General features: G+C 35.6%; 2 protein-coding genes across 9 annotated transcripts in view; both read right to left on the bottom strand.

Annotated features, from left to right (window-relative positions):
* Nucleotides 1-31,183: 31,183 nt before the first annotated feature.
* On the bottom strand, nt 31,184-79,653 carry LOC148948610 (STE20-related kinase adapter protein alpha-like). 5 transcript variants are annotated; one of them, XM_089094011.1, is made up of 8 exons: nt 79,484-79,558; nt 65,853-66,035; nt 56,447-56,659; nt 53,775-54,004; nt 52,373-52,544; nt 45,036-45,240; nt 38,547-38,813; nt 31,184-31,348 (listed from the first exon to the last, which is right to left on the bottom strand). In XM_089094011.1, exons 2-8 carry the CDS (start codon nt 65,967-65,969, stop codon nt 31,335-31,337), a joined length of 1,218 nt encoding a protein of 405 aa, XP_088950137.1. In that variant the 5' UTR covers nt 65,970-66,035; nt 79,484-79,558; the 3' UTR covers nt 31,184-31,334. The 5 variants fall into 5 exon arrangements, with proteins under 5 accessions (XP_088950137.1, XP_088950139.1, XP_088950136.1 ...); XM_089094010.1 differs by lacking the exon at nt 31,184-31,348 and adding an exon at nt 31,705-31,916 and having other exon boundaries at nt 79,557-79,653; XM_089094008.1 differs by lacking the exon at nt 31,184-31,348 and adding an exon at nt 31,706-31,916.
* A 24,412-nt stretch (nt 79,654-104,065) lies between these two features.
* The window catches only part of LOC148948608 (protein madd-4-like), a 511,292-nt gene continuing 479,725 nt past the window's right edge, over nt 104,066-135,632 (bottom strand). For all 4 annotated transcript variants that reach the window (XM_089094504.1, XM_089094505.1, XM_089094503.1 and 1 more), the window contains 3 exons: nt 115,804-115,993; nt 111,276-111,424; nt 104,066-107,217 (listed from right to left, as the gene is read on the bottom strand). In XM_089094504.1, coding sequence (XP_088950630.1) covers nt 107,179-107,217; nt 111,276-111,424; nt 115,804-115,993 — 378 coding nt within the window. In that variant the 3' untranslated portion in view covers nt 104,066-107,178. The remainder of the gene's footprint in view (nt 107,218-111,275; nt 111,425-115,803; nt 115,994-135,632) is intronic.

The raw sequence follows: 135,632 nt of genomic DNA, 5'->3' as shown, positions 1-135,632 counted from the left end.
GGAGGGTTGGGGGTTATGTGGAAGGATCTTTCCGTGAAGGAAGTTTTCATGGGGGAAGGGACATTGCTATGAAGGGGACGCCGGACTTCCCAGCATTATTTAAAAAAAGATCAGAAATTAAATATAAAAAAAAACAAGTTTTTCAACTGCAACAGCAGCAACATCAAAACTTTAAACGAACAGATAATATTACATATAGGATTGGGTTCACCCCCTAGTCAATACCTCACTTTCTAAGACAGAGATTTTTTAAAACTTTCATAAGAGCTATCTATTCTAATTAACGGCGTTTGTGATTAAGCGGTCAGTTTTAAAGAATCGGAACAAAATTTGAACTTTCGCTTAAAGAGCAAGGTATTGACTAGGGGGCGAACCCCCTAATATACGTATTGAAAATATATGAATATAGAAGTTCGTTACGTAAATTAATTCGTAAGTTACACATATTTATTACTAATAAAAACGTTCGTAAATAAAATGAAACAAGTTTCGAGAAAGCCATTTAACCAAATAAAAGTAAATTAATATGAAAATTTTGTTTTAATTATTCATGTGCTCCGAGCCAAGATCAAAACCTGCATTTATTCAAAAACGTTCAAAAATTAAATAAAAAAGAACAAGTTTTTTTAACTGAAAGTAAGGAGCGACATTAAAACTTAAAACGAGCAAAAATTATTCCGTATACGAAAGGAGCTGTCCCCTCCTCAACGCCTCGCTCTTTACCCTAAAGTTAGACCCTTTCTCACAACGCTATTTTGTAAAACTATAAAAAATTTAGCGTAAAGAACAAGGCGTCGAGGAGGGGACAGCCCCTTTCATATACGGAATAATTTCTGTTCGTTTTAAGTTTTAATGTTGCTCCTTACTTTCAGTTAAAAAAAAGTTTTTTTTTTTATTTAATAGTGCAAAGAGCAAGGCGTTGAGGAGGGGACATTCCCTTTCATATACGAAATAATTTCTGTCCGTTTTAAGTTTTAATGTTGCTTCTTACTTTCAGTTAAAAAACTTGTTTTTTTATTTAATCTAGGGAAGATAAGACACCTCTAGAAAAGAGAGTCGACAACCTTGACAGCTACGAAAAACCTTCAGTCTGTAACATAAAATTCATTATGCATACTTCACAAAACAGTACATGTTTTTCAGGAAAGTTTGTTTTTCGATGAACAAAAAGCTGGTTTTACTCGGCCGGTCTCGCCTGAAAAAGCCATAATGAAGACAGGGCTTTAAAAATCGCCTACTGAATAGCAGAAACTAAAAGGCTGCTGCAACAAAAGAAAGCTATTTAAGGGCTCATTTAAAAGCTTGTATTTAATTTTTTTTTACTTGTTTTATTCATAATCGTTTTTTATAAATTTGACTTGATAGCACATTCCCACAATGTACACTTTCGGTTGTTTCCCCCATTTTTTTTTTTTTTAAATGAAAAACGTCTTTTCCAATAAAATGACCTAAAAAAAGGTGTTTTTCAAACCTAGGCAGGAGAAAAAAACTAAGGGGGCAAGGACGTCCTTTCCCACCAATTACCTACATTAAAACTAGCACACAGGCTTCAAGACTTGAGTGGCTAAATTTTTGGTTGATTTCTAGTTGAAAAGTTTTTAATTTTAGTTAATTTGTTTTCGCAATAATCTTTTACTTTTAAGATGAATAGGTGATTTATGAAACGTAATAAGGGGGTCTGGAGTGGTAGTATATGTGAGAGTTCTTCTAAACCACCAGTTAAGGGCTTTAGACCAAAATTATTGCAATGGCACCGTTTTATGCTTTCAAAGTCTTACACTTAAGAAGTGGCACCAAAAGAACCATTTTTAGTGCTATATGGCATTATAGATGATAAAATTGATAAGAAGCACGTAGATATGAGTAATAGGTATAAAATCAGCCTTCCCGGGATATGCTTTAAAAATGAGTGCATACGGTTTGCAGAAATAATGGATTATCTGAAAAGTAATCAAAAGAAGGGACAGACCATGATTGAAAAAAATCCATTCTGAAATCGAACACATGATAATCTAATTCGAAGTCAACAGATCCACGCCTCTAATAGTGTAATTTAATATATTAGTGTTTGTAGGACTTTAATTGCGTAGCTTATTAAGGGGGCCTGGAGAAAGAACACGCGAGAGATATTCTTGCAAACTTCCAGTTAAGGGTTTTGGACCATAATTATTACAATGATATCGTTTTATACTTCCAAGATTTTCCACTTAAGAAGTGGCACCAAAAGTGTTGTTGTCAGTGCTCACTTACGAATGGTAGAATCGATAAAAAGCACGTAGATATGAGCAAAAGCTTTCAAATGAGCCATTAAACATCACTCTAAAAAGTTCTGGTAGCACACTAGCCCCAGCTTTTCCACTTGAGACATGGGACCAAAAGTTCTGGTTTTAGTACCATTTGAAACTTACACATCGTGGAATTTGTAGGAAGAACGTAGATATGATAAATATTTTTCATATGAGCTATCAAAAATCTATCTATGATTTTCTGGTAGCCCGTTAGCCCACCCCTTGAGAAACGGCATAAAAGTGCCTTTTTTCGTGCCATATGACACTTGCAGATGTCAGACTTTATATAAACCGAGTATATATGAAAAATAGCTTTTGAATGAGCTCTTAATCATCTCTCTATGATGTTCTAGTAACCCGCAACTCCTGGAAAAAAGAAGATCGTTTTAATGTTTTTTAACTTTTAGTTACTATGGGCTGTGGTTCGCTCTTTAATAGGTTGCAGCTAATGCTTCAACCATGACAAAGAGTTCATTGCAAATTCTCCCCAGAAACTAGTTAACATTGAAATCTGTGAAATCTAAGTAGACTAAGAAGTACCATTTCTATGGAAGCTATAGGAAAACAGGTTTTTCTAGCGGTCCTATTCTACAGGGTCATTACACCTTTGCCTGCGTCCCTGTACCAAACAGGTTTTTCTAGTAGTTGCGGGTCATCACACTCTTTGCCAAGAGGAATGACGTAGTTTCAAAGTTCACTGCCTTTTTGGTGATAAGCCCAAAAAACCAGCACGTCTTGTTTCATTGTTATGCAATTATTTTTGTAATGAAAAGGGTAATTACTTCTTTAGTTTACGAGATTTGCGAATTTTTTGCGAAAAGATATTTGCGTAGACGCTTACAAGGGACATTGCTAGAAAGTATTCAATAGCTTAATTGAAAAGTAACGATAGAATAACATTGTGACTTGACCTAGCTTTACCTCGCCGATGTGGTCTGTATAATACGTAAGTAACGTTTTAAAAATATTGTCAATTTAAAAATAAATGGTTGAAAAGTGTTATGAGGGGGGTGGGGTGCAGAGAGGGGTGAGTTGCACGAGGGTTCAGTTAAAGAGGATACAGTTGCACGGAGGGTTTCGGTTATACACGGGTTCAGTTACAAGGAGGGTTCAGTTGCACGGAGGGTATCCCTTTTTTTTCGTAAATCGGGCTCCCTGTTTTCAAAATCCCTTTTTCTTCTGAGGCTTGGAGCATTTGGTGACTAGATATACGGGGTTTCAGTTATACAGGGGTTCGGTTACATGGGATTGGTGGTTGTTATAATACACAAGTTCTATTTGAACAGTGTTGTGAGATCCCCTACCACACCCCCAAAGGACTCCGATTCCCCCATCCCGTGTATTAGCGAAGTTACTCTGTGGTCGTTATAATACACAAGCTTTAGTTTACGAGATTTGGGGACTTGAGTTGCACGAGAGTTCAGTTACATACGGATTCACTTACACGGAGGTTTAGTTAAATCTTCGTCTGAAAAATAAGAGTTCACACTTAAAAAAGTTCTATTAAGAGCTATTTTTATGGAAATGGTTCATTTTTGAACCAAAACTATACTTTTCTGACTGAAGATACACATTTGAATCAGAAAAGGTGAAAATGTACACATCTAAAACAGAAAAGTGTGTTTTGACTATATTTTCTATAATTTAGTCTGAAAAATAGGACTTCACACTTAAAAAGTTCTATTAAGAGCTTTTTTTATGGAATTGGTTCATTTTTGAACCGAAACTATGCTTTTATGACTGAAGATATACATTATAATCAGAGAAATTGTTTTAAAATATGCTAAAAGATGATTCCCGTGAAGCTATTGTAGTTTTCTATAAAAAATAAATGATTTTCAAAATCAAAGAAAATGGCCCCCCATCTTTAGCAAATATAGCCTTAGCTAGTTAAAAATGCGCATAAATTCTTGATTTTCAATCTAACTTAACTTGTAGGAATAGGACTTCATTCAAACAAGTAAATCGGCTTTATTTAAAATATATTAATTGCACAAAAAAGACTATTATTTTTCATTGTTTTTCCTTCCATGTGCTAAGGCTTCCATCTCGCTTTCAGTTAGTTTTTTTCTAAGTATACGATAGTAACGATTATGCCATCTCCATACTTCATAGTAGCCATCATGAGTTATATAATAATCATCATCCAATTTAGGCTCCCGATCTAAAAAAAAACAAAAACAATTCAAAATAGAACTAGATCTTAACTAACAATTGTTAGTGGTAGTGTTACAATTGTTACCATGTAGAACTACAGAATGATTTAAAACTGTATTAAAAGTTCAGAAACACATCTATACTATTTGCTAACAAACAGGGGTTCAGTTACATGGGGTCGATGGTCGTTATAATACAAAAGTTCTATTTGAATAGTGTTGTGAGATCCCCTACCACACCCCAAAGGACTCCGACTTTTTTTTTTCCGCTTTTATTTCAGCCAATTGTGTTTAACAAAAAAAAATAATGGAATTATTTACTGATCTTCAGTTGTTGTGATTTTAAAAGTTCTGCTTTTGTTTCAGTCAATCGTGTATCTTCCCCAAAAAATACTTTTCAGACAATCAACTTCAGACTAACAAGAATTTTTTTTTTAACTGAAGTGGAAAATTTTGATATTATTTTGGGAAAATAGAATTGATCAATAACTTATTTCATTTTCATTAAGAAAATTCAGAATCAAAGTTGAACTTTTCTTCTTCCAGGAAAATATTTGGAACAGAACTTTTAAATTTTTTCATCTCTTTGAGAAAAATCTGAATTGAAGTGGAAAATTTTATATTATTTTAGGAAAATAGAATTGATCAATAACTTATTTCATTTTCATTGAGAAAATTCAGAATCGAAGTTGAACTTTTTTAGTCTTCGCGATTTTTGTACTAACCATGAGTTTTGTAACAGCAAGCGAGCAAGCTATTAATTGGTTTTTAGAGTTTTTCGGTTACTATTGAGCCGTGTCGATCCTTACTTACAGTTCGTTACCACGAACACAATAAATTGTTTCAGCCAATCGTGTATCTCCCCCGAAAAAATACTTTTCAGACAATCAACTTCAGACTAACTTTTTTTTTTTTTTTAACTGAAGTGGAAAATTTTGATATTATTTTGGGAAAAATAGAATTGATCAATAACTTATTTCATTTTCATTAAGAAAATTCAGAATCAAAGTTGAACTTTTCTTCTTCCGGGAAAATATTTGGAACAGAACTTTTAAATTTTTTCATCTCTTTGAGAAAAATTTGAGTTTAAACTATTGAAGTTTCTATAAATTTAAGTTAAAAAAGATGCTCACCAAGTTTAGCGAAATAAAAACGTCTATTTGCAGCATTCCCCTTCATCTTCCAAATTGTAAGAAGGAACTGAACGTATATCATCCCATTCTTAAAGTATTTTATACCTTATATCTTGGAAATTAAGTCTCTCTTATCAGATTCAAACGCTTAATACCCACAAGCATATGCGGGTCAAATTTCATCTTAAAGTGCCAACGTATCTGATAGAATAATTTAAGTCTTATGATCAATTTCATAAAACCTATAATTTTCACCTTTTTCTCCAATAAGCATCAATTACTTCAAGAAATTAATTCCACATTTTTGCAGATAGGAGCTTGAAACTTCCGAAGTAGGGTTATTGGTTTTTAGAGTTTTTCGGTTACTATTGAGCCGTGTCAATCCTTACTTACAGTTCGTTACCACGAACACAATAAATTGTTTCAGCCAATCGTGTATCTCCCCCGAAAAAATACTTTTCAGACAATCAACTTCAGACTAACTTTTTTTTTTTGAAGGGGAGGGAGGGATTTTTCCGTGGAGATGGAGGACAGATTTACTGGCATTATTTAGAAAACGATAATACAATAAATTAAAAAAAGTTTTTTCAACTGAAAGTAAGGAGCAAAATTAAAACTTAGAACGAAGAGAATTATTACGTATACGAAGGGGATCCCCCCTCCTCCAGGGACCACAGGGACCATTTCTATAATTTACTCTGAAAAATAGGACTTCACACTTAAAAAGTTCTATTAAGAGCTTTTTTTCCGCTTTTATTTCAGTCAATTGTGTTTTTGATATTATTTTGGGAAAATAGAATTGATCAATAACTTATTTCATTTTCATTAAGAAAATTCAGAATCAAAGTTGAACTTTTCTTCTTCCAGGAAAATATTTGGAACAGAACTTTAAATTTTTTCATCTCTTTGAGAAAAATCTGAACTATTGAGCCGTGTCGATCCTTACTTACAGTTCGTTACCACGAACACAATAAATTGTTTCAACCAATCGTGTATCTCCCCCGAAAAAATACTTTTCAGACAATCAACTTCAGACTAACTTTTTTTTGAAGGGGGGAGGGAGGGATTTTTCCGTGGAGATGGAAACGTATCTGATAGAATAATTTAAGTCTTATGATCAATTTCATAAAACCTATAATTTTCACCTTTTTCTCCATTAAGCATCAATTACTTCAAGAAATTAATTCCACATTTTTGCAGATAGGAGCTTGAAACTTCCGAAGTAGGGTTATTGGTTTTTAGAGTTTATGTAACTATTTACTCGTGTCACTACGAACTGAAAGTTAGTTATAAAAAAAAAAAAAAAATTTATAAAAATTAAAATTTAAATATATAAAAATAAAAAAAAACTTATCATAAAACCAATAATTTTAACCTTTTTTCTCCATTAAGCATCAATTACTTCAAGAAATTAATTCCACATTTTTGCAGATAGGAGCATGAAACTTCCTAAGTAGGGTTATTGGTTTTTAGAGTTTTTCGGTTACTATTGAGCCGTGTCAATCCTTACTTACAGTTCGTTACCACGAACACAATAAATTGTTTCAGCCAATCGTGTATCTCCCCGAAAAAATACTTTTCAGACAATCAACTTCAGACTAACTTTTTTTTTTGAAGGGGGAGGGAGGGATTTTTCCGTGGAGATGGAGGCCAGATTTACTGGCATTATTTAGAAAACGATAATACAATAAATTAAAAAAATTTTTTTCAACTTAAATTAATGAGCAAAATTAAAACTTATAACGAAGATAATTTTTACGTATCCGAAGGGGATCCCCCCCCCCTCCCGGGCCCCATTGTGTTTTTGATATTATTTTGGGAAAATATACTTTTTAAATAAATTATTTAATTTTAATTAAGAAAAGTAATAATAAAATTTGAACTTTTATTCTTCCAGGAAAATATTTGGAACAGAACTTTAAATTTTTTCATCTCTTTGAGAAAAATCTGAACTATTGAGCCGTGTCGATCCTTACTTACAGTTCGTTACCACGAACACAATAAATTGTTTCAGCCAATCGTGTATCTCCCTCGAAAAAATACTTTTCAGACAATCAACTTCAGACTAACTTTTTTTTTTGAAGGGGGGAGGGAGGGATTTTTCCGTGGAGATGGAGGCCAGATTTACTGGCATTATTTCATCTTAAAGTGCCAACGTATCTGATAGAATAATTTAAGTCTTATGATCAATTTCATAAAACCTATAATTTTCACCTTTTTCTCCATTAAGCATCAATTACTTCAAGAAATTAATTCCACATTTTTGCAGATAGGAGCTTGAAACTTCAGAAGTAGGGTTATTGGTTTTTAGAGTTTATGTATCTATATAGTCGTGTCACTCCTTACTTAAAGTTAGATATCACAAACACAAAAAATTTTATCACTCATAACATTTAAATCTTGACAAATCCAAAACACCTGTGCATAAAACCTATAATTTTCACCTTTTTTCTCCATTAAGCATCAATTACTTCAAGAAATTAATTCCACATTTTTGCAGATAGGAGCATGAAACTTCCGAAGTAGGGTTATTGGTTTTTAGAGTTTTTCGGTAACTATTGAGCCGTGTCGATCCTTACTTACAGTTCGTTACCACGAACACAATAAATTGTTTCAGCCAATCATGTATCCCCCCCGAAAAAATACTTTTCAGACAATCAACTTCAGACTAACTTTTTTTTTTTGAAGGGGGAGGGGGGGATTTTTCCAAGGAGATGGGGGCCAGATTTACTGGCATTATTTAGAAAACTATAATACAATAAATTAAAAAAAGTTTTTTCCAATTAAATTAATGACCACAATTAAAAATTATAACGAAGATACTTTTTAAGTATACGAAGGGGATCCCCCCCCCCTCCAGGGACCACAGGGATTGTTTCTATAATTTAGTCTGAAAAATAGGACTTCACACTTAAAAAGTTCTATTAAGAGCTTTTTTTCCGCTTTTTATTTCAGCCAATTGTGTTTTTGATATTATTTTGGGAAAATAGAATTGATCAATAACTTATTTCATTTTCATTAAGAAAATTCAGAATCAAAGTTGAACTTTTCTTCTTCCAGGAAAATATTTGGAACAGAACTTTAAATTTTTTCATCTCTTTGAGAAAAATCTGAACTATTGAACCGTGTCGATCCTTACTTACAGCTCGTTACCACGAACACAATAAATTGTTTCAGCCAATCGTGTATCTCCCCCGAAAAAATACTTTTCAGACAATCAACTTCAGACTAACTTTTTTTTTGAAGGGGAGGGAGGGATTTTTCCGTGGAGATGGAGGCCAGATTTACTGGCATTATTTAGAAAACGATAATACAATAAATTAAAAAAGTTTTTTCAACTGAAAGTAAGGAGCAAAATTAAAAAACTTAGAACGAAGAGAATTATTACGTATACGAAGGGGATCCCCCCCCTTTGGGGTTAATCTAGGTTCACTTAGACGCGCGCGTCTAAGTGAACCTAGATTAACCCCAAAGGGGGGGGATCCCTTCGTATACGTAATAATTCTCTTCGTTCTAAGTTTTTTAATTTTGCTCCTTACTTTCAGTTGAAAAAACTTTTTTAATTTATTGTATTATCGTTTTCTAAATAATGCCAGTAAATCTGGCCTCCATCTCCACGGAAAAATCCCTCCCTCCCCCTTCAAAAAAAAAGTTAGTCTGAAGTTGATTGTCTGAAAAGTATTTTTTCGGGGAGATACACGATTGGCTGAAACAATTTATTGTGTTCGTGGTAACGAACTGTAAGTAAGGATCGACACGGCTCAATAGTTCAGATTTTTCTCAAAGAGATGAAAAAATTTAAAGTTCTGTTCCAAATATTTTCCTGGAAGAAGAAAAGTTCAACTTTGATTCTGAATTTTCTTAATGAAAATGAAATAAGTTATTGATCAATTCTATTTTCCCAAAATAATATCAAAAACACAATTGGCTGAAATAAAAGCGGAAAAAAGCTCTTAATAGAACTTTTTAAGTGTGAAGTCCTATTTTACAGACTAAATTATACAACCGGCCCCGGGGGGCCCTGGAGGGGGGAGGGGGGGGGATCCCCTTCGTATACGTAATAATTCTCTTCGTTCTAAGTTTTAATTTTGCTCCTTACTTTCAGTTGAAAAAACTTTTTTTAATTTATTGTATTATCGTTTTCTAAATAATGCCAGTAAATCTGACCTCCATCTCCACGGAAAAATCCCTCCTCCCCCTTCAAAAAAAAAAGTTAGTCTGAAGTTGATTGTCTGAAAAGTATTTTTTCGGGGGAGATACACGATTGGCTGAAACAATTTATTGTGTTCGTGGTAACGAACTGTAAGTAAGGATAGACACGGCTCAATAGTAACCGAAAAAACTCTAAAAACCAATAACACTACTTCGGAAGTTTCATGCTCCTATCTGCAAAAATGTGTAATTAATTTCGTGAAGTAATTGATGCTTAATGGAGAAAAAAGTTGAAAATAATAGTTTTTATGATAAGGTGATGTGGAGTGTTCCCTAGTTAATTGTTATTATATATAAAATATTTTTTTTTTGTTATAAAGATCTTTAAGTAATTAGTGACCCGACTAAATATTTACAGAAACTCTAAAAACCAATAACCCTACTTCGGAAGTTTCAAGCTCCTATCTGCAAAAATGTGGAATTAATTTCTTGAAGTAATTGATGCTTAATGGAGAAAAAGGTGAAAATTATAGGTTTTATGAAATTGATCATAAGACTTAAATTATTCTATCAGATACGTTGGCACTTTAAGATGAAATAATGCCAGTAAATCTGGCCTCCATCTCCACGGAAAAATCCCTCCCTCCCCCCTTCAAAAAAAAAAAGTTAGTCTGAAGTTGATTGTCTGAAAAGTATTTTTTCGGGGGGAGATACACGATTGGCTGAAACAATTTATTGTGTTCGTGGTAACGAACTGTAAGTAAGGATCGACACGGCTCAATAGTTCAGATTTTTCTAAAAGAGATGAAAAAATTTAAAGTTCTGTTCCAAATATTTTCCTGGAAGAAGAAAAGTTCAACTTTGATTCTGAATTTTCTTAATGAAAATGAAATAAGTTATTGATCAATTCTATTTTCCCAAAATAATATCAAAAACACAATTGGTCCCTGGAGGGGGGGGATCCCCTTCGTATACGTAATAATTCTCTTCGTTCTAAGTTTTAATTTTGCTCCTTACTTTCAGTTGAAAAAACTTTTTTAATTTATTGTATTATCGTTTTCTAAATAATGCCAGTAAATCTGGCCTCCATCTCCACGGAAAAATCCCTCCCTCCCCCTTCAAAAAAAAAAAGTTAGTCTGAAGTTGATTGTCTGAAAAGTATTTTTTCGGGGAGATACACGATTGGCTGAAACAATTTATTGTGTTCGTGGTAACGAACTGTAAGTAAGGATTGACACGGCTCAATAGTAACCGAAAAACTCTAAAACCAATAACCCTACTTCGGAAGTTTCAAGCTCCTATCTGCAAAAATGTGGAATTAATTTCTTGAAGTAATTGATGCTTAATGGAGAAAAAAAAAGGTGAAAATTATAGGTTTTATGCACAGGTTTTTTGGATTTTTCAAGATTTAAATTTTAAGAGTGATAACATTTTTTGTGTTTGTGCTAACGAACTGTAAGTAAGGAGTGACACGAGTCAATAGTTACCGAAACTCTAAAAACCAATAACCCTACTTCGGAAGTTTCAAGCTCCTATCTGCAAAAATGTGGAATTAATTTCTTGAAGTAATTGATGCTTAATGGAGAAAAAGGTGAAAATTATAGGTTTTATGAAATTGATCATAAGACTTAAATTATTCTATCAGATACGTTGGCACTTTAAGATGAAATAATGCCAGTAAATCTGGCCTCCATCTCCACGGAAAAATCCCTCCCTCCCCCCTTCAAAAAAAAAGTTAGTCTGAAGTTGATTGTCTCAAAAGTATTTTTTCGGGGGAGATACACGATTGGCTGGAACAATTTATTGTGTTCGTGGTAACGAACTGTAAGTAAGGATCGACACGGCTCAATAGTTCAGATTTTTCTCAAAGAGATGAAAAAATTTAAAGTTCTGTTCCAAATATTTTCCTGGAAGAAGAAAAGTTCAACTTTGATTCTGAATTTTCTTAATGAAAATGAAATAAGTTATTGATCAATTCTATTCTCCCAAAATAATATCAAAAACACAATTGACTGAAATAAAAAGCGGAAAAAAAAAAGCTCTTAATAGAACTTTTTAAGTGTGAAGTCCTATTTTTCAGACTAAATTATAGAAATGGTCCCTGTGGTCCCTGGAGGGGGGGGTCCCCTTCGTATACGTAATAATTCTCTTCGTTCTAAGTTTTAATTTTGCTCCTTACTTTCAGTTGAAAAAACTTTTTTAATTTATTGTATTATCGTTTTCTAAATAATGCCAGTAAATCTGACCTCCATCTCCACGGAAAAATCCCTCCCTCCCCCTTCAAAAAAAAAAAAAGTTAGTCTGAAGTTGATTGTCTGAAAAGTATTTTTTCGGGGGAGATACACGTTTGGCTGAAACAATTTATTGTGTTCGTGGTAACGAACTGTAAGTAAGGATTGACACGGCTCGATAGTAACCGAAAAACTCTAAAAAACCAATAACACTACTTCGGAAGTTTCAAGCTCCTATCTGCAAAAATGTGGAATTAATTTCTTGAAGTAATTGATGCTTAATGGAGAAAAAGGTGAAAATTATAGGTTTTATGAAATTGATCATAAGACTTAAATTATTCTATCAGATACGTTGGCACTTTAAGATGAAATTTGACCCGCATATGCTTGTGGGTATTAAGCGTTTGAATCTGATAAGAGAGACTTAATTTCCAAAATATAAGGTATAAAATACCTTAAGAATGGGATGATATACGTTCAGTTCCTTCTTACAATTTGGAAGATGAAGGGGAATGCTGCAAATAGACGTTTTTATTTCGCTAAACTTGGTGAGCAGCTTTTTTAATTTAAATTTATAGAAACTTCAATAGTTTAAACTCAAATTTTTCTCAAAGAGATGAAAAAATTTAAAAGTTCTGTTCCAAATATTTTCCTGGAAGAAGAAAAGTTCAACTTTGATTCTGAATTTTCTTAATGAAAATGAAATAAGTTATTGATCAATTCTATTTTTCCCAAAATAATATCAAAATTTTCAACTTCAGTTAAAAAAAAAAAGTTAGTCTGAAGTTGATTGTCTGAAAAGTATTTTTTCGGGGGAGATACACGATTGGCTGAAACAATTTATTGTGTTCGTGGTAACGAACTGTAAGTAAGGATCGACACGGCTCAATAGTAACCGAAAAACTCTAAAAACCAATTAATAGCTTGCTCGCTTGCTGTTACAAAACTCATGGTTAGTACAAGAATCGCGAAGACTAAAAAAGTTCAACTTCGATTCTGAATTTTCTCAATGAAAATGAAATAAGTTATTGATCAATTCTATTTTCCTAAAATAATATAAAATTTTCCACTTCAATTCAGATTTTTCTCAAAGAGATGAAAAAATTTAAAAGTTCTGTTCCAAATATTTTCCTTGAATAATAAAATTTCAACTTTGATTATTAATTTTCTTAATTAAAATGAAATAAGTTATTGATCAATTATATTTTCCCAAAATAATATCAAAATTTTCCACTTCAGTTAAAAAAAAAAATTCTTGTTAGTCTGAAGTTGATTGTCCGAAAAGTATTTTTGGGGAAGATACACGATTGACTGAAACAAAAGCAGAACTTTTAAAATCACAACAACTGAAGATCAGTAAATAATTCCATTATTTTTTTTGTTAAACACAATTGGCTGAAATAAAAGCGGAAAAAAAAAAAGTCGGAGTCCTTTGGGGGTGTGGTAGGGGATCTCACAACACTATTCAAATAGAACTTTTGTATTATAACGACCATCGACCCCATGTAACTGAACCCCTGTTTGTTAGCAAATAGTATAGTTGTGTTTCTGAACTTTTAATACAGTTTTAAATCATTCTGTAGTTCTACATGGTAAAAATTGTAACACTACCACTAACAATTGTTAGTTAAGATCTAGTTCTATTTTGAATTGTTTTTGTTTTTTTTTTAGATCGGGAGCCTAAATTGGATGATGATTATTATATAAATCATGATGGCTACTATTAAGTATGGAGATGGCATAATCGTTACTATCGTATACTTAGAAAAAAACTAACTGAAAGCGAGATGGAAGCCTTAGCACATGGAAGGAAAAACAATGAAAAATAATAGTCTTTTTTGTGCAATTAATATATTTTAAATAAAGCCGATTTACTTGTTTGAATGAAGTCCTAGTCCTACAAGTTAAGTTAGATTGAAAATCAAGAATTTATGCGCATTTTTAACTAGCTAAGGCTATATTTGCTAAAGATGGGGGGCCATTTTCTTTGATTTTGAAAATCATTTATTTTTTATAGAAAACTACAATAGCTTCACGGGGATCATCTTTTAGCATATTTTTAAACAATTTCTCTGATTATAATGTATATCTTCAGTCATAAAAGCATAGTTTCGGTTCAAAAATGAACCATTTCCATAAAAAAAGCTCTTAATAGAACTTTTTAAGTGTGAAGTCCTATTTTTCAGACTAAATTATAGAAAATATAGTCAAAACACACTTTTCTGTTTTAGATGTGTACATTTTCACCTTTTCTGATTCAAATGTGTATCTTCAGTCAGAAAAGCATAGTTTTGGTTCAAAAATGAAGCATTTCCATAAAAATAGCTCTTAATGGAACTTTTTTAAGTGTGAACTCCTATTTTTCAGACGAAGATTTAACTAAACCTCCGTGTAAGTGAATCCGTATGTAACTGAACTCTCGTGCAACTCAAGTCCCCAAATCTCGTAAACTAAAGCTTGTGTATTATAACGAGCACAGAGTAACTTCGCTAATACACGGGGTGGGGGAATCGGAGTCCTTTGGGGGTGTGGTAGGGGATCTCACAACACTGTTCAAATAGAACTTGTGTATTATAACAACCACCAATCCCATGTAACCGAACCCCTGTATAACTGAAACCCGGTATATCTAGTCACCAAATGCTCCAAGCCTCAGAAGAAAAAGGGATTTTGAAAACAGGGGGCCCGATTTACGAAAAAAAAAGGGGTACGCCCCATGCACCTGACCCCTCCTTGTAACTGAACCCGTGTATAAACGAAACCCTCCGTGCACCTGTATCCTCTTTAACTGAACCCTCGTGCACCTCACCCCTCTCTGCAACCCACCCCCCGCAGAACACTTTTCAACCCTTTCTTTTTAAATTGACAATATTTTTCAAACGTTACTTACGTATTATACAGACCACATCGGCGAGGTAAAGCTAGGTCAAGTCACAATGTTATTCTATCGTTACTTTTCAATTAAGCTATTGAATACTTTCTAGCAATGTCCCTTGTAAGCGTCTACGCAAATATCTTTTCGCAAAAAATTCGCAAATCTCGTAAACTAAAGAAGTAATTACCCTTTTCATTACAAAAATAATTGCATAACAATGAAACAAGACGTGCTGGTTTTTTGGGCTTATCACCAAAAAGATAGTGAACTTTGAAACTGCGTCGTTCCTCTTGGCAAAGAGTGTGATGACCTGTAACTACTAGAAAAACCTGTTTGGTACAGGGACGCAGGCAAAGGTGTAATGCCCTGTAGAATAGGACCGCTAGAAAAACCTGTTTTCCTATAGCTTCCATAGAAATGGTACTTCTTAGTCTACTAATCTAATAGATGGTAGAATTTGTAAATACCTATTAAATATAAGCAATAGCTTTTAATTGAGCCATCAAACGTCTATCTACGGTGGTGTGGTAGCTTGCTAAAGTTTCAGTAGTTTACTGATGAGCGGAAGATTCATGAAATTTGCTAAGGGGTCTGGGAGGGGGAGTGTACGAGAGGGGTTCTTGTAAGCCTCCAGGTAAGGGTTCTGGAACAAAACTATTACAATAGTACCTGTTTTGTACTTCAGAGCTTTTCCAATTAAGAAGTGGCACTAAAAGTGTTGTTTTCAATGCTATAAAACTATTACGAATGGTATAATTGATAAAAAAAAATAAATAGCACGTAGATAGGAGCAATAGCTTCAAATAAGCCTTTAAACATAACTCTTATAAGTTCTGCTAACCCAATAGCCCCAGCTTTTTCACTTGATACATTCCACCAAAAGTGCTATTTTGGAACTTGCAGATGGTGGACTTTATAGGAATAACGAAGATACAAGCAATAACTTTTATACGAGCTACAGAAAATCTGTCTAAGATGTTCAGGCAGCCCGCTAGTGTCACCCCTTGGGAAATGGCACAAAAAGTGCCATTTTAGTGCCATATGGCACTCTCAGATGGTGGAATTCATAAAAAGCGCATAGATATTATAAATGGCTTTTGAATGAGCCATTAAGCATCTCTCTATGATGTTCTGGTAACCCGCTAGTGCTGGAGAAAAAAAAAACAGAAAAAAAGGGAGACAGATCAGTGTTACCGATGCAAAAAAAGTGATTTTCCTTGTTTTTCAAGGAGGGGGACTTTAATTTCCCTATGTACGGTTTTCGACCATGCTGATTCCAAATGGTACACTTTTCATTTTGATCTGACATAATTTTGGACGGGTTTCAGGCGTTTTTCGAAATCACCATACATTTCTGTTCGCAATATACTTTTACTTTTAAGACGAACCACAATAACAGTTACTATTCCTGAATCAGTGTCACATGTCAAATTTTTTTCACGAGGCAGTTTTTTTTTTCAAAGCACGCTTTTGAACTTTTGTTTACTATGGGCTGTTGTTCGCTCTTTACTATGCTGCAGCTGCCGCTGCCACCATGGCTGAGAGCTTGCTATCTGAGATTGTCTCTTACTTTACTTTAAAACTGTATGTTCAACAACGAAAGTTATCTAAAATGGTTTATGGGTATAAGAAACATTTCTGGACTTTAGCAAACGACATTCACATTTTAAATGTACTTACTGTTTGATCTGATTAACTAGAAGACACAGAGATAATAACTCACTTATTGGGAGTGAATTGTTCCCTTAATGTATCTTTATATAATATTGACTAAAACACACACGCCCATACTGATACTTCTGTATTTTTAATTCAAGGAGTGGCTGTTCTTTTCTTTTTTTACTGTTAGCAATAACAAACATGTCAACATCAGGAATACTGCCACGATTCGAAGATCATCTATAAATTTTGTAGTAGCCCCTGCTGACTAACATGAAGTCCAAGCAACTCCTGAGTCAAATATCATGTCTATATTCTCGGTTTTTCATTTTCTTTTTAAGATTTAGAGTCATCTCTGGGACAGTCATTTAAAATGGACACTGAGGGGGGCTGTCGTTCTCTGTAATCAAAATCTCTAGGATCAATCCTAAATAGAAATGCATGCATTAAGGTTCAAAATTTACGCCAATTAAATTAGCCCAAAATGAACAGAAACCAGATATGAGTGGTTTTGCAGTCTCTTCAAATTTCGCTAAAAGCTAGTGTCCTTGCGCTTTCCTGAAAATTAATTAAAAAACCTTTTTCCACAAAATAAGTTTTTCAAAGAAAAATAAAGAACTCAAAGTAAGTAAAGAACAACTTTCAAAGTAAGTAAATAACATTAAAAAAAAATAAGCAACAATAAAATCAAATAATCTACCAAGCGTGAAACTACCACAAATCAGCATCGATAAATAAATGAAACCCAAAACGAACAGAAATTACAATAAATAACTGAGTCAAACTCAAAACGAGCAGAAATTAACATAAGTTGGGCGCAAAACCCCTATGTCTTCCCAGGGCCAGAACAAAATTTGGATTTTACTGAAAAGAATATAAATGTTTCTAATTTTATAACTTTAATAAATCAAATAATATTAATATTTTGAATACTAAATATCAGTATATGTATATTAAACTGAAAATGCACATTCATTTGTATTTTTTCAAAATATTTTCTATCTGGCTGTCGTTCTCTGTAATCAAAATCTCTAGGATCAATCCTAAATAGAAATGCATGCATTAAGATTCAAAATTTACGCCAATTAAATTAGCCCAAAATGAACAGAAACCAGACATGAGTGGTTTTGCAGTCTCTTCAAATCAAACAGTTCGTGGTAACGAACTGTAAGTAAGGAGCGACCCGGCTCAATGGTAACCGAAACTCTAAAAAACGGGATTTTGATACCAATAGATACATCAAAAGAATCAGATTTTAAACCTGATTTCAAATATATAAGTTTCATTAAGTTTAATCTTACCCATCAAAAGTTACGTGCCTGAGAAAATTTGGCTTATTTTCGAAAAAAGGGGGAAAGACCCCCTAAAAGTTATAGAACCTTAATAAAAGTCACACCATCAGATTCAGCGCATCAGAGAACCCTACTGTAGAGGTTTCAAGCTCCTATATAAAAAAATGTGGATTTTTCCATTTTGTGCCATAATAAATATCCCGTTTGCGTGTTTATTTGTTTGTTTGTTTGTTTGTTTTTTTTTGTGGTTTTTTTTTTTTACCCAGGGGTTATCGTATAGAACCAGTGGTACAAGAATATCGTGGTAGGGCTCATTGGAACGGAAATTAAAAGTTATAGTGCCCTTTTTAAGTGACCAAAAAAAATGGAGGGCAACTAGGCCCCCTCCCACGCTCATTTTTTTCCCAAAGTCACCCGATCAAAATTTTGAGATAGCCATTTTGTTCAGCATGGTCGAAAATATGATAAAAATGTCGTTTAGGATGACTTGATCCCCCCAAGTCCCCAGGGGAGGGCTGAAAGTTATGAACTTTACTCAATGTTAACATATAGTATTGGTTATTGGGAAATATACAGACTTTTTCAGAGGAGATTTTTTCTGGTAGGTCGGGGAAGGAGAGGGTGGGGGGCTATATGGAAGGATCTTTCCATGAAGGAAGTTTTCATGGGGGAAGGGACATTGCTATGAAGGGGGCGCCGGATTTCCCAGCATTATTAAAGAAAAAGATCAGGAATTAAATAAAAAAGAACAAGTTTTTCAACTGATCAACTGATTGTGATTAAGAGGTCATTTTTAAAGAACTGGAAAAAAAATTCGAACTATAGTTTAAAGAGCAGGGTATTGACTAGGGGGCGAACCCCCTAATATACGTGTTAAAAATTTATGAATATAGAAGTTCGTTACGTAAGTTAATTCTAAGTTACGTATATTTATTACTAATAAAAACGTTCGTAAATAAAATTAGACAAGTTTCGAAAAAGCCATTTAACCAAATATAATATGCAAATTTTGTTTTAATTATTCATGTACGGTGAGCCAAAATCAAAACCTGCATTAATTCAAAAACGTTCAAAAATTAAATAAAAAAAACAAGTTTTTTAACTGAAAGTAAGGAACGACGTTAAAACTTAAAACGAACAGAAATTATTCCGTATATGAAGGGGCTGTCCCCTCCTCAACGCCTCGCTCTTTACGCTAAAGTTTGACTTTCTCACAACTCTATTTTTTTAAACAATAAAAAAACTTTAGCGTAAAGAGCAAGGCGTTGAGGAGGGGGACAGCCCCCTTCATATACGGAATAATTTCTGTTCGTTTTAAGTTTTAACGTCGTTCCTTACTTTCAGTTAATAAAACTTGTTTTTTTTATTTAATTTCGCTAAAAGCTAGTGTCCTTACGCTTTCCTGAAAATTGATTTAAAAAACCTTTTTCCACAAAATAAGTTTTTCAAAGAAAAATAAAGAACTCAAAGTAAGTAAAGAACAACTTTCAAAGTAAGTAAATAACATTAAAAAAAAATGAGCAACAACAAAATCAAATAATCTTTATAGTTTGGCCTTCTATTTGTATGCTGGAGAAAATTTTTCAGCAATTTTTAACAACATACACCCTTTTAAAAATCTGGACACAAATAGTAGTGTTTAATTTAGTTTTATACCTCCTCTAGTTGACCTGAAATGTAAAACTTGATACCATTCGCAAAAAAAATCGGTATACTTTCTTTGATAGCATGGATACACTTACGCTGTTTTTGTTTGTTCAATTTTAAGAGCAAAAGTAGCCCCAAAAGTTTGAACATAATACCCTCAGTCGTTCTTGGGATACTGCTGAGATGCCTTATTGGTAATTAGCATTATCACAGTGCATTTTGTTCTAACCTTATGGCAAAATTTAGTTTTTAAACATAATGGGCAAAGGGGAGGGGGGGCGTGGGAGAGTGGGAGTGGAAGCGGGATTAGTTGCCCACCAATCACTTTCGACTATTAAAAATGGTACTAGCCCTTTGAATTTCAAATCGAATGAGCCCTTTTTCAAGTTTCTACGAAAAAGATTTCAATAAAAACCTTATATCCCCCCAGGTCATAATTTATAACCCTTACGCTGAGGGTTGAGGGGGAGTGTCCTCCTCAAAAACATTTTTTCTATCTGGAAATCAACTACGCTGAACAAATTGGCTATCTAAAAATTTTTATGGTATGTTTTTGGGAGATTGTGGGGCGGGGGGGGGGGGGGCTAGTTGCCCTCCAGTCACTTTTGACTATTAAAAACGACACTAGCCCTTTGAATCTCCAATTGAATGAGATTTTTTTGAAGTTTCTACGACAACGCCTTCTATAAAAAACTTATATGCCCCAAGGGCATAACTTAAAATCCTTGCCCTGAGGGCTATGGGGGAGTATGCTCCTCAAAATATTTTCTATCTGGAAATCAACTACGCTGAACAAAATGGCTATCTCAAAATTTTTATTGAATGTTTTTGGGGGAATGATGGGCGTGGGGGGGCTAGTTGCCCTCCTATCACTTTCGACAATTAAAAATTGTACTAGCCCTTTGAATTTCAAATCGAATGAGCCCTTTTTCAAGTTTCTACTACAAAGATTTCAATAAAAAGCTTATATCCCCCAGGGCATAACTTAAAACCCTTACCCTGAGGGTTGTGGGGGAGTGTCCTCCTCAAAAACATATTTTCTATCTGGAAATCAACTAAGCTTAACACAATAGCTATCCCAAAATTTGGATTGGATGTGTTTGGGGGAATAATGGGCGCGGGGGGGGGGGCGAGTTGCCCACCAATAACTTTCGAATATTAAAAATGGCACTATCTCTTTGAATTTCCAATCGAATGAGCCTTTTTTGAAGTTTCTACGACAACGCCTTCTATAAAAACCTTATATACCCCCAGGGCATAACTTAAAACCCTTGCCCTGAGGGTCGTGGGGGAGTGTCCTCCTCAAAAATATATTTTCTATCTGAAAATCAACTACGCTTAACAAAATGGCTATCCCAAGATTTTGATTGATGTAGTTGGGAAACTGAGGGGCGTGAGGGGGGGGGCCAGTTGCCCTTCAATCACTTACGACTATTAAAACGGGTACTAGCTCTTCGAATTTTCAATCAAATGAGCCTTTTATGAAGTTTCTACGACAACGCTTTCTATAAAGACCGTATATGCCCCCAGGACATAACTTAAAACCCTTGCCCTGAGGGTTGTGGGAGAGTGTCCTCCTCAAAAATATATTTCTAGCTGGAAATCAACTACGCTGAAAAAAATGGCTATCTCAAAATTTTGATTGGATGTGTTTGGGGGAAAGATGGGCGTGTGGGGGGCCTAGTTGCCCTCCAATCACTTTCTACTATTAAAAAGGGCACTAGACCTTTGAATTTCCCATCGAATGAGCCTTTTTTGAAGTTTCTAAGACAACGCCTTCTATAAAAACCTTATATACCCCCAGGGCACAACTCAAAACCCTTGCCCTGAGGGTTGTGGGGGAGTGTCCTCCTCAAAAACATATTTTCTATATGGAAATCAACTACGCTGAATAAAATGGCTATCTCAAAATTTTGATTGGCTGTGTTTGGGGGAATAATGGGCGCGGGGGGAGGGGCTAGTTCTCCTCCAATCACTGTGGACTATTAAAAAGGGCACTAGCTCTATGACTAGAGTCCTATGACTCTAGGACTGTTAAAGGAGGTTTGTGGGGGAGTGTCCTCCTCAAAAACATATTTTCTATCAGGAAATCAACTACACTTAACAAAATGGCTATCTCAAAATTTTGATTGGATCTGTTTGGGGGAATGATCGGTGTGGGGGAGGGGGGGGGGCTAGTTGACCTCCGATCACTTTCGACTATTAAAAAGGGCACTAGCCCTTTGAATTTCCAATCGAATGAGCCTTTTTTGAAGTCTCTACGAAACCGGCTGCTATAAAGACATTATATGCCCCCATGGCCTAACTAAAAACCCTTGCCCTGAGGGTTGTGGGGGAGTGTCCTCCTCAAAAACATATTTCTATCTGGAAATGGACTACGCTGAAAAAAATGGCTATCTTCAAATTTTGATTGGATGTGTTTGGGGGAATGGTGGGCGTTGGGGGGGGGCTAGTTGCCTACCAATCACTTTCGACTATTATAAAGGGCACTAGCCACTCCAATTTCCAATCGAATGAGCCTTTTTCGAAGTTTCTACGACAACTCCTTCGATACGAAGTGTCCGGGTATGGAGAAAAAAAACACATTGTGGCCACATCGTTCTTTACTTAGGCAGCGACAGCGTTTTCATTGCGTTTACGATATTTAAACTATTGTTTTTTTGGGTTTAGGGGGGGGAGGTGTCTAGATTAGGGTAGGTTATGTATTTAATATACGCTATGCTTTACCCCCCACCTCCCCTAATGTGCAAACATACAGCCCAAATTTGTGTCTAAACTATTATATATTCATCCTATTTTATTATATTTCATTAGGGTTAACCAAACTTGACTTCTTTTGTGGGCCCGTATAATACACAAGTACCAATATTACTAGTCTAGCATTTCGTTTGTTTGTATTCTAGCAGTTCGTTGAACTTTTGATTTGTGTAACGTATTTAGCATTCAGCAAAGTGTAAATGCCGCTCTAGTTTCTAAGGGCTTTGAGTGGGACGGAATTCCGCACTCATAATAATTTTTGTTCCATTAAGATTTCATTTCGTTGCTTAGTGCAACCTCCATGTTGGAACATGCGTAGTGGCATTTGAAAATGGCATACTTGAAATCATAGAGTTAACCAAGGAAGAAAAAAAGGTTACTAGATTGTAGCGGTAGCTGCAATTCAGCAAATTACCGTAGCCAAAAACCGTATTCAGGAAACTCATGGTCCCCTTGCTTGAACAACAAGAAAAATCCCTTTTTTGCTTGAGTAACACTGATGTGTCTTCTTTTACCTTTTTGTTCCTCCACTGCTAGCAGGGCAATGGAACATCATAGAACGCTTTTCAAAGACCCATTTGAAAGTAAATTGCTCCATCCACGTTCCAAAAGATAACTTTAAAACTAAAATCCATTTTTTGACAAAAACTGGATCTTCGTACACTATATAATGATGAATGACATCATAATCGTATGTTACGTCCATGAATGATGCTATAGTAAAACTATATGATGATGTCAGTCACAAATGGGGTTCGTTCTTTATTATATTGGGAGAGTAAAAGACAAACCATGGGGAATCAGGCTGCGGAATCAGTCCAATTTGAGGCCTGTTTTTTCACTCATCAATGTGCTAAGATCTTACATCTTTTGTCAGAAAACGCTTAAAAGTGAAATCTTTGAAGTAAGATCTTACATCTTCTGTCGTTTTTATGCAAACGTATTTCATCATTCTGCTCTGATCAGCGGTCTGAGAACAATGATGAGTATATCATCAAAGTTCTCTCATCATTGTTCTATATGGCAGAACAGTGGCGTTCTTCGCATTTTTTGCTAACATCAGTGAGCTGTAAGATCTAAGAACAAAGATGAGTTAAAAAAACGATAATCTTTGCAGAAAGTTGCAAGATCTTAGATGTAAGATCTTAGTGCTAAAAAACGGCCCTATGGAACCAAACCCCAGGGAAGCAACATTTCAAAAGATATTTGCTTTATATTATCTTTATGAAAGATAAGTGTGTGTTGTATCATCATATATATAATGATTTATTTTGACACTTCGGTTACTATGGGCTATAGCTCGTTGTTTAATACAGTATCTCTGGATTTGATACCATGCTTTTCCATAGCCTTTGCTGTGAAGGCCGTATCCAGGATTTTTTTCGGAGGTGGGGGGGGGGGGGGGTTACTGAAAGATTTTTTCGAGGGAGGGGGGTACACAAAAAAAATCGAAAAACACAAAAATTTGTTTATATCCATTTTGTTACGTTTTTACGAGTCAGACAAACATTTCAGGAGAGGGGGTGTTCAAACCCCTTAACCTCCTCCCCCTGGTTACGGCCTTGGTTGATTTATTCCTTAAGAGCATTGAGCATTAGAGAATGCTGTCCTTGTTAGTGTTGCAACTGGTAAAATTGGGTATTTAACGTATTTTACCGTAATTTTACGGACCCCCGTAAAATTGGTATTTTACCTATTTTACGTAATTTACGTATTTTACCGGTATATTACATATTTTACAACGCCTTGCAAATTTCAGAGCACAAAAGCGCAAAGAGGCTGGAAGAAAAAGGATTGAACATGATTTTGTTTTGTGTATTGCTGTGCTCCCCGGTTTAAAAGGCTGTCTGTCTGACATAAGTCTCTTTTTATCAGAACGAAAAAGTGTTTTATAGTACAGGTAATTCCAACTGTAAAATGGTGAAATATTAGCTAAAATAAAATTACATTAGTTCTTTGAGCTCTTAAAGACAGATAGGACTACAAGCAGGACTGACATATGACAAACAAGAATAACTAACAATATCAAATAACCGAGAAAAATGTCAGCCAGCCTGCAAAAAAGAAGCAAAAATGATAGAGGCAGATATTTCGTTAGGGACTTTCGCCCAGCCGTCTTCAGTCCTCAAAAAAAAAGAAGGAAAACTAGCCTTTTGAAGTAACTCTTACTGAGCAGAAGAAAGACTGAATCAAACAAACCATAAAACTACGCCATAATAAATGAAAGACTATTCACCAATTAGACTGGGTAAGAATTCTCTGCTTAGTGACTTAGCTTGTATACGGATCTAATTTTCATTAAAAGTGCGGTCAGATGATCTTAATTTAAACTAGACAAAAATGTTATTTGAATCCTTTAATTTTAAGTTATAGTAAATTGGGTTAATAGGATATCTCCAGTATCTCTATTTAAAGCAGTCTATATTTATGGATTTTTTTTAAATTTCAATTGCCTTCCTAAAAGAATGTGGGAAGCAATTTGCTTCAAATATTAAAGTTGCCTCATCAAAAAGAACAACATGATCTGGATTTTCAACAATTGAAGAGCCAAAGTAGAACCAATATCCTCAATTTTATTTTAGATTTCACATCTTAAAGAAATCTTGTATTCATGCGGTATTTTCCCAGGGATCCGGCGTTTACCCCCCCCCCCCCCCCTCGCTGAAAAATACACCCCGCGAAATATTTCCCCCTATTTTCCTATAGATAATTCCGGATTTTCATTAGAAGGGAAATTGAAATTTCTACTCTCCTGTTTAAGTCTGGGGCTATCGTATTGCTTAGCTATAGTAAATACCCATAAGGATTAAATGTATTAATTTTATTTATTTTATTCAATAAAGGAGAAAGTCAATAGCTTGTCGCAATAATTTTTGTTCGTTTATTTTTTCCCAGAAGCACTTCATGTGGAAGGGGTGGTCAAATAAGCTTTGGAGGGGGCTCAGTCAATTGGAAATCGTAAGTTCCAGTGCCCTTTTCTAAAATTTAGCCTGATTCTCAACCTGTCGCTACCGAATGAGTTGTTACTTACTAGAGTGTCTAAACGAAATTCTTATTCAAGTTTAACGGCTCTTGCGTTTCAGCAGTTGTTTTGAAAGAATTTTCAGATAAATACGGAATTAGCTCAAGGAAGAGACGATGGGAGGGTGGAGGTAGAAATTGATATATAATCCTCAAAACCATATTCAAAACTTCCGTTTCGGAGCAGGGGGTTTGGAACAGGTACGGTCACCTGAATCAGAATCTAAGATTGAAGGAAAAGAGCTAGATGTGCAAGCAAATTCTGCTAAGGACAGTCTTAATGACTGTGAAAGTGACTGAATGTTCTGCTTTTATGATCCTGCTTAGTTAATCAAAGTCATCAAAATCTTACAAACCATTTTTTACTTGTAATCGGTACTTTTATAAATAAATGAAGAATGACATGTATATGATATGAGGAATGAGGCTGAATACGGCTATTTCAATATGCAAGGCTGTTAGGGTAGCATTTCTTAGTTTTAAATGTAGAAAAAATTACTAATAAAATTTTACTTCCCAATAATGATAAATTTGATTATATATATATATATATATATATATATATATATATATATATATATATATATATATATATATATATATATATATATATATATATATATATATATATATATATATATATATATATATATATATATATATATATATATATATATATATATATATATATATATATATATATGTATATATGTGTATATATATATATATATATATATATATATATATATATATATATATATATATATATATATATATATATATATATATATATATATATTATACAAAATGGATGTCCAACATCAGGAATTGTCCAATTGCTGAGGTATTACCCTAGGGGCAAGATAACGAAAGGGATAAACTAGACAGTTAACGGGTCTTGTAGCTACAGGACAACTCTAAAACACCATTTTTTATTTTACGGTAATTTTACCACACTAGTCATTGTCTTATTCCAGTGTTTTTTTTATTGTATATGTTTTATAAAAGTGTTTAATTTTTGTTTTGTGTGGCCCATTACAAGCAAAGCTTCTTGGGATTAACAACCGCTTTACATTTGTAATAGTTTTTTTTTGTATTATTAAATTCATTGATTAATTGACTCTCCTAGAACTATTGTCTGCATGGCATGACGTCACCATATACTGAAAGTACTAACGTCGTTATAACTAACATCATAATATCGGTTTCACTTTTTAAGTCATTTGTGGTTATAACCTACGGTTATGACGTCATTCATAACCCTGTACACGAAAATGCGGTTCTTAGTAAAGAAAAATTGATTTTATTTTAAATATTGTTTTTATTCATTCACAAAAACAAGTAGATGTGGCAATTTCCTTAAAAATGAGCCATAAAATATCTCTCTTTGACATTCCAGTGCCCGGCTAGCTCCAGAGACGAAAAAAAAATGCTTTCAATGCCAAATTTCGTGGTTGCAGCCAATTTCCTTGTTTTTCAAGCCAATGGATTTCCTTGTTGTTCAAACTAAGGGACTGAAGTTTCCTTCATAGAGTGTCTTGCCAACGCGGTTCCAAGAGTGTACTTTGTGTTTCGATCTTCCCCCATTTTTAAGGGTTTAGAGCTTTTTTTATTACAATGGCGTGTTCATATTTTACTATGAGGCTAGACCATACAGAATAGCTAAAGCAAAGGGCATATAAAAATTGTCGGAAGTATTGAAAATCCAAAATGAAGAAGTTTAAAAAAACAAAAATTTTAAGTCATAGCGATGATGATTGGATTTCGGATTTTGATATGGATGAGGTCGTCGTCAATGCTTACGAGCCTTTGTTAAAAACCAAATGTTCGGCGATACGTATTTCATAATGACAAAAGAGAAGCCGAGACAAAATTTAAAGATCCAATCAAAGAAAAGGCAGTAAATAAAGACGTTCAACATTTTATAAGAGCTCTAAGCGATAAAATAACTATGAATGAAGACACTGGAATTTGTAAGGACATTAACGAAACGATTGATACTGCATCAGCCTCTATTAAAAAAAACAACAAAGATTCGGCGTTTTTTTTTCATAAAGACAAAAGACGAGCCGAAGCAAAAGGTAAAGGTTCAATCAAAGAAAAAGTAGTAAATAAAGACATTCAACGTTTTATAAGACCTCCTACCGCAGAAATAGTTATAAAGACGGCTATAGGAGTTTAACGAAGGACCTGATACTGCATCGAATGCTGTTGAACTTCATCTTAAAACTGTTAGTGAAGCAATAGCAATAGCTAAGGACATTGATAATTCTAAGTACGTTGATAAAGGATGTAATTATATAAGTCTGAAGGAGAAGCTGGTAAAACCAGATCCAGTAACGAAAGACGTAGAGATCGGGCCAACAGTAACCAAAACACTAAGAAAACAAAGTTGTAATTTTACAAAGGCGCTACTTCTAATTTAAGCTTCATTAGCTTAAATAAAGTACAAACAAAATAACGTGATTTAACTGACAATGGTTGAAACGATATTTCGTTTGAAAAACAAGAAGAAATTTTGTCCAACAGCCCAGATCATCATATGTGACAAGACATATTCAAACAGCTAAAGAAAGAGCATGGAAAAAAAGTTAAAGGGCTTATGAAAAGATAATGAGCTTAATGAAAATGAGTCATAGATAAATATGTGATTAGAAAACAAGCAACAGTGAGAATCTCAACAGCTAAAGCAAAAGGTATGGAACAAACGATAGCGAGAATCACAATGAATTACAAACGAAAATTTTAAACAGCGATCTGTGGTTAGAAGCAGGGAAAAGCGTTCTTAGGTATCTATGATGTCTTAAGAATCATAAGATAATACATGAACCCAAACTGCTAAAGTAAAAGGCATTGAACAAATATCCGAGGTAACTTATAAACGAAAACGAAATCATATATAAAGAAGAAACAGCAATAATTCACATTGAGTTGAAAACAAAAGTGTGTCTTAGAACTAAAGAGTAACAAGATATTTATGCTATTGCCGAGTTTAAACCTTTCAGAAAATTAGGACTGAATAAGTAACGTGAGTAGTTTTTGGTAGCTTCCGATCGCAAATCCTATTCAGAACCTGCCATTCCTTTTTTCCTTTCACAAATCCTATAGAGAACGTGGTGCGATTCCTTTTTGATAGGTAGTTCCTTTAGCAAATCCTATGGAACAGGTCCAATCATTTTTTTAGAGCTGTAGCCATGGGTTTATACGACAAACAGCTCTACTAAGATATTTCTCACACTCTTTGTCTTATAAACATACGTGATCCAGAGAGGCAATCCTTAAACCTGCTTTTAGGCCCCCCACCTCTTCCCACAAGACAGCCAGTTTCTAAGAGTAACACTAATATTTTCCTCTTTCACAGACAGAATTGTTTACTTTCCAACCCTCTCTACGAGATGTTCTAAACAATAAAATCTTATAGCCCCCTTGCATAGACCAAAAAGAATAAAGCTAAGCGGGTATTTTCTATTTTATTATTTTTTTGGATTGATCAAACTCAGATTTTGCCACTATGTATTAGGGCGCTGACCTTTTCTAGAGTTTGGGAGTATTTACCCTTCGTGGTATAGTATAGTGTCAATATACTGTCGGAAATTTTAGTTCGCAATCCCGCCGCTAGGAGATCCGTGGCACTAATTCCGATATATTGTCAGAAATTTTTGTTCCCAACCCGGTCGCTAGGGTTTTTCGTCGAGCATTGTGCAAAACAGAATGTATAACATTTTGAATGAAACATTTGATTCAAAGAAACGTATCTTCATTGAGTTTTGTGCAAAACTTTTTGAACCACACATTTCCGATACGATACGAATTTATTATGTCAAACAACATGAATCAAATGAGAAACAAAACATAATTTAAACATTTACTCTTCATTGTGACTTACTTATTAAAATGAGACACAAAATATTGTCTAAAAGACAATCTGTATTGGTTTGTAGCCGTAGGCTTACAAGACTCCAGTTTGTTCTGGTGCCTTGTATTACACCCTGTTCGTGCCGGTTCAGGGAGCAAACCTCGACGCCTGCTTGACTCCAAAAGCTTCTGTCCGAATATTCAAAGAAAATTTAATTCAAAGAAAACGTATCTTCATTGAGCTTTGGGCAAGACAGAGTATAAAACATTTTGAACCATACATTTGATTCAAAGAAACGTATTTTCATCGAGCTTTGTGCAAAACAGAGTACAAAACATTTTGAACCATCGATTTGATTAAAAGAAACGTATCTTCATCGAGCTTTGTGCAAAACAGAGTACAAAACATTTTGAACCTCATATTTAATTCGAAGAAGCGTATCTTCATCGAGCTTTGTGTAAAACAGAGTACAAAACATTTTGAACCACACATTTGATTCAAAGAAGCGTATGTTCATCGAGCTTTGTGCAAAACAGAGTACAACACTTTTTGAACCACACATTTGATTCAACACACATTGACACGGATGATCACAAGTTCCCTCTAAAAAAGGCCATAGCAAATGACTCATTGGGGAACATAAGTTCGCCGGTTTACTTTATCCAAGCTCGTGTCATAAGAAAAAAAAGTGGTAGCAGATGTGTCACTTTTGATTCATTAATATTCGATTCGTATTATAAAATGTGTCCAGTTTACTTTACCCAAACGCGTGGCATAAGACCAGTTTCATTCAACCCAAATATAAATTTATTCATATAATCGTCATGGAATTACTGAATATTAAGTATTATAATAACTGGTCATTACTCTTATTCAGTGAAGGTCGAATATATGTTAATAATGTCCTGACAGGAATATGTAGGTCATTCACCGGATCTAGTGAGGTTTATGGTATGTGCAAATGAGGTACGTGTGGGAGTGCCTATGGCCATACAACTATAGGCATTTGAACAACTGATTTTGAATGAATCAGAACAGCTAAAATAAAAGCTTGGAAAAAAGCCTGAGGTAATGATGAACAAAAATGAAGCGCAAGCGAGAGCTGCGGATAGAAGACATTTGACAACCAGTACCACAACGAATGCATCAAATCCCAAATGCAATCTGCGGTTAGGAGAGAAACAACAGCAGGAGTGACATCTACTTCCAGAAGAAAATCCTAAAAAATGGATGATTCTTTTATGCTTTAACAGCAAGTAGGAGTTGAATTCACGCCGGACATTCTTGACTGAATTGTTATTGTTTATTTGACACCTCGTGACTTAAAATATATATATATATATATATATATATATATATATATATATATATATATATATATATATATATATATATATATATATATATATATATATATATATATATATATATATATATATATATATATATATATATGTATATGTATATATATATATATATATATATATACATATATATATATATATATATATATATATATATATATATATATATATATATATATATATATATATGTATATATATATATATATATATATATATATATATATATATATATATATATATATATATATATATATATATATATATATATATATATATATATATATATATATATATATATATATATATATATATATATATATATATGTATATATATGTATATATATATTCTCCCTTTAAAGCAGCAGCTGTGTATTTATTTAAAACCTGTTTTTTTTAGAATTATATACCTTTTTAGTATTTTTCCCACGGTGGTTGTATCGAACCTAACCTGAAGCCATTACATCAAGAGCAAGTTCAAATTATCTGCAGTTAGAGGACAAGCGACAACGAAAATCAACAACAAATATATATATATATATATATGTATATATATATATATATATATATATATATATATATATATATATATATATATATATATATATATATATATATATATATATAAGCCTGCCGCGTGCCGATGATGGCATACTGATATTTCTGGCCACAAAAACGACTTAAATAGGTCATAGCTTAAAGAAATAATTAGTATTTATCCCCGGGTGATTGCATCGAACCTGTATATAAAATGTTTGATAAAATGTGAATCTCTTCGAGCCAAAAATTATCAGCAATGAAAAAGATGACGAGGCAAACGCTGTACATGGTTGAGGTCTACTCTTCTCCAATTCGTTGAGTACCATTATCACCATCGTTCTACTTAGATACCTGGTGGTTCTATATTATCTGGTATCTACTGCAAAAAACAAAAAAATCAATAATTATTGTTTAATTATCTTAATTCAGACCCACCAGTTTTTTGTTTTTTTTTGTAAATCATGAGTTTCTACATTTCAAAAATAAAAAGGGTTCTGTGCAAGGAAGCCACGTGGTTATGGAAAAAAGGGAAACTGGTTCTTCTTTGCAGCTGCGAAAAAGGTTTAAAACCAATGTGAGTTTTACTTAGAGTAGTTAAAATAAACTATTAGACCCGAATTTATGAATGTATTAATAGTAGTCCCTCAAAATTCTCGAAACCCCTCCCCCTCCCCTAATGACCTTAGTTTTGGCAAATCCTTGAACAAGAAGAAAAAACAAGTCATAATCTTACTTTTTTTAGTTGGTCGAGCAATAGTAAACGGAAACTTGAAATACAATAAAGCACAACAAATATTTTGATTAAAACATTAAAAAAAACACAAAAAGAAAAAAAAATCACAGCTCTAATCGAGCAATTAAATAGAGCAGTCAATCAAAGTCCCACTCTGGATATTCTGAAATCTGCTCTTCTAAATCGGGAGATGTTGACTCCAGTAATGAGGTATCTGGAAAATGTAAAGGGTTATCAAATATCAGTAATTCAACCAAGCATTATAAATGGGACAGGTTTAAAATAAGTTGGCCATTAACACAGCATACAAGTAAGAGCAAGGATGCACTAAGCTATATATTGCAGAGCTTATTGTTTCATATAAATAATTTTCGCTTTTAATATAAAAAAAAAACTAAAAGAGGACAGAAACAGCAGCAAATCTAAATTTCAAAGAATTTAGTACTAAGCAAAAACATGCTTGATCATCTATGAAAAATATGATGATACTGTATTCTTACTGGTTTGGGAAGCAGTTTAGCACCATACTTTTTTGGCAAAACTCATTCAAAACAAACCATGTTAACAAATGAAGAAAGGAAAAAGATTATGGAATCAAGATAAAAGATTATAAAAATAGTCTTAGATGGCTCAGGAGAAATTGGCAAATTATTTCATAATCTTTTCTTTAAACCTAGAATTTGAAACTAATTTCAAGATAACACTTCCACCATTTTACATCATCGATTTTGGCCAGTTATTTCATCGGAAATTTTTTTAATACGATCAATATTCTGGTGATTAAGTAAAAAAAAAAAAAAAAAAAAATTCGACAGAAGGTAAGGAGCAACACTAAAACTTAAAACTAAAAGAAATTTTTCGTACGTGAAAGGGGCTGCCCCTTCCTCAACCCTCGCTCTTTACGCGAAAATCTTAAAGTTCTTTAAAAAATACATCTCATTCAAACTCAATATTTTGTGACAAAAAGTCAAACTTAGCGTAAATAGCGAGGATTGAGGAAGGGGCAGCCCCCATCTTATACGAAATTATTTCTGATCGTTTTCAATTTTAATGTTGCTCCTTACTTTCAGCTGAATTTTTTTTCTCATTTAATTTCTGAACGTTTTTCAAATCATGCCAGGAAATCAGCTTTCCTCCCCACATTTAATATTTTCCCCAGAAATTTTTCTCCCCTCTTCACGGCAAAAATCCTCCCAAGGAAAATCCCCTCCCCCGCAAAAAATTCCCCCCACGAAAAAAAAATTCCGTATATTTCCCAACAACATATTCTATTTGTATACAGTGAGGAACTTGCGTAACTTATAGCCCGTTCCTCAGGGACCATGGAGGAGGAGGGATTGTCAATCCCAATGGCATATTTATTGGACCTTTCAACTATCTTCAATTAAATAGTTATCTCAAAATTTTGATTGGATATTTTTGGGGAAAAATAGGCGTGAAAGGGATGGCTAGTAGCCCTTCAATCCTTGTGGTCGCTTAAAACGGGCACTAGAACTTTCGACTTCTGTTCAAACGGGCCCTCTCTCGATCTTCTAGGACTACTGGTTCGATATGATCACCCCGGAAAAAAAATAAACACGAATCCGTGATATTTCTTCTGGCAAAAACTACAAAAATTCCACATTTTTGCAGATACGAGCTTGAAAGCTCTGCAGTAGGGTTTAGTGACATGCTTAACCTTAATCGCTTGATTTTTTGGGAATGGTTCCCCCCTTTTTGGAAAATCAGCCGAATCACACTTCTGAGGGGTAACGCTAAACTTACTGATGTTTTATATACTTAAAATCAGCATACAAAGCCAATTCTTTTGATGCGTCTGTTGTTACCAAATTTCGTGTAGCGAACTGTTTGATATTTTTACTAGTTATAGTGTTTTCACTAGTAGTTTTTGGTTATCTCTATAGACTTTTTAGACCAAAAAATCTGTTTTTACTTTTGTAAACATACATTCTATTTAATTTTACTAAAACAGATGCTTTAATAGCCACTTTTAAGTATAAAAAAAAAAAAATACACGGAAAAAAATTTCCTGAGTATTTTAGAAATTGAGCAACTGACTGAATATAGAAACTTAGAAAAATTTCGAAAAAGGATTTGAGAAAGGATTTCGAAAAAAATGTGTAAGTGGGAAAAACCTATTTTGCTGCAGTTCTGGTAAGTTTATTTTCAGCTTTGGTAAGTTTGTGTAAGTGGCCTGAAGAGTGGCATTTACCTGTTCCAACACTATTACTTAAGAAAGGGGATAGTTTTCATCATAATAATTAGCAATTTCACTTATGGAATAGTTTTACCCAAGTTATTTTGTAAGGTGTTAGATTTCAGATTAAAGAGGTGGATTGAAATAGGAATATTTTGGATAAGTTTCAGGCTGGTTTTAGGGAAGGTTATGGGATGACAGATCATATATTTAGTTTGTAGGTTTTAGTTAATAAATATACTAGTACTAGGAAAGGTAGGCTATACACGGTATTTATAAATGTTAAAGGATCTTTTGGTAATGTTTGTAGGCTCCTATTAAGGGAAAGTCTATTAGAGAAAGGTCTTCCAAATCCCGTTTGTGTTAATTTTGGTTCAAATATATAGGTTTACTAAGCTGATTGTGAGAGTTGGTAGGCAGGTTTCAAGGATAGTTAGAGAATATAAAGGTGTTAAACAGGGTTGCATATTGTCTCTGCAATTGTTCGCCCTGTTTACAAATTCAGTAGTAGCTTTTATGGAAGACAAGGAGGGGCCGATTGTGAGTTTAGATATTGTATCCTATGCATGATGTTGTTCCCAGATGATAAGACTTTGGTTGCAGATTCACAAAAGGAACTTCCAGAAATTATTTGATATTTTAGGGGATTATTCGGATAGGAAAAGGTTAGAACTTAATATAGATAAATTAATGAAAAGAAATTTATTCAGTAGCCATATAGAAAGTAGGATTGAAAACGTGAGGTATGTTATAATATGGTATTAAGAAGCAGTTAAGGGATAATTAAAAATATCCAAGTAGTAAAAGAGGTTCTTAGGGCTAAATTTTTAGGTGTTATGCACTATGGATCTGAGGTTCGGGAGTATGCGAAGGGGGATAGGTTAGAAACATTGCAACTAGGATATTTTAAGAGGTAGTTAGGGATAAGAAAGTATACAAATAGTTTGGTAGTTAGAGGTGATTTAGGTTTATTTCTCTAAGAATTCGTAGGCTAGTTAATATGGTTAGGCTTTAGAAGAAAAAAAAAATTAAGGATGCATAGGATGCGGGTGAAAAGAGCGGCTTATTTAGAAATGTTGAAGTGTGGTTCAGATAAGTTCTGGCCAGACCAAGTTAACAGTATATGAGATCAATGTGGATAGTGTGGAGGAATGTTTTAGGGCTTGAGGATATGAGGGGTCAAGTAAGAGCCATTAGTCGAAAGGATTCTACAGTACTAGGCATGGTAGGTCCTGCGTTCGCACTCGGCTTCTCGGGGTATTTATTGTCGGTTGAAGGAGATTGCAGGTGATGTTATATTCTTTAAGATGGATTTAAATAAAAGGGAAATAAAGTTATTAATTGAAATGAGGGCTGATACTTTGCCATTGGGCCAAAGAAAAAAGTTTATTGAGGGTGAAAGGTTAAAGGCCAGTCCGTATTTTTGTCCTATGTGTTGAGGTTCGAGTGAAAGTATACATTACTTGATGTGTAAATGTGATGAACTGAACAATTTTTATCTGCGTTTTATCTCTTAATAGTTTTATCTGTATAATTGGAGGCAAGAAGTGTGCTCTTTGCCCCTCGAACACTGCCAACTTTTCTGCAAAAGGGCAGGCACACTTTTCTTTCACCAATATGCCTAAAATTCATGAGACAAGTATCTGGAGCTAATGTTAAATTAAAATAATGATTTTCCAAGGCGCAATTCACTTGCATGAAAGCATTCAGGTTTGCTTGAAATAAACGAGGCAAGTATCTTGGGCCAAAAGGACAGAGGCTTATGTGATTTCCAGAGGCTTATTAGAAGTTTGAATCCATAAGTCAAACTCCTTTTTGGACTTGTTAATGGACTTAATAAGTCCATTAACTGGACTTATTAGGAGTTTCAGAAACTCATATTCCAGGGATAGGAACTATAAAATTAGGTGATATAGAATTTGTTCACACAGATAGGAAGGATGGGGTGCATAGACCGGGAGTAGGGCTCATGATGAATAATGAAGCTGCTAAGTCTTGTTTAGGGTGAGAAGGTATTAATAATAGAATACTAATCGCTCATTTCATGACTAAAAAGCTCATGGTATCAGCTATAGTACTATATGCCCCTACAGAACCGACTGACGAAGATACTAGGGGCTTAGATAAATTTTACTTACAGTTACAGGAGCAAATAGACAGAGTCCCAGGTAGAAATATGGTGTTTTATTAGGAGATTTTAATGGTCAGGTCGGTAGAAATAGGGATAGATGGTATCCTAGCCTAAGTAAATTTGTTGTAGGTAAAGAAAAAAGAAATGGCTACAGACTGTTGCAATTTTGTTGGTAAAACAATCTAGTTATAACCAATACAATGTTTAGTGGTAAAATGGCCCATAAGTTAACATGGTATTCACGTGATGGTATGACAGCAAACCTTAATGATTATGTTATTGTAAACCAAAGACTGGCAGGATTAATACAAGATGCTAGGGTATACAGGAGTGCTCTTATTGATGTTAAAAGTAAAGATCACCATCTATTAGTGTCTAGGGTTAATTTAAAGCTGAAATTTCCGAACGGTAACTATCTCCCGGGAAATTATGATGTTGGTAGACTCCAGGATGAGGATTTTAGAGAAACTTTCCAGGGAAAGTTGAACACTAAACTGAAGAGTTTAAAATTTGACAATGTGGAGGATGTATGGAATAATTTTAGGAAAACAATTTGTGAAGTTGCTGATGGTGTCTTAGGGAAGAAAGTTAGGACCGAAGCTAGGAATATTAGTGAAAAAGCTTTATGTTTAATAGAGTGGAGAAGGCGCTTGTACAAGAAATTATCTGAGTGATAGATCATATGAAAACCAAAGGAGTGTAAAGAAAGAGGAGAAAGCATTAGAATATGAACTAAGGAGGTGTGAAGTGGAGGCCATGGATAAAATTGCCAAAGACCTAGAAGATGCAACTAAACGGTATAATAGTAAAATATTGTTCTGGTATGTCAATAAATTGAGAGGGAGTAGTCAATCTGGACTCGTCCAAGTTAAAGATAGGAACGGGGTCTCAATTAGTGATAAGGAAAGATTTAAAAAGAGGCGGGCAGAACATTTTGAGAGTGTGCTAAACCGAGATAGTTGCAGGAAAAGATATAGAGGAATATGAAAAAGCTTGTGATACCTTGTCTTGGATATGAAGGAAGATTAGTTTTGTGAGGAAGAATAAGCGACAGTACAAAAAGGATTTGAAATAATTAGGCTCCGGGTGCTGATAGTGTGGTAAATGAGTTTCTTAGATATGGTGGCTCTGAGGTTAGAAATAAGTTACTGAAGATTAATGTGAATTTTGAAAAAGCGGAAGTACCTAGTGATTTTAGGAAAACCTTAATGAAACCACTGTATAAGAAAGGTGATAAGAGTGAGTGTGGTAATTATCAAGGCATTAGTCTGGTAGTCAAGTATTAAGTCTAACTAGTCTGGTATCAAGGCATTAGTCTATTAGTCGGAGAGGCGTAGACAAAATTTAAAGAAAAGAACAGTACGGTCTTAGAAAAAGTAGAGGATGTGTCGACCAAATTTTCACTCTTAGGTTAATAATTGAGAAGTGCCTGAGTTATCAAACACCTGTGGTCCTCAGTTTTATAGATTTTGAGCAAGCGTTCGATTTTGTTAATAGTATAACTTTAGTGAAGGTCTTATACTTGTATGGTATACCTGACTAACACATTAAAGTGATTAGTGCTATGTAAAAGGAGCAGAGGAAAGTGCTATTTAAATTAGTGCTGTGCTTAAGGAGCACAGGAAAGGCAATAAGAGATTACGGAATCAAACGGGGAGGAAAGTATCACTAAGTATCCTAGATGAAAGTGCGAGCAAAATGAATGAACTCTTAGAGGTTTTGCGAGTTCAGGGTACTAGAATAGGTTTGAGAATTAATGTTCAGAAGTCTAAGTCACTAAGGCTAGGAATAAGTGAAGATGAAAATTTAATGTTGGATAATGAAAAGACTGATCAAGTGGACAGCTTCACTTACCTTGGTAGTATTATTAGTAAAGACGGTGGGTGCAGTGAAGATGTCAAAAGTAGAATAGCCAAGGCCCAGGGTTTTTTTCACAGTTGAAAAAAATTTGGAATAATAGGAAGATAAGTCTGCAAACCAAGATTAGAATACTAGAAGCTACAATGATGACAGTGGTCAAATATGACTCTGAAGCATGGGCGCTCCGAAAAGCGGATGAAGATTTTCTGGATGTTTTCCAGAGAAATTACCTACGGATCGTTATGGATATCCGGCTGAATGACCGTATTTTAAACAGTAGGCTGTACGAAAAGTGTGGTTCAATCCCGCTTTCTACGTCTATAATGAGGGAATGGTTGAGATGGTTAGAGCACGTTCTGCGGATGAAGGATGACAGATTGACAAAGATTGTCCACTTCGGCCAACCGTCTAGGGCTAAACGGAAAGCAGGTCGTCCGCGGCTGGGATAGGAGGTGGTCATAAAGAAAGATTTAAAGGAAATGGGAACTTCCTGGGATTGTAAAGAGGGAGGCTTTGAATAGATTGATAGGGAGGAGGAGCGTTTGTAGCTGTGTTCGCTTCAGGCGGTTTGGTGCTGCGGTGAGTTGTTAGAAGTAGTAATAGTAGGACGCAAAATATGAAAACAATGGTAATGTAGGAAATAAAAAATATCTTACCGTTTTCATGAGTAAGAGAAACGAGGGGTTGCACTAAAGACAGGGCCTCCTTGAAGGAATTCATATGCTTCCTATTCACATTAAAAAAAGAGTGTTTCTTCAGCTGAGAAGCAGTTGGTCTAACAATTATGTCTCTTTGTACACAAACAGCAACAAATTCGTGAAAATCGTCACTAAAGGTCCGTTTTGCAGCAGATTGCTCTCTACTTTGACACTGACCTGCTAGTGGTTGCATACTTTCAAATACACCAGAATCTGCTGGCACGGCTAAAAGAAACCAAAAGAACTAAAAGTATTTCGTCGGATTATAGTTGTGTCCATTAGAATAAAATTCGCAATACAATTCTCGATTTCGAGTCATGAAAAAAAAATTCAAGGTTTCCAAAAGTCTCGTCACTCATGTTCGTTTTAACACCTGAAGAGCCTGAGATAGACCAATTATATGGTGATCTTCTCTGCGCTTTTACTCACAGGTCTCAGGTATGATCTCTTTAATATTATGTTGTTTGGCAGTTTTTTTTTTTTTTTTTTTTTTCTTGTATTATATAATTTTTTATCCCCCTTGTATCCCTGACCATGGAGTCTTACTAGGGGGAATATGAGTATCGTGATTCCAAAATGTATTTATTGGTGGATTCTGAATAAACTTTGAACTCTGAAACTCTAAACATATTGTAGCCAACGCATTTGATAGGAGGAGATTTGAGATGTGCGAAGAAGATAATAACACTAACACAAAAAATTAACACTGAAACAACTATGTTTTACAGTCTTTGATTAAACAGTCAATTGGAGGAAAAACTTAAGACTTTTTTTTAGAGCCCTTCATGTGTTATAAATATATAAAATATGTTTCAGTTGATGTCTGACTGATCTATTTTTTCCCTTGGTTCCATTAGTTTTCAGCGTTCTTCTGTGAATTTTTCATGATATTTATAATCATGACGTAAAACTAAACATATACAACCTTTTCTAATACACTCTGGGGCGATTTGAATTAAAGTCTAAGCTTGTTTGAAATATATATATATATATGTACATATATATATATATATATATATATATATATATATATATATATATATATATATATATATATATATATATATATATATATATATATATACATATATATATATGTATATATATGTATATATATATATATATATATATATATATATATATATATATATATATATATATATATATATATATATATATATATATATATATATATATAATATAATATATATATATATATATATATATATATATATATATATATATATATATATATATATATATATTTCAATGCTATTATGGATGAGTTTGCTTCCTTGTTGTTATCCTAAAAAAGTGTCTAAATTATTTTGAAGTTTATTTCATATTTTTGTTTACCCTACAATGATAGATTATCTGCTTAGTAGTGTTTGTAAAAACTTGAAAAATTGGAATAGGGTTTTTCTTTAGGTCTTCTTACCATAGCCATCTTTTTCTTGAGTAAATTGGCGTGCCATCTATAGTATCATTTATAATTAAATTTTACCAATAAGCGAGCAGAAGAGGGGAGTTTCTTGTCCCAAGGGCCGTTGAACCTGCCGGGAGTGTTACTCCCTTAAACTGCGGGGATCAGGTAGCAAGAAACTACGCTTCCTTCGCTTATTAGCACGCCCACGGACTGATTTTTGGACTATTCTTTGGCATCCGATTGCAATGTCGGAGAAAAGCGATAAAGGTGAAAAGCTTATTATCAATCCGGTACTGAACTTTTTAACACGTGTCATGAATGATGGACTGAAAATAGAAGTGATCACGGCAACTGCCCTGAGTTTTTTCACTCTTGAGCAAATTATTGAAGCTAAAGCTGTACTGCATGAGGAGCTAAAAGTCGAGACCCGGCTGATTAAGCATAGTAAGAAGGAGGATGAGAACGTAATAGATATGTGCAGATGGTTTAACCAAGCTGTAACTCGCGATAAAAAGTTGATTCCTACCTTTGTGATCCTAACGCCATGCTCTGTTCCTACTGTCGGGGAATCCACCTCAGCGACAGCTATCTGTCGGCTCAACGAAATCAAGCGTAAGGTCGATGGACTATACGAAATGGCACAAAATTGGCCACTGACTTGGAAACCGAGCGAACCCGCGGAGGAGCCCCCCCTCCGGCCCAGTTACGCTGTTGTCCTCAAAAACTTACCTGACAGCTTAAATACACCTAGTGCGCGAAAGGAATTTATTGACAAGGTCAGTCTGAACAGCGAGGAAATTAGTGAGCTTCGTAAACTGAAGGGTGACTGGAGACTAGTGGTGAAATCTAAGAAAACTGCTGATACAATTGCCTCAACACTGAAAAGTGATAAATGTGGTGTTACTGCGTCCGTACACTCACCGAGCTATATTGGTGTGCTCAAGCGCGTCCCTGAAGACCTGAATGAGCAGTCATTGCTCGAACTTATCCCCCGTGCTACAAAAGTTATGCACTGTGGATCCTCTCGTGCGTTCAAAGTTTATTTTGAGTCACGACACGAGCTCGAAATCTTCGTCCGCAACTCCATTAAAGTGCACTACGAAAAACTACCCGCCGAAGTATTCGTGTTCACTCCAAGACGATGCTACTCGTGTCATACAGTCGGTCATTTAGCATCCGAGTGCACCAATCAGCCCAAATGTTCCAGATGTGGATCCGTAGAACATAAATCTGATCGTCTCAATCCCTGTAAACAACCGCTTTTTTGCATAAGCTGCACCACTAGTGGACATTCTTGCTACAGCGTCCGTTGCTCGGCAAATAAACCTGCAAACGCAGACTCAAAAGCTAATAGGCTTGCCCGTGCTACTCAATGAACCTTTTATCTTGGAATATGAATGGGAATTTCGCAGAAAGGCACCCAATAGTTTGTGAAATGCTAAAAAGCAATCAAATTGTGTGTATCCAAGAGCACTTTGCTCTTCCTATTTCTGTAGGTCAACTGGAAATTTTCCGTGCTAATAACATGTATGTTGTTCCTGCTGTCAGAAAAAAGGACCAAGGAAGGCCCTCCGGGGGTCTCGTGACGTATATTAGAAACGATGTTGAATCAAAGTTGTTTTTTTCAACGCAAAACATTCTAGCGGTTCAACTGTGTAATTTTGTTGTTGTGGATGTATACATGCCAACCGACTATCGTGATGACGCATCTCATTCCGAATTTGCGCAAAGTTTACGTAAATTAGCTGAATGTCTTAGCAAAATCCGATTAGAAAGATTGCCTTGTGTAATATTAGGTGATTTTAACTGTCCTATGAGTGCTGAATTTACTGAAACTAACGCGCTTTTTACTGGTGATCGTGAAAGTATGGTACATGGTCTCCTAGATGATACATTTACCATTTTAGAAAAAAACCAAGATTTTACATACATACACAACACAGGAAGTACTTCTAATTTAGACCATGTTATTTGCTGTAAAGACCTACTCCCTACTTCAGTACGGGTGTCTGGCACTACTTTTACTTCTGACCATTTTTCAATAGAACTGCAAATCACACCTCCCGCTACACAATCTGAGCATCCACACCAAAATAACGCAGCAAAAACTACAAAAAAATGGACACAAATACGGGATTGGAATAATGTTAATACGTCGGTTTACACTCAAGTTTCGGATGAAATTTTAGCTAAAATTAAAATCCCATTTAACCTTCTGATCCAGTCACGACGAATTGAACCGAATGAGGCCCGACTTGAACTTGATATATATGCCGCCCAAATTACACACGCTCTTCGCTCAGCTGAGGAAGCTGCTGTTCCCATAAAGAAAATTAAGACCGGTACGCAAGTTTCAGGTTGGTCGCAAAATGCTGGCCTAGTTAATGCATGCAACCAGGCAAAATTTTGGCTTTCTGTTTGGAAGGAGTGTGGACGGCCGAGAATTGGGGTTGTGAATGCCGTTAGACTCCTTACAAAAAGAAAGTTTGGAAAAGAATTGGCTCTCCACCGGTCTAATGTAATTGCTAAGTCTTCTGAAGATGCTCTACGAAATCCTGACCTTATATGGAAGACTCTTTCCGAAAGAAAGCCGAATTTTGCTGCATCTTCAATTTCCCTTGAATCTTGGAGAACTTATTACGAACAAGAGTTTAAATCCCCCTGTCCGACTCTTAGCGCAAAATACAAGGCAGAGCTGCATAATTTCCTATCAAGCACCGACCGTTCTAACGTTACTGTGTCGGTATCCGAGGTTCAGAACGTGCTCCGTCGCATTAAAAAGAAAAAGTCACGTGGTGCTGATGGAATTTCTGCTCTTCATTTAAAAAACCCATCTTCAATACTCATTCAGCACCTTGCCCTGCTTTTTCAGATGATTTTTGTGCAAGATGTGGTTCCCAGTAATTTTTGCATAGGGTCCCTTACCCCTTTGCCAAAAAAGGGGAAACCCCTGGAAGAATGTACGTCTTTTCGACCCATTACGATATCAACAACTTTTTGCAAAATTTTTGAGCTACTTATAATTAAAGAAATAAATGAGAAATGTTACGCACCACCCTCCCAATTTGGCTTTCAAGCTGGTCTTGGTTGTGGCCATGCGCTAAGCGTCGTGGCTTCTGTCCTTATTGACGCTGAAAGCTCAGGCGAGTCGGTCGCGATCGGTATTCATGATGTCAAGCGTGCGTTTGATTCCCTTATCCACGACCAAATTATTCTAGAAATGGGAAAGAGGCGTCCAACGAGATGTCATAATGCCATTAAAGGACATGTATGAAAACCTCCAGGCACAAATAAAAGTTGTTTCGCCCGAGAAGAATATAAGGGAAATTTACCCAACCGTCCCAGTACGAAAAGGCGCCCGGCAAGGTGCTCCTACTTCTGCCCCGGCTTTTAATAACAGTGTTCTTCCAGCACAGGAAAATTACCAAATAACGTGTGTTCTGGATGGTGTTGACCTTTCTCTTTTTTGTTATGCTGACGATATTTTAAATATGAGCCGGAATATTGGTGGCATCGAATGCAATTTTGCTATTTTTCAAAAGCAATATGCTGCGATAGGCCTAGAATTTAACGCTGCAAAATCAGAGGTATTACTGTTTAATTGGCCCGAAAACCAAGTCCCGCCTACCATAGACCTTGGACAGACAAGTATTAAGCCAGCAGATCACATCATTTATCTTGGACTACCGATTGGTAAAACGCTGAGACACACACGACAGCTATTAATTCAACATCTCGAAAAGCGTACCGGTTTTGCATACAGCAGATTGGTTGCAACGAAGTTCAGCTTCAACCGGTTTATCCTTGCTCGGCTGTATACTGCAATAGCATTGCCCCATTTTTTATACCTGACCCCTTTTTGGCGAACATTTCCATGCACCACTAAACAGAAACTTCGAGCAATATTTTTTAAATATGCTAAGTACCTTTTAAGACTCCCCCCTGGACACGTAACACATACCTCATTAATAGGTATAAACTGGCAGATCCCACTCTCATAATTGAAAATCAGATTTCCCGTTTTAACAGTAAAATTGGTAACCACCCCTGGCATAGTTTACTCAAGCAGTAGGCAAGTGTAGAATTGTTTCTTATTTCTTGTCAGTTTAGTGTTTTTCTCGTTTGTATCCGTTGATGTATTATTTGTCCCCTTTTTTTCTTTTTTTTCTTTTTTCTTTTTTATTTTTCTTTATCTTTATTGTACTCTGTCTTGTGTTTTTGTAACGACGGGTTATAAATAAATAATAACAATAATAATAATATATATATATATATATATATATATATATATATATATATATATATATATATATATATATATATATATATATATATATATATATATATATATATATATATATAAATCAAACCTGGCAGGATTTCAATTCACCTCATTTTGTGGGGAAAAAACGCTAACTTCTCTTTTTTGATTATAGACAGAATAAAAATAAACTTTATTTAACAAAATAAAAGTACACCTCTAATATAATTAGAAAGCTATTCTTTTTTCTTTTCTATTTTTGAGAGGGGAGGGGGATAATGATTTAGATACAAACCATGATTGTTTAGTAAAGTAGTAAAGTTTAGTAAAGTAAAGTAGTAAACTAAATAAAAGTAGTCCTTTTATTTAGTTATATATAACGAGACTAAAAAAGTGGTCAGATATTTTCTAGTTCTCAGTCCGGCGCAAGACCTTTTCCTCTTTCTTTTTTTTGTCGGAAATCTTAAGAACATCATTGCAAAAATAAGTACATAAAATAAAAAGGACATTTTTTGAACCCAGCATTGAAAATATGTATGAAAAAAATTCTAAAATAATTCAACTTTATATAAGAATCGAGTATTCTGCAAAAATTGTGGATGATGGAGAACTTGAGATTCTATTTTTGATTAATCCAAACATTATATGTGGATTATATTATATACCTCTTGACCCAGAGATAAAAGTCTATTTTCTGACTCTGTGCAGCTGCTACTATACATTGAAAAAAGAATTAAGTTAGATATATACAATAATTTACCATGATGCGTTGTTGTCTCGAGTTCATATGTGAATTGAGCCGTAGTTGTACTATCATGGAGTCTTGGATTGAACGTACCCGTCAGTTTCATAAGCAAGAGCTCCGTGAATGCCACACCAGAAAATGGAGGATTCCCATTGGCTAGCTCACATGCTAGAATTCCCACACTGTATATGTCAGACTTTTTGCAATACCCTTGAAGATTCTGCAAAGTTTATCCTTATATTAGAAAGAACAAATTAAAAATTAAAGGCAAGAAACTACTGATTTTGGTTGTGCATTGGTGGAAAGTGTTACAGGTCAATATTTTATAAACCATTTATTAGACAGACGAAACTATCGTTACAGCGTCAATTGATCATAGGGTGAAGCAAAATAGCAGGACTGGTCGGAGGCACAAATGCCAATTTGAGCATGTACATTTTGTAAATTTTGGCTGGGATATCTCTATCTACAGTTCAAAGCTTTCAAGCCTGAGAGGAAATCAGTGCAGGAATCAAACAAAACGAGCGGGTTAAAAATTCATTAAACAAAATAAAGTCATGAATAACTTGTATTTAGTTAGTAACTCTAGTCTAATTCTGAAACTAGTAGGAAGAAAACATCTCTCGTTCAGGGGGGTAGCAGAGGAGAACTCCGATTTTTCAAATGGTGCCAACTTAGAATTCTAAAAAATAAAGAAGAGCATTTGGTCTAAACTCTATATTTGGAAAATACTTCCAAACAAACTAATCAAACAGTTCGGTTTAACGATTTATAAGTAAACACGACTCGGCCCAATAGTAACCGAAACCCTAAAAAACAGAATTTGGATAACAATGGACACAACAAAAGAACTGTCTTTTTATGCTGATTAAACAAAAAAAAAGTTTTTTTAACTGAAAGTAAGGAGCAACGTTGAAACTTAAAACGAACAAAAATTATTACGTCTATGAAAGGGGCTGTCCCCTCCTCAGCGCCTCGCTCTTTACGCTCAAGTTTTTATTGGTTAAAAAATAGAGTTGTGGAAGTCAGACTGTAGTGTAAAGAGCGAGGCGTTGAGGAGGGGACAGCCCTTTCATATACGGAACAATTTCTGTTCGTTTTAAGTTTTAACGTCGCTCCTTACTTTCAGTTGAAAAAACTTGTCTTGTTTTATTTAATTTTTGAATGCTTTTGAATAAATGCAGGTTTTGATTTTGGCTCACCGTACATGAATAATCAAGACCAAATTTGCATATTAATTTTACTTTTATTTGGTTAAATGGCTTTCTCGAGCGTTGTTTAATTTTATTTACGAACGTTTTAATTAGTAATAAATTACGAATTAACTTACGTAACGAATTTCTATATTCATATATATTTAATACGTATATTAGGGGGTTCGCCCCCTAGTCAATACCCCGCTCTTTACGCTAAAGTTCGAATTTCGTTGCAATTCTTTAAAAATGACCCCTTAATCACAAAGGCCGTTAATTAAAATAAATAGCTTTCATAAAAGCACTAAACAATCTTTGGCTTAAAGAGCGAAGCATTGACTAGGGGGCGAACCCAATCATATACGTAGTATTTTCTGTTCGTTTTAAGTTTTGATGTTACTCCTTACGTTCAGTTGAAAAACTTGTTTTTTTTTTATTTCTGGTCTTTTTTTTTAATAATGCTGGGAAATCCTGCGCCCCCTTCATAACAATGTCCCTTCCCACATGAAAACTTCCTCTATGTAAAGATCCTCCCACATAACAGTTTCGGTTACTATTGAGCCGGGTCGCTCCTTACTTACAATTCGTTACCACGAACTGTTTGATTCCAAATATATAAGGTTTCTTAAGTTTAGTGTTACCCATCAAAGGTACGGGCCTGAGAAAATGTGTCTGATTTTCAAAAAAAGGGGGGGGGAAAACACCCCCAAAAAGTCAAGTGTTCTTAATTAAAATCATACCATCCGATTGAGCATATCAGAGAGCCCTGTTATAGAGGTTTCAACCTCCTATCCACAAAATGTGAAATTTTGTTGTTTTTTGTTTTTTTTTGTCAGAAGAAAGATCATGGATGAGTGTTTATATGTTGATGTTGTTTTTTTTTTCCCGGGGGTAATCATATCAAACCCAATAATTCCAGACGATCGGGAGAGAGCTCATTGGACGGAAATAAAAAGTTCTAGAGCCCTTTTAAGTGACCAAAAAGATTGGAGGGCAACTAGCCCCCGCCCCACGCCCCTTTAAAGACATCCGGTCAAATTTTGATTTAGCCATTTGATTCAAAATAGTTGAAAGGTCCAATAATTACCCCTGTGAGGATGACATGACCTCCCATAGTCCCTGGGAAAAGGTCTATAAGTTACGTAATTTACCCTTTGTTCACATGTAGTGTTTGTTAATGGGAAACATACGGAATTTTCTGCAGGACGGGGGAGATTTTCCCCGGCGAGATTGTTCTGTCGGGGGAAGATTTTCCAGGGGATATTTTACACAGATGAGAAGAAAACGGGATTTCCTGGCATGATTTGAAAAACGGTCAGAAATTAAAAATAAAAAAACAGATTCTTTCAACTGAAAGTAAGGATCAACATTAAAAATTAAAACGAACAAGAAATTATTCCGTATATGAGGGGGGCTGCAGCTTCCTCAACCTTCACTCTGCGCTAAAGCTTTACTTTTTGTCACAATTCTTTAAGAGAGACTACTCAAACACAAGGGTGGTTGAATTAGAATTAGAAGTATTTTTAAAGAACTTTAGGTCTTTAGCATAGAGAGCGAGGATTGAGGAGGGGGCAGCCTCTCTCATTTACCGAATAATTTCTGTTCGTTTTTAGTCTTAATGTTTGTCCTCATTCCAGTAGAAAAAACTACTTTTTGGTTCATTTAATAAGGAATAAGGGCTGAAATAAAACCATCAAAGCCCTATCATAGGCAGCGCAATAGCGCTGCCTAAGCAAAGAACGATGTTGGCACAATGTATTTTTTTTTTTAATGACCAGGGTACTTCGTATCGAAGGAGTTGTCGTAGAAACTTCCAAAAGGGCCCAGTTGATTGAAAATTGGAATGGCCAATGCCCTTTTTAATAGTCGGAAGTGATTGGAAGGTAACTAAGACCCCTTCCACGCCCACCATTTCCCCAAACACATCCAATCAAAATTTTGAGATAGCCATTTTGTTCAGCGTAGTTGATTTCCTGATAGAAATTATGTTTTTTTGAGGAGGATAATTCCCCACAGCCCTAAGGACACGGGTTATAAGTTATACCCTGGGGGCATATAAGGTTTCTACAGAAAGCTTTGTCGTAGGAATTTCAAAAAGGGCTCATTCGATTGAAAATTCATAGGGCTAGTGCCCTTTTTAATAGTAAAAAGTGATTGGAGGGCAACTAAACCCCCTCTCACTCCCACCTTTTTACCCAAACCCATCAAATCAAAATTTTGAGATAGCTATTTTTTTCAACGTAGTTGAACGTTCTGGACACTAGGTCTTTGTGGATGACAGCCCCCCCCCACAGTCCTCAGGTCAAGGGTTGTACGTGACACCCTGTGACATACAAGGTTTTTATAGAAAGCTTTGTCGTAAAAACTTAAAACGGGGCTCATTTGATTGGAAATTGAAATGGCTAGTGCCCTTTTTAATAGTCGACAGCGATTGGAAGGCAACTAACGCCCCTTCCACGCCCACCATTTATCCAATTAAAATTTTGAGATAGCCACTTTGTACATCGTAGTCGATTTCCACATAGAAATTATGTTTTTAAGGAGGATACTCCCCCCCCCCCCCCCAGCCCTCAGGGCAAGGGTTGTAAGTTATGCCCTGGGGCTAGTGCCCTTTTTAATAGTCGAAATGATTGGAGGGCAACTAAGCCCCCTCTCACGCCCACCTTTTCCCCAAACACATCCAATCAAAATTTTGAGATAACTATTTTGTTCAACGTAGTTGAAAGTTCTGGAAATTTGGTCTTTGAGGATGACAACCCCCCCCCCGCCCCCCACAGCCCTCAGGGCAAGGGTTGTAAGTTATGCCCTGGGGGGCATATGAGGTTTTTATAGAAAGCGTTGTCATAGAAACATTAAAAAGGGCTCATTCGATTGGGAATTGAAATGGCTAGTGTCCTTTTTAATAGTCGAAAGCGATTGGAAGGCAGCTAACACCCCATGCATGCCCACCATTTCCCCAAACACATCCAATCAAAATTTTGAGATATCCATTTGATTCAACGCATTTGAAAGTTCTGGAAATTATATCTTTGAGCAAGACACTCCCCCCACAGTCTTCAGGGCAAGGTTTATAAGTTACGCCCTAGGGGCATATAAGGTTTTTATTGAAAGCTTTGTCTTCGGAACTTGGAAAAGGGCTCATTCGATTGGAAATCGAAAGGGCTAGTGCTTTTTTTAATAGTCGAAAGTGATTGGAGGGCAGCTAACCCCCTTCTCACCCCCAACATTTCCCCAAACACACACAATCAAAATTTTGAGATAGCCATTTTGTTCAACCTAGTTGAAAGTTCAAGAAATTAGGTCTTTGAGGATGACAACAACCCCAAACCCCTCAGGGCAAGGGTTGTAAGTTATGCACTGGGGGCATATAAGGTTTTTTTAGAAAGTGTTTACGTAGAAACTTCAAAAAAGGCTCATTTGACTGGAAATTCATAGGGCTAGTGTCCTTTTAAGGAGTTGAAAGGGATATGAGGGCAACTAACCCCCCTCTCACACCCACCATTTTTCCAAACACATCTAATTAAAATTTTGATATAGACATTTTGTTCAACTTAGTTGAAATGTCCAGAAATCATGTCTTTGAGGATGAAACTCCCCCTACAGCACTCAGGACAAGGTTTTTAAATTATGCCCAGGGGGCATATAAGGATTTCTATAGAAAGCGTTTTCGTAAAACTTCAAAAAGGGCTCACTCGATTGGAAATTGAAAGGGCTAGTGCCTTTTTTAATAGTTAAAAGTAAGTGGAGGACAACAAACCACCCTCTTACGCCCACCCTTTCCCCAAACCCATGCAGTCAAAATTTTGAGATATCCATTTTGTCCAACGTAGTTAAAAGTTCAACGAATTAGGTCTTTTAGGATGATAGCCCCCTCAGAGCCCTCAGGGCCAGGGTTGTAAGTTATACTCTGTGAGCATATAAGGTTTTTATAGAAAGTGTTGTCGTAGAAACTTAAAAAAAAAACACATTTGAGTGGAAATTGAAAGAGCTAGTGCCCTTTTTAATAGTCGAAAGGGATTGGAGAGCAACTAACCTCCCTCTCACGCAAATACATCCAATTAAAATTTTGAGATAGGAATTTTCTTCAACGAAGTTGAAAGTTCTGGAAATTATGATTTTTAGGATGACACCCCCCCCCCCCCCCCAAACCCCACAGGACAAGGGTTGTAAGTTATGCCCTGGGGGAATATAAGGTTTTTATGGAGAGCGTTGTCATAGAAACTTCAAAAACTTCAAATACCTAGTGCCCTTTTCAGAAGTCAAAAGTTATTGGAGGAAAGCTAGCACCCCTCCCATCCCCACCTTTCCCCCAATAACATCCAATAAAAATTTTGAGATAGGCATTTTGTTCAACGTAGTTGAAAAGTCCGGAAATTATGTCTCTGAGGATGACACTCCCCCCATAGCCCTCAGCGCTGTGGTACAAATTATATTCTGGCTTTTAGAAAGCATAGGGTTTAGAACCCTACTCAGATTAATTTCTGCTCGTTTTGGGTTTGACTTATTTTAATTTCTGTTTGTTTTGGGTTTCATTTATTTATTGATACTGATTAGTGGCAACTTGGTAGATTATCTGATTCTATTTTCGTTCATTTTTGGATTAATGGAGTTCTTTACATTTTTTTGAAAAACTTATTTTGTGCAAAAAGTGATTTTTTAAATAAAACATACTTCTTTTTTCTTGTAAATCGATATGTCCAAAATCTTAGAAAATGGGATTTTGAAATTCTGAAATTACTTTCTTTTATCTGAATACATGCAGCATTTTATAGCATTTTTTGTTGGAAATCTTAAATCGCCTCTCCAACAGAACATCTGCACCCTCAGTGAGTCCAATTAATTTTTTTGCCCTCAAAAAAGATAAATATCAAAAAGAAAATTTTGTTAGTCAAGAAATAGTGCTGATATTGTAACATGTAACATGAAACTGCAACATGGAATACTGCCGAGACATTAATTTATACCGCTTTACAATGCAGGCTTTGTATATGATGGGCCCACAAGTTTTAATCACAGAAATAGAGGAGTATTAATGACTTTGTTAAGTGAGTGGTGGGAGCTAAAAATAAAACAAAACGTATATTTAAGCCTATATTCATCAAAACTTTCAGGGAAGATTTATCGAAACAATCTGGGGAGAGTGTAAACGACCCCTCTCCACTATTTTTTAGTCTAAATATAAATAAATATACAGTGGCTTCTAAGGCTGCATAAATCCTCAACGAAAAACTGTCAATCCTTTCAATTAGATAAAGACTAGATATACAGGAGATTTTCAAGGAGGTAAAAATAAAATTTTGAATGAGACAGACTACGCAATAAAAAGTTCATGAAGTTCTACTACAGCACCTACATGCAATAATATTAGGTCATTCAGTTAGTAATCACTTAGTGTAGTTTCTTCTGCCCAAACTCCGGCTCCACCTATTCCTATTTCAAGTTATGTCCTACATCTTTTCATTAAATATTTCATGAAAGCCCCAACATTTTATAAAGAAACCTTCAAACTTACCTGATTTACTTAAATTTGGTTCACACATACTCAAATATGCTAAAAAAAAAAAAAAATCTATTCTATTTTCTGATTTCTTCTCGGTTAAAAAATAACATTTTAGTATTAGGATCTGCATTCCTTTTAAATGCAGCATCTCGCAAGATACTGCATCATACCTTAGAGATTAGAGGGTAGAAAATAATTATAGCTTTGACAGAATAGCTGAATTAAAAAATTCTCGGTTAAAAAATAACATTTTAGTATTAGGATCTGCATTCCTTTTAAATGCAGCATCTCGCAAGATACTGCATCATACCTTAGAGATTAGAGGGTAGAAAATAATTATAGCTTTTACAGAATAGCTGAATTAAAGCTCAATAAACCATAATTTTGAAATTCTAGGTTTCATGCAGGCCTTCGGTTAAATACCCACAGCACACAAATTCGTGGATACATTAGTAAATCTCCTACCGCAAGCAGAGAAAATAACAAATTGGTTTATTGGTCATTTTTCTGACGTAGGCTATCATCAGACTAAGTGACCAATCTTGGCGGCGGGAGATTATTGTAATATTGGGGGGAAGTTACTGTATTTTTTGCGCACTTTACTTTCAACCCTTTTAATTCGTATCTGGTTTACACTTTAAAAGTAGAAACAAACTCACTTGAGCTAAAACCTCCGGACTCAACCAAGGAAAGCTGCACTTGGCCATACGGGGTAATTCGTAGGCTTTGACTCGCATTTCACCCCCTCTGATACAATTAAATGCGTCGCCAAGTCCTGTCAATATCACTTTCCCGTTTCCTGAGATCAAAAGATGGCTGGCTTTCAAGCTCCTGTAAATAAAATAACAATTAAAAAGTTCAATCAGAGAAATGACTGATCAAAACCGAATAGACAAAAACAAATTTATGACGCGAATTCACTGACTGCAATATCCTAATATCCTATTCCTACCGTAAACCCATTCCTATTTTATCCCTCACTAATGTTCACGAAAATTAAGTTCAAGAGTAGGTTCTTTGCCTACTAAATATTTAAATATATAAATAGTGATCTTTGAACCACGGAACACCCACCATGTATATAATGACTGTAAATTACCACGGGTAGAATTTGGAAGGTCTTTTTTTGTCCCAGTCATTCGTTTGCTTAAATTACAACCACGTAAAATTCGACCCCCCCCCCCCCCTCAGGCATCCTGAGCTGAAAGTTCAAAAATTTGATGATGTCGAAGATACTTGAACTCGAAAAGGCACAAATTGACTCTTTTTATTTTTTGTATGTTATTTCCCCTCCGGGGCACAAAAAACTTACAGTATACTCCTTCATTTGTATCTATTTCCTTCTTCAATCCTCAATATTTTTTTGCGTAATATTCATCTTCTACTATTTTTTCTTTCTCTTTAGCGATGGTCTTCCTGTATGCATTAGATGAACGATGTCCTCCTATGTATATATGTTACAGGCATGAACTATGTTTATTTAATGAACAGATTTTTGCCCATGAAACAAGTGGGAAACGCTATACAAAATTTCCATCAATGGATTTGGAATAGTAAAATAACTAGCAAGCATAGCTTGCACGTTTTGCCAGAAAACGACAAGCCTAAGAGGTTTAATTAAGTATATAACCTGTGACATTAACTATAACTGTTATTGGCCCCTCAAGGCCAACACACTTTAGGCTACCTTTAATAAAAAAAAAAGAAAAAAGCCTTTGATCAATTACAGTTTGAAGATGCAAAGTTATATTAAGAGAGATACAAAGTCAAATGTTGAGTCCAAATAAATCAAAACGGATACATCTAGAGGTTTCGAATGCTTCACCAATCAATACATCGTGATCGAAAGTAAACACTAGTCAGCAAATGACATATACTTTTATTTTATATGGTTAAAAATATCACATTTATCTTTTTTTTCTCTTCCTTTTTATTTTTATTCCTTTGTATTTCCCGTTTTGTCTTTCATTTTTTTAGAGTTGCTCGAAAACTCATTTCCTGAAAAGAATTATAGCTTTTCGATAGAGGTGATTAATAAAAAAGGGCATCAAAGAAGCTTACCTATGAATATACCCCCTTGAGTGTAAATATTCTAATGCCGATAATACATCTGACAAAACAGCAGCACACATAGATTCGGAAAATCCATACTGAAATCTTGCACTAAGTAAATCCTTAACTGACCCGTATACCACCAAAGGAAGAACAACCATAAGCTCAGAACCACGAACAAAACTGCCAAAACATTGCAATAAATTCGGGTGCGAAAATTGTCGCATTAAAAGCACCTCCTATAAAGTAAATAAATAAATTAAATGAAAATAGCAGCTACAATTGAATTAATTACGTTCTTCCTTATTCTTGTTTTTGAATCAAAATATTAATATTAAGTTCTTTTTCATGTTAATAATAAAACCACGATCGACTGAGGTAGCGTTTCTATCCCCTCCGCCAAAAAAAAGACAGAATTTCTAAGCCCAAGAGTCTGGAGGAAATTCCGTATACTGAGGCTACCTCTTACTTATGGGGTTTTACAACACTTAGTATAAGGGGTGATGAAGTGTACTTAAAAACAACAACAAAAAGCACAAAAATATACTGCAAGTGACTTGATATTATGGCTTTTTTTCCCAGAACTGAATTAAATTCTCAGACTTATTATTTGTCTTTGCTTTCATTTCCAAGATATTGTTTTTTACATGTATTGTTTTACGGCTCGCTAGTCTCTGTCAATTACCTTTGCTGCTGACACAATTCAGAGGGCCCAGGGACGTCAAAGCTATACCTGTTTTTTGGACTTTCTATTCGTTTTAGGTCTGACTTGATTATTCATAGTAATTTATATTTGCTTTGGGTCTCATTTATTAATTTATAGTGATTTTTCTTCGTTTTACACTTGAATTATCATTTAACTTTATTTCATCATCTTCGACAAGATGCTCTGAAGGTTCCAACGTAACACCCCTAGCTGTTCGTGGGAAGTTGAATATACATCCTTTTGACATTCTGGATATACATAGTACCTACTAATTTAGTTTAATACCCCCCTCAACTTCCCCTGAAAAATACAATTTAATAGGGTACCCTATTCTGTTACTGGGACACTGAATCTACGCCATTTAAAAAAAAACTAAATGCACTTAAACCCTTTTTATTTAGTTTAATAGTAGTAGTGGCAGTAGCAACTGCCGATCCCTGAGAGTTTCAACTTAATACCCTTAACAGTTCCTGGGATATTGATGATCCGTCTTTTTGACAACCTGCAAGCACTTTGTAAGAACAAAAAACCGTGTAAGTTTCAACTTAATACTTTAACCCGTTCCAAATATACTGCTGATTCGTCCTTTTGACAACAATGCATAGCGTGTTTTGACTTAGTTCCACTTCCCTCAACATTCCCTGAGATTTGCACCTTAATACCCTTAGCTTTAGTAGTAGTAGTAACAGTAGTGGTGGAATTAGTATGCACGTATTGCACTTTGTTCAGCTGAACCTCCCCTCATCATGCCCTGAAAGTTTCAATTTATACCCTAAGCCGTTCCTGAGAAATTGCTGATGCGCCCTTTTTTCAACCTGCATGCGTATAGTATGTTTTGATTTAGTTCAACATCCCCTGTGATTTTAACCTTAATACACTTAGCCTTAGTAACAGTAGTATTAACAACAGTAGCAGCAGTAGTAATAGTAGCGTAGAAATAGCAGTAGTAGTAGCATGCACAAAGAGCCTCTCGGTTACTTCTGTAAGTTCCAACCTACTGCTCTAAAGCGCTCCTGAGATATTGCTGATACGTCTTTTTGACAACCTGCATCCACATAGTGTTTTTTTTTATTTATTTCAACTTCCCTAAATATTACCTGATATTTTCACCTTAATACCCTTAGACTTACTAGTAATCGCAGTGGAGGTAGTAGTTGTATTATTGGTAGTAGCAGTAGTAGCAGCATGCAAAAACTTAATACCCTAAGCAGTTTCTGGGATACGCCCTTTTAACAACTTCTGTGTTCACAATTGGTTTTGGTTTAGTTCGACACTCTCCTCAACGTTCCCTGAAGACTTCATCTTTAATATCTTAAGCTTTTTTGGAAACCAAGACTCAAACATGCCGCCCTTTTCCAACAAAAAATAATATATGTAAACATTGGGCGAATTACATAGCTTACAGCCCTCACCCCAAGGGCTATGAAGCTTTTGTCTTCCCCAAAGGCATAGTTATTTGACATTTCAACTGTTGTACAAAATGAGTATTGGGTATTCCAAATTTTCCCCTGATATCTTTGGGGAAATGCGGGGCGGGGGGGGGGGGGGTTCTGCTTGTCCTCCAATCACTTTTTACATTTAAAAAGAGTACCAAACTTTTAATTTCCAATCGAATGAGCTCCCTCCGTAAGTTTCTAAGACAAATATCTCTATATGAAGTTTCACGGTGAAAAAAAAGTTACTTACTTAATTGGAATTAATTTACTTAAATTTTATTTCATTTAAATGCAAACGTTTTTATTTATTGAAATTTATTTTGAAGTTTATTTCATTTAGGCCACTTCGCTCTTTACTTTGGCAGAGCTTTTGCACCACTTATGATTACTATTTATTATCTTCTGGTGTTCAATATTTTATTAGTGGTTTTATCTACCAGACATTTCTTCTTTCAGTATCATTGTTCAAAATTAGAATTATTAGAGTAAGAAGATGGACAGAAGAGGAAAAAACTAACTGGCCTAGCCTCTTACATTACCTCTATAAAAACGGAAATATCTCTATAGAAGTCCAGATCAAAAACTTTGACTGACACATAACTAGTCCTTTGGAATTTACCAACAAACAACGTCCCAGCACCATCACTTGTTGTAGCAAAACATTTCTTTGACTGGATCTCAATGTCAGACGGTTCAAACTGAAAGGCTTTGTTGGGGTTCCATCTAAGACACGGAATCTTTTGATTTGTTTCCTAAAAACAACAAGATACATTTGGAGGGTTTAGTACTAAATCACATCAATTTATTTTTCCCGCCCCTCCCTTTTGACTTTTGTCAAGTATATGACCGATATTCAGACACTACGTTTGTATATCTATGGATTGAAAATGTATTACTAAATATAATTTGAAATATAATTAACCAAAGTTATAACCAAGTGTGAAGAATTTGTTTGAAGTTACTTCGTTTGGGAGTTTTTATCTCAAAAGCTACTTTTCTTGACCTAGCCCGCTGTAATACCAAACCCATAACAATAAAAGAAAACCTAGGACAACGAAAAAACGACAAAACAAACAGCCAGGGAGAATAAGGATACAATGTCAAAATTTCGACCAAGGACTCTATTTAGCCATCCTTGGTGCAGAAACATTAAAAACAGACTGATTTCCATAAAACGGAATAAAAAGACAAATCTCAAAAAAAGAAAAGTCTCTCTCCCACAAAAACTCTAAATGAGTCAGCCACCTTTGATTGCACCATAGTCAGGGCACCACGCTTGGCTATCTCGCTTATTTGAAGAAGGGGATATGAAGGAATGGGGCTATTATGAAACATATACGAACAGATAGCCTAAAAAACACTGATGTGAAAAACAAAAACGGCACTTTAAAATAAGAGGGAGACGTCTATTAAATTTCGATCTGAACTTCAGATTTCCCGAAAAGTTCTGTCTAGCGAGCAAAAGCAACAAACGCCGGTTTTTCCGGTGTCCTCTAGAAAAAAAAGCAAGATTGTTGTTGTTTTGACCCTTGTTTTTTTAGTATCAGGACAACAGAAGAGGAGAAACAAGTTCCTGGTGATAGTTTTTGGTTAATTTAGTGAAGGTTGCATGGCATGTGATGTTATTTGTGAGTAAGGCCTTTTTTGTATGTCATCACTTGGTCTCATTATTGCAGCAATTATTGCGAAAAATATTAAGTTATGAACTTATTTCATATCCACCGGTAATGTTTGAGGTTACGCAAAGTGGAAGCACAGTCTTAAGAACTGGCAGTCAGTGTGCTTTATTAAATTTTCTGACAGACTCTCTTGCCTTCGGAAAGTGACCAGCTGAAGTACCGAGTTTCCAAGAGGCAGCAAGTGTGGGAGTTGTTGTGGGTTTTATGCCCTTTATAAGAGGTCAACCTCCTAGGAGAGACGAAATTTTAGTAGACTTTACTAAAAGGACTTTTACGAATCTCCTAGGAAAAATTCCCAAACAAACAACTCAGCTGCATGTTGTTGCAAACCGTTATAATGGACTATTTTAAAAACATTGAGGGTCGTGAAGTCATTTCTTTGAAAGACAGTAGTGGTCGCCATGAACGGCATGGAAACAGACCTGGAAAATCCTTTTCAACTCCACCAAATATGTTTCTCGACAGCTGGGACTCTATCCTGCTTGATATCCCAAGAAAGTAAAGCTTATAGAATGCATGTTTGACCTTTGGACCGGTACTGACTGCAAAGTCCTTGCTTTTCCAGTGTACCTATCAGGAAGATTTGCAGATAGAACTGGAGTAGTTAAGCTACTTCCATGTAACCAGACTATCAACTGCGAAAGATTTGCCAATGAACTGAGCAGCATACATGAAGAAGCGGATACCCGTGTCGCTCTTCACACGGGTTTCTGTGCCAGAACGGGGTGCACGGATGTAATCGTGGAAGCAAATGACACACAAATTGTGGTCATCTTGCTTTAGTCTTTTAAGACGATTGAAAAGCAAAGCCATGCCACCACTAATGTTTTGGTTCGCTTTTGGGACAAAGTCATTTTGGTCACTGAACTTGCAAACAGACTCCCGCCGTCTAGTAAATTCAATTGTGTTTTTGCACTGTTTCACCGGTTGTGATACTGTGAGCTTCATTTTCTCCAAAGGAAAGAAGACGATCCTTAGAACAGTTGTGCCGTGGTTACCTCGAATATCTGCTCTTACTGAACAGATTTTGGAACAAATCGACCGAGTAATTGAGCTTGAGGAAGAAATTATGAAGCTGTGATGCGAGATTTTGATCGCTTCATACGGAAAATGAAAGGAATTTTCGTGTCTAAGTGACCTCCGCGTTCACTTGTTCCCTCACCGGAAAACGCTAAAGAGCCTGCCTCAAACCGAAGACTCCTTTGCCTTACATGTGAAAAGGAGCATTTACCAGTGGTCTATTATGCTGCATTATGCCTCGCCCCTCTTACCTTTCTCCGCTTAATTTTGGATGAGAGATGAAGGACAGATGCATAAAAAGTACCCACTAAATCAAACCTTCCTGCTTGGCCATCCACTATTCAGAAAACTTCGCCATATTGGAAGTGTAAATCTTGTGGACAAAGATGTCCGTGTGCAGATAGAGGTTGCGATATTTTGGCTCTTGTTGTGGGAAGTGCTGCGAGGCCGAGTCTGATTCAGACGAGGAATAATTATGCATCACCTCAAATGGAGGGATACTAAAGAGATGTTTATTCTGGAAAAATGTTAATGAAATATTAATGAATAATGTTACTTCTGACTTTGTTTAGTTTCATTACGTACGTAATTGCTGCTATTTTTCTAATTAATCGTGTTAGTTTGTTATGAAGACATTCTATGACCTCTATGTATTCTATCTCGCTGTTAAGCGGAAAACTGCACCTTAAACTTTGTGGAAGATGCATTTTCCTGCATGAAACACCAAAATATAATAAAATATCAAGTTTCGGAGTGTTCCACCCCTCGCAAGCAAGTGCCGTTGGTATTTTTTCAAATCAGCATGGTCGATTTAGGAGGGTAGGCTAATTCTCGTACCTGCCCCATTCCGTCGTGATATGTTTCACATTTTCAACACCTGGCGCCCAGACTACCATACAGTTCCAAGTTTTTTTAGTGGTTGAGAGGAGACACAGCTATTTCTAGCATTCCAATAGCACACTCCAGTGATAACAAAAGGAACTAGGTCACCAAGTAATTACTTACCTAAAAAGCTGTTACTTTGCTCTTATTTTCACTTATCTTTAAATGTACTATAATAATAGGCAGTATTATGTTCAGTAGAGTAAAAACAACTTGGTTGAATGACACAAGTTAAAAAAAAACAACATATTCCAGCGACAGTAGGACAAGCAGTTTATTGCGAGTCTCAAAACCTATGAGGGAGTTCGACGAAAGTGTTTCATTTTTTTGTTTTGGAATCTACCTGAGTTCTTAGTGCACATATCGGAAATACAATAATGAAAACACTTCCCAGAAATGTTTTGAAATTTTGAGGCAAGTCCTATGGATTTTTATCACAAACCCTTAACCTTTTTCCATATTATTCCCCTGGAAGACGATTTGAAAGTGTTGACAAATCCCTTGATCTTCATTTTGATGCTTTCCCTATTAATTATGGAGTACCTCAGGTTTCTGTGCTTCAGCCTATTTTATTTTTCCTTTTATTAATAGTTTTCCTGAAAAGTAGCCTCTTTCCAAAATCATAATGTTTGGGGATCAGGCAGTAATTTTTGCTTCTCACCCGTTTCTATCAGCTCTTTTCCACAACCTTGAAAGAATGTTAATCTGCATCTGCTTGGTATTAGAGTAATCTATTAGCTCTTAATGAAAAGAAATGCCAATACATGTTATTTATTTTTAAATGCTGGGTCTATTATTTCAGATAGTTTATATCTCTCTTTTTTTAATAGTGTTTTTTTTTAAATTCTCTTTTTTTTTAAATTCGCCATATAGTACCACAAAGGCAAAGATATACTAAAGAAAACTGGCTCGTTTCTCTTGATGCTTGAATTATACAGACTTATCTTAGTTTTACAAGACTTCTGAAGAAATTAAATTTCAGTTTGGGGGGGGGGAGGGCAAACTGTGGTTTGGAGGAGGTGGTTGTCCCTCATCCATAGCAAATTAAGCCGGTGTATAAATCTGCAGTTAGAAATTTTTATGGGACTTGCGAGACTTTTTCTTTACACCAACTTCAAATGATTTCTATTACTGATATTTGGTATGATTATTTGTGTGATACGTTGCCTTTGATTTCTTCTGGGATTTTCCCTACTAAATGTCACTATTATAATTACTCGGCGGCTCATAGACCCTACTTTACGCCTTAAATGCCTCTGACTCTGAGAGCGTGTTTCAGCATTCGACATACAGGGACAAAAATCAGGATCTCAATTCTAGCTTAAATCAGGGATCATTGCAACAAACGACGGTAAAGAGCCTGTTCAAAAACAGTGTGAAACTTCAATTTATAACACAGTAGATCTGTTTTCATGTTGTTTTTTTTTTTTTTTTAGTTGGTTTTACTTTTATTTTTTGTCAGATGCGCTTGTTTGAAACGCCTATTGTCTTCGTTTGCGCATTGATTACAGCGCTAGTATGCAACTAGGCATGTCCGCTGGCTTTCAAGCTTGCATATATAAATGTTTGTGTCTAAATAAAAATGTTGCATTTTGTTCATTAAGTGCTTTAAAAAAATTAAATAAAACTCGGTAAAAAAACGATATGAATAGGTAAATTTTTTTATGCAAAGTCAAGAAAAGTCTCAAATGGAGCTACTCCAAGTGTCATTTCCTGACTGATTTTATACGACCTATCAATCACTTATGGCTAGTCCTAGTACTATATACTAGCAAAGGTGCAACAATGGACGAGTTTAGCTTTTTAGCATCATTTAACCCGCAAGCCCATGCTCCACCCAAACTAAAAGACTTGTTTCCCGCAAATTCCAATAACATTCATATTATTGGCGTGTTGAGGGCTAACTTCCCGCCCCCCCCCCCTTACAAAAATCCTAGAAATCATACAATCTAAGCATAATGTGCTGAAAAATGAACCTCATATGGTCCTCTGTGTTGAATATAGCAATTTACATCTTAACTAGATAGTTATAAAGTGAAAAGTTCTGGTGCTAAAGCATAAGCGCTTTTGGATCAGACCTAACTGCTTCTGAGGGCAATCATTGTTCACCAACAAAAACAACAATAAAACCTCTGCTTTGAAAAATGTTCTAAAGGATTCTCAAAACACTGAAAAACCTGCAAATCAGCTTTTTCAGGAATGCGGTAGCACCATCCAAGCTTGACAACTCTGATATAAGGTCAAAATGTAATAAAGTAGGGCTTGATTGGAAGCAAGCAATGTGGTATTTTAACTACCAGAAGTATGGTCTCTTACCAGTTTCTGAAAACAAGAACCTGCCAAAAAGAGCTTAGTTAGGCATCGCTATAGCGTTGCCTATAGCAAAGGCCATAAGGTTTCAATGTTGTTTTTTTTTTGTTTTTTTTTTCCAGAGGCACTTCACATGAAAGGCGTAGTCATATAGACTTCGGAGGTGGCTCGTTCGATGGAAAATCGGAAGTTCTAGTGCCCTTTTTAAGAGTCAAAAGTGATCGGAGGGCAACAAGCCTCTTTTTCCCAAATACATCTCATCAAAATTTTGAGATAGTCATTTTGTTCAAAATAGTTCAAAGATTATAAAACAATGCCTCCGGGCTGACAAACTGGTTGTAAGCTATGCCCCGGGTACATATAAGGTTTTTATGGAAGGGGTGGTCGCATAAACTTCAGAGGGGGCTCATTCGATTGGAAATCGGAAGTTATACTTCTCTTTTAGAAAGTCAAAAGAGATCCGAGGGCAACTAGCCCCTCTCCCACACATTATTTTTCCCAAATGCACCTGATCGAAATCTTGAGGTAACCATTTTGTTCAACATAGTCCAAAGTTCAAATAACTATGCCTCCTGAGTTGAAAAAACCCCCCACAGCCCCAAGGGCAAAGGTTGTAAGTTATGCAAATTACCCATTGATAACACATAAGGTTTTTACGGAAGAGGTGGTCGTATAGACTTCAGATGAGGCTCATTCTATTTGAAATCCAAAGTTCTAGATCCCTTTTTAAGAGTCAAAAGTGATCAGAGGATAATAGCCTTCCCCCCCCCACAGCCTTTCTTCCCAAAATGCTTCTGATCAGAATTTTGAAATGGCCATATAGTTCAAAATAGTCTGAACTTCAAATAACTATGGCGTCAGGTTTGGCAAACCCCCTCAGCCCTCGGGGCAAGGGCCTCAGGCAAGGGGCCCTTGCCTTAACTTATTCTAGTTGCCCATTGTTAGCACATAAGATTTTAATGGAAGGGGTGGTCGTATAAACTTTGGATGGGGCTCATTCGATTGGAAATCAGAAGTTCTAGTTCCTTTTTAAAGAGCCCAAAATAGACAAAGGGTCCAGCTCCCCCCCCCCCCACACTCCTTTTTTTCAAAAATGAATCCGGTCACAATCTTGAGATAACTATGCTTCCAGAGTTGAGCCCCCAATCTCCCGGGGCAAGGGCTCTAGATTATGCAAGTTGCTTATTGTTAACATACAAGGTTTTTATGGAAGGCATGGTCGTACAAACAGTGATTGGAAAGCAAAAGTTTTTGTGCTCTTGTTAAGATGAAAAGTGATCAACCTTCTTCCCCCAAATGCATGAGATCAAAATTTTGAGATAGCCATTTGAAGTCAAATAACTATGCCTCCAGGGTTTACACACCTCCTCCAGCCCCCAGGGTTAACACACCTCCCCCAAGCTTCCGTGCAAGGACTATAAATTAAACAGTTTGCCCATTGTTAACATATATGGAATTTTGTTGGAAAAGGCATGTTTGATCTTTGGATTCCAAAAATGCTAAGGGTAAGGTGAAACTTTAAAAAAATGTTGAGAGGGATGCAAAACACAATGAAAACACTATGTTTTTGCAGGCTATGAAAAACGATTATCAGCAATATCTAAAGAATAACTGAGGGCATTAAGTTGAAAATTTGATGGTATGTTGAAGAGCTATCGTAGGGTATATAGCCCCTTGTCTTTTTTAGATGCTCCCTCCTCTCGTCACTGATCAAAAGGCTAAGGGCATTGGGGTGAAACCTTGCAGAATGTTGAGGTATATATTATACTAAATTATAAGGCACTAAGCATCCAGTTTATCAAAAAGAAGGATCTACAACATTTTAAGAACGGGCGAGGGTGTTGAGTTGAAACTTTCAATGCGTGTTGGGGGGGGGGTCAAAAAATGACTGGAGGGCCACCAGCACCCTACAATACATTTTAAATTGTAATCCCTCCAAAAATATTTGATCAAAATTTTGAAAAAGACGTCGTATTTAAAATAATCAAAAGCTCAAATAACTGTGCCTATGGGGATGACATAATCCCCCACAGCCTTGGAGAAGGATGCTCAACACAATAAAACACACTGTGTACGTGACGATTGTCAGAAGGACGTATTATCAATATATTTTACCCTATTATATATTTACCCTATAGATATCCACACTGATGGATATCTTAAAAAGTTATTTTGTTCGAAATAGTCACAATGTCTAACAGCTAAGCCTCTGAGGATACCATGCCCCCGCAGCCCCCAGGGAAAGGAATATAAATCATGCAATTTGTCCCTTTTTACATGCATAATTTATCATTAGAAAATGGGGGAATGTCCGATCCTGGATGCATCCAAAAAGGCTAAGGGTATTGAGGCGAAATCTTGGGAAATGTTAAGCTAAATCAAACGGAACTATACGGATCTAAGTTATCCAAAAGGCCCATCTGCAATATCTTAGGAACAGGTAAGGGTCTTAACTTCAAACTTTCAAGGCTGCTACTACTACTGCTACTATTGCGGCTGCAAATGAGACTCGTTGTGATCACTTCCAACTAGGAAAACTTGCAACTGCGACCGCTTGCAATTGATACTATATCTATTCGTGACTACTTTCAGGTAAGGTTGAGAGGGATGTTGGGATTCGAAACTTTAATGTTGACAAAATCGACACTAATTTCATGTTTTGATACTTTGATGAAACTTTGATGTTGAAAAAGAAAATTTAATTTTGAAATAAGAAATGTTGAAAAACTTGAAACTTTGGCAATCAAAAACGAGCAGAAATTAATTTTTAAAAAAAACATTCCAAAAAAGAAGTTTTTCAAAGAACAGTAAAGGTGATATTAAACTTAAGGTCAACAGAAATTAATTTCTATAACATTTCAAACCCAAAACAACAGAAATTACTATTAAAGAATAAATGAAACACGAAACGAATATAAATTAAATAAACAATCATAGCAAACAAACTTACAACTGAATAAATAAAATCTTAAAACGAGTAAAACTTAAATTGAATATGCAAATCAATCTAAAAACAAACAAAAATAACTACCAAGAAAAGTTTGGCTAATGCTCCTTCCCTAACTGTAAAAGTCTAAAGCCCGCTGCGTCATTTGCGCTCTTCTGATGTGTCTTGAACAGTCCTTGGAAAGAACTAATAAAATTAAAATGGATATTTGACACATAATGATATTAATTGCTGAAAGCTAATCAGTTCAAGATTTTATTTCACTGTAATTCTTATTTTATTTTCAGTTTTGTAAGCACAAAAGAAAATATTTGTAATAAATTTCGGTTTCGGTAGAGCGCAAATGACGCAGTAGGCTTTAGGCTTTTCCAATTTGGGAGGGGGGCAGTAGCCAAACTCTTGTTTGTAGTGATTTTTGTTCGTTTTAAGCTTGATTTACATATTCAATTTGTTTTAGACGTTTTAAGATTCATCTATTCATTTGTACCTGTTGTAACTTTGTTCGCTATGATTTTTTATTTTATTTCTGTTTGTTGTGGGTTTTATTTATCCTTTAATAGTAATTTCTGGTCGTTTTGAGTTTGAGTTGTGATAGCAATTTATTTCTACTGATCTTAAGGCCTTTTACTTTTCTTTGAAAAACTTTTTTTCGGAAAGTTTTTTTTTTAATTAATGTCCTATAAACAGCTGAAACACTCTCTAGTTGTGAGCTAAAAGCATCATTGTCTATCTTTGACTTAAAGTCTAAAGTTTCTTTCCAGCATTAATGATTGCCCCAGCCATTTAAACATTAGCCTCTCAATTACTTGGACTATCTGTCTTGGCTTTTCTCTGTCTACAATTAGCCATGTCTTGATGCAACCTATGCAACCTATTGCAAAATACATGATAACTTCAATTCAAAACTTTCTTTGGTTAAACTTTCCTTCCAGTATTAGTGATTTTATGCTTGGTTTTCTTTCTTACTTTAAAATAGGTTTAACTAGAAACGATCAAACAAAGAAGATAGTCACAAGCAAAAAATTTTTAGTGGGGGCGGGGTCAGATTCCTATTGCTATAATGAAAACAAAGGTAACAAACTGCAATGAAAATAGAGCAAAACAAACCAATAATTCATGTTCCTCCTCAGTCAAATCTGTAATACTTGTCCGACTTGAAGTCTTATGTCGAACTGATGCTAATGCTCGTGATAGCTTCCTTCGACAGGACCAACGACATTCCATTTTTTAGAATATTTTCTGTCACCTTGGCATGGTGAAGACACAGGGGATGATTGGCATTGAAAAAGTCTAAAACAATAAAATGGTTGATTTATCATTGAAGCTTCATAATAGTACCACATCTACCTTCATAGAGGGGACCATTTCTCCAAGATTAGTCCGTAGGTTTCCTCTTTTTCTTGTACAATTCTGGCATAAAATAAACTGTTTTGCCATTGCAAGCCCAACTTCCTTCTGAGGGAGGACGGGTTGAAATCAGTTATTTGAATACCATTACATACCCAAACCCATGGGAAGACAACTCCAACAAATGGCTGTCTGAAGCAACAGCACAAAACAGAAGTAGGTACCCACAGGTTCAAGCATGAGATTAGAAAAAAAAAAGCGTCTTTTCATATGGGATTTGTCCATGGAACTTTCAGCACTCCCTGGGGGTTTCACAAAGGGGTAGGAAAACTTGCGGTTTGAGTTTTCATTTATTATGCAAATATACATGTTGGCTTTAGGCTAGGATCAGTATTTGTATCCCAAAAACTGGCTCAACGCACGTGCTTACATATCGAAGTTATTAACTTTTTGATCTCTTATATTCATTGGCAAGCATCTGGTATAACACAATCCCTGATTTTTGTAAACTTTAAATCTGACCTGAATTTACGAATGGACTTGAACCCTAAAAACCAGAATTGGGGATCAACGCACAAGCCATCAGACACAATAAAGGATTAAACAAACAAACATACAGGGTATTTTCAAAAGGTTCCGATAGTTTTGTTGCGTTGTAAGTTTTGTTGTAAATCATTAATTTAACACAAATGTACTTACGAGTCAATAGTTTTGAAAATATTGTCCTTCGACTTGATAAACCTCTTTCAACGGTCTACCCATCCCTCGCAGGTTTCCTGGAAGGCATAAATGGGGACCTATCGTAGACAGGTAGTTGAAGTGTCTTTTACCCCTTCCAGCGTCCCATGGTGATGTTCTTCGAGCGATCTCTTGATTCTGAGGATCAAAAAGAAGTCCGGTGGGACCAGAACCTGTCTGTACGGCGCCTGGGGAAGCGTAACGCTCCCACTTTCACTAGCAACTCGCAAATATTGTGTGCGGTGTGACTCAGTGCATTATCGTGGTACAAGACCCAATCATCACAAATATCTTTTCGGGATCACCCAATCCTGTCCCATAACCGATTTCGCACTTTACAGTAACACCAACTGTTAAAAATCTGTCTTTGGGGCACCGATTTGAGAAGCACTAAACCTTTGTTGTAAAAAAACACTATGAGCAAGACCTTTACCTGTGATATGATTATTTTTACCAGTCAAGGGGACCCATAAGTGTGCCACTCGCAGCTCTGGCGTTTGGATTTAGGATCATATCCGAAAACCATGTTTCGTCACCTGTGATAACTTTGTCTAAGAAGCCCGAACCCGTTTCATAACGTTCAAGCAGGTCCTGATATGTCGCTACACACTGAGCGTTCATTATGTCTAGGAGCACTTTGGGGACCGTTTTCGCACGCACTTCCTCATGTACAAATTCTTGATTAAAATTCATTGAACCAGCATTTTCGGCACATTACTCATGGCAGCTAGCATGAGAACACTAAACCATTGATCACTATTGAAAAGATTTCGGATATTTTCCACTGTACCGTCGGTTTTGGTCGTTGAAAGGTGCCCTGAGCGATTGTTATCGTCGACGGACTCTCTCCTTCTGGAACCTTTTGTGCCTCTCAAAAGATTGGTCCTGAGACATTGTGTCATCCGTGAAGGCTTGCTGAAGCGTTTTAAGTGTACCTGCACCATCTGCACAGTCGTAATGTGCTATATGTTTACAGTGGCAATGGCAAGATTGCCAATTCGTAGCCTGTCAAGAGTTATTAGCTGCTTCCTCATAAAGCTATCTTTGGGCAAATGCTGTTTAGCATTAGTTATATGAAAATAGTTACATGACACTCATAAGCGACTCCCTGACACAATTTGACTTGCAGATTTAAGCTCAGGATCTGCTATTATGGAAGATAAAGTGGCTTACACTCAGCTTGACCTCAACATTGTACCAAATTTAAACCCCTTGAAATACGAAGGGTTATACTTGGGGCATAATAGCCCTAATCTTACTTACATATTTGGGAGAGAGCAGCAGGATAAATTGGTTTAGGAGAGAGATTTGTGATTTGTACAGCTAACCAGGTTCTTGAGCTTACCAAGTGTATATTTATACTAGAAAGCTACAGAGATTTTAAGGAGCCATTGTGAACCACCCATCAAGAGCTTGGCATGATTGAGGATGTTCTTAAGTAACTAAAGCAACTAACCCTTACATATGGAAGGAGAGGGATACTATCTGAACAAGGAAAACCCTCAGCGAATTCCATGACCCCAATCTTTAGATTTTCCCAGTCTATCCAAATAAGAGGTCAGAGCCAAGGGTTCAGCTTACCTTGGTTGTGAGGATGGAGAGACAAAACGTCTTTTCCTGTCTGGACAAATCCGCTCTGAAACTGCCTCTCTAAACCAAAATCCATCACCCCTTTAAAGAAGTTGACAAAGAAAGAAAGAAAAATGAAGGGAGGATGAATTGCGATGAATGGAGGCTGCCACATACCCTGCATCACCATCTTATTTTGCTGGCAAATGTAATTCAAGGTAAGGTAAAAAACTACTTGCGTTATTCTTTATCCCAGAACAGAGATATTACAAAAATATAAAATTTTAAGATTATCTTTGTTAAACAGTTCGTGGTAAAGAACTGTAAGTTGATTAAGAACTGTAATTACGTAAGTTGATAACAACTATAAGTTAATGTGAAGTAAGTTGAAACTTTCAAAGAATGACAAGGAGGGTGTTGAACAAAATCAAAAACCACTATGGGCATCAATGTCACCAAAAAGTATTTCAGTATTAAACAGTTCATGGTAACAAACTGTAAGGAGTGACTTGACCCAACAGAAACCAAGACTCTAAAACATGAATTTTGACAACAGTTAATGTATCAAAAGAGTCGGCCTTTTATGCTGATTCCAAATACATAGAATTCATTAAGTTTAATGTTGCATATCAAAAGCTAAAATCCTGAGAAAATTTGCCTGATTTTCAAAAAAGGGGGGAAACACCCCGAAAAAGTCAAGCAATCTTAACGGAAATTATACCATCAGGTTCAGCATATCAGAGAACCCTACTACCAAGGTTTCAAGTTTCTACCTACAAAAGTATGGCGTTTTGTATTTTTTACCAGAAGAAAGATCATGGATGCGTGTTTTTCCGCAAGGGGTGATTTTTTCAAGCAGACAGTCCTAGACGATTGGGAGAGGGCTTATTCAAAGAGAAAATAGAAGTTCTAGTGTCCTCTTTGAGTGACCAAAGAGATTGGAGGCCAATTAGCTGCCCTTTCACACCTCTTTTTCTTTTCAAAGACATCCAATGAAAATTTTGAGAAAGCCATTTGGTTCAGCACAGTTAAAAGGTTCAATAGCCATGCTGCTGGAGATGGTATGACCCCCCCCCCCCCGCCCAGCCACTGGGGAAAGGGTTATATGTTATGTAATTTTCCCAGTGTTTACATATAGTATTTGTTAATGGGAAATACACCAAAAATTTTCAGGGGGGGGATTTCTGCGGGAGGGGGGATTTTCCAAAGAAGAATTTTTCAAGGGTGATTTTACACAGTGGGAATTTTGCAGAATTCATTTATTTTTGCAAGAAGGCAGTAGAATTTTTTATACAGTTACCCATAGTCAATTTTGGCATTCTTTAACCTTACTAGGTGTAAACTGCTCTGTATATTTGTTCTTTGGTGCTGGTAGCTAATTCATATGTTCAACTTTTGTTGGAAAAACTTTTGCTGGGAATTTGTTACTTATGGGATCTGGAGTTTAACAAGGTTGTGTCCTCTCACCTTTCCTTTCCAATACACATCTTTATTATGTCCTTTCATGTATTATTCAAATTTTACAGGTCTAACAAATTTATCTTGTATTGAGTATGCAGATGATATGCTACTTGTCAGCCATACTAAGTTTAGCCTAACAAAGTTCACCCAGCTTATTTCTAAGTTTTTTAAAGAAATAACCCTGAAACTGAACACCATGAATTGTGAATATTTAGTTGTTAATCCTAAACACTGTGGTTGTAATTTAGTTGCAGATCTTTTTCAGTTAAGCTTGTTTCTTTTTTGTTTTGCCTACTATATTCAGTACTGAATGTGCATTTATTCCATGAGGAGCTTGACAGCACTCAAGCACTTGATACATTGTACAGTCGTTTGCAAACTCAATAATGAAAAAAAACTAGAGTGGCTTTGGATAAGCTGGATAATATTCATTATTGGATGCAAGAGTACAGAGGTGAACAAGTCTTAGCAGGTCTCCTGCTCCACCAGACCGCTTTCACAAGTGATTGCCAACAATAGTGTGGTCCTGCCCCAATTGAAGATAACACTGGGTAACAACCAAAAAATTGTCAGGGGTTTCTCAACTGATTTATACTATTTTTGGTGTTCTGAGTCAAAATATCACATTTATTTTACTCTAACAGGTCAAATTTTTTAGATACAGCCATAGGCCTACCTGACGAGCTATACATATGCTAATTACCCGTGCTGCAGCCATTTAAACATTTGCCTCTCAATTACTTGGACTATCTGTCTTGGCTTTTCTCTTTCTAAAATTAGCCATGTCTTGATGCAAACTACTGCAAAATACTTGATAACTTCAATTCTGTTGATTTTGAATTGAAGTTATCAAGTATTTTGCAGTAAGTTGCATCAAGACATGGCTAATTGTAGAAAGAGAAAAGCCAAGACAGATAGTCCAAGTAATTCAGAGGCAAACGGACAGATAGTCCATTGATTTTGAACTGAAGTTGTCAAGTATTTTGCAGTAGGTTGCATCAAGACATGGCTAATTGTAGAAAGAGAAACCCCAAGACAGATAGTCCAAGTAATTGAGAGGCAAATGTTTAAATGGCTGGGGTTTTCAGTTCCATCATATTTATCTTGAAGAATATATTGAATTACAACATTAACTTATTTCTCAAAATAGCTGCATACATGTATGCAAGATTGCAAGGTTATTTAATTAACCCTTAGCCAATCAAATTGATTCTAAATTTCATAGCCTGACATTAAACTGCGTTTTTCTATTTCTCTCAGTTGATTGATATGACTTCAAAGCAACATTCATGCAGTAGTGATCCTGACATTTTCTGCCACATCTGCAGAGATTACACGTTGTCAGGGGACAGGAAGAACATCACAGGATTTGTAAAGCGCGCCTACAAGGCTTGCTTTGAAGTCAAGCTGGGTGACCAAGATAAGTCCTGGGCCCCGCATACAGTGTGCAAGACATGCATGGAATACCTCCAGCAATGAACAAAGGGCATGAAATCTACACTGAAGCTTAGTATTCTGATGATTTGGAGAGTTGTTAGACCATGCATCAGACTGTTACTTCTGTGCCATAAATACTACTGGCATCAATTGGAAGAATCAGCACAGCTTCCAGAGCCCCAACCTTCCATCTGCCTGCCATCCAGTTGCTCACAATATGTTGACTGAAATTTCTATCAAATTCAATGGATACATTGACAGATATTTCTTGAGGAAAATGGAAAAAATCGTCAAGGGTGTCTCAGCTGATGTTCTGGAGAAATTTGTCTTTTTTCATGCAAAATAGATTTTTTTCAAAATTTCTGTGGTAAAAAATCTTGACCTGATTGAGCCAAACCAAGGTCATTTTCAGACTCAGAGTATCAAAATTCGTCTTATTCAGCTGGAAAGTCCTGGACGATTTTCAAAAAACATTTTTTTTTGTTACCCAGTGTAATTACCACTTTTTTTATTCAGAGATGTACTTTGGAATAAACTGAATTTTTTTTCATTGCAGTTTTTACAATATTTAATGATGTCCTATGTCAGTCAGTTGTCATTTGACAAATTGTCATTTTTTGTGGTTTTGTCAGTTAAAAGCTTGGGTTGTTTTGTCTATTTCTTTTCTGTTTTAATGTAATTACTCCACTTGCTGAATAGTAAAAGCGAGTTCAAAATAAATTATCAAGTTATAATATACAGAAAGCTACTATTTATCAGATGACCATGTTTCCTTCATTTCCATCCACATTTTAGAATGATATATTTATCCTCTCAATATTTCATAATGACATGATGCTTTAGACTGGGTTAAGAATATAAGTGCCAATTAACAAACAGGTAATGGCAGGGCTGCATTTTGTTAGACTGATTGACCACATCCTCAGACACAGCAAACCAGGTGGAATCCAGATTAACCAAATAATATGATACATTTAAGGTTTCTTTTTGCTAACAATGCATTGATGATAGTGTTTTTGTTTTTGCACACAGTGGAGATAATGCCATCATGGGCTGCAGGTTATATCTATTCCACTAAATTTCATTTATCAGACTCAGCAGCTTTCCAAGGTATTACAAATTTCAAACTAGAAATTTTCTAATAATTCATACAAATAGGAGACAACAGTACACATGGATGAGAGCAGCTCTTCTGAAGGAAATATGCAGGTTTTTTGCTTATTCAGGCATTCATTTATTAGAGTCCAAGTCTTCTTTGGTGATCTTTCTGCTTCTTGAAACTGTTTATGGTAATATGTCTGTTTAGATTTCCTAAGCAGGGATGTCAAAGTATTTTTACAGCTTTTGAATTCTGTACCAAATTCATAAGGATTATCAATATATTGCCTGAACAGCATATTTTTGTGCTCAATACTGGTAAGTAATCCTTGCACAATACATGGCTTTTTTGGTGTTGCATACCTACCGGAGCACCTTTTTGAAAAAGGGCAGGCAAAGTCAAGAGAGATGACAATTTTTAACCATTAGAGCAGCCATTGTGTCTGAGTCTGTTTCTTCATAAACTGAGTTTCAATCAGTACAAACTAATGTGGCTCTCAAGTTTTTTATATAATTATCACCAATAGTCATTCTTACTTTATATTTATTTTTGATTTCCCATGGTTAATCAAAAATTCACCAAATAGGATAAAGTGATCCAAAGCATCAGTTAAGACAATGTAACTTGAATGCAGACTAAATTTTGTAAATATGTTATCTATAATATATACCTGTTGGTATTCTTACTTTTGGGAATAAACACACAAAAAAATCTACATGTTGGTATTCTTACTGTTGGGACTAAACCTGTAGAAAAAAAAATAGTCTGTAAATCCACAGGCTGAGATCTTGAGGCTTGGAACTCTGAATTCACCAGTCCTAAATCTATATTAAAATCTCCCATGAATACTATTTTCTGGTTCCTAAAATTCAGCTATTGTGGAAGATCATTCAACTTACCAACTCTAGGTGCTTGACCCTGGTGGCTGATAAAACAGGCATAGCAGTAGCTTCAATTTACTAGACATAATTTCAACAATCAAGAATTTGAACTCCATCTCTTGGTATAAATCACTGAAATCAGCAATTTCACAAACATGCAGATCCTGATTAATGAACAAAGCAAGTCCACCTTTTGAACAGGCAGCCCTATTTCTAGTAGCTTCTCTATACCCATATTCCAACTACAGAACTATTACTATCACTAAGAAATGTCGCACATAGTCTTAGAATTCCAATGCAGTTACTAGAAAGGAAAGTGAAGATAAAATCAAAACTAATAAGCACTTCACAACAATTCCAAAATGTGATGATTGAATGAAGGGATTTGGTCATAATTTATATATTTGCTGAGAGGAAAAGACTTCAAAATATTCATCACCAGCTGATCCCACCAATTTAAGTAATTCATTTAGGTCAAGTTGATTTTCCTCAAAATCATTGAGCTGGTCAGATGTTTTTAAATGTGCTGATAGTCTATAGTGAAGCATAGGGTATAAGCGTAAGGTTAGTCCAGTACATAAGGAAACATGTTAAGAAAACAAGGTAATTTTTTTGTAAATCATATTATTGACTTACAAATAAAGTAAACATATGGTAAAATTCTACTTTAGCTACTTTTGGCTATCATGGAAAGGGTTTAGGTTAGGAGAATTAAACTTTCAGGGATGTGTAATATTCTTACCTTTCTGTTCTACGTGACTTGGGTTTCTATTTCAGATAAATAAACATCAAGACTTTCTAAAGATCCTCTAAAAAACAACATGGAAACCAATGTCCCCTACCCTGCAATGGATTAGACAAGTAATAACCTTAAAGAGGCGTGGACAAGATTTAACAACCATGCAAAGCTGATGTTCCAAGGACCCCTTAGCGGAAAGACAGAAAAAGTGCAATGCGCCTTCCTGCTGATCTGGCTTGGAGATAAAGGGCGAGACATTTTTAGTACCTTTACAATTACAGCTGACGAACAGGACAAAATTCAATCGTACATGGACAAGTTCAGTGAATATTTCCTCCCTCAGTGCAATACAGTGTTTCAAAGATATCTCTTTCATAAACGTGATCAACGAGATGGTGAACCAGTGGATCAATACATAACTGATCTGAATCTTTTGGCTCGTGAATGTGCATATTCCACAACAGCCATGAGGGATGAAATGTTAAGAGACCGACTTGTATGTGACATCTCTTCCGCAAAAGTCAGAGAGAAACTCCTCCAAGCAGGTTCCAATCTAACTCTGTCACAAGCAATTACTATAGTGCGAACACATATAGAAACCCAGGTGCAGCTCAGGACAATGTCACAGCCTGATACTTGTGGCAGCCAATCTTATCAAGAAACATGCATAAAGGATGAAGTGGATTTTTTCAGGAGGACAAAGAAATCAAAACGATGCCCCATCTGTAAGAATATGCTATTTCTGTGCAGGGGATTATTCACCTTCCCATAAATACCCCGCGAAAGGAAAAATATGCAGTAACTGTGAAAAACCAAACCATTTTGCAAAGGTTTGCAAAAGCAGCAAAAAGGTGGTGAACGTAATAAATCAACAACATCAAACAAACAAGCATCAACCAGACAGCAATGATGAGCTCTTCATAGACACCATAAACATGAACAAAGGGGATGATCAACCATATGTGAAGCTCATAATCAATGAACACATCAGTGTCACTTTCAAAATTGACACGGGTGCACAGGCCAACATCATACCTGAAACATTTTTTAATACCCTTAAACCAAGGCCCAAAGTCAATAAGACACTACAAATTCTTACTAATTTCGGAGGACAGAAGATCCCAACGCTTGGCGTTTGCAGCCTTAACTGCGCATATACCAACGGATGCACTGAGACACAGCCCTTCTTCATAGTGAAAGACGCCCCCGTCCCAATCCTAGGCTTTGAAGCCAGCAAGAAACTAAAATTAATTAAGCTGATACTTACTGTGACAAAACCAAACCCATTCATTGAGGAATTCAAAGACGTATTTCAAGGTATAGGACAGCTCGAAGGTGAGTGTCACATAACACTCAAAGAAGGAACCGAACCTAAGGCTTTACCAGCCAGACGCATCCCAATATCTCTCCAAAACAGGTTCAAGAAGGAACTAGACAGGATGGAGGCACTTGGGGTCATCAAAAAGGTTACTTACCCAAGAGATTGGGTAAATGCTGCAGTTGTGGTCGAAAAGCCTGACAAAAGCCTCTGGGTTTGCATTAACCCACAGGACCTGAACAAGGCCATCAAAAGACCCCACCACCAAATGCCCACATTTGACAAAGCAATACTAAAACACTCCGGTGCTAAATTTTTCACCAAGCTGGACGCCCGTCATGGATATTGGTCTCTTATCATTGACAACAAATCATCTCAACTAATAACATTTAACACTCCATACAGCCGATACATGTTCAAACGCATGCCGTTTGGGTTGATTTCAGCGCAGGATGAATTTCAACGCCGTATGGAAGAGGCATTTGAAGGCATTAAAGGTTTTTCCGTCATAGTCGATGACATCATTATATCTGGGGAAACCATAGAGGAGCACGACACAAATGTTCACAGTGCACTAATCAGAGCAAGCGAAAGGACTGTTAAATTCAACCTAAAAAAATGTGTGTTCGGGAGCGACAGCATACCATACTTTGGACACATAATATCAAAAGGTGGTATCCAACCAAACCCATGGAAGGTCCGTGCACTGAAAGAAATGAGACCCCCATCTACCAAGGATGAACTGTAGACCATACTGGGAATGATGAACTACCTAGCACGGTACATTCCCAATCTAGCATCACTAAATCAGCCCCTACGTAACCTGGCAAAACAGCGAAAGCTCAAGTGGGAGCCACAACACAATATAGCATTGAACAATATCAAAGAATCCATTTGCAGCTCATTGACATTTTTCGATCCAAAAGCAGGGAACATCGAACTACAAGTTGATGCTTTGAAGTTTGGCCTAGGAGCCACCCTTATTCAAAATGGGAAGTCAATTTCCTTTGCATCACGCTCTTTGAACACCACCGAACAGAACTACTTGCATCTAGAAAAGGAACTATACGCTATTCTCTTTGGCTGCATACACTACCACCAATACCTCTATGGCCAGAAGTTCATAATCATATCGGATCACAAGCCTCTCCAAGTGATCCTGAATTGCCCAATATCAAAGTCGTCACCGAGACTCCAGCAGATGCTACTGAGAATCCAACCATACAACTTCACCATAACATTCCACCCAGGCAAAGAGATTCCAGTTGCCGATGCCCTGTCATGCATGCATCTCCCTGAAGAGGATGGAGAGATGCAAAAAGAGATCGAATCATATGTGCATTCTGTTATGTCAATCCAACCAATCAGCAATGACAGACTTAAAAAGCTCAAACAAGAGACAACAGCTGACACTCAATTGGTTGAGCTGGCTAAGACAATCAAAAGTGGTTGGCCAGCATCCAGAAGAAACATCCCAGCAATTCTCACCCCATTCTGGTATGTCCGGCATGACCTAATAGTCATAGAACAAATTATACTAAAAGGAGATCGCCTGGTCATACCCAAAAACTCCCGCAAAGATATCCTCAACTGCATGCACGCATCACATCTGGGTATCAAAAAACCAAACAGTGTGCTCGCTCAGTCATTTTTTGGCCAAGGATGACAAAATATATTGAGGAATATATAAAATACTGCTATGCATATACCAGACTCCAAAACTCTAACCAGAATGAGCCCTTGAGGCCACATGACATACCTGACTTACCATGGGAAAAAATCGGTTGCGACCTCTTTTACAAAAACGGAGAATACTTCCTCATTACAGTTGACTATTACAGTCAATTTTTCGAAGTTGATAGATTGGGAAGCAGTACATATGCTCACCAAATAATTCCGTACCTGAAAAAGCACTTTGCTCATTATGGAATTCCTTGTATGCTCATTACCAACAACGGCCCACAATTTACATCATCCGTCTTCCAAAAATTCATATCGGATTGGGAAATATCCCACACCACATTTCCCCCAATCAAACGGATTGGCAGAAAGGTCCGTACAGACGGCCAAAGATATCCTGAGTAAAACCAATATTGCTGGAAATGATTTTGAGCTGAGGTTGCTAGAGTACAGGAACACCCCAGTTGATGGTCTGGCCTCCCCATCACAATTGCTAATGAGCAGAAATCTCAGATCAATAGTCCCATGCACCAAAGACCATTAACCACAAGCAATTTCGACAGAATCGAATGAAGCAACAGTCACGCCAGAGCAAGTACTATGATCGACAGTCAAAGCAACTGAAACCCCTACAAATTGTACAACCTGTACAGACCCAAATCCACAGCAAACTCTGGCAGGCGGGCATTATCAAAAGAGCAGATGTGAATCCCAGATCCTACATAGTCAAGACAAACAACGGAGCAACCTACAGAAGGAACAGGCGCCACATAAAGATAGTCTGTCAGCAACCTCAGTCACCAGACGCCACCACAACTGAAGAGATTCCCCATACAGATACTCCAACCACACCACTGAGTCTATCAGAAAAAATGCCTACCCCCGTCCCTAGAACACCAGATGAAAACTGTCTGAAACCCTTCACTCGTGTTCATAGCCCAACATTTAACAGGCCCATTCCTGTACCAAGCACCAGTCACGTGACCCATACAGAACTCCATGATAGCCCCTACATAACCCGTACCGGTCGCGCTTTGAATCCAGTCCCGAGGCTTAACCTGTGAAATGGTAATCCGTGAATTAAAGGAATACCACCACCACCCTTTTTCAAAAGTGAAGTAAACATTAAAAAAAAAAGGAAAAAAAAAAAGAAAGAAAAAAAAAAAAAAAGGGAGCGAGCCTAGCGCCTCCTCATAAAGAAATATAGTAATGTATTATGGCAGTGTGTTTAGTATTTAAAAGTGGAATTTGTTTATTATGTTTTGTACCAGCTCGCTAGTTTGGAAAGGAGGAAGGATGTAATATTCTTACCTTTCTGTTCTAGGTGACCTGGGTTTCTATTTCAAATAAATAAACATCGAGACTTTCTACAGATGGGTCTATAGGCTAAAGTATGTCCTGGGAAGGTATTTTGAAGTACATATCTCTACTCCTTTTTGCTCTAAAGGGTCCTGACCTTTAAAAATATGTGTATTATAAAAGTGAAACCTTGGAAAATAGATCTTCTGCTTAAATAAAGTACAACAAAATTGTTTTCAGCTTCACAACTTTGCTCAATCCCAATTTTTTAGGTTTCAAAGATGTGCAAATTAATTTCCAAAATTTTGAAAAAAAAAGGTAAAGTTCTACCAAATCATATTATTGAGTAAGGACTAAAGTGAATACACCATTTGATGCCTTTTTTATGCTGATTATGAATATAATAATCATTTCTATTGGAAATGAATTTCAGCCCCCCCCCCCCTAGAAATGCCAATTAAGGGTTAGGTTAGGTATACAGGGGGGGGTGACTGAAATTCATTTCCAATAGAAATGATTATTATATTTGTAATCAGCATAAAAAAAGGCATCAAATGATGTATTCACTTTATTCCTAACTCAATAATATGATTTGGTAGAACTTTACCAAAAAAAGCATTGATATGGCTTAAAATTTTACTCAAAGAACAGGAATTACATTTTCAGAACTAAAGCCAGATAAAAATAAACTGATGACTGAAAATTAAGGTAGAATGTTGTTCTGTAAAAATTTCAGTAGGCCCTAGGCCTAGTTATAAATCTGTCATGTAGGCGAATTTAAGGACCCTCTAGAGGGATAAGAAGTGGAGGTAGGTACTTCAAACTACCTTCCCGGGACATACTTCAGCCTGTAGACCAATCCCTCAAAGTTTCATCATCTGTTCTAATCTAGCCCCTTTCCACGATGGCCAAAAGTAGAATTTTACCTTTAATTGTTTATCTTTTGGAAATGCCAACTCCTAGATCTATGCCATGTATCCTTCAGAAGAGCCACTTTTATCAGTTGGCTACTACCACAGCAACTAGCCTATGTATATTAGCCTTGGTGCTAGAAAGTTTCTCTGACAGCTATACGTAGCTTATAACTACTTTAACAAAGTCAGTTGCAGTCGGAAAAACGTCTCCTTAATCTTTGAGAGGGTTAAAAATCTCTAAGAAGTTAGGCTATACCTTCTATTATAGCCAAGAGTCCAGATTCCAGAACACAAAATAACCAACAAGATAAAATTTTCTATTCACCTACCTTTACACAATCAATGTGCCTAATGATTAACTTTAAAATATAGACAGCGCTAAAAATGTCGCTGGGTACATTTTCGATGCCTTATTCTTTGGACTAAAGGGCTGGGCACGCGTAGCTGATTTCGGGAACTGATTTCCAAATTAGTGCCGATTTTAAAAGAAATCGGCGTCAATTTGAGCCTGAAAAGTTTTCTAGTTTTCGGTGCCGATTTACAAAATCAGCGCCGTTTTTCATCATGATCATCACAAAAAAATACGGATACAAATAAATAGTCAGCCAGAGATCTTTGGTGAAAGACCCCGCTACTGAGCTTATAACTAAAACTGAGAACTAAGCTGAGATCAATCATGCAGCTATTAATAAACTCCAGTTGACTATTTGTGTCCATGACTCTTTGTTTTGAAAATCTTGCGCAATAAATTTTTTTTTTTCAACAAATTTTTCTTACCGCTTTCGTTTGTCCACTGATACTGAAAGCGGTTCTCGAAATCAGCTACATGTGCCGAGCCCTTAAGTTCTGATATATCTTGTCTAGATCTGTCAAGAACTTTAAATGTCAGGAACACATTTCCATGTCCAGCATTCTGCTAATTTTTGTTTACATTGGGACATAGACGTTGATATAAGCTTGTTTAGGTTTTATATACCCTTCCTATGAATCACACGTTACTTTAGCTATATTTTGCTTTTGACTACAGTTAACGTTTTCGATCTTGTTTCATCAAAAAATAGTAACGTTAAGAATATTTATTAGTGAATACTTTTTCTTTAAACTAAAAAAAAAAGTTCAAAACTTACTTCTATGATCTCAAGGGCTAAAGAGACCCTAGAGCCCAAATAAAATCAAGGTTTGAAGTACGGGACACCCAATAACAAAGTGCAAAAAAGAGCCAAAAAACTTTTCTTAGACCAACAAAAAGACCTATAAGTTCCCAGTCCATGGGGCATGAATCTTCAGAAAAATTTAGTGGTTTCTACTGAAAAAAGGTAAAGATACCGGTTTTTTTGGTCAGTATAGCTTGAAAAGAAAAATTGGACTCTAATTGTTTTTGATAAGACTTGACAGAAAGACCAAGAAACTCGACAATCCAAAATGGAATCACAAATTGTTTCGTTTTGGATTGGCTGGAAACTTAGAGGGCCATCATACAGAAATGAGCACCGAAAATACGCACTGTAAAGTCCAATGCCGTGCTCTCCACCTTTTACCACATCAACTTCAATTAAGTGAAACAAATTTGAAAAGAATGGGCAGTGTCAAGTCGCGAAGCCAAAATATTCAATTTGTCTCTCCAGGCTGGCTTGAAACTTACATGATATGCAGACGAGAACAAACGAGTAAGCCCAAATAAGGCTCAAAATTTTTCACGTCTCGGGTCGACTTGCATTATACAGGACATGTAGGCTGGGTAAAATCTGACCTCAGTGAAGACAAAACATAAAAAAAAAGAAGGTTGCATCGACTTATGGTGGCCCAAGATGGGGAAAAATACTGATTCCATAATCAGCTTGTTACTTACAAGGTAAGTAAACTAGGCCAAGAGAACCTCGCGGAGTACAAAATAAATTATAAATAAAAATATTGTTTTATCTATTTGTGACGCATATATTTTGAAATTCCCTTTTTTGGCCAACTGCCTTAAATCTTGAAAAGCAGTAGGCTGGCCTAAGAGAGCCTTAGCAAAGGCGCCCTTTTTTCCAAAACTTTTCGTATGTTTTTTATCGTTCATCGGTATTTTTGGGGAAATTTCCCTTTCTAGTGAATCGGATCAAGTTCTCCAAAATAATACGATCTGTTTACTTTACAATACATCTTCAATTAATTCTATGAGGTTGGAGTACGAAAGACTAAACATTTTATTGGCTACTGATCTAAGAGATTTGTATCACCTACTTGTGTTTAAATACAATAATAATAATTTAGCATTATGTTTCACATGTTTGTTTCAGGTTAAGTTAGATTACCACACCTGTGATTCTCGCGCGAGGACTGCAACTGCCATCAATGCAATTTCCAAGGTCTGTTTTATTTATTGAGGAACAAAATTATGCAATAGCAATGATAACAAAACTGATGCAATTCTCGAAAAACGGCTCCATTTTTTGGAAAATTGGTATCCTTGGATTTCTGACCTAAGAAAACGACCTATATTAGGTCAATAACTGGAGAAAATTCATTAACAGACTTAATTTTGAAAAAAAAAATGCTGGCGACGTCATATTTATGAGCACATTTCAAGAACACGAATATGTTATATTTGCTTCAATAGCGGTTGTATCGTTTTTAAAGTCTATGATGCAGGCAAAATTACACAAGAAACACATGATTGACAACAAAAATTAGATGATTGATGTCATATTTATGTGTACATTGCAAGAGAATAAATTATATTATATTTTGATGCCGGGGCCTGGCCTCAAAATCAGCCACATAGTTTCTTTTTATTCTTAACTGGCATACTGACGTCTCTGGCCACTAAAACGATCTAGAAAGGTCACAACTTTAAGGAGGAATGTTTATTTTCCCAGGGTGTTTGTACTGAACTTATGGTGAGGCCATGACATCAAAAAGATGATCACATTGTCTGCGGTTAGAATATAAGCAACAGTTAGAATCGTGACAATGTCACATAGCCATGCCGTGGCCCGGCCCTGAAACAGGCTACATAGTTTTTTTCTTAAAACTGGCGCATTCACATTTCTGGCTACAAAAACGATCTAAATAGGTCATAACTTTAAAAAATAATTCGTATTTTTCCCAGGGTGGTTGTATCGAACTATGGTGACGCCATGACATAAAAAAAAGGCTCACATAGTCTGCGGTTAGAAGACAAGTGACAATGAGAATCCATATTTAGAAGCTTTGTGCGCAGTAGTGCCGGGGCCCAGCGGTGAGCCCGGGGTGTCTTTAGCAGTCTTTAGCAGTGAGTCCCGTCACTGCTAAAGACATTACAATGGTGGATTGGCTTAAGAAAAACAAAGGTGTTTTCCTTGACAATAAAAACAGCGTCCATTTAAAGAGGAACCGTAATTATTTTTATAAAATTCAGATGCAGCTGGAATGTTGCGACCTTGATCTGGGATTTTTCGTTGTGTACTCCAGCAAAGGAGATATCCGCGTGAAAAATCAACCGCGACAAAAATTTCTGGCAACACAAAATGTTTCCGAAGCTCCATAGATTTTATATGGAAGCTTTTGTACCTAAAATTGTGGACAGAAGAGTGACATGTAATATGGCAATCAGCAAGCCATTCCTGGGTGAGTCGACGAATTAATAATACCCTCACATATTCAGGATAGGCTTGCTAGGTCAGTTTGTTGCTGAATTTATACTTATGTATGCAATTACTCTATTTTGTACCAATATGTGCGATTCTTAGCGGTCCTTGCCATCAAAATTCAGGTTCGGCTAAGATTTTGATAGAGTTTCCTTCAAACTTACCATTCATTTTGTATATTTGTATATTTATAGTATCCCAGCTAATCCCCCAGTCAATTGTTTTCACATGTAATTAAAAATCTTAGAACGATTGTTAGGGATAAACCCAGAAGAAAAACGCAATTTCGAATTTGAATTTCAACGAAAATCTAAGTTGTTTTTTGTATTTATAGCAACACAATTATTCCCCGCTCCCCTACCCAAAGAAAATACTTTGAATTCAAGTTTCAATGATATTTGTTGTTTTTGCATTTACACTTTTCTAGCAAATGCTCCCCCCCCCCCCCCCCGATGATTCCCTTACTAGACAGCTACCCTCGGAAAATTATCCATGAGCATAAAATTTTACGTATTTGATAAAAGTACCAGTTCAATCAAAATTCCATCTCTTGTACTTTTTTTTTCTTTCGCCAAGATGCGATGCATTCATAAAAACAAATGTGCTTTAGCTCATTCATTTGCAAATGTCAACTTTTCTCATTAATCAAACCTTTAAATTCTTGATTGATCTTTGATAACTAAGTTCCCTCGATAGATTGCTAATTTAAGCTTTGTCTTTTGACCAATTCATCGACAAGAGAGAAAGATTTAAAATCAAAAAATAAGTTTTAGGTAGGGTATACCCTTAAAAGAGCAATAATTTTGTGTTTATGTATCTATAAATTTTTTCTCGAAGACAAGCTGCATATTTTTTTTTTTTTTTTGAAAATAAGCATCCTGGATCTTTTGGTGTGAAAAGAAGATCTAGATAGGTCACGAGCTTGAGAAAACTCATTAAGAGCATCAAATTTGGGGAAAAAAAATCATATGAGTAACGTCATATTTAAACACATCAGTATTGTAATAACGACATGCACTACCCCCGTTTGGAAAGGTAGCAGCATATGGGTATACGAATGAATCTAAAAAAACGTGGACTACTACATATGTATTTGCTATTTATCATGAGTCCGTGTGATCGAATCCGTAATCCAGTTGAAATAGATTATCTTATTTCGGATGAAATTCCAAATACCGACGATCCTTTATTTTGAGAATTAATCTTAAAGTGGATGTATCATAATCTATGTGGGGAGTTAAATCCAAATGGCAGTTGTAGATCAATAAAAATGGAAAATTGCAGCGCTGCTTCGGTTATCCAATGCAATACAACTCAGTTACATCTCTAGCGGATAATGGTAAACCAAAGTATCGGCGCCCTTATGATCCAAAATTAGACGAAATGAACAAAGAAGAGTTTTCATATGACCGTGCTATTTATCGAAGAGATTCCAATAATCACACAGTTACTCGTGATAACTGTCATGTCGCCAAACCCAATCCATATTACTGGGGAAAAAATCCGGAAATGAAGTTCACATCTCTAGAGTTACGGTCTACTCCAGTAGAGGTCAACTTGGATTACTGTTCAACGACGTCAATTTCCACTTTGACCTGCATTTGCAATGACAATACATAAATCGCAAGGCCGAATTTTGGAATTTGTTTATGTCGACCTCTGTTTTAAATAATGGTATGTTGTGCGTAGCATTTTCTCGGGCTGAAAGACAAATTAGCTTGAAAGTTCTGCTACGACCTGAAAATGAACAACGAACATATAATTCTGCGTGGAAGGAAGCAATGACCACTGCCAACAAAACATCTTATTGTTGAATTATATGCCTTTTTCAAAATTATTTAAACAAGCAATTCTTATGTATATATGTGTATATAGATGTTTCCTCAAAATCGGTTATATATTATTTTTTTTCACTTAAGACTGGCATATTGCCGTTATTGGCCACAAGAACGATCTAAATAGGTGACAAATTTGAGAAAGAATTCACATTTTTCCCAGGGTGACTGTATCGATCAAAACCTGCCGCGTAGCCGTGAGTAGTGGGGGGACAATACTCCCATGCTAAGCTCATTAGCATAACCGTATTAGCACAAAATTTGCATAGCCGGTTTACCTAGAAACTACATCCTATGACCTACTTACATGAGAATAGTACAAGAGATTCGTTATTAGCATAATCCAGCCGGCATCTCAGTTATATACACCTGTCTTTGAATAATATACAAGATAAAGTAAACCGTTTCATTTGTTTTCATTAGAGTTAGTTCCCATGCAAACTGGCGCATGAAGAACGACCTCAACGTTTCACTGGATATCTGGCTAGCCACCAGAGAACCCAATGCATCTAGGGACGGTTGGGTTGGCAGCCCTCCTCCTGAAACTTCTATTGCTAAGAATGGAGCCAGATATTTAGCCTCCGATATATCTTCTCAAACCCCGTCTTCGACCCCGGACCACCCATGGATGATTCCCTCTGAATATCGTTGACCAAGGTGGCATCAATGTGACCACCTGGAATGTTCTAACACTGATCCAACCCGGTTCAAAGCTTCTATTAGCCAGGGAATTGAATAAATATAACGTTAATTGCTGGAATCACTGAAATACATCTATCTGGTAATGGTGAGGAGTACATTGGTGAAGGGCACACACTGCTCTGGTCTGGTGGTCACCAGAAACGAGGAGGCGTTGGCCTAGTGCTGAACAGTGCCGCATGCAAGGCCATCCTGTCATTCGCACCAGCAACACCCAGACTCCTGAGAGCAATGCTCGATGGTAAACATGGAAAAATAACCATCATCACCTGTTACTTCCCCATAAATGAGGCCGAGGAAGAAGATAAGAATGGCATCGATCAGCAACGAGTCCCTTACTATTATTGATCGCAGACGGGAAGCCTCCCTTCGCGGAGACATGACAGCGTATAGGCAATTAAATAAAGAGCGCAACCTCATGCTGCACAAAGACCGTAAGGCCTTTATTGACAAAAAACACGAGAGTTCCAAGAGGCCGCCAAAAGAAGGACATTGGAGGCACATATAAGATCCTTCGTGAGCTTTGAGGTCAATACACTCAAACTACATCGTATTTCCGTAAAGCCAGTGGCAAAGATATTTACGACACATCTCAGTGCCTTTGCCAGTGGGAAAACCACTTTGAGAAGCTGCTAAAGTCAGACCCACTTGAACAAATTGACGACCAGATTACTGCTGCTGCCGACAATGCTACACCTGCCCCCGATAGCAATGATTTTACAGCTGAAGAAATTAAAGCAAATGTACGGAAGCTGAAGAACAACAAAGCCCGGGAGTGTGTGGCCTGACATCAGAATTCCTTAACATCGCGATCCATCCATGACTCTCTGGCTACAAGTGCTGTTTAGTACTGTATGGCAAAATGAAATGGTACTATCAGACTGGATGACAGGCTTACTTGTGCCAGTCTACAAGAGGAAATGAAGTAAAGCAGAATGCAATAACTCATCCTCTTCGTCGCCACCAGCAAGCTGGGATCATGCCAGGTAGGTCCACTACTGTGGAAATCCATACAATTAGAGAGCTGATATAGAAAATTCTAGAATATAAAACGAAGGAATACATTGCCTTCGTTGATTTTCGATCAGCTTTCAACACTGTCGACAGACAGTCACTGTGGCTGATCCTTCAATCGACTGGTGTACCTAAGAAAATTGTCAATCAATTCAAAGAACTATACAGTAATACCAAAAGTGCTGTCATTGTAAATAGCCAGCTCTCATCACATTTTCAAATTAAAAACGGTGTTTGGCAAGGCTGCGCTGCTGCTCTCGAACTCTTCAACTGTGTCATGGACCATGTTCTCAACAAAACACTGCTGGCGCATCCGTTTGGCATCGATTTTTCTGTAATAGTTCTGTCATATGTTGACTTCGTTAACGATTTTGCATTGGTATGTGAAATTCTCATTGACATCAAAACTGCCGTGGAAACTCTAGCATCTGTTGCAGAAAAACTTGGTTTAAATGTAAACTGTACCAAGACCAAAATATTGCCTGTGGAAAAGTCATATGCAGCCTCTTGACAACTATAGAAGTACGTGGCCAAGATGTTGATATAGTTAGGCAGTTCAGCTACCTCGGCTCAATTGTTTGTTCAAATTAAAATGTAGATGCAGAGATATCAGCGAGGGTGGCAAAGGCGAACGCCGTTTTCGGCCGCCTTCTGAGAACAATATTCCCCAAACCCCAGATCAGCCGTCTCACGAAAACTCGTATCCACACTGCCTTGGCAGCAAGTGTTGTGTTTTACTCGTCTGAGACTTGGCCTTTGACTTAGTCGCAGATGATGAAGTGTAAATGCTGTCCAGATAAAACACCTCCGCAAAATCAAACATGTTAGGTGGCTCAACAGGGTACGGAACATGGATATCCTCCGGTCCCTTCAATTACCACCCGTGTCCGAACAGCTTGAGTCCCGCTCGCTGCGTTAGTACGGTCATTTACTTTGGCTACCAACTGAAAAACCTGCCCAATTTATATTTGACTTCGATCCAACTGCAAACGGCTAAAAACACCCCAGAGGTAGATCCCGTATGATATGGGCGGATATCATCTGCGATCGACTCACAGCATGGGGTATTGACCCCAGCGAAGCTCCTACCCTCGCCCAAAACAAGAAACTCTGGAGACGACTAACGGCACTGATGTCTGGTTCCTTCTACGTTGGTGACACTGCCGAGCAAGAGCTTTAAGTAAAAAAGTCACAAGTATTGAACTTTACTTGACTGCATCTATAACATAGGCGTAGTGTAAACGCTTGTATCATCATATTCATGGGAATGAGTGCTTATATCAACACTTCTTTTAGAGGAAAGTTATGGTCATCCATGTCCAACCTCCAAGGGACCAAATGTCCCTCTCCCAACTTCCCCCTCCCCCCACACTTTTGTGTTGGACTTAAGAATTTTTCGGGGACTTATATTTTTTTGGACTGGTGAATATGGCTTTGTTAATTTTTTATGCGGCTGCCCCCTGGATACTCTATGGCTGGTCATCGACAATCCTTAGTTTATTGCGTGTCTTCAATCAGTATTCTTTGTACATTGCAAGGATAATCACTTCCATCATATTTTAAAAACAATGAAGACGAAATATCCAAGAAAGTGTGCACATGATAAAGTTATTGTTGCGTTAAATGCTGACAAAGAAAAATATTTGAACTATGAAACAAGTACTAGTGGTAACACAATTGGAAATTTATGCATGCGTTGTCATGACAGTGAGCGAATAGATTTCTTTGGACTACAGGAACAATTCAACATTGCTGACGGTGGATTTGCGAGAGTAGCACTTCCAGAAAAGCTAGTGCTAAAAGAGAATGCAAACCTGAAACTAAAAGTCGATGACGAGGGGCAACTTCTTGCTAGAGGTTCTGGTAACACGTTACCCGTTGACAGATCTTATCGCCATCTTTCTGTTACTAGTAGTCAAATAAAAGCAAAGGGGAAAAGAAAGGCTTACTGCTGCACCAATGCCATAATGCATATCTTGTATATGTGCCAAAACTGCATTCTGTGTAAAAAAAAATAATAATGTGGTAATAGACAGTGAAATGGAATGCAAAATAAAATCGGCATTGGAAAAGAATATAACAACTGGGATATAAAGACGCATCGAAGAAAAACAAAGCGCATGTGAACATTACTATCATTGATCATATACCAACAGATATTGCCAATGAATCCAATATTATCAATGATGAAATGTGTGATACGATTGTAGCTAAAACCATGTTAAAATTCGTGTATGACCCCAAAATGGAATAAGTGCCATGTCAAAAGAAAAAATAATTAAGTATTTTACGGAATGGATTCAAAGCATTCATTTTATTTTTTATGATGATATTCAACATGTCATTATTGCAATAAAAATATGTTATGCATTGTTCTGTTATATTTCCATTATTTTTAGGGTACGCTATCAAGTAGAACGTTTAGGATATTTGTTAAAAAGTAAGAAAAGGAATTAAAGAAAAAGATGTAAGAAAAGGAATTTTCACAGACATAGATACTACTAGCAGGCTCAGAGGGGGTATATTCAAATCTGAGATAGGCTAACAGGGGTCTTACCAAAGTCTGAGAGAGATGAGCTGGATTTTTGTTTTCCAACCTCTTTCTCTCTCTCTCTCTCTATCTCTTTCTGTCTCTCTCTTCTCTCTCTCTCTCTCTTTCTCTCTTCTCTCTCTCTCTCTCTCTCTCTCTCTCTCTCTCTCTCTCTCTATCTCTCTCTCTCTCTCTCTCTCTCTCTCTCTCTCTCTCTCTCTCTCTCTCTCTCTCTCTCTCTCTCTTTCTCTCTCTCTTTCTCTTTCTGTCTCTCTCTGTGCCTGTGATATGTCTGACGAAGTATTTTTTTTGTCTACGTTTTTTGTATTAGTGTGTTTCTCTCTTTCTCTCTCTCTCTCTCCCTCTCTGTCTCTCTATCTTTATCTCTCTCTTCTCTCTCTCTCTTCTCTCTCTCTCTTTCTCTCTCTCTTTCTCTCTCTCTTTCTCTCTCTCTTTCTCTCTCTCTCTCTGTGCCTGTGATGTGTCTGACGAAGTATTTTTTTGTCTCCGTTTTCTGTATTAGTGTGTTTTTCTCTTTCTTTCTCTCTCTCTCTCTCTATCTCTGTCTGTCTGTCTGGTTGTCTGTCTGTCTGTCTATCTGTCTCTGTCTTTGTCTCTGTCTCTCTCTCTCTTTCTCACTCTCTCTCTCTTTCTCTCTCTCTCTCTCTCTTTCTCTCTCTCTCTTTTTCTTTCTCTCTCTTTGCCTGTGTGTCTGAGCGGATGTTTCCTTGTCTCTCTCTTTATGTGCCTATGTGTCTGAGCGGGTGTTGGCTTGCCCCCATGTCTGTCTTTGTGTGTCTGGATCTGTATGTTTGTATGTGTTTTTGTCTCTCTCACTCTCTGGGTCTTTTTGTCTAAGCGGGTGGTTGTTAGTCTCTGTGTCTGTCTTTGCATGTTGGTGTGTCTGACTCTAGGTGTTTTTATGTGTTTTGTCTCTCTGTCTCTCTGTGTCCGTGTGTCTGAGTGGCTGTTTCCTTGTCTCTCTCGCTTTCTCTCTGTGTTTGTGTCACTGAGTGGGTGTCTGCCTGACTCCATATCTGTCTTTGTGTGTTTGTATGACTGAGTGGGCAATTTGCTTGTCTGTGCGGATTTTGGAAAAAAAATCCAGCTCATCTCTCTCAAACTTACTTTTGAAATAACGACATATTTTTGAAATAACGACACATAGAATATCATCATAAGAAATAAAAATGAATGACTTGAATCCATTCCATAAAATACTTCATTATATTTTCTCTTTACATGATAGTTATTCCGTTTTTGGGTCTAACAAGAGTCCTAACCTGGTTTCAGGTACAATAGTATCACATTTCATCATTGTTACTATTGGATTCATTGACTATATCTGTTGGTATACGATCAATGATAGTAATAATGTTCACAAGTGCTTTGTTTTTCTTTGATTCATCTTTATATCCCAGTTGTTATATTGTCTGCCAATGCCCTTTTTATTTTACTTTCGATTTCACGGTCTATTACCACATTGTTTTTACACAGAATGCAGTTTTGGCATATGAACAAGAAATACAATATGACATTGGTGCAGCAATAGACCTTTCTTTTCCCCTTTGCTTTCATTTTAACGCTAATACCAGAAAGATGGCCATAGGATCTGTCAACGGGTAACGTGATACCAGAACCACTAGCGAGAAGCTGCCCCTCATCATTGACTATTAGTTTCAGGTTCCATTCTCTTTGAGCACTAACTTTTCAGGAAATGCTACTCTCGCATTCGGTAGTCCAAAGAATCTAATTACTCACTGTCACGATAACGCATGCATATGTTTCCAATAATGTTACCACTAGTACTTGTTTCATAGTTCAAATATTTGTCTTTGTCAGCATTCAACGCAACGATGACTTAATCATTTGCACACATTTCGTTGGAATATTTCATGTTCACTTTTTTTAAACATGATGCAAGTGTTTATCCTTCCAATGTAAAAAAAAATACTTATTGAAAACATACAATAAACTAGGTAGTGTCGTTGACCAGCCATAGAGTACCACGGGGTCAGCCGCATAAAAAAATTAATAAAACCTTGTTCACCAGTTCCAAAAATTCCAAGTCCAAAAAAATTATAAGTCCAAAAAACGGGGAGGGGGGGCAAAAAGTTTGGGGAGGGGCATTGAGTCTTTTGGGGGTTGGACATGGATGACCATAACTTTCCTCTAAAAGAAGTGTTGATATAAGCACTCATTCCCACTAATACGAGGACACAAGTGTTAGAATTATGTCTATATTATAGATGCTGGCAAGTAAAGTTTAATGTTATATAATACATTCTTTTTGCCCAAATTGAAATCAAATGAAACGTTTTGCTTTATCTTGTTAATCATTCCCAGATAGGTATGTGTAACTGAGATGCCAACTGGATTATGCTAATAATGAATCTCTTGTATGTAGGTAATCGGATCTGGTTGCTAGGTGAACCGGTTATGCAAATTTTGCGCTAATACGGTTATGCTAATGAACTTAGTATGGGAGTATTGTCCCCCTCCCCCACTACTGCAGTGCCGGGGACTAGTAATACATACATGTGTTACCATGAATGTCCGAGATTGATGAATTTTGGTATTCACCAGAGAATGTCCGAAATACATTTTTCTCCTTGGATTTGTGAAAAGCATACTAAGAACCATTGTTAAGGTAATGTTAATGTTTGGAGAGATGTCAACTGCATCAAAGTAACGCAAAATCTTGCGAACGTCATTTTGAGTCATTCTTTTTTTCCTTCATCAGTATTTTGTACCAAGAAGGGTTTCGAATGTAAGCATTCATCTACTATCATAGCAGGGGCGTAATTTGCTATGGGGCAGGGGGGCAACTGCCCCTCCTAGACCTCGGTCCCCCAGACCCCAGTTTGCCCCCCCCCCCCCAGCTAAAATTTAGTTTCTTCCAAAACATTGTCAAAACGAAGGTAAATCTGCATAATTCAATCATCTAGAGAAGCAGATCAGTTTTTTAGTAGGCTACATATTTATCTTTATTGTACTACAAGTTACCTTTATATAGTACTATAAAGTACCTTTGTAGTACATTAATAGTACTAAATAGTACCTTTATTGTACCAAACGGCCATTTCATTTTCAGTTGATTTGGGAAAATTGCCTGCAACTTTGCCTCCCACCCTCAAGGATTCTGACGAAATTACGCCCCTGAATCAAAGGCTCTAGATCGTCGGAATAAAAACTCAATAGCTCACTTGCATGCTTCAGGATTTCTGAGGCGTGGATTTACGTGGCATGGCGGCGGAGTGCACCTGGCACTTTTATGATAAATCACATCAATACAGTTTTTGTTAAGAAAAATCGCTCAGTGATAATTTATTGTGCCCCCTGGCGAGGGTACGCCCCTAGGCCCGAGCCTAGAGGAGCATTTGATAAATCCTGGTCTGTGATAATATTATTATTTTAATAATTTTTTTTAGATTCAGTTACTGTTACCACGGCTCTCTTACTTACAGTTGGTTACCAAGAACTGTTTGATCATTGTAGTTCGTCTATAATACTTTTCTAATGAAATTTTAAGTCTGAAAATTACATAATTGATAAAGAAATAAGTAACTTCAGATATACCATCAAAGAACAAAAATTAGACCGCTGTTAATCGACGTATTAAAAACCTTGCAGCTCTCTTGTGAGTTGTGAGTAATTAAGCACTAAATACAATTTTTTGCAAGTTTTCTTTCACAATACTTAATTGCGTTTCTTGTGAGGTATCTAGGACTTATATTTAAGCATTTTAAGTAAACTTTTTCTTAGTATTCTCACCCAAAATGGCCTCATATACACATAAAAACCGATCATATAAATTAAAGCATACATCACATACCCTGTCCGTGAGCTTTAACACCACAACTATGCGGGGAAAATAATTTTGGTCATAAAATGTTTTGCCTGGCAATTTCAACTACAACACGCTTTAAAAGTTCATAAGACAACTTTTTCTTTTCTCACGTTAGACTGTTGGACAGGTAAACACAAATTCTGAAAAACGGTGTGTTTTGGATATGTTTAAATTTTCCAAAGATTTGTGAGCATATTAGTAAAATCTTGTTTTTTATTTTATATATGCAACACATTTCAAAGAAATTTAAAGAAATATCATTTCACAGTCAATGTCCTAGATTTGCAAAGCAACAAGGGATAAATCTCCCACACTTTTTCGTTTTTTTTCAGCAAATATGCAGGGATTGGTTATAGGAACCTAAAAAGTGACTATATTGATCAAAAATTGAATGTTCTACTATGATAATTATTGGAGGACAACCAGCCTCCTAATGTGCATTTTTCTGTCCCCTGGGTACGCCCTAATCCCCTTTGACATAAAATCAAGAATTTGAGGTAGAAGTTTCCATTGGGATTATCAAAGCTTTCGGCTAGACCAAAAGGACTTATCAGACCTAGAACATATTCAATCAGCCCAGGCAAGAGGAGCTACATACTTGGAATATTTTTTATCAGGGAGGAACAAAAGTTATCGTGCCGCATTCTGTCCCAAAATGTATTATTTATTTTTAAGTAATACATTCCACGCCCACCATATCCCCAAACACATCCAATCAAAATTTTGAGATACCCATTTTGTTCAGCGTAGTTGATTTCCACATGGAAATTACATTTTTGAGGAAGAAACTCCCCCACTGCCCTCAGAGCAAGGGTCTTAAGTTATGCCCTGGGGGCATATAACGTTTTAATAGGAAGCTTTGTCGTAGAAACTTCGAAAAGGGCTCAATCGATTGGAAATTCAAAGGGTTAGTTCCCTTTTTAATAGTCAAAAGTGATTGGAGGGCAACTAACTTCCCTCTCACGCCTACCTTTTCCCCAAACACATACAATCAAAATTTTGAGATACCCATTTTGTTCAACGTAGTTGAAAGTCCTGGAAATTAGGTCTTTGAGGATGAAAATCCCCCCCCCACAGCCCTCAGGGCAAGGGTTTTAAGTTATGCCCTGGGGGCCTATAAGGTTTTTATAGAAAGCGTTGTCATAGAAACTTCAGAAACGGCTAATTCGATTGGAAATTGAAATGGCTTTTGCCCTTTTTAGTAGTCGAAAGTGACTGGAGAGCAATTAACCCCCTCTTACGCCCACCTTTTCCCCAAACACATCCAATCAAAATTTTTAGATAGCCATTTTGGTCAAAGTAGTTGAAAGGTTCGTAAATTATATCTAAGAGGATGAAACTCCCCCCACAGCCCTCAGAGTAAGGTTTGTAAGTTATCCCCTGGGGGCATATTCGATTGGAAATTCAAAGGGCTAGTGTCCTTTTTAATAGTCGAAAGTCATTTCAGGGCAACTAACCCCCCTCTCACATCCAATAAAATTTTTAGATAGCCATTTTGTTCAACGTAGTTAAAATGTCCGGAAATTATATCTTTGAGGATGACAAACCCCTCACAGCCCTCAGGTCAAGGTTGTAAGTTATGACCTGGGGCATATAAGGGGTCTATAGAAAGCGTTGTCGTGGAAACTTCAAAAAGGGCTCATTGGATTGGAGATTGAAAGGGCTAGTGTTCTTTTTAAGAGTAGGAAGTGATTGGAGGGCAACTAACCCCCCTCTCACGCCCACCATTTCCTCAAAGACATCCAATCAAAATCTTGATATAACAATTTTCTTCAACGTAATTGTAAGTTCTAGAAATTAGGTCTTTGAGGATGACACCCCCCCCCCCCCGACAGCCATTAGGTCAAGGGTTGTAATTTATTCCCTGGGGGCATATAAGGTTTTTATTGAAAGCGTTGTTATAGAAACTTCAAAAGGGCTCATTCGATTGGAAATTGAAACGGCTAGTGCCTGTTTTAGTAGTTGAAAGTGATTGGAGAGCAACTAACACCCTTCTCGCGCCTACCATTTCCACTTGTCAGGTTAGTTTTTGGAAAGGCATGCCTGTCTAGAGGTTGCATGGGTTGCAACCTCCGTTGATTTTGAATAGAAGTTATCAAGTATTTTGCAATAGGTTGCATAGGTTGCATCAAGACGCTGGGTAATTGTAGACAGAGAAAAGCCAAGACAGATAGTCCAAGTAATTGAGAGGCAAATGTTTAAATGGCTGGGGGACGGGTAAAGGGCAGGAGTATGCATGACTCTCTTATTGGACACATACTTGTCAGGTTAGTTTTTGGAAAGGCATGCCTGCCTAGAGTCTTAGGCAAAATTTTGCGATAGCCATTTTGTTTAATGTAGTTGAAAGTTCTGGAAATTAGTTCTTCGAGGATGACAACCCCCTCACGGCCCTCAGGGCAAGGGTTGTAATTTATGCCCTGGGGGCATATAAGGTTTTTATAGGAAGCGTTGTCGTAAAAACTCAAAAAGGGATCATTTGATTGGAAATTGAAAGGGCTATTGCCCTTTTAATAGTCGAAAGTGATTGGAAGGCTTGACATTTTTATAGTAAAGATTGATGTGGGTACAATATATTATTATTTTTTCTTTTTTGTTTAGACCAGGGCACTTCGTATCGAAGGAGTTATCTTAGGAACTTCGAAAAGGGCTCATTTGATTGAAAGTAGAAAGGGCTAATGCCTTTTTTTAATAGACGAAAGTGATCGGAGGGCAACTAGTCCCCCTCCCACAACCACCCTCCCATTGCCCATTATGTCTAAAAACCAAATGTTGCCTTAAGATTAAACCAAAATGCACTGTGTTAATGCTAATTCCCAATAAGGCATCTCAGCAGTATCCCATGAACGACTGAGGGTATTATGTTCAAATTTTCGGGCTACTTCTGCTCTTAAAATTTAACCAATTCAAAATAGCGTAAGTGTATCCAAGCTATCAAAGAAAGTAAACAGGTTTTTTTGCGAATGGTATCAAGTTTTCTATTTCAGGTCAACTAGAGGAGGTATGAAACTAAATCAGTCTTAAAAAAACGAAAAGATTTAAAGAATTATTTTCTTTTTCCCTGAAATGATTGTCAATATAAAACGAACAGAAACTAATTAAAAAAAAACTTTTTCCACAAAATAAGTTTTTCAAATAAAATTAAAGAACTCCACTAAACCAAAAATGAGCCAAAAAAAAATCAAATAGTCTACCAAGCGTGAAACTACCACAAATCAACATCGATAAATAAACAAAACCCAAAACGAACAGAAATTACAATAAATAACCGAATCAAATTCAAAACGAGCAGAAACTAACATGAGTAGGGCTCAAAACCCCTATGCCTTCTCAAGGCCAGAACATAATTTGCACTCTACTGAAAAAAGAAATACAAATGAATGTGCATTGTCAGTTTATTATACATATATTGATATTTAGTAATCAAAATGTTAATACTATTTAATTTATTAAAGTTATGAAAGTGAAAACACTTATATTTTTTCGGTAAAATGCAAATTATGTTCTGGCCTTGGGAAGGTAATGAGTTTTTGATGAGTTTGACTCGGTTATTTATTGTAATTTCGGTTCGTTTTGGGTTTCACTTATTTATCGATGCTAATTTGTGGTAGTTTCACGCTTGGTAAATTATTTGATTTTATTTTTACTAATTTTTGGTTTAATGGAGCTCTTTAATTTTCTTTGAAAAACCTATTTTGTGAAAAAAGTTTTTTTTAATTAATAATGGGAAAAATTGACATGCACAAGTATTCTACAGTTGAAAATTATCTCGACAGATTTAACTTTGGTAAAACGTTTGAGTAAATATAAGTATTCAGCAAAAAAAACGCTTTACGAATGATAATGAGTTAGAAGAATTATTCCCTTCCAAGGGCACAAGTTCTTTCCCGTTTTTGGCCTTTTCAAAATCTTGGCCTCCCACGAGATGTTATATCTCCTGAGGTAAAATTCTGTAAACATCCCCAAGGACTTTTACAGAATTGTAAATGGGACCTATATTATTGTTAATGGGACCTAACTGTTCTGTTTATTCTCTTTCAAAGGCAGCGCAAAAGCGCTGCATAAGTTAAGAGAGGTGTGGGCACAATGTATTATTATTATTATTTTTTTTTTTTTTTTTACCAGAGCACTTCGTATAGAAGGAGTTATCGTATAAATTTTTTAAAAGTGCTCATTCGATTGGAAATTGAAAGGGATAGTACCCTTTTTAATAGTCAAAATTTATTGCAGGGCAACTAACCTCCCACGCCCACCATTTCCCCTAGCACATCCAATCGAAATTTTGAGAGGGTCAATTTGTTCAACGTAGTTGGAAGGTCTGGAAATTACGTTTTTGAGAATGACAACCCGCCCCCGCCCACAGCCATCAGGGCTAGGGCTGTAAGATGGGTCCTCTAGGGCCCTCAAAAACCTCGTATTTTCCCAAAATGCATCTGATAGAAATTTTGAGATGGCTATTTGTTGTCGTAGAAGCTTCAAAAAAGGCTCATTCGATTGGAAATTGAAAGGGCTAGTGCCGTTTTTAATATTCAAAAGTGATTGGAGGGCAACAATCCCCCCCCCGAGCCTTTCAATTCTTAAAACTTATCTGAACTGATAAACTGTATAATTTAAATCTAGAGTATATTCTTAGAAAAGTAATCTTTTATGAGAGTATATGAGGTAAGTTTTATGTACAATGAATCAAATACACACTAAAACATAAAATATAAATAATAATATGTTGCTCAAAAGACTACAAACAAATGTAAGATCAATCATAGCTCTCAAATATTTCAATCATGAACAGTAATTACGTTATAGCTGCAGCACCCTGTTACATTAGCAAGTACCATTTGTTTCTTATAATAAATTTTTGGTTATTTGACTAATTAGCTGTAAGTAAAAGGCCAATATCCATGTCTAAGAACAACTAATTACCACTTATTAATGAATTGGTCAAAGCAGTACAACCTGAAGAATTCTGAAAATCATTTATCATGAGTCGTATATCAATAGTGTCGTTTCTGAAGAAACTTCCGGAAATAGGTTTTTCAATACTCACTATCCTTATAAATAATGATAGTTGCTTGGAAAGCTTACAGGAGACCAGAAAACTGAAAAGGTAAACTATAACAAAACAATTAACAGAAAACATAAAAAACTAAAATATTCCATGACCACTCCCACATAAGACTTTTTGGTCCTTCCTTACTCTTGACCATCCACGAATTAAACGAACTGTTAAATGTTAGATAAAAACAAACTTCGAAGACAAATTTTAGAAATTTGTCGGTGCTTTGATAATAAAATCTAAAACTTCTATATCTCTCACATTTCTCGGACCAACACTTTAATCTTAATGTCGAAATAACAATTTCCCTTTTTCTTTTATATATTTTATTTATAATGCCAAGATTTGAATTGGTCCGTATGCGAAAATAAATTGTGCACTTACAGAATAACTTTTAAAGTCATCGTAACATATCCCATTTCTTTGACATCCTGGCGTAACTTCTTCTCTGGACAAGGTACAATTTCTTGTCCTATGTGGATAGACTCGTTCCTAATAAACATTAAATAAAAAAAAACAAGTTTTTTTAACTGAAAGTAAGGAGCGACGTTAAAACTTAAAAAGAACAGAAATTATTCCGTATATGAAAGGGGCTGTCCCCTCCTCAACGCCTCGCTCCTTACGCTAAAGTTTTTTATAGTTTAAAAATATAGAGTTGTGGAAAAGTCAAACTTTAGCGAAAAGACCGAGGCGTTGTGGAGGGGACAGCCCCTTTCATACACGGAATAATTTTTGTTCGTTTTAAGTTTTAACGTCGCTCCTTACTTTCAGTAAAAAAATTTATTTTTTTTTTTATTTAGTTTTTGAACGTTTTTGAATAAATGCAGGTTTTGATTTTGGCTCACCGTACATGAATAATCAACACCAAATTTGCATATTAATTTATTTTTGGTTGGTTAAATGGCTTTCTAGAACGTTGTTTAATTTTATTTACGAAAGTTTTTATTAGTAATAAATATACATAACTTACGAATTAACTTACATAACGAATTTCTATATTCATATATTTTTAATCAAATATATTAGGGGATTCGCCTCCTAGTCAACACCTCGCTCTTTACGCTAAAGTTCGAATTTTGTTCCAATTCTATAAAAATGACCCCTTAATCACAAAGACCGTTAATTAGAATAAATATGTCTTATGAAAGTACTAAAAAAACGTTGGCGTAAACAGCGAAGTATTGACTAGGGGTCGAACCCAGACACATACGTAACTATTTCTTTTTGTTTTAAGTTTTGATGTTGCTCCTTACTTTCAGTGGAAAAACTTGTTTTTTTTGTTTAATTTCTGACCTTTTTTTAAATAATGCTTGGAAATCCGGCGCCCCTTTTATGGCAATGTCCCTTCCCACATGAAAACTTCCTCCATGTAAAGATCCTCCCACAAAACCCCCAACCCATCCCCCCACTACCAGAAAAAAGTCCCCTAAAAACGTCTGTATGCTTCCCAATAACAAATATTATCTGGGTAGAGTTCATAACTTTCAGCCCTCCCCCCGGGGACTTTGGGGGATTAAGTCATCCTAAAAGACATAGTTATCATATTTTTGACTTTTTTTTTTGGTCACTTAAAAAGGCCACTAGAACTTTTAATTTCCGTTCCAATGAGCCCTCCCATGATATTCTAGGACACCTGGGTCGATACGATCACTCCTGGGGGAAAAAAACAAACAAAAAACAAATAAACACGCATCCGTGATCTTTCTACTGGCAAAAAATACAAAAGTCCACATTTTTGCAGATAGGAGCTTGAAACCTCCAGAAGTAGGGTTCTCTGATACGCTGAATCTGATTGTGTGATTTTTATTAAGGTTCTATAACTTTTAGGGGGTATTTTCTCCTTTTTTCGAAAATCGGCCAAATTTTTTCACTCGCGTAACTTTTCATGGGTGGGACTAAACTTAATGAAACTTAAATATTTGAAATAACTATAAAAATCTGATTCTTTTGATGTATCTATTGGTATCAAAATTTCGTTTTTTTGAGTTTCGGTTACTATTGAGCTGGGTCGCTCCTTACTCACAGTTCGTTACCCCGAACTGTTTGATAAATAATGTTTGTCTGAATGCCTTCTTCCTACGATTCTCTGTGTCCACAAAGATTTAGTTTTGATTACCTGCTTTACGAGTGTGTAAGATTTACTGTAACCACAAAACATTTTTCAAACAGTTCAATATAGAAAGTAAAAAAAAAAATGACCTCAATAAAACTTACTTCTTTTGGAGGAAATAAAATTTTTGAAATCCTAAAATTTCAATTTTGGTCTTAATTTTTATTCTCGTTTTGACGACTCTTGCTTTTTTTCATTTTTTTTAAACTTTCTACGTCCAAAGAACATATAGTAATGCCTCTAGGATTGGTACAACCCCCTGGCGCCCCCGGGATATGGTTATAAGTTATACCATGAGGGCATATTAAGTTTTTATGGAATGGGCGGCCGTATAAACTTTAAATATGGCTCATTTGATTTGAAATTGGAAGTTATAGTGCCCTTTTTAAGATTCAAAATGATTTAAGAGCAACCCAGCCCCCTCCCCCCCTCCACCCTCATCATTTCCCTTAACACCTCCAATCAAAATTTGGATATAACAATTTTGTTCATCGTAATTGAAGGGTCCGTAAATTATGTCTGTGAGGAAGACTACCCCCCCCCACCCCTCCTACAGCTCTTAGGGCAAGTGTTGTAATTTATGCCCTGGGGACATATAAGGTTGTTATAAAAAGGGTTGTCATATATGCTTTGGAGGGAACTCATTGGATTGGTAATCAGAAGTTCTAGTGCCCTTTTTAAGAGTAAAAGTGATCAGAGCGCAGCCAACCAGAGCCTACCAGTGAGCGTTGTAAGTTATGCCCCTGGAGCATTTAAGGTTCTTATGGAAAGGATGGTTGTATAAACTTTAGAGATGGCTCATTTGGTTGAAATTGGAAGTTCTAGTTCCCTTTTAAGAGTCAATAGTGAAGGAGGTCAACTAGCCCCCCTCCCCCCCCCTCAACTATCCAGCTTTTCACAAAATGTATCTGATTAAAATTGTGCGATGGCGATTTTGTTCAAAATAGTCCAAAGAACATAAAACAATGCCTCCAAGGTTGGAACAAACCCCCTGAACCCTGGGGCAAAAGCTTTAAGTTATGCCTTGGGGGCATATAAGGTTCTTATGGAATGGATGGTCGTATTAAATTCAGATGGATCTCATTTGATTTTAAATTGGCAGTTATAGTGCCCTTTTTAAGATTCAAAGTGATTTGACAGACCCCCCCCCCCATATGCTTATCATTTTCCATAACAAACATCCAAACAAAGTTTTGAGACATCAATTTTTTCCAGCATTTTTGAAAAGCTCAGTAATTATGTGTTTGGGGAGGTCAACCCTCTGCCCTCGAGGCCAAAGGGCAAGGGCTGCAAGCTATGCAATTTGTTCATTGTTTACATATAGGGTTTAGTATATGTTATTGAGATGAGGTATGCATATTTGACTTCTACGTTTCCAAAATACGAAGGGCATTCAGATGAGTCTTTCTGGGAGTGTTGAGGGGAGTTTTGAACTAAATCATAGCATATTATGTGTATATGGATTCTCAGAAGGGGGTCCCTCAGGAATGACTGAGTATATTAACTGAGAATTTTTAGGAAATGATAAGAGAGATGATCAATTGACTGATACGGCAATATTTGCATGCAACTACTTCTACAACTACTTCTGCTTCTACTGCTACCACGAGTATTATTACTACTACCACTACTATCACTAAAACTAATAATTCTGTAGTTAGTACTACTAGGCTGAGGATTTTAAAAAGAAATCTGAGGAAACGTTGAGGGGAAATTTGAATTAAATCAAAACATACTATGTGTATACGAATTGATAATACGGGCGTATCAGCTATATTTTTTGAACGGCTTATCATATTAAGAGGAAACTTAAGGGGCATCATGATTGGGATGTCTAGTAGACCAAAAGACAAAATGTACCTGATACTACTGCTATTAATACTACTGCTACTATTTTTACTACTAATAATTATGCACTATTACTATTACTACTGTTCCTACTATTACCACTACTACTATGACACTAGTACAATTCAGGTTACATGTACAAAGTTGAAAATTTGACAGAATATTGATGGGGAATTTGAAGTGAATCAAAACACACTATGTGCACGTAGATTGTCAAAAGGCTGTATCTCGAGAATTGATTTGGGTATTAAGTTGAATCTTTCGGAGAATACTTAAAGGGGAAGATCAATTGACAAAAAGGTAAAATATGCTTGTCACTAATAACACTAATAGCATTGCTACTTTTCCTTATGCTACTACTGCAACTAAAGTACACCAGCTACTTCTTCAATTGCAACAACTTGTAAAGCTTAGAGTATTAAGGTAAAAAGGGTATCAAAACGGTGTCAGAAAAACACATCAACAATATTTTTGGGAAGGCTGAACGTCTCAATGTGAAACTTCCGGGGTATCATGTTCAACTGTTTAAAAGGCAATATGTACATACTACTACCGTTAATAATACTGCTGTTACTACTGCTAATACAGCTCTAACACTACAACTACTTTTACTACTACCGAAGCTACTGTGACAATAGTATTTTTAAGGCCCAGTTTCTGAAGGTAAAGTTTGAGAGAATATCGATGGCAAATTCGAACTAATAAAAGACACTAAGTTCATTTAGATTGTCAAAATAACGTATCTTAAGAATTGATTTGTGTATTAAGTTGGAACTCTCAGAGAATACTTAAAGGGGAATATAAATTGACAAAAAGGCAATATGCACACACTACTACTAATACTAAAAAAATACAAATGAATGTGCATTGTCAGTTCAATATATATATGCTGATATTTATTCCTCCAAATATTAATAATACTTGATTTACTAAAGTTTTAAAAGTAGAAAGATTTAATTTTTTTCAGTAAATTGCAACGTATTTTCTGGCCTTGGGAAGGCATAGGGGGTTTGAGCCCTATTCGTGTTAATTTTTGCTCGTTTTGAGTTTGACTCGGTTATTTATTGTAATCTCTGTTCGTTTTGGGTTTCATTTATTTATCGATGCTGACTTGTGGTAGTTTTACGCTTGGTATATTATTTGATTTTATTTTTGCTCATTTTTGGTTGAATGGAGTTCTTTACTTTTCTCTGAAAAACTTATTTTGTGGAAAGTTTTTTAAATTAATAATAATGAAAAGGCTTTAGAGTTCATTTCTCCATCAGATAGCAGTAATCTAAAAATAGGACTTGTGCTGCTCTAATATCATGCCTATAAAAACTTGACTGGTTTATTTCCTCTTGGTGATTTCTGCAATTTCAAGAATGGTGATTTCTTTGTGATTTCTGAAATTTAAAGAATTAAATCCAAATAATCGGTTTTAATTCTTACAATTTTTTGGCATTTATTGATTTCTATTCATTTTTAAATTTTTTTTTTTCATTATTTTTTTTCACATTCACATTGACTTTCCGCGTTTTATTTGTTGGTTTGTTCTTTGGCACTCGCATTTATTATATTTTTTTGTTTTGCGCTGAAGAAGAGAAGCATTTTCCCCTCAAAATATTCGCTTTGTTGTGTTTTTTCAGTATTTTCATTTTACCTTTAAAAACCCCATTTAAGTCGTTTTTCTTTCTTTATGTTATGTGGTTTAGCCAATGTGGTTTAAGAAATTATCTTCTTATGTATATTTGATTTTTAAGGCTAACCTACCCTCACTAACTATGTGTAAGCCGAAATTTCTTTTGTTCGAATCCAAATAACTGAAGCATTCGGCTAACAAAATTAAAATTGCTAAGGACAATAAAAACGGAACCTGATTTTTGAAACCAGACACTAAGAGGACATCAGACAGTAGTTTTTTTTATTCCAGTGTTTCAAAAGCGTACATATTTGAAGAATAATATTTTTATTTCGCTGGAAATATACACCTTTTCTTGGCAAAGATTTTTGGAATTTGCAAAGTCGAACTCCCAAACTTACTGAGGTCTGGATAAAAAAAAATGAGCATTAACCTAAATGCATACCAAAGTAATAAATTCAGGCGTAAAATACGCTCGTATTAAAGAAACACAATACTGTTTAGCTTTTAAACCAAGCATGTCCAGCTCAAATGTTTTATTACCTCTGTTTTTCAAATTGAGAGCTCAGTAAAATCTATCTTAACTTTTTGCTTAAGCATTAAAATTTCTAACATTATAAGATAAATAAGGAATATGAAAAAATTACTTTTATTCATAAAAATCCATCAACAATTAACGGTTTAGCACTTTCTTGACAGATAGAGAAACTAGCCATTATAATATATAGCTTAAATGAATTACAGAAAATGCAAATTTTCAATAGTAAGTAAAGCTTTCTACCCAGTAAGCAAGGCAGTTAGGTTGTGCAACTGACAAAACGATTTTTAATAGCCCTTTATACTGCCAGAACCTTGTGAATAATGCAGCCTAAATCTTTTTATCCAAATAATTGTCTTAACTGCTTATCCAACACTGTTTATCTAATGAAATGGGCACTTATTAGACAAAACTATCATATTATATTTTGTATCCACAATGCTCTGCTTAGCTCCAGTAACCGATAGTCTTTTACCTTTTATATTAAAATTGAGAGATACACCCTACAAATCTAGATTAAGACCTATATGAGAACTTGCCAGCCCATGAAAAGTTTATGGTACGGCCTAAGCTTCGAAAATTACATTGCTTTTGTTGATTCAAAAAATGTGTTGACACTGTAGAAGGCGATCAGTTGAGCCTTTTCCTCACCTCACCTAGTTCACAATAAAAGCCTGAAGGGTCATTCCTCATGTGATCAGAAACAGTCACATTGCCGATTTAATGCCATCCATCCTGATGGTGTAAAGTTTCTCAAGTTGGTAGTTTTGAAAAAGTACTTAATGCTATATAATAAAAAAAAAATATTGATAAAAGCAGAAAACACAAAAATACCCCAAATATTTCTATATTTGAGGGGAGGTTTAGTTTTTCATTTTTATTTTGTATTATCGTTTTTTTGCTAGGCTAAGTCTTGAAACTTTTAAGAATATTGTACATGAGAAGCAGCTACATGGTCACTGAAAACAATAAAAAACAAAGGTTAAAAACACTTTTATCTCTAAATGCGCTAATTGTGAAAAACATTTTTTCTCTCAATCATAAGAAAAAATTGAAATTGTTTTCATGGCTAAAAATGGAAGCTTGGGGCCTTTATGGCGGTTACTATATCTGTTTAATTTGGCCTTTAGTAAGATGACCCCCTCATGATAGACTTATGCAGGGGATAGGAGCATCCCGAGGCCAGTCCCCCTCCGAAATCCTAAATTTTCCTTTATTTCTGGGCAGTTCTTATTCAAAATAGCAATGAAATTTGATTGTTTTTTATCGCCCCTCCCGGAAGAATCCTATATATGTGCCTGGATGTTCCTATTTTTAATCTTAAAAACTTCAATTTTTACAGGTTTTTAAGCTTTCAATTACATTCTTGATAAAAGCGTTTTTGGTTTGATAACTTTTTTTGGTTGAATTTTCATCAGCAAATTTTTCTAATAATATACAAAAAATACCCCAAAACAACTTAATTCATGGTATTTCCTCAGTAGTAAAAATATTAAATAAAAAGCATAACTGTTTTGTTGATTCAATACACATATTGTAATTAAAAAGGTACGCAAATTTGCGTCATTTCTTTATACCACCATAGATTACAACACATCATAATGCCGTGAACAAATTAATTTCTACTCAAGAGTATATTGTACAGAATGAGGGTCGTATCTGAGATCCTGAGAGGTTGATTCCAGAACTGTCCCTCGGCTTGGACAGGAATTAGTTTATATACATCCAATATTTTACAAGCACTTGTAAAAATCTATCACAAAGACCAATGATTTTAGATTACATTTGTCTCTAAATATATGCTTTACCCTATCAGTAATCGAGCTTAATCTGTTTCTCTTTCTCAATTTAGATGTTTATTATTTATTTCGTGAAAAAAAAATAATTAGTAGAAAGAATTTATTAGTTATCCATTCTGTTAAATTGTAAATGAACAAGGATTTTGTATGGCGGAAAACCACCTAGTCGGAAAAACACTCTCGAACCTAACCCCCTCCCGGTGTTATACAGGCTCTGTGTACACAAAGACAGGGTCTGACAATGAAGTTTTTCATTAATACATCCATTCAAATCTGACTTGACTACAACTAACGAATACAGCAGTAAAATGGCAAAATCAAACTATTAAAAGTAATGTAATACGTATTTATGACATGCCATGTATAATTAAAAGCGTAAATACGCCAATGCACAATAGTACATTAGAGCAGTTGAGAAGTAATTATTACTCGTCATCTGAGAAGTAATTATTTTTCAATACATTGCAATTATTATTGTCAATTAAAAAAAAAAATTTTTTTATTAGGGCTGTGAACTACTTGTACCACCTAGATGAGCCTTCTTTTTGGAAACACTGCTGTTTGATCTTAATAAAAGAAGACCGTAAAAATTATTATTTCAATTTAGAGTTTCATTGTCTATAGATTTATCTAGGTTTGGAGAAAAAGATTCAGTTAATGAATTAATAAAATGAATCTAAACAAAAGGTTGCTTGCATAAACAATTAAAACCAAAAAAGCATGTGGCTCACAAAATCCAACCGTCACAAATCTTTCCGTGAGATCACCTTTCTGATAAGATCACCACTACAGTTCAGCAACACCTTATTTTCCGGATGTGGCCTAACTAGGCTTTAATTTTCTTTCTAAAATAGAAAAACATAATACTTGACAGCTAATAAAATATACCTTAGGTTGAAGGGTTTTTGTTGGCATGTGCACGAATAAAAAAGCTTCAAAAATTATAAGTAGCTTTACTAGATATTGCGGGATTTCGCGACTAAATAATTATGGCTAATTTGGAAACATTTAAACAAGGAGATGTAGCTTATCAAACACTTGATCTGGGTATTAGCGCATCCATGTAACTCATATTTACGTCCGTTGTCGTAACAGTTGTTTCTTTTGTCAAGAACGGACTTCATATTTTATCCTTTTCACAGATAATCCATAAGAATACCAATGAGATAAAGTGTTAACACGCATGTTTCAGTCACTATTTTCGTGATCTATTCACTGTCATGTTACTAAATATAGCCTTTCAGAGAATTTGACTTCACATAATAAAATAGTTTTTTTTTATGGTCATCGCAATGAAACAAGAGATAATCTGTCCTTTGACTTCATTTATTCGACTTCGTCACACTTGTTCTCGATTGAAGTATAAAATGGCACTAAATACACTTGCTTCAAATTGAATCGGAAAAATCCCCAGGGTTTTTCTTCAATATTTTTTGCCGATAAAACACATCAGCTACTTGTTGAATCATTGCTGGTAGGAATCAAAGGCTGAAAAAAAGTTACTATTAGTAGATGGAAAGGTGAGAAATAAAAAGAGATTGGAAAAGGCGCGTCGAGAGCTGTGTAAGATAAAGGTAAAAATTTTGAAAAACGAATGATACTTTTTATCGTGAGGTCACAACAATCAGAAAGAAAAACTCCTTTTCCACAATTTGGAGCTAAAAACCTTGGTTTTCACCATAGTATATTATAAATATGATTTTATGGAAGTTCTTACTTAATTGGACAGTTTGTATTCTATTTTCAGTAACACGCAAATTGTCCAATTTATCTCAACACGGAATTTTCGAAGGCTTTTTTTTAGCATTAAACAGTAATTACCGCTGAGTTCATTTTCCCCTTCCCCTACCCTCTTCTTCGGTAGAAACCCTTCATACCAGCCTGGCCTAATCAACTTATTATCCAAGATCATTATAAACATTAATATTTTTACTATATTCAGGCAGCAACTAGCCTTTCAAAGAAATGCTAAAAGAAAGTCGGAAATCCTTGATGCAAAATTTCTCAAAGAGTGACTCTCCAATAACACAGCAAATCAGTATCATCACGAATCCTTCCAAAAAGTGTTCTTGTTCTTCATGATGCAATGCAATGTTTGCTCTGGAGCCCCCTTGAACTATTGATTAGCATCAAAATTATTGTCAAACAAGATATATTGCCATAAATGCATTAACAGTGTTTACATTATTCCCATCTGTTAACTCCCTCGATAAAAAAAAAGCAATTAGGTTTTCTTTTTTCCAGAGACATGGCAGGTTTTGACAATAACAATGGCTTCAGTAAAAAAAATAAAAATAAAAATGGCTTCAGTTAGGGCAAAATTTTTCTTCTAAGATTCCTTTTGAAAGCACAAACGAATCTAGAAGGAGGAAAAACACTGACTATACTACCCTCTTAAGCCCCAAAAGGCTCGCCTGACTTTTCTTTACTTTTTTAAGGTTTTTTCAATCGAGCAATTTTCTATCTATAACACACATTATATAAGGCAGCTTCTTTATAATTATATTAAATATCATTAATAAAAAGACCGGAACAGAGATAATATATAACAAACAAGCTACCACCTGTAAAAGCTCAATAAACTTGTTGAAGAAGGAGAGGTGACAAAACCAAGGATGTTAAACCAAGGACAAAACCAAGGACTTTTTGGGTGTGTTTCCAATAACCGAGAAGTACCGAAATTCCTCCTGTTTTCGTTTTTACACAGGCATTAATTTTATTATGAATGCAAAAAAATTCATTGGAACGATGCCAAGAACATTTTTTTCTGCAAATAAGGGCGAAATCCAAGAACTTCTTTTTTGGCAAGTTCAGATGAGCGTGATAAAATTTTCAAACATGAGAAACGGTCAAGTATGCTCGCTACTCCTCCTTTGTCTTGTAATTTATTGACTCAATTCAACAGCACTTTCTGAATTACAAACAAAACAAAAGGACAGGAAGAAGATAGAGACTCAATGCACTCAAAAAAATATAAATAAAAAAAATGGGTATCTTCAATACAGACAGACTATAACATAAGACCAATCTTTTATTTTTCATTTATTTCTTCTTATTTTCTTTTGAAACAAATTAATAAAATGAATAGATCTTGAAGATAGTACAGTAAACAATTCAAACTGGAATTGAAATATAGTAATTTTGAATTTTTGATGGGAAGTATGTGCATCTACTTCCGATGTATACAAAGACTCCAAGACAAACTTTAAGGTTATAAGTTTATAATATCCGCCACCATATAAAAAACATTGAAAACATGCATGAGTAAGGAGATATTTTAACTGAAATTTTCACCATCGAAATTTGTAGTTTTGTTTGCAGTTGACTTCTTGTGATTTAATTCGCCATTTTGTTCCTAAATATTGTTTTGTAAGGATGGCTAACGAGCTTATCCCAGAATAAAAAAATACACCCTAAAACCGTCCTAGCCAGGTGGATTAATGCGCTGGATATAGGATTCTTTGTTCGAGAGGGCGAGGGTCCGAATCCTAGTGTATCTATTTATTTGGTTTGGGACGGGGGTCAGTGGCGCGTGACTCTGTAAGCTCAGCCAGAGTCCGCCCAGCTTTAAATGGGTACCTGGGGAAATCTGGGGAAGGTAAACAGGAAGGGTGTGCGAAAGCACAGGATAGTTGGCACCCAACCCCCCATTCCACTTCCTGGCAGAAGGGCCAAGAAATGGAGATCAGCACCGCCGGTAGGGACTGTTAAGTCCAGTGCCGCAACCTTTACCTTTTTTTACCCTAGAACCAAGTAGGCAAACAATATCGTATCTATATTAGTTTTTCCAAATGAATGACAACCGAGTTATCCCCAGAATAACTAGCAATGATTAATCCTAGGGATAATTCATCAAAATTGCTGCTATTAACTTAAAAAATTAGATTTCTCCAAATTAAATTAAAAAGCGAGAGGAAAAAACATAAATTACATAATAGCATTCCATACTCTTCGGGGTTTGATGGTGATGGCACCTCGTCAAACCCCTATTCTTCGCATTAAAGCTTGACTGACGCTTTCCTGAGATAATTTTAATAGGAAACTAATTAAGTCAGTTGATGACTTCAAGTATTTTATTTAAAGATTATATTTTAAAACAGTCTATCATTTAAAGCAAAAAATCCAGCCATTTCATTCTCAAAGCAGCGGAATAAAACGTTCATTTTTATCTTATTTGTCTAAAAGCATTCTCTCTTGAAGCATTGAAAAAAAAGTCACACTTTTGCACAAAAGACGCTGCGGGATTTAAGAGGATAGTCACCCCCTCATTTATAGGCTAATCTATGACCGGTTTAACTTTTTATACTGTTTTATGCTTTCATTGAAAAAATTGTTTTTATTTAATTTATATTCGTTTTGAATATAATGTGCAAAGTAATTCTGTAGGGTTGCTATCTCTCCCTTCGAATCCCCCACTGTTAATGCTAAATTTTTTCTTGTGTCTAGCAATACTTCGAGATTAAAGGTTTATTAAGGTGCATTTTCTCTTCAAAACTCAATAAAAGTATTCAAAATATGAGGCAAGAAATTTATGCATAAATTGAAATTTACCGCAATAATTCAATATTGGAAAAACAATGTTTCCCATTAAAAACTTCAATTACGCGACAAGAGCTGCCACCACTGACAGCAGCTATATTACACACTTAGTCCGGACATACCACTTCAAATGAAGGGAGGTTAGGCAAGCCAGGTTTTCAATTTGGTGAGGGTTGAGGGGATTGTATCACTTGAAACAGGGAGATAATTCAAATTTTTAACTTAAATAACAATTTTGGACTGAAAATACTACGCGTCATTTTTTGACAAGTTTATGTCTAATAGAAAGTATAAAACAAGATATTGAGCGCAACTAGGGTCATGCCCTGGTTGATGTTACATAGAAATACCCGTTTAAAAATAATTATAAGGTAATTTTTCTTGGAGAAGGAGCGCACAAGCTGTTAACCCTATCCTGCTGGATCTGTGCCTGAGGTCAGGGGAGACTAACGTGTTCTCACTTCTTCGTATTTGTCTAAAGGACTTCTCGTTGCAAGAAAGAAGAGTTAGGCCTGAAAGTTCTTTTTTTTAGGCTTTAGATACTGTACCCCCCACTCACAAAAAGATTCAGCAACTCTCCCCAAGCAGATCATACACAACGTTACAGTACTGCATATAAAATCATATTACTGAATAAATGATCTTTAAATAACAACTTATTTTATGTACACTCTCACATACGTTTAGGCACCAACACGATACGACACCGCCATATATCCTCTGAAACACAAAGCCTTTAAAATTATCCTTTCAATAGTTCTAAGCCAATTAGCTATCTCATAATTGCCACTCGATAGCATTTTAGCCCAATTTGAATCAAAACTGTTTGTTTTTTTGCGGCGCAAAATGACACTACCAAATGCTATAGTTTCTTGAAAATCACTTTTTAAGCTTAAGAAGGCAGCCAGGAACTTATTCGACTTGGTTAAAAATAAAAAGCTTGACATAGCTAGATATTTATTAGCATACTTGTAGTTTTAAAATAGCATACTTGTGGGGCTACTTACCTCTGACCACTCGTCTGCCTGCCAGGTTCCTTTGCATCCGTCGTTATAACATTCTCTTTTCATAGCTGGCTTTTCTAACTCGTTGCATAAAATTGAGTCAACCTCTTTTCCAACATCCAGAATACACAGGACATCCCGCTTTTGTAAAGCTAAAATATGAACAGCCTTAGTAGAACAAGAATAAATAGGGGGTAATTTAATGAGTGACAATATTTACAAACGAAAGGAGTGTTTTCTGCTCATGCAAGTAGATATCTACTTATACTGATGACAAGCGAACCAATTTCAATCGAATTTTGTCGTAATTGTGTTTGTTCCTTTGACTAAAATATAGCACATATTGAGTAGAGTGAGGTAATTTTGAGTCTATCAGTGCTAGTACTGCCCTGACACTTTAATAATTCAGAACCTAGGGGTCTAAGTCACCCGTATAGAATTTCACATATGCTAATTGATTGATTTAGTTCTAAGCCGGCAATGGTTAAACAATAAGTTATGGAGCTTATTTAAGAGTTTCATATTAATTACCTCTCACTATTCTCCAAAAAGACTAGCTTGACTAAGCGTCAAGCAAAGAAAAGATGGAGGCATATGCAAAAGATTCCTTTTGGGACCGTCTATTCTTGGGCAAGATAACACAACCAATAAGGCCCCATATGGTTGCATCATAAAGGGTTATGTTACTTTATATGGAGTTTGATTTTCTAAATACATACCAAGCAAATTTACATTACACCGCACGACCTTTAAAATAGAGAAACATAGATAAAATTAATTCACCATACAATGGAACATAGATGAACTAATGTTAATGGTCCACAAGTTCCACTGGCTGTTCGACTCACTAGTTACTAAATGAAAAACGAAACTAGTAAAAAGTTTTGTCTCGACTGGTGAGCATTAGTCATTCGATTATAAAATCAAATCTCTTAAACACTATTCCTCTAACATAAATCCTTTCAAGCAAAAGGCTATAAAAGTTATTTATCTTTCGGTTTTTCCTTTGTTTGACACAGGATTAGTTTTTCGTAGACATTTATTCCAAAGGGAAGAAAATATAATAGGCTTTCACCTGTTCAAGAAATCAATGAAATGCAAAATTTGATTTATTTGCTCTCTCAACCACAAAATGCTATCAAGCAACAAATTCCCAGTACAAGACTAGTGACGCTGATATTTCTACAGAGAAGAGACAAGAAAATTGTAAATAAGACTTTGATAGAACTATCCCACCCCAGGGGAAACGAGGAAGGAAACATAAATAGGTTCTAGATGGAATCAAATCAAAGCAGATCCTTTAAATACAAATTGAAGAAGAGCAGAAAAAGCAAACTATAACGCCCAAAAGTTTCCCATTTCATAAATAATAGGACTGCTATGTTATTCTTTACAACAAAAAGGGGATTGAGTCCCAGCCTCTACAAGTGTTTCACCTGTTAAAACCGAAAGAGTCAGATAGCCATTTACCTTAATTACTGGGCTTATTTTTCATAAACCTGTAACACTTTGATAATGGCCTTCCTTGCCCTTTTTTCCTAACCGAATCCCCTAACACAGTCATTAAGCAAAGCTTCTACCTCTATTTTAGTATGAAATTAAATGCCCAAATTCTTCACAACACAAACTTTGATCAATAACCACAAAACTAGCTATGCAATAACACATCTGTGTCTAAATGAGCAATACTTGTGCTTACAAGCCTCGTTTCTGCAAATGCTGGTAGCTCGCATTAACAATCACCCATTATAAATTACAACTCAAATTCAATTGGTTGCTCCAAAATGTTATTACTCCTATATTGAGGGAGAATACTCGCCATTGGTAGCCACTTAACATTCATGGATTTCCTTTGAATTACCTCTTTTCTTAAGGTCAAAATTAGTTGATCCAATTCAAGCAATTTCTGAGGTTTATTGACGAAACATTCATTTGCTATTCCGTAAGTTAGAACGTTAGCATCACCCTGATCTGAGTCTGGAAAAGTGTTTTACCCTATTTTAAAACAAATAACAAAACACAAGGACGTATTGCAACTCGTTCACTGCTACTTTTAGCCGGCACCTGACTTAATGTGGACCAATTATTCACTCATATCGTCGAGTTGCTTTATTCCTCTAGTTTGAGCAAAGTAAAGAGAAAAAATTATCGATGTTGTTTTTATCCATTCCTTTTGTTGATTGTTGGTATACAGGGAAAAGATAGGTTTGTACTCCTGATCATAGGCAGCGCAATGTAAAGAACGATGTAATAAGAACGATGCCTAAGTAAAGAACGATGTGGGCACAATGTATTATTTTTTTTTTTTTTTTTCCGTGGTCTTAGACCAGGGCACTTCGTATCGAAAGAGTTGTCGTAGAAACTTCGAAAAGGGCTCATTCGATTGGAAATTGGAGAGGCTAGTGCCCTTTTTAATAGTCGAAAGTGATTGGAGGGCAACTAGCCCCCCCCCCCCCCACGCCCATCATTCCCCCACACACATCCAATTAAAATTTTCAGATAGCCATTTTGTTCAGCATAGTTGATTTCCAGATAGAAAATATATTTTTGAGGAGGGCACTCCACCACAACCCTCAGGGCAAGGGTTTTATTATTAACACAATTATTATTAATTATTTTTTTTTTCTTTAGAGCAGGGCACTTCGTATCGACAAAGTTGTCGTAGAAACTTCGAAAAGGGATCATTCAATTGGAAATTTGACGGGTTTGTGCCCTTTTCAATAGTCGAAAGTGATTGGAAGGCAACTAACACTCCTTCCACACCCACCCTTTCCCGAAACACGTCCAATCAAAATTTTGAGATAGCCATTTTGTTCAGCGTAGTTGATTTCCAGATAGAAATTATGTTTTTTTAGGAGGATACTCCCTCACAGCCTTCAGGGCAAGGGTTGCAAGTTATGCCCTGGGGGCATATAAGGTCTTTACAGAACGCGTTGTCGTAAAAACTTAAAAAAGGGCTCATTCGATTCAAAATTGAAATGGCTAGTGCCCTTTGTAATAGTCGAAAGTGATTGGAAGGCAATTAACACCCCTTCTACGCCCACCATTTCCCCAAACACATCCAATCAAAATTTTGAGATAGCCATTTTGTTCCACGCAGTTTAAATTTCAGGAAATTATATCTTTGAGCAGGACATTCCCCCCCCCCCCACAGTCTTCAGGGCAAGGGTTATAAGTTATGTCCTGGGGGCATATAAGGTTTTTATTGAAATGTTTGTCGTAGAAACTTGAAAAAGGGCTCATTCGATTGGAAATTCAAAGGGCTAGTGCCCTTTTTAATATTCGAAAAAATAAAAATGAATGTGCATTGTCAGTTTAATATACATATACTGATATTTAGTAATCAAAATGTTAATATTATTTGATTTATTGACGTTATAAAAGTAAAAACATTTATAATTTTTTTAGTAAAGTGCAAATTATGTTCTTGCCTTTGGAAGGCACAGGGGTTTTGAGCCCAACTTATGTTAATTTCCGCTCGTTTGAGTTTGACTCGGTTATTTATTGTAATTTCTGTCCGTTTTGGATTTCATTTATTTATCGATGCTGATTTGTGGTAGTGTCACGCTTGGTAGATTATTTGATTTTGTTTTTGTTCATTTTTTGTTTAATTGAGTTCTTTACTTTTCTTTGCAAAACTTATTTTGTGGAAAAAGTTTTTTAATTAATTTATGTAAAACACAATTGGAATTTTTTTTATTAAACTAAACGTTAAAGCACTTCAACAAATAAGTTCCAATCTAATAAGCAATTTCGGCTTCTTGTTAAAGCTTGAACTACCTGACAAAAATTATTGTTAATAATAATCGGCTCATCGGCACTAAGCGGGACGTTTTAAGGGTTTTCCTCATTATTTATTTGAATATTTGAAACTTATGAATGATTAGATCGTAAGCTCATGAAATGAAACCATTTAGACTGCTATTGTCTTTGATAGTATTCAAAATAATTTCAATTTAATAGAAACTTTGGTTTTCAGGCTGAATTTGCAAGATATAACTCTGTTGGGGGCTGCTTACTCAGTTTAAAAACAAACAAAAGGACTTTAGGGAGAAACTAGAAAAAAACTACCTAATTAAAAAAAAAACTGCTATAGAAACCACTGCGTGGTTATTAATGCATTTTTCGCCTGGCGTAGTGAAACTGCACTTTTTAAAATGCATGAAAAAAACAATATAGAACAGATTAATTGCGGCACTTTCCCATAGGTACAAGCGCAGTTTCTGAGAATATTTTTTTACGGGTGCTTCAAAAAACACATACGTTCAAAACTTCAAACGCAAAGACCGTCAGCTCACAATTCTTGCAGATACAGAAAAAACTGTCGAACTTTTTAATCGCTACCTAAAATATAAAACGAAAAATAATTTTTCTGAAAGTTTATAGCTACATCAAGGGATATTGGGCTTCCTGATTTATTTTTTTTTTTTCTGTAATGAAAATCAGAGGATTATTGAAAACAGATATATAAAGTACAGTAGTTTTCTTCTTTCTTTTTTGTTCATGAGGAAATAATGTTAATTGGGCATACCAGTATTCAAAGAAAAACACTTCGACTCTTCACATGGTGTCCAAGATCCTGGCTGCCATTTAGGACAATTTGCAATACCACACTCTTGAAGCGTTTCGGGCTCAGGGGAGAGCCCCGCCAGTTTACAGAGGCTACTTCTGACGCTTCTCGTAGAATTGTATAGCCGTACAATGCACTGAGCTGCTCTCACCTGGAAACACATTAGTAAGCAATTAGCAAGGTTTTGTTTATGCTTAAGAAATTGAAATATGATTTCCATGGCTGATGTCTTTACCTTGCAAAATTGCAACTGCAGTACGCTGGAGTTTTCTTTGGGGCTTTATATTTGAAATGTATGTTAGTGACGTAATTTGCATCAAAAGCTGAATTTTTATCAAAAGCTAAAATTTTAAGTCTTTATAAATTGACGAATCATTAAAATCGTTTCCGTGTCACATCAAAACAAACAGCTATTAAGTGTTCCGTATTTCGGTCAACGAGCGCAGAAAACAGCATCTAGGGTAACTACACTCAGTCCATGTTTCTTGAAGCAAGGATCACAATTTCTTTAAGAAAGAGTTAGATGCTTTAAAAATAAGTTATATAGGCCCAGGAAAACGGAGTTTTTAAGTAATATATTGTGTGGCCTTAATTTTCAAAGGCAGTTCAGGGGTTCAAAGGTACTGATGCAAACAAAAATTCTGAAACATTTTTGTTCTTGCGTTCAATTGGAGAAATAACAGAAACATCCACTGAGCCTGGGAAAAGTGCCCCTAAAAACCCCTTATAGATAGGAACTTTTCTCTAAGCAACATGTAGATGCGTATTTACCTCTATATCTTCTGTATCTATACATGTTTCAAACAGTTCGTTGTAACGAACTGTAAGTAAACTGTAAGACTTATTAGGAACTGAAACTCTAACAAGTGGAATCTTGATACCGATAGACACATCAAAAGATCAGATTTTTATGCTGATTTCAAATATATAAGTTTCATCAAGTATAGTCTTACCTATCAAAAGTTACAAGAAAATTTGTCTTATTTTTGAAAAAAGGTGGAAACGCCCTCTTGAACTAATAAAATCTTAATGATAATCACATCATCACAAATCACACTATCAGATTCAGGGTATCGAAGAAGCCTCCTGTAGATATTTCAAGCTCTTATCTGCAAAAATGTGGAATTTTTTTATTTTTTGCCAGAAGAGAGATCACAGATGCGTGTTCATTATTTTGTTTTCTTTTTTGCCCAGGGGTGATTGTTCCGACCCAGTGGTACCAGAAAATCAAAAGAGGACTCATTTGAACGAAATTATAAGTTCTAGTGCCCTTTTGATGTGACAAAAAAGATTGGAGGGCAACTAGGCCCCCTCCCCGCTCATTTTTTCCAAAAGTCACCCAATAAAAATTTTGCGATAGCCATTATGTTCAGCATAGTCGAAACATCTAACAGCAATATCTTTGAGGATGACTTGATCCCCCACAGTCCCCGGGGGAAGGGCTGCAAGTTTTGAATTTCGCCTATTGTTTACATATAATATCGGTAAGTACGAAGTATGCAGACATTTTCAGGGGGGACAATTCTGGTTAAGGGAGGGGGGTCAGGAGAGGGGGTTACGTTGGAGGATCTTTCCATGGAGGAATTTTTCAGAGGGGAAGGCAATTTTCCATGAAAGGGACGCCGGATTTCCAAGCATTATTTAAAAACCGATCAGAAATTACAAAAAAAACTATTTTTTTCAGCTGAAAGTAAGGAGCAACAATAAAAATTGAAACAAACAGTAATTATTACGTATATGGGGGGGGTTCTCTCCTTCGCCAATACCTCGCTCTTTACGCTGAAGTTTTTTTTATCAGTTTCAAAAGAGCTATTTATTCTAATTAAACGGCTTTTGTGATTCATCAGTCATTGTTAAGGAATTGGAGCAAAATTCAAACTTTAGCGTACAGAGCAAAGTATTGACGAGGGGGCGAACCCTCTCATATACTAATAATGCCTGTTCATTTTAAGTTTTAATGTTGCTCCTTACTTTCATTTGAAAGTTATTATTTTTATGGTCCAAGATTAGTCCCTAGACCGCTTCCGTTCCCATATAGGAATTGTCTTGAGCCGTCAAAGGGTTGTTACCAAAATAATATATGATTTATATACTTTACTCGCATGAATGTAAAATAGTAGACTGTGTAAAGTCTAATACTCTTTTGTAAAAATTAATTATGGCTTATTCACAACCACATATGCAGGAGTTTCCTTCGGGAGAACAGAAGTTGAGATGTTAAAAATAAATTCCCGTTCATAATTTTCAAAACTTTAGGGCGATGGGAGGGGGTGCTTTGGAAAGAAAATCCTTTCAGGGATGCCTCCATCATTCTTTTTCCTACATAGATAGATTAAATGTAGCAATATATACTAAGAATTATTCCGCAACAAGAGGGGAACTTTGACACCCTCATCACTGAAACTAAATAATTGTTCCAAATATATCCGTACAATTGAAGGAAAATAAGGGGTAAATTATCTCATCTCTCTCCGCATTTATACGAAGGATTTCTCAGTGAATCTTAGACGATGTGGGCAAAGAAAAAAAAAACTATTTTGAGACCATCCAAGAAATGTTGAGAATTTTGAGAATCCAAGAAATAATTTTTTGGGGAAAAATTTGGATGACAAAATTATTGGATGACAATAACGAGAGAAAAGGATTATTGAAAAATTCTAAGGCCGGGGAAATTCTTGAGACTAGGAATGAGCCATAGAACTTGGGACTTTTCTGTGGTGTGACCGCTTTTGTTAATCAAAAAGAGCACAAAACTTAAAATTTTTATTTAAATAAGCGATATTTTACGACCACCGGTTCAACACAATTGGGTCTGGTTAAAAAAAAAAACGAAAAGGAAAACACGACCATTTTCTTCGGAAAGTTTAAGAAAATTCGTTTTTTTTTTCTTTTTTGTACGTAGAAACGTAAAATCACCACCTTTGAAATTTCTCAGATATGGCGAGCTTGACGGCGCAAGACGACAACTGTTTCTGAGGATGTATATCAAGGGATATTTTAGTTCGAATATGTTGATTAAGTCAAATATACTACTTCAATCTATCCAAAATTACATTTAAAAATTCATATTTTTTTTAAACTTAATGGTTAAACTTCCATACAATTATAGAAAAAAATAACATATCTATGTTCTAATACATTATTTTTGAGCTTTTTTTCTTCAAGAATTCTTAATCTTGCAGGACATTGCGGTACTGCAGTAGTGGGAAAAGTCCAGCTACGGGGGGTAAGAACGTGGGTAAGACCATTTATACAGAATATATATCCTAATATGGACACTAATCTTTGCCAGTACATCGGCAAGACTAATATATTGTGTAATCTGACCAGAAAAATCATTTATTCCGACCATTTTTTCTGTAATACAGACAGGAATTTAACCTGCATACTAGAGTCATGAATTGTATATAACATATCCATGAGGCCCTAATAACCGCTCAGAGCAACCAGAACCAATTTAAGTACGGATTTTAAATGTAATTCATATTAGTAAGAGAATAAAAGTCAGAGAGAACAGTTTGATTATACTTGTTTTTTCGACAAGATATATTAGTGATAATGCGTGGTATTTTTACACTATTAGAAATTAATAATGGAGTTGGTAACAGCAGCAATAATAAAAAGACGAGAGTACCAAACATAGCAGCATAAATTGAAAGAGGATCTTGAATAAAACTTAAATGAAACATTGTGTACGCACGATTAGTAATATCTTAAAAAGAATTGAAGTTGAAGCAAAAATGATACTTTACAGTAAAAATTTATATTACACATGTACAATGACTTCAGTCAACTCTTAAATGCAATAGAAACATATATTGAGGAGAATAAGTTGCATCAGTAATTGAAGGTTGTAATTATATATAATTAAAAATGTTTCTAAATCGAAAATGTTTTTTTTTCTTGTTAGATATTTTTGTAGGTTACCGAATATTCTTGAAGTAGAAAGAATCCTGGTTAGTCTGAAGTCAGCTGTGAGAGTGTTAGGATTGAAAAATGGATGAATTTGAGAAACAGGAAATTATGCTGAGCCAATGATTTTGGAAAAATGTTTGATTCTAGATGATGATTTTCCAGTTATCTATTCAAAGGAAAATGTTTTCTCAAAGAATACTTGACAATATAATGACAAATGATTCTCCATCTTTGGACTAATGTATGCAACTTTTACGACGACGGCCAAACGCATTTGGTCAATTTAATTTTTTTTTAAGATACAAATTTTTTTCAACTTTTTTTTACATGTCTTAAAATGACATGAAATATACTTAAAAAAAAACACTTAATATTTTCGAAATGCGAAATGAGAATGATATAGATATTTTACCCGTGATTTTTAGCCGTGAATATATTAGCCGTGATTTTTAATTTTAGAAAATTAATATTTATAGTAACACTTTTTTTTACTTGGAATATTTTTGACTTGGAAAATTTGTCAACAAAGAAGGAAACAAATCCTCCTAGACGCAATTCTCCAAGAATTGCGTGTGCTAGGGAGTGGAATGCACTACCGCAAGAGCTGAAATCATATAGGCCTCTCGGCTCCTTTAAAAAGAATGTAAAAAATATCCAAAAGATTAAAAATTTATTTACTAGATTTATTTTATTATTATTATGTTTAGAACTTTTTGATATTAATATTATTTATTATATTTTAGATTGATACTTCAAGGGGTGTGAGCGGAGGAGAAGTTGTGTTAAATTTATTGGTATTTGATGGCGGTTCGGGTGGAAATTAGAGAGAACAGGAGGTCACGCTGTATTTAGAGTGTGAAATTATTACGGGCCCAAACGTGCATCAATGCACAAGGAATTGAGTTAGGTGTGTTTTTATATTTTTTTAAATTAAAACCCATATTGAACTTGAACTTAAACTTTTATTTAAAAAAAAACTGAAGATGTAATATTTGAAGAAAGTATGTGCACACGATAACGGCATCATTACGTTAAATGCTGACAAAGACAAATATTTGAACAAAGAAACAGGCAATAATGGTGCTCTTATTGAAAATGTATGTGCGCGTTGTCATTACATTGAGAGTTTAGATTTCTTTGGACTACCGATACCATTTGCATGTATCTATAACTTTCAATTATAGATTATGTTTCAAAATCTGTGGTTTTGCAATTGGCAAGTAACTAAGACTTTCCATTATCAATTAGTACAGGTATTTTTTAGCATCATACAAATATTTCAGAATCCATGCATTTGCAGTTTGCATGTAACTAAAACCTTTAATTATCGATTAATACAGGTAATTTTTAGCATCAAAAGGATTCTATGTCAATTCACAGAATCCAGGAACTATACAAACGTTTCAGATTACTTTTGCAGTTTGCATGTAACTGAAACCTTTAATCATCGATTAATACAGATATTTTTTAGCATCAGAAGGATTTTACATCATTTCACAGAATTAAGGAACTATACAAATGTTTCATAATCTATGCTTTTTGAAATTTGCATGTAACTAAAACAATCCATTATCGATTAATGCATATTTTTTTAGCATCAAAAGGATTTTACATCATTTCACAGAATCAAGAAGCTATACAAATATTCCAAAACCTATGCTTTTGTAGTTTGTATGTAACTAAAACCTTGAATTATTGATTAATATAGGCGTTTTTTAGCATCAAAAAGATTTTACATCATTTCACAGAATCAAGAAACTATAGAAATGATTCAGAATCTATGCTTTTGCAGTTTGCATGTAACTAAAACCTTCCATTGTCGATTGATACAGATTTTTTTAGCATCAAAAAGATTTTACATCCTTTCACAAAATCAAGAAACTATAAAAATGTTCCAGAATCCATGCTTTTTCAATTTGCATGTAACTAAAAACCTTGAATTATCGATTAATATAGGCGTTTTTTAGCATCAAAAAGATTTTACATCATTTCACAGAATCAAGAAACTATAGAAATGATTCAGAATCTATGCTTTTGCAGTTTGCATAACTAAAACCTTCCATTGTCGATTGATACAGATTTTTTTAGCACCAAAAAGATTTCACATCATTTCACAGAATCAAGAAACTATACAAATGTTCCAGAATCTATGCTTTTTCAATTTGCATGTAACTAAAACCTTGAATTATCGATTAATATAGGCGTTTTTAGCATCAAAAAGATTTTACATCATTTCACAGAATCAAGAAACTATAGAAATGATTCAGAATCTATGCTTTTGTAGTTTGTATGTAACTAAAACCTTGAATTATCGATTAATATAGGCGTTTTTTAGCATCAAAAAGATTTTACATCATTTCACAGAATCAAGAAACTATAGAAATGATTCAGAATCTATGCTTTTGCAGTTTGCATGTAACTAAAACCTTCCATTGTCGATTGATACAGATTTTTTTAGCATCAAAAAGATTTTACATCATTTCACAGAATCAAGAAACTATACAAATGTTCCTGTGTCTATGCTTTTTGCAGCTTGTATGTAACTAAATCCTTCCATTAGCAATTAGTACAGATATTTAGTACTAGCATTAAAAGAACTTTACATCATTTCACAGAATCAAGAAACTATACTAATATTTCAGAATCCATGCATTTGCAGTTTGCATGTAACTAAATTCACAGAATCCAGGAACTATACAAACGTTTCGGATTACTTTTGTAGTTTGCATGTAACTGAAACCTTTAATCATCGATTAATACAGATATTTTTTAGCATCAGAAGGATTTTACATCATTTCACAGAATTAAGGAACTATACAAGTGTTTCATAATCTATGCTTTTTGAAATTTGCATGTAACTAAAACAATCCATTATCGATTAATGCATATTTTTTTAGCATCAAAAGGATTTTACATCATTTCACAGAATCAAGAAGCTATACAAATATTACAGAATCTATGCTTTTGCAGTTTACATGTAACTAAAACCTTGAATTATCGATTAATATAGGCGTTTTTTAGCATCAAAAAGATTTTACATCATTTCACAGAATCAAGAAACTATAGAAATGATTCAGAATCTATGCTTTTGCAGTTTGCATGTAACTAAAACCTTGAATTATCGATTAATATAGGCGTTTTTTAGCATCAAAAAGATTTTACATCATTTCACAGAATCAAGAAACTATAGAAATGATTCAGAATCTATGCTTTTATAGTTTGCATGTAACTAAAACCTTGAATTATCGATTAATATAGGCGTTTTTTAGCATCAAAAAGATTTTACATCATTTCACAGAATCAAGAAACTATAGAAATGATTCAGAATCTATTCTTTTGCAGTTTGCATGTAACTAAAACCTTCCATTGTCGATTGATACAGATTTTTTTAGCATCAAAAAGATTTTACATCATTTCACAGAATCAAGAAACTATACAAATGTTCCTGTGTCTATGCTTTTTGCAGCTTGTATGTAACTAAATCCTTCCATTAGCAATTAGTACAGATATTTAGTACTAGCATTAAAAGAACTTTACATCATTTCACAGAATCAAGAAACTATACTAATATTTCAGAATCCATGCATTTGCAGTTTGCATGTAACTAAATTCACAGAATCCAGGAACTATACAAACGTTTCGGATTACTTTTGTAGTTTGCATGTAACTGAAACCTTTAATCATCGATTAATACAGATATTTTTTAGCATCAAAAGGATTTTACATCATTTCACAGAATTAAGGAACTATACAAATGTTTCATAATCTATGCTTTTTGAAATTTGCATGTAACTAAAACAATCCATTATCGATTAATGCATATTTTTTTAGCATCAAAAGGATTTTACATCATTTCACAGAATCAAGAAGCTATACAAATATTACAGAATCTATGCTTTTGCAGTTTACATGTAACTAAAACCTTGAATTATCGATTAATATAGGCGTTTTTTAGCATCAAAAAGATTTTACATCATTTCACAGAATCAAGAAACTATAGAAATGATTCAGAATCTATGCTTTTTCAGTTTGCATGTAACTAAAACCTTGAATTATCGATTAATATAGGCGTTTTTTAGCATCAAAAAGATTTTACATCATTTCACAGAATCAAGAAACTATAGAAATGATTCAGAATCTATGCTTTTATAGTTTGCATGTAACTAAAACCTTGAATTATCGATTAATATAGGCGTTTTTTAGCATCAAAAAGATTTTACATCATTTCACAGAATCAAGAAACTATAGAAATGATTCAGAATCTATGCTTTTGCAGTTTGCATGTAACTAAAACCTTCCATTGTCGATTGATACAGATTTTTTTAGCATCAAAAAGATTTTACATCATTTCACAAAATCAAGAAACTATACAAATGTTCCTGTGTCTATGCTTTTTGCAGCTTGTATGTAACTAAATCCTTCCATTAGCAATTAGTACAGATATTTAGTACTAGCATTAAAAGAACTTTACATCATTTCACAGAATCAAGAAACTATACTAATATTTCAGAATCCATGCATTTGCAGTTTGCATGTAACTAAATTCACAGAATCCAGGAACTATACAAACGTTTCGGATTACTTTTGTAGTTTGCATGTAACTGAAACCTTTAATCATCGATTAATACAGATATTTTTTAGCATCAGAAGGATTTTACATCATTTCACAGAATTAAGGAACTATACAAATGTTTCATAATCTATGCTTTTTGAAATTTGCATGTAACTAAAACAATCCATTATCGATTAATGCATATTTTTTTAGCATCAAAAGGATTTTACATCATTTCACAGAATCAAGAAGCTATACAAATATTACAGAATCTATGCTTTTGCAGTTTACATGTAACTAAAACCTTGAATTATCGATTAATATAGGCGTTTTTTAGCATCAAAAAGATTTTACATCATTTCACAGAATCAAGAAACTATATAAATGATTCAGAATCTATGCTTTTGCAGTTTGCATGTAACTAAAACCTTCCATTGTCGATTGATACAGATTTTTTTAGCATCAAAAAGATTTTACATCATTTCACAGAATCAAGAAACTATACAAATGTTCCTGTGTCTATGCTTTTTGCAGCTTGTATGTAACTAAATCCTTCCATTAGCAATTAGTACAGATATTTAGTACTAGCATTAAAAGAACTTTACATCATTTCACAGAATCAAGAAACTATACTAATATTTCAGAATCCATGCATTTGCAGTTTGCATGTAACTAAATTCACAGAATCCAGGAACTATACAAACGTTTCGGATTACTTTTGTAGTTTGCATGTAACTGAAACCTTTAATCATCGATTAATACAGATATTTTTTAGCATCAGAAGGATTTTACATCATTTCACAGAATTAAGGAACTATACAAATGTTTCATAATCTATGCTTTTTGAAATTTGCATGTAACTAAAACAATCCATTATCGATTAATGCATATTTTTTTAGCATCAAAAGGATTTTACATCATTTCACAGAATCAAGAAGCTATACAAATATTACAGAATCTATGCTTTTGCAGTTTACATGCAACTAAAACCTTGAATTATCGATTAGTATAGGCGTTTTTTAGCATCAAAAAGATTTTACACCATTTCACAGAATCAAGAAACTATAGAAATGATTCAGAATCTATGCTTTTGCAGCTTGCATGCAACTAAAACCTTCCATTGTCGATTGATACAGATTTTTTTAGCATCAAAAACATTTTACATCATTTCACAGAATCAAGAAACTATACAAATATTCCAGAATCTATGCTTTTTGCAGCTTGTATGTAACTAAATCCTTCCATTACCAATTAGTACAGATATTTAGTACTAGCATTAAAAGAACTTTACATTATTTCACAAAATCAAGAAACTGTACACATGTTTCAGAATATATACTTTTTGCAGTTTGCATGTAACTAAAACTTTCCATTATCAGTTATTACAGATATTTTTAGCATCAAAAGGATTTTACATTATGTCACAGAATCAAGAAAGTATACAAATTTCCAGAATCTATGCTTATGCAGTTTGCATGTAACTAAAACCTTTGATTATCGATTAATACGGATATTTTTTAGCATCAAAAGGATTTTATATTATTTCACAGAATCTAGAAAATATACAGATGTTTCAGAATCTATGCTTTTGCAGTTCGCATGTAACTAAAGCCTTCCATTATCAATTAACACAGGTAATTTTTAGCACCAAAAGAATTTGAAATCATTTCAAAGAATCAAGGAATTATTCAAATGTTTCCAAATATATGATTTGGCACTTTGCATGTAACTAAAACCTTCTATTATCAATTAATAAAGGTATTTTTTAGAATCAAAAGGATTTACATTATTTCACAGAATCAAGGAACTATACAAATTTTCAGAATTTATGCTTTTGCACTTTGCATGTAACTAAAACTTTCCATTATCAATTTATACAGATATTTTTGAGCATCAAAAGGATTCTATATCATTTTACAGAATCAAGAAAGTATACAAATGTTCCAGAATATATGCGTTTGCAGTTTACATGTAACTAAAACTTTTCATTATAGGTTAATACAGATATTTTTTAGCATCAAAAGGATTTTACATTATGTCACAGAATCAAGAAACTATACAAATTTTCAGAATCTAATCTTTTGCAGTTTGCAAGTAACTAAAACCTTCCATTATCGATTAATACAGATATTTTTTAGCATCAAAAGAATGTCACATCATTTCACAGAATCAAGAAACTACAAATTTTCCACAATCTATGCTTTTTCAGTTTGCATGTAGCTAAATTCTGCCATTATCGATTAATACAGATATTTTTTTCTTAGCTTCAGAAGGATTTTACATCATTTCACAGAATCAAGAAACTATACATATGTTCCAGAATCTATACTTCTTGCAGTTTGCATATGCCGGTGTACTGGCAAGGTTTAGTGTCCATACAAGCATATATCTTCTGTATAAATGGTCTTACCCCCGTAGATGGACTCCCCCCCCCCACTACTTACTGCTTCAACCAAATAATATTCTCAAGCCAGATATTAAGCAATAAATATCACTAGCCTCCCAAATAACAAGAATTATTGCATGAAGCATAAACACATCAGTTTAATTGTTTTCCCAAGTTTTCCGATTTTCTTCTGCTTACAACTTTGATCAGCAATTTTAAACTTAATTGATCTTAGAATTTGGTATGAGCAAAAAAATTTGATTTTCATGCATGTAAGGGGTTCTTAATTGGATTAAAAGTCTACAAAACTGGAATCAACTTATTTAACCTACGACTTACTGTACTGATTGTGAGAAATATACTTTTTTTTAGCTCTTATTTTAGAATTTGCATAAAATATTGTGATTTTTTTGTGCGTTTCTACGCTATTGGCCTTCATGAGCTTATCTATTTTGGGTGGGGGTGGAGCGGTATAAAAAATCAAAATTGCTCTTGGTACTTTCCCCATGTGGGTAGGGTAATTTAAGCGTAAAATTTATAAACTTTCTATCTATTCATCAAGATGATCAAAACATCATGCTGTAAATTGAGTTTCAGATGAGAGAGTGGACGAGTTCCTCCAAAAGATCAGCTACATTCTCTATCAAATTTTCTTTCCAGAAAGACTAACTACTAATAGAAAGCAAATGGAAGGGAACAAAGGAATCAGGAAATTGACACGAAGGCATCTGGTAATCTTGTTTTTTTCCCCACAAGTATTAGAAGAAAGGATATCAATAGGTCCATCTTGAATGATTTCTATGCTTTGCGTATTCTTGGTGTATTCCTTTATAAAAAATTTAAATTAAAGATAGTTTTTTTTTAACTGAAACAAGAAGCGATATTAAAACTTAAAACGAACAGAAATTGATTCCATATATGAAAGGGGCGGTTCCCTCCTCAACACCCCGCTCTTTCCGCTAAAGTTTTTTATTGTTTTAAAAAGTAGAGTTGTGAGAAAAAGGCAAACTTTAGCGTCAAGAGCGGGGCACTGAGGAGGCGACAGCCCCTTTCATATACGGAATAATTTCTGTTCGTTTTAAGTTTTAATGTCACCCCTTACTTTCTGTTAAAAAAAACTTGTTTTTTTTTTATTTCATTTCTGAACGTTTGTTAATTAATACAGGTTTTGAATTTGGCTCACCGTACATGAATAATTAAAACGAATATTAGTTTTATTTATTTTTTAAACTAATAATAGCCTTATAATATCCTAACTTTGATTTTTGTTCCATTTATTTAGGAATAGCTTCAGTTGAAAAAAAAACTTGCTTTTTTTTATTTAATTTCTGATTTTTTTTTAATAATGCTGGGAGATCCAGTCCCCCCTCCCTTCGTGGAAATTCTCTTCCCGCATGAAAAAGTTCTTCATGGAAAGCTCGCCCTTATTCAACTCAGCTTATAACAGGGATAGCCTACGCTCAATCAAATCGATTAATGGCATAATTAATGGCAATTCTCAAATTTCATTGAAATTATAATGAATCATTACAATGAAGCTTTAATCTAACGTGCATAGACGTTTTGGTACTTTCCCATTATATGGGCACTTCGGCTATAGACAGTCGAATGAATGCACTTCTACTCTCAAATCTTAAAATTCGGGGACAAGTCTTAAAAATTCAAGGAGTTTTCGGGGACAAGTCTTCAAGATTCGGGGAATTTTTGGGTAAAAAATAAAATGGAATTTCGTGGCAAAAATTTGGGAGCCAAAATTGGTTTTAGCTTCGTTTTCAGGTTTAAGTAGGGCTTGGATCCGCTTAGTGAATCAAGCCTTTTACAGAGTAAGTTTTAGAGCCAGAGCACAGGATTGGAAACCATAGCTGAAAACACTTATTGCTGATATTGAGGCAAAACTCTTCCAAAGTGTCTAAGAAAAAATAGTGAACTGTAAACACCAGTAGCAGTTTTTCATTGAGTCATTGATCTCAGTAATTCATTAATAATAAAAACAAATATTGCTTCGGGTTTCTAGATAGGTAAATTAAATAGACAAAATTCAACCTATAAGTAGGGCAACATTAAAACTTAAAACAAATAAGAACAAAGGTAAACACGTAAATTTAAACTGAAATTAAAAAGTGAATTTTGACGACAATTGACACCATATTGGTTTTTCATGCTGATTCTAAGGTTTTAGGTGTTTACCCTCCCCCCTCCAGAAAATCCCCCCACAGAAAAAACCGGGGTACTCATTAAGAATCCAGCAAACACGCGAAGAACCGCATCTAGAATCTAATGAAAACCAATTGAAAAACAGGTTTCCGCTTCCTTGTGAGGTATTGCTCACTCCGTAAAAAATGTTTAAACTTTAGTTTTTTGGGGTGGAAGGGGCAAAAAAAAGATACCTACTTTTGGTTAGTTTACGTATTTAATATATGCTATGCTTTACGCCCAACACCCACAATGTGCAAATATATAGCCCAAATTTGTTTCTAAACTATTATACTTTTATCACACTTTGTTTTATTTCATTAGCATTAACGAAACTTCACTTATCGCGTGTTTACTGGATTCTTAACAAGTAACAAAACCAAAAAATACCACCCGCCCCTCACAAAAATACCCCCCGCAGACAATACTCTCCCGCTGAAAATACCCCCCGCGGAATGTACCCCCGTGGAAAATAAAAACGAAAATACCCACCTCCCTGCGGAAAAATACAATTTTTTCGTTTTTTGTTTCTACTATGCTTTCCTTTTCATTGGTTACCTCATAATTACTATACAGTCACCGATTAGCCCCCAGCCCTCCCACCAACCCTGCGGCCATCCATATTTCAAATATAGTACTTATTACAGTCTCATTTTCATATCAGCCCATCTAATGTCTGGACATGATAGATATAGGCTATACATCATATAAAAGTCGCTTATTCTTTTTCTTCATACTTACATTATTTGGCATTATTAACAAACAGTTCGTGATAAATAAGTCCAAAAATAATATAAAACTTGACAAGAAACCAATATGAGCCTAATGACCAAATTTTAACTTAAAGCTGTAATGGAAATTTTCTTATGAATAATATTTTTGGGGTCACTTTCCGTTTAAATCCCCTATTCCCCGACCTCGTAAATAGTCTATAGCTACGTTTTGCCTCAATAGGAGGGGGAGGGGTGGTGCATTTTTACGGTAAGAATATGGTATTTAGGGATAGTTCTCAAGAAGAAATAATTATACAACAATTTCTTTATATTATTTTGTTTTTATCTCAGAATTAGCCTTCATACTGGGTTACTAATTGTTCAAGCATTAGAGGTTGTAAAGGTAGGCCTATATATCAAACAGTTCGTGGTAACGAACTGTAAGTAAGGAGCGACCCGGCTCAATGGTAACTGAAACTCTAGAAAGCGGGATTGTGATACCAATAGATGCATCAAAAGAATCAGATTTTAACGCTGATTTCAAATATATAAGTTTCATCAAGTTTAGTCTTACCCATCAAAAGTTACGCGCCTGAGAAATTTTGGCTGATTTTCGAAAAAAAGGGGGAAAGACCCCCTAAGGAGTCGACGCTCTAGCGTTGCGCATAGCAAAGATCCATTAGACTTCAATGTATGATTTTTTTTTTCCCTTGAGCCACTTCATATAGAAGAAACGTTTTAAGGACATTTGGGAAGGGGTATTGCTTTTTTCTAAGTCCCGTATTTGAATTAGTACCTTTCTAGTGAACAAGCTCAGAAACCCTTGGATTTAAGTTCTGATGGAAGTCGGAACTATTGAGGCAATAGCTTAGTTTCTGTAGGAAGCAAATCAAACAGTTCGTGGTAACAAACTGTAAGTAAGGAGCGACCCGGCTCAATGGTAACCGAAACTCTAGAAAACGGGTTTTTGATACCAATAGATATATCAAAAGAATCAGATTTCAATGCTAAACTCAAATATATAACTTACATCAAGTTTAGTCCTACCCATCAAACGTTACGCGCCTGAGAAAATTTGGCTGATTTTAGAAAAAAAGGGGAAAGACCCCCTAAAAGTTATAGAGCCTTAATGAAAATCACACCATCATATTCAGCGTATCAGAGACCCTACTGTAGAGGTTTCAAGCTCCTATCTACAAAAATGTGGAATTTTGCACTTTTTGCCAGAATAAAGATCACGGATGCGTGTTTATTTGTTGTTTCTTTTTTTTCCAGGGGTGATCGTATCCACCCAGTTGTCCTAGAATATCGTGGGAGGGCTCATTGGAACGTAAATTAAAAGTTCTAGTACCTTTTTTAAGTGACCGAAAAAATGGAGAGTAACTAGGCCCCCTCCCACACTCATTTTTTCCCAAAGTCACCCGATCAAAATTTTGAGATAGCCATTTTGTTCAGCATGGTCGAAAATATGATAACTATGTCTTTTAGGATGACTTAATCCCCAAAAGTGCCCGGGGGAGGGCTGAAAGTTAAGAACTTTACCCAATGTTAACATATAGCATTGGTTATTGGGAAGTATACAGACGTTTTCAGGGGAGATATTTTCTGTTAGTGGGGGGGGGGGCGGGGGGGGTCGGGGGTTATGTGGGAGGATCTTTCCATGAAGGAAGTTTTTATGGGGGAAGGGATATTGCTATGAAGGGGGCGCCGGATTTCCCTGCATTATTTAAAAAAAGATCAGAAATTAAATAAAAAAAAACAAGTTTTTTAACTGAAAGTAAGGAGCAACATCAAAACTAAAAACGAATAGAAAATATTACGTATATGATTGGGTTCACCCCCTAGTCAATACCTCGCTCTTTAAGTCAAAGATTTATTAGTACTTTCATAAGAGCTATTTATTCTAATTAACGGCCTTTGTGATTAAGGGGTCATTTTAAAAGAATTGGAACAAAATTCGAACTTCAGCTTAAAGAGCAAGATATTGACTAGGGGACGAACCCTTAATATACGTATTAAAAATATATGAATATAGAAGTTCGTTACGTAAGTTAATTCGTAAGTTACGTATATTTTTTACTAATAAAAACGTTCGTAAATAAAATTAAACAAGTTTCGAGAAAGCCATTTAACCAAATAAAAGTAAAATTAATATGCAAATTTTGTTTTAATTATTCATGTACGGTGAGCCAAAATTAAAACCTGCAAAAACGTTAAAAAATTAAATAAAAAAGACAAGTTTTTTTTAACTGAAAGTAAGGAACGACGTTGAAACTTAAAACGAACAGAAATTATCCTTTCATATATGAAAGGGTAATTTATATGTGTCCCCTCCTCAACGCCTCGCTCTTTACGCTAAAATTTGACTTTCTCAGAACTCTATTTTTTTAACAATAAAAAACTTTAGCGTAAAGAACGAGGCGTTGAGGAGGGGACAGCCCCTTTCATATACGGAATAATTTCTGTTCGTTTTAAGGTTTAACGTCGTTCCTTACTTTCAGTTAAAAAAAACTTGTTTTTTTTTATTTATTTTAAACAGGTTTACTTGGCTATGCCGAATTTGAGCAGAACAAATTTTCCGTAAAATATTCTTCGCCTAACTAACAGCTTTGCAAGACCGTAAAAAGATCCTAAAACTGCAGTTTAAAATATTCCGCCCACTAAGAATATTACACGGGTGAAGGGACCAAAATAACAATTGTAAGGGGAGTGCTGGGTGAATTGAGGATAAAAAGTGGTATGACAAATACAATTATCAGCTAAAAAAAGATAAGAACTTAAATTTTACACACCGAATGAAAGAAAAATTAAAAATGGTAAGAATTCCTGGCAAAAAGATCAATTCCATCAATATAGGCTACTATGCGTTCAATCATTCAGTATTAAACATTAATACAGTATGTCTAAAACTAAAATAGCAAAAGGAAACAAAATGTAAACTTGTGATTCGGCTTTCAAAGCAATTTTCCTTCTTTAGAAGTTCAATTTCAAAACCCAAAATCCAACTGAGCGTTCCGTTAAACAACTTCAAGTATAATTCTTGGCTAATTTTGTCAAGATTGTCTTGGCCAGGAATGACATAAATGTAAGAATCTTATAGCATTTGGAATACTGCATTCAAAATGGTTTAATCTAAGTCCAGGAAAATAACAATTTTATGAAAATATAAAGAACCGTCTATGCTAAAATTGTATCGGCCTGATTTTTATGCAAAGATACAAGGAGACGAAAATTAACGAACAAGAAGAGAGTAGTGAAAAATTATGGTATGTAAAGTAACGTTTGCTAGGGGTAGTCCCTAGGGTTGACACCGTGATTGAATGAATTTCGGGGAAATTTCGGTGATTCGGGGAACGAAATTTTTTTCGGGGAGACATATAGATTTTCGGGGAAATCCCCGAAATATGCGGGGATAGTGGAAGCCCTGGCAGTGATGGAAACTCGTAAATCGGGTAATTGTTATCTAAATTGATCGAAGAGCGTGGCTTCTCATTGAATTTACAATATTTAAACTGTTGTTTTTTGGGGTTTAGAGGGAGAAAAGGTACCTAGGTTAGGTTAAGTATTTAATACATGCAACGCTTTAACCCCCCCCCCCTCCCCACCCCTAATTTGCAAATATATGGCCCAAATTTGTTTGTAAACTATTATGTATACATCCTAGTTTATTTTATTTCATTAGCATTAACCAAACTTGACTTTTTAGAAGTGCCCATATACTGGGAAAGTACCGACATTTTGCTGTTCCAGAAGTTTTGTGTTATGGGAATAAGATATCTGACATAATTACTAATTTTATTGTTACATTTTACCGTTTTTAATCGAAATATATTTGTAGCTGAATCGAAAGTCGTTGTAGTTGTTTGAAAAAAAAAATAACAGTAACCATAACTAATTGTATTGGTTTGAAAATGGAAAGTTTAATCACTGAACAGACCAATTTAAGTAACCCTCAATTGCGTGTCCTTCACTCAGACAGCATTAGTAGCGAAAGTGCATAAGACCATAGTAGAAGTGACCCTATAACTCCCACGAGTACACCAAATAAGGGCATAGAGTCATTAGGGAGAACACGTGGTTAATGGGGTCAATGACCTAAATTTCCAAGGTCGATGTTGTTGTTGTTGTAAGTGCACGCTCTCAGCGAATGTCAAACACCTGTGCTGTCGACCTCAATTCACCTATCGTGAATCAATAACCCCCCTTAGAAACAACAAATTAATTTCCCCTTTCTTGACAGATCAATCAACCAATGACATCATCTGTCAGACTTTAAAAATTTTCGCATAGAAACGATTCTCCAGGAATAGATCCAAGTCATTAATGTCTTTGCCTCGGAAACAACTCTTTTGGTCGAACTCCAAAGGATATTAATAGCCAAAGGCCATGGAAACAATTCTCCAAGAAACATCTTGGCGATGAATTGTTTTAGCGCGGGAATCAGGTTTCTTATTAATTTGAAATGCATTAGCGCAGAGATGCCAAAAAAAAAAGGAACACGCTGAAATTATGTGTAGGGATTATTTGGGCGAAACTGTTTTAGACAGGTTATGGAACTATTTCGGCGAAACAGTTAGAGACATTTTAAAAGATGATTTTTGAAGAGATTTTAGAAGAGAATTTAATGGTGAAACTCTGTGGTCGTTATACTACACAAGTTTCATTTGAACAGTGTTTTGAGATCCTCTAACCCAACCCCAAACGGTTCCAATCCTCCTACCTCAACCCCAAAGGAAGCCTCCGGTCCTCAAAGGCCCCCCCAGCTCCCAAGGGGCCACCTGCGCCCCCAAAGGCCCACCCAGACCCCCAAAGGCCATCCCCGGGCCCCCAAAGGCCCATCGAGCTCCCAAAGGACCAACGGGGTCCCAAAGGCCCTCCACCGATCCCCAAATGTCCCCCAGGCCCCCAACTGTCCCCCCGGACCCCCAAAGGCACTCCCTGTGCCCCAAAGGCCCTCCCTGTGCCCCCAAAGGCCCTCCCCCGGCCCCCAAAGGTCCCCCGGACCAGAGAAACGTCGCCGGGATGCGCCGTGGGCCAGGAAAGCGCCGCAGGATGTGCCGCAGGGATGCGCCGCGGGTCAGAAAAGCGCCACAGGGGATGCGCCGCAGAGGTGCACCGCGGGAAAGCGCCGCAGGATGCGGCGCAGGGATGCGCCGCAAAAAAAAGTAAACTAAAAAGTAAATATTTCGAAATGTTATCCCCCAAACGCCCTCCTCAGACCCCCAAAGGTCCTCCCCTGGTCCGCAAAGGTCCCCCGGGCTCCCAAAGGGCCAACCGGCCCCCAAGGGTCCCCCGGACCCACAAAGGTCCTCCCCCGGGCCCCAAAGGTCCACTGGGCTCCCAAAGGCCCACCCCCGGTCCCCAAAGGTCCCCCGGGCTCCCAAACGACCCCTCAATCCTCAAGGGCCCCCGGATCCCCAAACACCCTCCCTGGGTCCCAAAGGTCCTCCCCCGGTCCCCATACATGCACACAAAAACTTACACACACACAAAAACTTACACACACACACAAAAAATTACACACACACACACGAAAACTCACAAACACACACTAAAAATTTCAAAAACACTAATAAACTAACACACACACAAAAACAAAATCAAAAAAACAAGCAAAAAAAAAAACTTACACATGCACACTAAAAAATAAATGCACACAAAAACTTACTTGCATACAAAAACTTACACACACACACACACACAAAAAATACACACACACACACACACGATAAAAAAAACACACTATCCAAAACATACACACACAAAAAAAATAACACACACACACACACACAAAAACTTACACATGAACACAAAAAAACTCACACACACACACACACAAAACTTACACACACACACACACACACACACACAAAACTTACACACACACACACGAAAACATACACACACACTCCAAAACTGACACAAAAAAAAACTTAAACACAAAAACAAAAATAAAAATACACAAACAAACAAAAAAAAATAACAAACAAAAAAAATAACAAACAAACACACACAAACACAAAATTACACA

The sequence above is a fragment of the Artemia sp. Qi Xiang Cuo genome, chromosome 9 (assembly GCF_049724085.1).
Source record: "Artemia sp. Qi Xiang Cuo chromosome 9, ASM4972408v1, whole genome shotgun sequence".
NCBI lineage: Eukaryota > Metazoa > Arthropoda > Branchiopoda > Anostraca > Artemiidae > Artemia > Artemia sp. Qi Xiang Cuo.
This window is presented reverse-complemented; position numbering and strand designations above follow the sequence as displayed.

What these genes read in the sequence shown, in the direction of transcription:
- LOC148948610 (XM_089094010.1), bottom strand. Translation starts at nt 65,969, where the DNA reads ATGGAATGTCGTTGGTCCTGTCGAAGGAAGCTATCACGAGCATTAGCA. An exon ending in AGGAGGAACATGAATTATTG is followed by an intron (nt 56,660 to 65,852) that starts GTTTGTTTTGCT and finishes TGTTGTTTTTAG; the next exon opens with GAAACAAATCAAAAGATTCC. An exon ending in TCAAGGGGGTATATTCATAG is followed by an intron (nt 52,545 to 53,774) that starts GTAAGCTTCTTT and finishes TTTTATTTACAG; the next exon opens with GAGCTTGAAAGCCAGCCATC.